A 127222-nucleotide genomic window follows, 5' to 3' on the forward strand; every position below is an offset into this window, starting at 1 on the left:
TGCCATATAATGGGGGGCTCAATCACCCTTCCCTTAGGAGGCGCCTTTTGTGGGGCAAAAACCGTGAGGCGCCGTGAGGAGGGCTCCGGGTACGCTCGACCCCCCAAATCGGACCAAAAGCGGACAATACCTTCTGAGGGACACTCTCTCTTCCCCTGCTCGGACTGGTGTGTGGGCTCTGCTGGTGACGGGGTGCAAATCCCGCATCAGATGGCGCTAGAAGGAGGGCCTCGGCCCTCCGCCTATCCAGTAAGGAGCCGACCCCGGGCAACAGGACCTCCCCGCTGGGGGGGCTGTGTTACGGGGGGTTTCCCGAATTTAGTCCCACATCGGCCTAATCAGCGGGAAGGGTCTGTGCCATATAAATGGGGGGCTTCAATTACCCTTTCCCTTAGGAGGGGCCCTTTCTGTGGGGCTAAAACAGTGAGGCGCCAGTGAGGAAGGGCTCCGGGATACAGCTCGACCACCCCAAATTCGGACCCAAAGCGGACAATACCTTCTGAGGGAACACTCTCTCTTCCCAACTGACTCGGGCTGGTGTGTGGGCATCTGGCTGGTGAACGGGGTGCAAATCCGGCGCATCATAAACCTTATCGCCTTTCTTTTTGGTGTGTGCTTTCTCATTTTATATCCTTTATCTTTTATTTACTTCACTTGCTAAACTTTGCCAAGTTACACCTGCTACACCTTGCTTGAAAAATGTTTTCATATTACCAGCACTTAGAGAGCATTTGTAATAAAATTAAATAATCTAGCTATTTAATTCAGACTTATTCAAGTTTAGTTCATATTTGCATAAATATTATTTCAGATTTCCAAAAGTCTTTGTAAACCCAATTCACTCCTCTTTCGAGTTGTCATTTTGGACAATAATTGGTATTAGATTGGATGCCCTTTTACACTAATTTTGTGGACCTAACTGTCTGGAGCCCAAAGTTCTGAATGGCAACCCTTGTTGGAATATCTTCCATTGAAGGACACTCTTTTGTAAGCCCTCTCTTCTTTAGTGGCTTTGATTATACTTATTAGAAGGTCCAAATGAAAATTTTTATTCAAGTACAAAATTATAGTTTATGATATATAATATTACACAGCCCATACACACTCAATAAAATTATAAATGTGGTTTAGGTTCCAAACATACAAGTAAATGGGATAATAATGAAAAGAAACTAGCTTAATTAAATGCAAAGAAAATAAATATACTTTATTGTGTACTTAATAAAAATAAATTTAATAAAATATGTACATGTTCTTCTAGAAATTAGAAATAATTCATTAAGGTATTAAACAAGTAAAAACATCAAAAACTAATATGTTAGCACAGTATCTAAAGTCGAATAAGATGAATCTATTTCTAAAATATTTTCAAGATTTACAAATAATTGAAATCATTGGAAAAATCATATACTCACGCTAAGCTTGTCAGAAAGGTACTCAAATCTTTGCCAAGGTTTTGGGAAGCGAAAGTCACAACTATTTAAGAGGTAAAGGATCTAAATCAGCTACCTTTGGAAGAGCTCTGAGTTCCCTCATGACCCATGAGCTAATTGTGAAGAATCAAGAAGAGAAAAGCAATAAGAGGAAGAAAATGATAGCATTCAAGTTATCAAATCAAGTAGACAACTAGAAACTAAGGAATTGGTGATGAAGATATATCATCAATCATCAAAAAATTTAGAATATTCTGAAAAAGAAGCAAGAAAAAAGAAAAAAGCTTCAACTGAGGAGGAGCCAAGTAAAGAAAATAAAAAAAAGCATAAAGAAAAAAAAAAAAAGAAAGCTTCAGCTAAGGATGAGCTAAGCAAGAAAAAGAGGAAGAAAACAATTTAGAGTGCCATAGAGAACTTCAGCTTAAAAGAAAAACAAGAGATAAATCAACTTATTCTTGAACCCAAAGTGCCCTGATGCATTAAATCTGAATGTAAATCTCTAAGAACTTGTTAAAGGCTTGGTTAAAAATTCTTGTTAAAAGCTTTGATACATTGAATCTGAGTTTTCAAGCTTGAATCTTTAAAATTTCCAATTGCTTTGATAAATGATTAAGACAAGCTTGCTATTGCTTTATTTTTCTTAACATTCTCTAAATATCAATATGCACTTATTTGATGCCAACAAAAAGAAAGAAAAAGTAGGTTGAGTATATGCTTAATTGAATTAATATGTTGAAATGAACTTAAAGAAAATGTCTACCATTGAAAGAAGTGAAGTTTCAAAAACCAAAAAAGTTATCTGAAAATCAATATATTCTGATAATTGAATAGAAAATTTGCTTGACTTAACTAGAATATTTTGTGAAGCCATGAAGTATATTCTAATAAGTGCACAAATATCATTGTTTTGATACTACTGAAACATATATGCCTCTAAATTCTCAAGAATCCAAGTTAAAGATCTCATTTGATGGGTATTAGACCAAAAATTCCACCACTTATCACCGTATTACATACCATTAAGTACGTATGCTACCACCCATCTGACCACCCCAGCATTCAAAGCGTACACCCAATCAGGCTACAGTAAGTAATTCATAAAACAGAAAAGAAATTAGCATGATATTAGCAGGAAAACAACCATACATGTTCATGCCGCAACAATATCTTCAACAAACAAAGAAACAAAAGTAGAAAACACAGAAAGATAACTCCAATGCCGAGCTGATCTAAAACTAAGTATGCTGCTGTCAGCCATCAATTATCTGCGGGCCAAGATATTCCACACCATCCATTTCCAAGTCCTTGGGAATGTCGTTCTCTTCCAACCATCTGAGATTATCATACTTTCCTTCTTGGGAAGAATCATAATCTGCAAACATGTTCATGAAAAGCCTCAGTGGGTAACTAACAGAGAGTGGCTGGTTTCAAATGGAGGAACCATGCTAACTTCAAAGCAACCGGTCGGATTAGGGGCCCTGATGGTTTTTTATGCAACAGCTAAGCTGCTCAACAAATAGCATACCAACCAAAGAAACGGGGCTGTCTAATTTAAATCATTATCACCCCTATAGTAAACACCTTTCCTTGGGCCACAATGAAATATTACAATACATTGCTTAATGTTTATCAAAGCCGTTTTAGTCAATGGAGATTGGGCACCGACAGGATCCCATCCATGCTTTTATATTACTTCATTGGGGCAAAGAAAGAAACCTGTGATAGCATATATATAATGTGAAATGAATGAGATACGTAACCATAGCATGTACACATGAATGTATGCTAGAATGTGCAACCACATATTTTTTGCATTTATCCTACACATGTAAAGATTCGATGGGCAATTAACAATCAACCAGGTACTCTGATAGTAAAATCTGTGCTACTAAGCCAGGCCATAGCCTAGTATTATTATAAAAAACCGTGTGATTGTAGTGATACAATAAATTGCATATCTATACATGACAGTGGCATGACTATAAGGACTGTTTAATATGTAGGCATGTATTGTATTAGGCATGACTATAGAGGTATCTGACTTAACAGATACTTGTTAAGCTTCTTATGACAGGGTTCGACAGAACTAACTTGTTTGTCTTCATGAAGTGCCTGAAAAGCAAGGTTTGTATTAAAGCATGTAATCAGTTATTATGGGAAGAATCCTTCATTTACACCACTAACATATCCAAAATTGCACGACCTCAATTACAACAGCTCCCAAAAGTGTACATGACAAGAACTTGGATCTTACAGGCGGGGCAAACATGTTATGCTGAGACAGCAGATTATTGTTGTTAAGGCAATTAGCATATTTTTGGCGAAATGCTGCTTACCTGAATCGCTGGTGTAAGGATGATCATGGTAATATGTGCAGTCACGGCCATCTTCTGTTGAGTAAGGGGGGTTCCAAGGACCGTCAAGCACCGCACCATGTGTGATGGCTCTGAAGGTGTGCATGTTCCCTCCAGAAGTTGGATAGAGAATACATGTGTTGCATGGGGGCAGTGAAATCAGAATCAACCACCAATTTTGCCAGTCCTCACTGCAAGATTAACATATTTAATCAAACACATAAGCTAACGCATAGAAATACACTATGTTAAATTCGTGTGCGCACAGGCGCATACGCACAGAGGGGGGGGGAGGGAGAGAGAGAGAGAGAGAGAGAGAGACATACACTGAGATGAGCCCCTTGGAGTCGGTAGATATAACTGGATCAACCCAGTCCATATGATTTTATATGCATTGACCCTACAAGTAGTTTGCTTAAAACAGTCATCCCTGGATGGTTGTGAAGAGGAATTACTGCTGTTGGGGGCAAGAAGAATATACACATCTGCGAAATTATTCAGGGATTCAGGGAGTGGTGAACTATTCAGCGAAGCAGTTCGGTAGTATTCAATAAGTTCCTAATATAACTGAAGAAGACATTCGGAAAAAAAAAAGAAAGAAGCTCTAATTTGTTCTCTCAGAGAGTTAAAAGGCTCCACATCAGTTGAAACGAAAAAACGACAGCTGCATTTCTTTAACACCATCGTTAAGATTTGTCCTGCATTAGATATAATTACTCAAACTTCCAAAATCTAATCAGTTCTTCCTGAGCTCTATTCAAAATGAAAATGTAATGGATAAAAAAAAATACATTTTAAACATATAAGTAAGTGTTATTTTGTGGCAAATGATATGCAAAATTTTTTTCAAACGACTTGCAAATTTCTTCCTTTTCATTGAATTTTATTAGTTTCACCCTCTCACCAATATGATCCTGTGCCACATTTCCAGTTCGCCTCAGATCATTCTACAAGTCTTTGTACTTTTTACTATGTGGTATAATGTTCTAACTTTAGCCTTCCCATTAGACTTTTAAGTCAACAACCTATGATTACCCTTGCTTGGTCAATAATAAGAACAGAAACACTTTCTATTAGTCACATAATATAACAAGACAGCCAGAATACTTGCTTGCAGGAGCATGCTAGCAAACATAGCAAGCTTTGCTGATTAACACAAGCTCATCTTACCGAAAAGTTGTTGCACTTGTACACCGTTGAATATGTAATCCGTGGAGTTCCGTTAACAGCATTCCTGGACTTGAAGAATAGTATATCAGAGCTTAGGCCAACATCCTCTGGTCTCATTTTGTCCTGTAACGAATCGCATCAAATGGTCAGATCTCCCGTTAACTGAATTATCAACTATATATGTACATAGAAGTAGAAAAACACCGACAGTTCCGATGCGAATATGATTGAAACTAGAATATAGTAACAAAAGAATATTATAAGCTATATATTAACCAGTGACAGTACCTGCAGTAAATACAATTCCAAAATTATTACATGAAACAGGCATCATGCTTAAAACGTGATGACAGGAATTAACGAGGGCTGTGGCAAGTACGATGCTGTTGCCCTGTGAAAAACCCCACGAATAAAAGTGGTCGGTTGGTTGAAAAAGGAGACAAATGCAAAGGATGAGCCGATATCACAAGAAGTGACCGGCTAAAAATGGCAAATTTAAAGCCTGGAGTGCCCAAATAAGTAAACGAATAACGGTTGGAATAAGCAGAAAATTCAGCTCCATCAGCGAATCATTGTGGGAATAGAACAGAATTCGGAATTTGGAAGAGCATTAACGAACGGTAACCAAATCTCAGCATAAACTGCTGCTTAATGTTTTATATATGACGCCCAGCCAAGAGAGAGTGACAGCCCGGTGAGTCACTTTTAGGAATAGAAATCGGAAATTGGGAAAGGGCAATTTCAGGAAAGGACAGGACTTGGGCACAGATGTAGAAGCCCCTAACGTAATCGCCAAAAATGGCAGCTTTTATAAGTAATCATAAAAAAAAAAAAATATTCACATAAGACAACTTGGATTGGTATTTCTCGTTGAGGAGAGGTGAAAAAGAGAAAGAAGGAAGGAAGAAAAAAGAAGAAGAATGAACGAATATAAAGATAAACAGGAATACCGAGGAGAAGGCGCAACGAATATAAAGATAAACAAGAATACCGAGGAGAAGGCGCAGGACATGGACGTCTGGCGGGAGGGGGACGGTGCCCGGGCCTTTGAAGGCGGTCCGGCAGGCGACGAACAGCCTCTGGATGGCGGTGGAGGTAGCCTGCACCCGCCGCCCTGTCCTCTTCCTCATCATCTGCTCCTCCTCCTCCTCCTCGTAATCCTCTCCATTCCTCCTCCTCCTCCTCCTCCTGCTCCCGTTCACTGCCCTGTCCTCCTCCTCCTCCTCCTCCTCCTATCTTCTCCTCGACCTTCATCCCCGGAACGAACAAAATCCGATCCAATCCAATTCGGGAAATCCGAGATCTTATTTCAGCAGCAGATCATGATGCGACTCGAATTGGAATACAAAAATCTCGTAGGACGAAAGAAGTGGTGTGATCCAGAAGCGATTGATTGTGGAACAAGCTCGGGATCTGATCTGGGCGTGTGATTTCCAATCCTGGGTGAATAGGAGAAGGACAAGGGGGAAGTGTGGGCCAGTTGTTGGAAGGAGGAAGACGATGAGGGTGAGGGGAGATGAGATGAGATGAGATGAGATATAAACAAAGGGAGGAAGAAGGAGAAGGGGGAGAGAAGCAAAACCGGGGGCCATCGTGCATGGATTTGGAAAAATCTCCCTCCCTCTCTCTTCTCTCTCTCTCCTCCAAGGCAAGGCAAGGCAGGTGAAGGAAAACCGGAGTCCACCCCACGAACCCGCCCACTGTAGTGGGCGCCTCCTCACCCCTGGGAAGCCAAAAGGCGGACGGTCCTTTCGGCACCCGCGCCCACAAGACCGACACCGAAACCGGGCGGTTTATTTTATCTATTAGCTCTCGCCCCCTTTTCTATTCTTCTCTATATGCTATTGTTATTCTTAAATTAAAATGGGAACCCATTAAAAAGGAGGAAACTGGCCTCTTCCTCCTCTCCAGACTGCCCACAGTACGCAGTTTCGCGATGCCTTCCATCGCAAGGCCACGAACGGGATAAAAAAACCACTGGGGCGATCACCCCCTATCGTGGCAAGCCGTGTGCCCCAAGTCACATGTCCCGCGACGATAAGAAATAAAAATATCTAACCGACTACTAATTGCATAAACAAAGAGAGAGAAATAGAAGTTAAAATCAAAAATTAAAAGCAAGATGAAGGGGGCTTTGGACCTCCCCCGCCATCACCCCCACTCTCTCCTTCATCTGCCTCACCATAAAATTCTCTCTCCCTCCTCCTCCTCCTCTTCCAACATCGTCAAACGTGTCCACATTCATCCGAATCTGGTACCCTTTTCTTTTGTTCCACCATCTCCTTGTACAGTGTATTGTACTGCTCTTCACTCGAGATGGAGGATTATCATTTTTGTGATGGTTCTCCGGTGAATGAGGGCTCTCTCCCTCCACTAAAACTATGTAATCGCCGCTCAATCATTAGCCACCGAGTCAGCTTCTTATGGATGAAGGCTCTCCCTCCCCAGATAAGAACATGCTTAGCCTCCGTTTGGAAGTTTTGGGGAGAAAAGAAAAGAAAAGAAAAATTTTAATGAGGAGGGAAAAAGAAAAGAATGGAATAGAATAGACTTTTCTCTTCTCTTGTTTGGAAGTTTTAGAAAGGGGTTTGGAGAAGAAAAAAAAAAGCATATATTTTTAATATTTTTACTAAAATATCCTTATTATAAAAACGGCATGCTTATGATTAGAGGGTTAAATATGTATTATCAAAATTTATTAAGTTTCAATTCATTTCTCTCCAAATCCTCCCACTTATGGGAGGAAAAAAAAGGAGAAAATTGGAGATCAAAATTTTTCCTCATATTCCTCCTTTTCTTTCCCTTTCCCTCCACTAAAAAACTCCCAAACATCAAAATTTTTAACTTTCCCTTCCCTTCCATTCCTTTCTTCTCAATTCCCAAGTTTTCAAACGGAGCCTTAGTCTAAGGATCTTCATGAGAATAATTGTAAAGGAAAATAAAAGATTTGCAATTAGACTATAAGGAAATAGCAAAATTATCTGTTGCCCCCGGGAATCGGCTTGGCCAAAATACCAAATTTGCTGGACTATGGAAGTGCTCGAATGGTTAGCTATCCAGATCGTAAAGATCGGCCGAAGATCACAGACCACCTTCGAGACGACGGTTCGGTGGCTACTGCGCTTGAGCACTGATGGTTTCGATGTCGGTCGCACCCAAAGTGGTATTGTACGGTGGAGACCTTGCTCAGACCTTCCTCTGATGCTGGATCCGATCTGAATAGCAAAGACATGGAAATCCTCTTGAAAGTATCCGGCGGAAAATCCTCTGATATCCAAGTTAGACCAAACTCTTAGAGAATAATAGAGGTGTTATGAGAGCGGCAATTGGCAGTGCAATGGAATAAAAGAGCTGGAAATTGGACCCGGGGGCGGCCGTCGGCTGGAGAAGAGGAGCTCCGCTGCCTGGGTGGCGGCGCGTCGGCGGGCGACGTCCTCCTGGAGACCTGCAAGAAGTCGGTGGCCGGGCTCTCCGGTGCCGGCCCTCCGATGGTTAAGTTAGTCAGGGGTTAGTATGAGGAAAGAAAGAGTGAGACAGAAAGAACCCCCCCTTTAAGTGGAGGAATTCCCCTTTTATAGGGAGGATCGGCTACATGTGATGTGATAGAGCAAATTGGTTGTCGTACAGTTGGTCATTAATGCTTGATCATGTAAGTCAATGCTATCATGGTAGGAGATTAGGCCGGAACCCATCGTCGCGGAGTCGCCATCATTTGTAGGCATGCGGATTTGCCGTGAGAGACTCGATGTCCGTAGGCGACGGAAACCATAGGCTTTAATTGTTGAGTAAGCCCAGGGGCCTGCAAGGGCATGCGTTTTGACTGTTGAGTGAACCGAGTGTCTGCACGACCCTTCCACATTAATTGTCTGCACGACCGTGCTGCGGGTGGACGTAATCTCAGTGTGCAACTCAGGCGTCCTCAGGTTGGTAAGACTGAGTATCGCCAAGCCGGAGGTCTGCTCAGTTGGCCCCTGCCCGGAGGAGGTCTACTCGGTCGGTCCCTGCTCGGAGGGGTCTGCCCGGTCGGCCCCTGCTCGGAGGGGTCTGCCCGGTCGGCCCCTGCTCGGAGGGGTCTGCTTACCAAAGCGTGGCGACACTTTCCCCCCAACAGTTCCATCTCAGAAATGACTTCAATCTTTCAGACTTTGGATAAATAATCATGCTCATTATGTAATGTAGAGACCTCATTTCCACATTGAGTTGGCTTCCTTTGATCTTGCATTTTTGTTCACTATCTCTGTCTCTAGTATGCATTGCATGGCACGTATCTGGTTTTCAATAATGTCCGCCGGATTAGCTTGGTTGCGCATTTGAAGGATTCACCCAAGAATATGATCATTTAATTCAATGCTGATATTTCTAATGGCAAAGGAGGCACTTCCCAAATAAAACTTAAGATTTTCATAGAACTCTCGAACAAGATCTGGGTGGATGGTCCCTTGAGTCTGCAGAAAAACTCCCATCTTAACTTCTAATAAGCTCTCTGATTTTGAAGCTTTCTTTCTTCAGAAACTAAAAGTCAATGTTCTTTCTTTGGAGTGGAAAAGGGCACAGTACTTGGTATCCTTGTAGAAGAGGCTGAAACAGGAAGAATGGAAGAGTGATCCTCTAACTGCTGCTTGATCTGAAATTTTTCCTTGACATTCTTTTCTTGTTCTATTTCTTATCTCTTTCTTCTTTGAGGAAGCATCAATTCTTAGGGCCATAAAGAGATGTGGGGTGAGATGCTAAGGTGAGGGTAAGAGAGTAGAGAGATCCGAGAGAGGATGTAACAGATTTTCTGGGGTCAACTCATGATCATCAAGGGTCCACACTTCTTCTTCAGGAGTCAACTTGATAATGGGCTTATTTTTGTTGCACTTTGCCTTTCTCCTGAGGTCATTGTGGGTCGACTAGTCTATTTTTGGGGTCGACTCAAATTTACTTAAGGTCAACTCATGATCCACAAGGGTTGACTCATGAAAGGGGTGATATTCATTGGTTTCTATTTTACTTCTATGGTCATCCTGGTGTCGACACGACTTCTCTAAGAATCGACTCATAATTTTCAGGAGTCAACTCGAGAATGTGCTTGTTCTTCTTGTGCTCTGACCTTCTCTTGTGGCCTTTGTGGGGTTAACTCTTCTATCTTTGGGGTTGACTTGAGATTGTCATGTGTCGACTCCAATCTATTAGTGTCGACTCGTAAAAGAAATAGTTATCATTACTATTTGTATTCCATCTGCAGTCATTCTGGGATCGACTCAACTGCTTTAGGGGACACCTCTTCTTCTTCAAGGGTCAACTCAAGAAAATACTTTTTGATGTGCTCTATCGTTCACCTTTGGTAATTGTGGGGTTGACTCGTCTATTTTTGGGGTTGACTCAAGTTTGCTTGTGGTAAACTCATGATCCACTAAGGTCGACTCGTGAAAGGGATAATTTTTATTGCTATCCATATTCTGTCTCCAACCATTCTAGGATCACATCGATTTTTTTAAAGGTCGACTCTTTCTCTTTAGAGGTCGAATTGAGAAAGGGCTTGTTTTTGCTACGCTCTGCCTTACGCTTGGGGTCACTGTTGGTCAACTTGTCTATCTATAGGGTGGAATCAAGTTTGCTTGGGTTTGACTCGAGATCTACTAAGGTCAACTCATGTAAGAGCTAGTGTTTACTAGTTTTGTTTCTGTTTACAACCATTCTGGGGTCAACTCAAATTCTTCTAGGATCAATTCGTAATCTTCAGGAGTCGACTAAAGAAAGGGCTTGTTTTTGTTGCACTTTGACTTTTTCTTATGGGCCACTATGCGGTAGACTCGAGTTTTCCTGGGGTCGACTCGTGAATCACAAGTGTCGACTCATGAAAGGGTTGGTATTCACTAGTTTCTTATCTATGGCTATCCTAGGGCCGACTCGACTTCATGGGTCAACTTGAGATCTTCGGGGGTCGACTCTTCTTCTTTCGGAGTCAACTTGAGAAAGGGCTTATTTTTGCTGTGCCTTGCCATTCCCTCGTGGGCATTGTGGGGTCGTCTAGCCAATCATTGGGGTCCAGTGAGATTGCTTTGGATCAACTTGCGATCCACTAGGGTCAACTTGTGAAAGTGCTAGTATTCACTAGTTTTTTGTTTTCTATTTATGGCCATCCGGGTGTTGACTCGACTTCTTTAGGGGTTGACTTGTGATCTTCAGGAGTTGACTCAAGAAAGTGTTTGTTCTTGATGTACTTTGTCTTTCTCCTATTGCCACTGTGGGGTCAACTCATCTATATTTGGGGTCGACTCGAGATTGCTACGTGTCAACTCATAACCCATTAGCAATGACTCATGAAAGGGCTAGTTTTCACTGCTATCTTTTTTTCTTTTTGCGTCCATTCTAGGATCTACTCAACATCTTCATGGGTCGACACTTCTGCTAGGGTCGACTCAAGAAAGTGCTTATTTTTGCTGCACTTTACCTTTCACATGTGGTCAATATGGGGTCGGCTCGTCTATCTTTGGGGTTGACACATGATCCACTAGGGTCGACTAGTGAAGGGGGCAGTTTTTATTGTTATCTTTATTCTATCTATGGCCATGTCGGGGTCGACTCATGATCTCAGGAGTCAACTCGAGAAAGTCTTTATTCTTATTGTGCTCTGTCTTTCACCTGTGGTCACTATGCGGCTGACTCTTCTATTTTTCGATCAATTCAAGTTTTCTTAGTGTCGACACGTGTTCCATTAGTGTCGACCTGTGAAAGGGCTGGTATTCATTGCTCTCTATTTTCTACCTGCAGCCATTCTAGGATCGACCCAACTTCTTCAAGGGTCAACTCATGATCTTCAGGGGTCGAATCTTCTTTCTCAGGGGTCGACTCAAAAAAGTACTTATTTTTGTTGCACTCTACCTTTCACTTATGGTCAATGTGGTGTCGACTTATCTCTCTTTGGGGTCGACTCGCAATGCACTAGGGTCGACTCGTGAAAGGCCTAGTTTTTATTGCTTTCTATTTTCAATCTACGACCATTCTAGGTCGACTAGACTTCTTCTATACTCATCCTCGATCAAGTATACTCTTCGTATCAATGCTTACAAAGGATCATATTCTACTCCTACAGGAAATGTCCAATTATCTCTTGAGTACGCCGGTGGTATTCTTACCAACCTCAAGCACTTCATAGAATTCTAATGCTATAAATTCAGAAGTCATTCTAGCTTATTCTCTCAACTTGTCCCATTATGATCTCATGAGTTTATCTTTCTCTCAGCTAGTCTTCATGGACATTATGATATTATGGCCTCATATCAAAATACTCCGCTAATCTTGAATATTTGGATTCATTTGACTATAACTTTATCTCGACTTTCTGGCCTTATTCAGGTGACCTCAGAAATTTACATGTCTGGTCTAATATAGTTTACATCGGCATCCTTAGGATGACCTCAGGCAAACAATTTAAAAAATGAGTGAAAGAAAAAAGCACGCTCAAAAAATAATTCTATTTCATGACAATGTTTGATTACATGGAAGGTTAAAGACCAAACTAGACTACTACATTATAAGGGAAAGATGTCTGAAGCAGCCTAGCTCTAGCACTACAGGGCCAATTACTCCAGCAAGGTCACCTGGCTTAGGAGACCACTCTTCATCTCATCCCGAGGGTCCAAAGTGGCACCAAGAAGCATAATAAAAGGGTCTGCAAAAGACTATTGCTTGGGGCTCAACAACTCCTCGATATCATCTTATTGTCCCACTTCTCGGCCTCGTCGTTGTTCGCAGCTAGGTCAAGGCCACTAAAGTTGGCCTAGGGGAAGAGCCTTGATACCTGACTCCTGCCCTCATCCAAGCCGTCCATAAAGGACTCGACCACGCTAAGGGTGAGCCGGACGTGGTAGCTCCCCGATGCTATGAATTTTTCCACCACCCGGGAAGCGCTCTTCTCAGCCTGGGTGATCCGAAAACAAGCAACCTTCATCTCTTCCTCTGTAGTAGCCACCTAGTGCAATACCACCTTGATCTAATCCTTCTCAACCGTCAGCATGCTCTTGAGGAATCCAACTTTGGCCTCTGTCTCAGCAACCTTCTCCCTAGCCTCCCCACAAAGCCAGTCGAAGCATCTCTATGTAGTTTTGGAGAGTTGTTACCTAGGGAAAGTCCATCCTAAAAGTGGGAAAAAGAAGAATCAGTGAGAAGGTCGGCTTCCTAAACGAAAAGAAAGGAGAGGAATGGTGGAACTTTTTATGGGCAGATTTCAAATACCTTCATTTAGAACAACAAATATACCAACCAGACCAGTAATGCTTGGGAATTCCTAGAAACTAAGCAACTAAGTATAGCTCTATTTCTAGCTTTTTTGATAGCAATATATTTCGTAATTAGGTAGCCAGGTCAAGTGAACAATCGCATATGTAAAGGTGGGCGAAGACACCTAGATGGGCCTTTGCCGAAGGAAGATTGTTGATCCCTTCATCGACTCTCCTATTGCATATTTGTCTGCATATTTATCAACTGTTGTGACCAATACGCACCAGCAACTCCGTTGCAAACGTACTCCCGTGGGACCCAAGCATTCTATATGTTCCTGCAATATAACAGTTTGCCCAATCATTTGCCTCTCCCAGTCAGCATGCACCTATTCTTGCTTCTTTGATGGGGACCTCTCCATCTTCATTTCTAAAGCCGAGAATGAATCAATATCAGCAGCTGTTAAGTATAAACCCTCGCTATCTACTAAGAGCTAGCCACCATCTAAGGTTGAACCAAAATGATTTAGCGAATAGGTTTTATAGAGATTTCTCCCATGGTGACAGAAAGAGAAGCCAGAACCTCTCCAAACATGGTAGATTCGCAAGGGCTCCACCCTCTTTTAAAGAATTCTAGATGGCCTAGATCAATCCGGTCGAGCATTTCCCCATCGAGATCAATGGACACACATTGCACCCACATTACTCTCAGACAATCAACAATGCCTCAGGAGGCCAAGGGTCAAGACTCGTCCTTCCGGGGACAATACTCATGAGTTAATGCCCTTTTTAAAACAATAAAAAGTCCAACAAAATGATTACTTTCCTCATCCGAACTAAAGAGGCTCTTCATGCTCAGAAGTGTGGGCCCAAGTTATGGAAATAAGTGATTGGGGTGATGTGGCATGATAAGATTCGTCCAGGTCATCATTTACATGGAGACCCGGGCATTCTTAAAAACTCTCCAAGGTATCCTGGTCAGCACCTCCGAGCCACAGAAAAAGTCAGGACAAGCAGACTAAAAGCAATTGATTTGCAAAGCCAAGGTACCTTAGCTCAAGCTGATGACCAGTCAGCTCGATGATCGGCTCGAGTCGGATAGGACTTTCTCACAGAAGTGGTGGCCCAACGCTTCTGCTCAAATATGAGTAGGGTTCCAACAATTCCACCACATGCTTGATAGTTACGGTACTTTTCTGGATTGTTACACCATGTCAGCAATTTGTTACAGCACAATCCAAAATTTGTTGGAATATAGTTCGCTGAAGATGTGGGATCCCAACTATAAAAGAGCCTAAAAGGCCCTCTGCAGAGGTTACACAGAGAGAGAACACTCCATTACTCTTCAGTACTGGCATTACTATTCCTTTTTCTTTGCTTCCCACTAAAAAATTCCTCTCCGACGGGCATGAGAGGGTCTGGCCAAAGCCAATCTGGCGAGTCTCTGACCCATGCTTCTTGTCTTGCAATCCACTGAGGTAGTCTACATCAGCGTGCCGAGAGCGGCAGCAATAGCTTTAAAAATTTAATATATTTATTTGGCAAGACCTAAATAACTGTCATTAAATTCTGTACAGAAACAGTTTTTTTCTAGTAAGTTGATTGTTAATATATTTAATAAGAAGAGTTAAAAAATTAAATGGAGCATTGTAGACATTTCATCGGGCACAAGAAGCAACTTTATTTGCCCTTAGGAGTACCATAGATGAAGTTGGGATGGGAGTCACAATTTGTTGTGGGGAAATAGGAATATCCAAGCCTTGAATGAGGAGTTTGGCCAAGTATTTGCTGATCATATTATTGAAATTCCATCTGCTAGGCTACCGCTACCTGATAAGTGGATCTGAAGCCAAACAGTCGGGGCTTGGTGCAGAGAGTTGTGCTTATATATTTTTGATGCAGCCTCGGGTCGGTCATCAGGAAGGTGTTTCTTGGTCTCGGGTTTGGAAATCAGAGCCCTCCTGGAGGACAGTTCTTTGTTTGGAAATTGGTGTCGCGCCATTTTCCTACGAAGCAATGTAATTAGAGCCCATTTTCCAACCTCCAATCTGAACCGATTGACCATCCTTTCTTTTTTTTTTCTTTTTTTTTTTTTCAGATGCAGCCATGTAGCGTGGGAAAAACTCAATGGCACTCGGCAGTTTACACTTCCTTCGCCTCGAGCCGACTCTAGGTGAGTGGGGTTAAAAGTATCGCCCACAAATGATTTGATTGCCGCATCGATGCTTGCATAATAGGACTACATCTGTATATACTGTCGTACGGAAAGCTAGGCCTCGCATACTTTTGACTGTACAAATACAACAAAGTATTTAGCCGAATACTGATAGCTCATGTAGTCCAAATGATGATAAAACAGGGGATTGGCATTGTAGTTAGTGAAGCTGATGGGTTTCTTAATATATGCAGGTGCCCGAGTTTTGTCTGTTTTCTGTCCGCTGATGGTTGAGGCTGGGCCGCTTGGGTGCTGCATGAAGCGCTGACAGAAGCACAAACGCCAGGGTTTCAATGCCTAATTGCTCAAAGTGATTCACTCAACCTTTTGAAGGTTCTGTGCGGGGCTCAGCAAATCCATTTGATTTTTCCGGTAAACAGGCTAAGCAGATCTATTGAAGAATCAGACCTTGACAATTTTTTTGGCGCTATGCAGAAAAGTAGGTTGCTGTCGCAACAATAATAAGCCAAGATGGTATTTGCAGTGAACTCCTCAATTAAGTAGTCATGCATTATGATAGAAACTCCCAATTCTCTGGCAAACACGGCTCCTTTTTTTAATTTTTTCACTGAAGTAGCATTCAAATAATGTCCTTCAAATCTATCAATTACAACATGTTTTTTCACGGAAGTAGCATTCAACCATATGATCTTCTGGTTGTAATGGCAGAACACCTGTCTTAAGTGATGTATAGCCGTTTTCCTATCAAAGAAAAAAAAGGTTAAGGAAAAAGAAAAAAGAAACTTAGCTTTCTGCGAAAAATGCAATTTACAAGGACATCTGCATCCCATCATTCTTCAGTTTTAACACCGGTCAGCTCTGTTTATCTTGATGGTTGCCCTCCTGAACACTTCAGTAATGAAACCAAGAAAATATGTTCATTTGTAAGTCAATCATGTTACACTAAATTCCAAAAAGGAAAATTCCTCACGATCCAGAATCATACATACTCTTTAAGAATGACATGGTCTCTTTTATGCAAGTAGAGATTCAAGCAATTCAGTAAAACAGGATATAAATTCTAGATGCATCAAAACCACCCACCAGATCATATTCAACCTTGCCATGCAAATAGAACTTCCCCATGAAACGCTACAATTTCTTTTCTTTTTTCTATCCACAGGAAACATACCTCAGTTCTGGACATACTGATTACTCTAGTCACTGCAAGACATTCCATCTTTTACTCTTCACCATGTGAATCAAACTCATATGAGCTGTCTCCACCAACCACCTTCAACAACCTCTAACCTTAACACGAACCACAGATCCAATGGCGATAAAATTACAATCTATGGTAATTTCAAAAATCATGTGGATGAATTTCAGATGAAATGTTCTTCATCTTTTTGAATATCTGGTTCGTCTGCTGCTACCATGCAAAGCTCCACCACCCACGAACCTGTTGAGCCCACGGTCCTCTTCATCCTCACTGGACCCATCAGACCTCCATCTCGACCCCCCTCTCATGCTTCTCTGTTCAACAAGGGTATCTTTTTTCTCAAACCTACAAACCAAAAACACATCAGTTAAAGACCTAAAATGAAAATGTGGGTGCATGTCACCAGTTTTTTCCATTAACATACATACATACTTGTGTGTACGTATACATTGGCCATCCAAATCGAGAATCCACAGTATTGATTTAATTTAAGCCTAAAAGAAATACCTAGAAACTTAAAGATACATGTTTTGCATATTTCTAACCTTAAATGGATACAAAAATGAATGATACCAATGGAACTAGTGGCTAATACCTGGTACTACACATAAATTAGAAATTCATATCATAGGTCATGATTCACACATCTTAAAAGATGGGTGGATTTGAATTCAAGATATTGATGATTAGACTATAGTAAAACATAGTATCATGCTACTAAGACTGTTCTTTTTTTTTGGTCCACTTGATACTTAGATTAAAAACCACCAAAACACAAACTATTTCTAGGCTTTTTATAGTAATCCCATTCAACGGTTCAAATCCTCAATTTGGATGGCCTATCATTGGTCTGGAATCATCAAACATTATAACAAATGTTTAACATTTATTATGTAATCCAATACATACATACATTCATAACATACTTAAATATGTACATAGAAATAATTTTGGACAGTTAAATAAGTGTCATTTGTCTCGACAATAAAAATTTGATTAGACAGTTAACTACCTCCATGAGCTTATATTAGCCTCATCTGAGATCTTGGTCCAAGATCTATCCAGCAGATCCTGTTTGCCTGAACTTGTCATATTCTGATCATGAATTAATTCTTTTGAACTATCATTGCTGTAAGATGTGTTTACTAGATAGTTGCGATCAACGGAAGTGATTCTGGGCATAAGTGCATGGGAATTTTCTGTATAGACAATGACATCAGATGGTCCCATCCTCACAGAATCTTTTTCATCTTGAAATTGACGGTCATCCTGAGGCTCTCTAGACACATTTGCACTCAGCTCTTTATTCTGAGAACCAAAGTGAAACTTTATAGGAACTGAGTGGTCAGCAGATTGATATCCTTGTCTATTATCAGTTTGCTTTCTCCTGTCTGCAAAATTATTATTATTTGACAGTGAATTCTCCCCATCCTGGGATTTTGATGAAGACACAAAATCAGCAGCTACAGAATTCATCCTGGAAGTAGGACTTCCCAGAGATGCAAGGAGCTTGTGTTGGAGAATAGACGGAGCCTTGCTGGCAGATTCCAGACGGGCATTACTGATGGTGCTATTTGTAGTTGCATATGCATCAATTTTGTTTGAAGGGAGAGAATGTAAATTTGTTTGAAGAATAGGGGCAAAATTTGTAGAAGAGGGAGTCATTTGAACATCCTGGGAAGAAAAATGATCACTGGCCATGTTTGTGGTCATAACTTTTTGTCGTTGCACCTCAGGCAGCAAATCGAGACATTTAACCTGTTGAGAGGACATGTCATAAATTGTAAGGGATGGAAGAATTTGAAGACACGCTTACAGAATAAATATACACAAGTGTCATCATAAGTTCGCAAAAAGTAGTGTCAGAAATTCTTAAAAATTATTACAAGGAACTAAACCATCAAAGAACATTTTTCTATATTACCTCTTTTTTCTGTCCTCGTACTAAACTCAGAATTCAGATAGCATGCTCCTGTTAGAGTAGTTGAATCATGTGCTATATTTTAGCTTTGCCTCGATTATTCTAAGCTAATAATTGGAATTGATGTCAACTTCAGGACAGGCGGTTTTATTGGCAGGTGTTCTTTTAGGGGACAGACAAGACTGTTGGGACATGAAGTAGAGAAGCTCCATTCCTTGGTCACTTGAATCAAGAGGGGCTGTGGAGGTTGACTCGGTCATAGAAGCCAAAAAGTAGAACAAAATAATGAGGGTACGGAAGCACGTATGAGGTACATGTTAAAGCAAGATAGCCAAGATTTATATGACTGCAAAACCTTATGTGGAAGAATTTGTGGTTCGGAAGATACAAATTTCCATATTTGAAGTTAACTTTGATGGTAAGAAGACAACTCATGGGGGCCTTATGGAGGAGAGATCGCATTAGAAGCAAGAATTAATTTCATAGTTTGATTTCCTAGGTTTTCTAATAACCATCAAGGTGTTGATAAAAAATTTACTTTTTTATCCTGTATTTAAAGCCCATGCATCAAACTTAACTTAAGGTATAGAAACCAATATTAAAATAGTATACCAATACTTGGGAAAAATCAGAAAACATATGCATAGATACAAGTTCAGCAAAATACATGCATATATAGTTAAAGATGTCATTCAAGTTATAGACTTTAGAAACATCTCATCATTTTTTGTGAAATTATAAACGTTAAATTGAAATAGAGATTTTGGTAAAGCAAGAGAAGAATAGATTATTTCATCAGTCCTAACTGGTTCAGAGTAGACACTAGCAAGTGAAGAATAGATCTGCAAAGATTTTTGTTCTTTTTGAGAGAGAGAGAGAGAGAGAGAGGAGGAAGACCCACCTACATTATAAATATGAAAATCCCAATACTTCGGGATGCACCATGCAAGACTCAAATCTAGAACCTCTCATTGCTAAGTATATGACAACTGGGATAAGCCGTAGTTCTTGCAGCTAAGAGTAATTAGAGGTATATGATATATAGAGATTCAGGATAGCATTGCAGAGCATGCCAACTTGCTTTCAGACTACAGACAGGAATTATTGAGTATAAAGAAAGCTACGTAGTGGGGCCTAGGAATGAAAGGTGAGATTATGGCTTGACTTATATTGAGACGAGTTGTTGTTAGCATCTTGCTTTCTTTGTATTCAGGATTGATCACTGTTTGGCAAATCATAAGGTCCGAAGTCTATGTACATTGTTTATGGACATGCTCAAATTTGATAGTAGTTTACAAATGGAAGATCTTAACAAGATATGCCAAATGGATGTTCCAAGAAACACTTCACAGTTATTTTTTTTTGTAGGTCAATCAAACATGGATGTCAGCAGTGTTTATATTCCAAATGTTCTCTTAAGGAAGCATTGAGAAGTGGTGATTTTGGTTTTGAGAGAATTTCCTTACAAAAGAGATATAAAGAGAGAGGTCGTCTTTGCAGGAGAAGTGGTGGAACCAATTAAATAGTGAAAAAAGGATTTTCTGATATCTATCTTTGAACATGGAATGTGAAAGACTAATTTATCATCACTTAGTAAAGACTGAAAGATGTTTCTTCAACATCAAGAGGTTCACATGATAATTTTGATGATGTCTTTTCTATCTATTTTTATCCTTGTTAGAATTTTTATTTCACATATATCCTTGTAAATATGGTTCATTGCATAATTACCCTTTGTTGGCTGATTTTCCATCCCGTTCGGGCAAGTACCGAGGAACTTAGGGTTCCAAAAAACTCGGTTTGTCAACACAAAAAGGCGTCGAGTCTCAACAGCAACAAGGTTGGTGTGCACAAGCATGCCATCGGCATCTAATTAGCTAGAAAGATAATGATGGGGATCGAAGAGAGGATAGAGAGTAGTACGGACACCAGTGCCAAATCAGCCATCACTCGAGTCTACGGTCGCCACAGGGTGCAGCCAGTTCAGTCGGCTTGATTTTATTTTGGATTGATTTCATATTATAGGCTTGTTTGCATATTGTCATTTTAGGACTTTTATGGGATTGTTTCCTTTGTAGGGTCTTTTGTTAATTTTGTGACCCTATATATATGGGTCCATGCACTTGTTTAGGGTTAGTAAACGAATGATTGAATGAAATAGCCTCCTTTCTTTCTGAAGCCCTGGTGTGAAGCCATGGCTAGAGCCAGGTGAAAAGCCTGGTTCTTCTTCCTCCCCCTCCTCTTCTCTTCTTCCTTCTTCCCTCTCCTTCCTGTAGTTATCCTGCATCAACTTTGGTATCAGAGCCAACAGCTTTGGCTCCATCGCCAAAGCTCCGAGATCCTCGTTCACACCCGTGCAAGGAGCCACCCCAATAACAAAGCATCCATCCGGAACCGTCGCAGAAGAAAAGAAACCTTCCTCCCTGTTCCCGTGGAAAAGCCCCTGAGACCACAGTTTTCTGGGCTTCTATGGGCATTGTTCTTCACGTAGGAGCCCAGGTTAAAAAAAAAAAAAAAGTTTGGCCACCTCGTCCAAAACCCCTCCCTTCCGACTGGGGAGTTTCCGACTTCCCTGTCTCAGCCGAGAACTCAAACCCGACAGCGTCAAGGAAGAAAAGCCAGAGATCGGACGCGAGAAGATGAGCACGCTCGATCCTGAGTGACCCGACGCCGCCCCGCGCTGCTGCCGCCCTTACCCAAAATCGAAGAAGAGGCCCCGCGCGTCGTCACCGTAGGGCACCTTCTACCAAGCCGCCGCCGCCCACGGCTACTCGCCCGGCCGTCATTGCGTTCCGCGGAAGCAGGTAACCATCGCTGCCCCAAGCCTCCACAACGAAGCTGGATCAGTAGAGGGTTCCCGGAGCGGATTCCCCGCTAACCCGAATCTATTCGGACTGAAAAAAAGGAGAGAAAAAAGGAAAAAGAGAAAAAAAGGGAAACGTACGTGATCCGCACGTGACGGATCCATCACAGGTTATCGAAGCGGGTCATGCCCGATAACCCGGATCCTATCGGGTCGGAGTTAAAAAAAAAAACACCTCTATTCATCTTCCCCAATCGCACATTGCGTCGCCGCCCTCGTAGCGTCGCTCCACCCGTGCCGCCACCGCCATCGCCATTTCCGCCTCCGCCGCTCTACCCTCACCGTCGCCGCTTCACGCCCTTGCCCATGCTCACCACTCGAACCCCATCGCCATCTTTCCCCCTCCGCCGCTTCGCCGCCGCTCCTCTTCGTCGCCGCCCCAGCATCTTCATCCACCGCCCGAACCCCATCGCTATCTTCCCCCCATCGATCATCTTCTTCCTCTCTGAAGCCCCACTGCCCCGCCTTTCCCCCTCTTTTTGACACCGGGAGGTCGACAAACCCCCCCACCCCCAGCGCCGCAAGTCCTCCTTCATCCCACGGCCGCCCCAACCACTCGCAGCCAATCTCCCACGATCGCTACCCTTTCCGCCCCCTTCCGCCGCCCCTGCCCCCCCCCCAAAAAAAAAAAAAACCCACTTCTCCCCGCCCACTCCATCTTTTCCCCCAAACCCTCTCATCCACGAACGGGCCCGACAGGCCCACCCACGCCATCTCACTTGTGGGCCCAACAGGCCTGCGCCATCTGCTCAAGACCCGTCCCGCCATCAGGCCCAAACCAACTCCTTTAGGCCGCAGGCCCATCATACCTGACCTCTTCTAGCCTGCAGGACCCATTTCCACCTCTGCCCCGCAAGCCCGCCAACTAGAATTGATCAGGCCCACGAGCTGCTGAATTCAGACCCCCAGAATTGCTGCGATCAGACCCAATTGGAGCCCTTTGACGAGTCTACTTGCTGCACCGCATTGCTAATTGTCGCCCTAGCCCAAGTCAGGTTTCTTCCTTTACTGAAAATTCTATTTGTTTATCTAAATTCAACATTAATTAACTCTTAAGTGCTCTATTGATATTGCTTTCTGAAAAAAATTCAACACACCCACTCCAGACAACACCAAAATGCTAGTAGTAGCCTATCTTTGCTATTAATTGTAGGATACCTAATCTTCAAAAGTTCGTCGAGGCTCTATGCAGCCCTGCAACACACTGAATAACTAGTAGTATTTGACTGCAACTACTTGTCTAGATTTATTACGTAATCCTAAGCTAATTTTAATTGCTAGGAATTAGCTTCCATTTATATTGAGCATATACGTTGTATTTTAGACATCATTTTCATGCATTAAGTCCGCCTAGGAATCACCACTATCTTAGCATTGTAGGGCCAAGCATAATTTAGCACCCTTGGTATATGCACCTTCGTAGTGGTCGTGTTGTCTCCCAGTTGAGTCCCAACTGGCCATGGATGCCTGCATCGAAGCCTTAATGAAGGTAGTCGAAAACCTAACCACAGTGTCCACCGAGGCCTATGCCCGACTAGACTCAACTGAGGCTGCTCTTCAGAGGATCATAGGATCCAAAGAAGGCAGTGCCTCCCATTTGGAAGGCTCAGAGGTCGAGGATGAAACCCTAGACCATCTAGAGCCGGTCCGCTAGGGTCAGTTTGACACTAGCTCTTTTGCAGGTCGTCCTCAAACCTACCCTCGTCATAGAGGACAGAGCCCTTGCCCTAATGTCAATAGGGGTTATCGATATAATGTAGAACCCAGAGAGCCATGTGATCATGATGAGAATGTGCTGAAAAGCATTAGGGTTGAAGCACCCACCTTTGAAGGTCGCCTTGATCCAAAAAAATTTTCAGACTGGCTACACGAAATGGACCACTTCTTTGAGTGGTACAATTTGTCTGACGAAAAGAAGGTCCGATTTGCCAGAATGAAGCTCATTGATCGAACTAAGCTTTTTTGGTAAAACACTAAACAGCTTCTAGCTAGAAGACGTCAGCCTGCCATAACTGATTGGACAGAAATAAAAAAAAAAACTTAAAGAAAAATACTTGCCTCTTAGCTACCAAGACGATCTCCTTAACCGATGGAACACTAAGTCCATATTTGTAAAGTGCCCTGACATATGGCGCACTTCTACGGGCCCTAATTCCTTAGGGTCCAAACCTTCTGTAGGGCTCTCTAACCTAGACCCCCTCCTACTGCCCTTGTCCCAAGCCGAGACACTAAAGGCAAAAAAATTCTTGGTGGGCCTCTCAAACTACATTTCAAGATTCAATGCTACAAATGCTAAGGTTTTGGTCACGTTGCCTCCCAATGCACTAACAAATCTCTCGTTATTGCTCAGCAAGAGCAGGGAGGTGACAAAAATGACTTGGAGGAGCAAGTCTATGAACCGAACCTCGATGACATTCAGGATATTGAGAAAGAGTGTAATGACAAACCTGAAATTCTAGGGTGCACCCGCACTACACCTAGTTCACTTGCACAGTCAGATAGAGTCTAACCAGTCCACCATGAGCGTAGTTAGATGTGCCCTCGCACAACCCATCAAAACTGATGTTAGAATTTCTGAGTTTGCATATGCATTTGCACAACACATTCATAAGTTGCATCAGAAAATCCATAAGGGCATTCATGCACATATTGCTTAATATAAGATGCAAGCTGATTTCCATGCTAAAAAATTTCAAACTTGAGGTTACGTAATGATCCATATAAAGAAATTGCAGTCTCTTAGTATTGAACCATTCAGAGTGTTGCACAAGGATGGCACTGACGCCTATGCCATTGATCTCCCATTTGATTTTGGTCATAGCCTTACTTTTAATATTAAAGATTTGGTTGCAATCCCTGATGACTCTTTTGCTGAAACCTCTCCTGAGCCAATTGCTTATCCTATTACTGATTTCATGCCATCTTTATCTCCGTTTCTCCTCCATCGAGCACAAAAAGAGTATATTGATTCTATTGTAGCCGAGCAAATAGTTTTTGCAAGTGATAGAGGCATCCAGTATTTTCTGGTTCGTTGGCAAGGACGACCAAAGTCCGGCGATACTTGGATCCCGCGCGAGGAGCTACCGCAGATTGATCCGAACTTGTTGGAGTACTACCAGAGCTATACCGAGCCGCTTTCGTCGAGGTCAATTTCTTCCCACCCGGAAAGAGTTGGTGCGGATGCCAGTGCCAGATCAGCCATCACTCGAGTCTACGGTCGCCATAGAGTCCAGTGGATCCAGCCAGTTCAGTTGGTTTGATTTTATTTTGGATTGATTTTATATTATGAGCTTGTTTGCATATTGTCATTTTAGGGCTTTTATGGGATTGTTTTCTTGTAGGGGTCTTTTGTTAATTTTGTAACCCTATATATATGGGTCCATGCATTTGTTTAACGTTAATGAATGAATGATTGAATGAAATAGCCTCCTTTCTTTCTGAAGCTCTGGTGTGAAGCCATGGCCAGAGCCAGGTGAGAAGCCTGGTTCTTCCTCCCCCTCCTCTTCTCCTCTTCTTCTTCCCCCCTCTTCTTCCTTCTTCCCTCTCCTTCCTGCAGTTGTCCTGCATCAAAGAGTAGCGTAGATCCAGGTACGTTGACCTTCAAGGACTTTCGCCACCATGTCACCATCGTTCAAAGGTGGATAAGAGATGTAGCGCTAGGCTACGATAAAAATCTAAGTTATACCTCCTCTATGGTAGAACTACTAGTAAAGTAAAACTAAAATAAGACAAAAAGAAGCATTTGATTGGTTGTTGAGAGGTTTATATGTAAAGTACTATTCCATTGTTTATACTATAATAAAATAATTGCCCACTCTGATGGTTGCTATCCACGCCTGGTCCCCTCTCCTAGTGGTTCTAATAATTGACACCAGTTGCTTTCCTACTGCTGCACGACTCTCAAGGTGGCTACTTTGTGCCAATTGTTAAACCAATCTTCATACTCTATCAGCCTTGGTCTACAAAATTACCTTTGGCCTACCTCGTCACGATATTGGCTCTCTCTCCCTAACTATCCTGCAGCATGGTCCTGTTTCTGAAGATATCATTGAGACTGGTATTATATCTTTGACTAATTGTGCTAGTAGATAATTGTTTTAAGCATAAAATAACTTTACTGCCCTTTTGTACCGATATTCTTGAATAATTTGTGCAAAAATATAGCTTCACACAATGCAGACTGAATGTTCAACTTCTTAGGTGTATTAACGCAAAAAGGTAATACTGTCATTTCACACTTAAAACATCACTTATTAACACCATTAGTCAAAAATGTAATTGGAGGGGTACTGTTGTAAATACTGGATGACTTTCAGGATATACATGCAAAGAGAAATTTGCGGAGGGTAAATTTACAATAATTGCATGGGAATGTATGCAGAATTTCATTATTTGTACATCTCTTGTTTGATTTGATATCTCTTAAATTCTTAAAAAGAGATTATGAGCTTTCATGTTCTCTCTTTTCCCTTTCTAGAAGATTTGATATGTATATATTAAAAAATGCTTTAAACCTCCAACTAGGAAAAATAAATGATGATTGGACATGTCCACACAGGATACCACTAATGAACTAGACTCATGGAAATCCATAATGTGGTAAAAGAGCAAGAAATTATAAAACAAAAAAATAATGATAAGAAATATATGTACAAAGTTCTTATTAGCTAACAAGAATCAAACGCACCATCTTATTTGTTTATATTTGATTATATAATTGCTATAAAGAAATAGTTCATTCTTTATTAACAATAAAATTAAATATGGTAGTCATTATTTTTTCTTTCACCAAATCTAACTCATTATCATGTCTCAAATTCCAACTTTCCTGCTGCACTCATGCAACAAAACATAAAAAGGTCTGACATGGTCATCAGCTGCAGATGATTCTCCAAAAGTTAGAATGATAGAAGATTTCACTTACTAGGTAAGATGCCAAATTTTCTGAATTCTAAGCAAGATAAATTCATGAAGAATGTAGTGTACTATTGAACTAAGCAAAGTAAGAATTGGGGCTTAAGTCAGGCATATTTTTCAAATTGAGAAAAATATTTTATGCTTCGAGAAGACAAAAATTATTCCATACAAAAGCCCTACTCTAGAAGAGTGGTGCGTTTTGGCTAAGAGAAAGGCCAGAGTGCGAAAATGTGGATGCAGCATTGCAAGCCCAATAACCAAGTTGCAGCTTTCCAATAAAGAAGAGAGCACCCTATAATCAAAAGGTTGTAAAAGTTGTTGAAAATTTTGTTATTGCCATTGATGTGGATTTCGGTCAAAATTGGTCCTCAAAGTATTTTTGATATTCTAAGTCAAAGTCGGTTCCCAATGATCACAGGAGTTCAGCTAGACCTAAAGACTGGACTTTGAACTTCCTAAAAGACTTGGACTAATGACTTTAGGTAAAATTTAAGTTTGTTTAGAAATTTGTTTACTTCATAAAATAAAGATGGTTGGATCTTACTGGCTATTGTTTTGGGAATGGTTAGATTTTGCTGTAGGAGTTATTCATTTCTTTGGTGAGTAAGATCTCTTTGTTTTGCTACTCGACATTTTCACGACTCTATATTATTAGGGACATGTACTATTATTTGTTGACGTCTCTGCTTTATTTAGTATCGGACCACTTTTGATATTTGGGTTGAGAATTATCTTCTTCTATAAGATTAAATATAGAATGGTAAAAAGATTTTGAAAACACGTGATTCTTGTTGCCAACCCTGGTTGCGAGGGCTCCATCATATTACAGTTAAGGCAAGATAACTTACAACTAATTCTGCCCTCCACTGACTTATTGATATTATCCTGGATGCCACATCTTCATCAACAGTCCCCAGAACATTCTGCTCCAGGCTTTGAAGACAGCGATCAACTCGATATGCTTCCATGTATCGATAACGCTAACAAAGAAATGGAACACGTTACAAGATCATGAATTATTCAAATGGAATTAAGAAAAAGCCAGTTATGATAGCATTCAAATTTCCCTTCTCTTAATAAATCAACTCTTTGAAATGTACTAAAGAATATTAATGAATCAACTAAAAGTTTTGGATAGCATGATTAGAAAAGCCTTAGGCATAATTAAGACATCCAATAGAAAGAATTTCTTAAGAGTAATGCATTCTTAAAGTACAAGCTTGCTGAGACTATAATGCCTGTCAAAACTCAAGACAAATAGATGCCAATGCCATTGCATGAGCCAACTTAGCACTACTTAATGTGTTACATACTTAAAGAAACCTGAACTGCAAGGATATCTTTGCAACTGTTATACATGCTACATGGGTTTTTGAGTCAAAGTGGTCATTTTGTTATCTTATTATGTTGACTAAGCCAAGATATAGGAATGTTTATCTGAGCAGATCAAGATTTATCCAGGGCTCTTTAGTTCCCTATAACTGCCTCACCTCCAACTCCAATTCCTTGTCCTTGTATTCATTTCACCTCATGAAATGAATTGATGGGGCCTTCCTCTCTCAAAAAAAAAAAAAGAAAGAAAAAAAAAAAAGCAATTCTAGCAACTCAAGTCATATTTTCTGCTTCTGAAGTTACAACCAACTTGAATGAATACCTACTCACACAAAATGGTCATGGGTCAGGTTGCAAAATATACTTGGAGCCAGCTGTAACTTGTATGATAACATTCTCTCCATGTGGTATTACTTATGTATTCTAGATGATGACTTTTGTGTCTTTTTTGTTATTTACTTTTTTCTACTTTTGTCTTAAGTTGTAGTAAACTGGCAAATGTTGACCCTTCCTGGTGCTTCTTTTAACTATAGGTTATTATACTACACTGGCGGAGGTCATATAAATAAGTTTGCAAACTATCAGATGCAGAGGAAGATACAATCAACTAACCTCAATATTGAATGGCTTTTGAAGGTATGGTAAACAACAAAAAGATATATATTATTCACGAATATTGATTAGGCAAAATGAAATCAAGAAATTAATCATAATAATAGAATAGAAGTCATATCTTAGTTTCTAAAGCATGGATGCTGGAGGTACATGGTGAAACATTTGAATATAAAAGTAAGACTTAAGATATTACCTGGACATAGAAGACCATAAGAAGATTACCATATATTGTCGAAGGATTTTGACAGGCATGATCAAAGAGACACTTGTGGAGATACCTCTCTTCATGAGAATTCCAAGGCAACTCAATCATTCGGTCTACCAGGTTCCTTCGAATACAGAGATAGCAAATTTCTGTTACCAAGATTTCAACCTGGTATATCCAACACTCAGGTTTCGAACTGCTGGAACATGCCAAATATGATTCATGCCTAGACTCCTCTTCCTTTGCTTTTAAGCAGTGTAACCTCTGATAGATAAAGGCTTCCGTAAGAAGACCACATTCAATTCTAACCCGAACAGCTGTTACTGCCTCGCCAAGCGAGACACATTGGGGGTCATCATGCTCAGAATTTGCATAAGTGCATAAGCCATCACGCCCAGTGCACCGTAAAACAGTCAATGCTACATCAGGACATTGACGTTCCAATAGAACTTGTGCTATCTTTGGGTGTGTTTCCGAGCCTGCAATTTCTGGGAGAAGATGGCTAGCTTCCTGTCAATGAACAAATTAAACATTTGCAGGTTTTCATGTACTTTAATCTGAAAATAGTCCATTATAATTATGAACAATAACTATATAAGTATTCTCTGTTCATGTCATGGGAGTACAGGAATACAAGTGTTCTCTCCATGTTGCAAGTCATATCCAGCTGAATAACAGAACTTTCGATAAAACACTGTCCATCACTCTGTATTTATGTGTAAAACCTAGGGAAGATATTATTGGGGTGTTTCGCTTTATCCATCCCAAGATTCGCTATCTCGGTACCGGACCCCATACCGGTGCCATACTAGCACAGTATCGGTACGATACGATATAAAAGTGTTTGGCATATTGAGTATCAATATGCCACCCATACCGGGTACCAATACCGAACCGGTACGGTACGCAATGTACCATCCGGTTCAGGCCGGTATGGCGTACCATGATCCATCCACTAATGAGATAACATAATATGGTCACAGTTGCCCATCCTGTTCTCATTCCAGATATGAAACATTTTTAACTAACGAGAAACAACATTTGATGACCGACAAAAAGGCTTAGATCTGACTTCTAAGCCACATTTAACTTTCAAGAGAGATGATGGGTTCGTAACAATCACACATAAGCATAAATCTTCAAGCTGTAGTGATGCAGCCCTAGGGTTAGGTCTGGACGAAAGAGGGTCTGGGGGCTTTTAGAAAGGATTACTAGGCTTTCTCAAACAGATTTCTGGATGCTGTGGAGGAATTTCAGTAACCCACATGACTCAACTGAAGTGCTGGAATCTCGCTAGTTTCGGGTTTCCTAGGATTCTGTAGCACAGTGGAAAGAAAAACAAGGGTTTAATTGCTGCTCTCAAATTCTAGCCATACCAAGTATATAAAATATGGCACAAAACAGAAGTCTATCAACACATCATGCCAAAGATAGCTCACTTGCAAAGCAAATAACAAAACAAAAGCATGCAAAAAGAAAATTGAATCAAGTGCTTGAATAAGTAAAACAGCAGGTATGAAGATTGATTACGGCAAAATTGTGAAATAAATCAGCAAGCAAGAAAAGAAGAAAAGACGAGACAAAAGGAGAAAAGAGCAGGGAAGAGAAGAGATAGAGGGAAGGGGCAAACCTGATGAAGTAGATGTCTTTTTTCATTTGAAATCACTAAAAGCTGCAGATAAAATCCTTTTGTATAAAGTGTCATTACCTAGTTATGTTTCCAAAAATCCAGGATCTTCGATGGGGCAAAATGGGGACAGACCTAACCTTTGGCACTATTTTACACAAAGTGGCTGCCCAAGGCTTGCTATTGCCTTGTCAAACCAAGCCTTTACCATTGCACCAAGCAATGGCCCCTAGATAAAAGCCCATTTATAAAACCCTAAAACATTTTCTTTTCCCATTTTCCTAATCTGGACAGACGTAACCTTTGGCACTATTTTACACAAAATAGCTGCCCAACACTCGAATATGTACCATTCCCCTTGTCGGCCCAAGCGGTTACTATTGCACTAAGCAATGGCCCCAGAAAAAACCCCACTTATAAAACCTAAAACATATTCTTTTCCCATTTTCCTAATTTATCATTAACATGCCTTGTTATTGCTCAACGCATTGTTTACACTTTAGTAAACATGAACAATAAAGCTATAATAGATTGTGTGGCAACTATAATATGGGCTGATGTAACATACAAACCAGCGTTCAAGAACCAATGACCCAAACAAAACTGTTTTGAGGTTTGGGTCATGGATCAGTGGTTCAACCACGGCAGAGTTCAACTAGATAACCCAGACCTCAATTATAGCCTTTTAGATCACCACTCCCATCCAAGTCCCAGCATTTCTTCCATAAAACATGCACTCCCTCCACTGTTTCCCAAGATGAGCCCTCCATGCCTCCTCTACACCACTGTAGGCCTAAGCTCTGCCAGCTTCTAGACTCGCCTCCATCGCCACTACAACCCCATCAACCCTGCCACTCAATTCCCCTCCATCAAAACCTTCAACCCCATGGCATCAACCCTATCTGGGACCACTTCCTTTACAGTACCACTCCTCAATCCGTGTTTGGCCTTAGCATGAACTCCCCTCTAGTCCCACTAACTCAACCCCCTCCAATCACACCTTCATCACCTCCATCACACCACCAAGCTCAATAGAAGATCAAGAAAAGGAAGAGCTATCACATCAGTAGATATGGTCGAATTTTTATGCTCATCACTTTCATGGCTTCAATTAGGAAGAAGATGAGGAAAAATAATAGGATTGTGGCTTAGGGTTATGTTTTTCTTTAAAATTTCTTGGATCAACTTGGCCTAGTAAATGAGCTGTTGACCTGCATGGTTCAAATGGTTGAACCATCAAGTCAAGAGATTTGAATGGTTTAATCAAAAATATGTTTAGATCCAACCCGACCAGCCACAGCTAGCATCTGACAGCTCCAACAGGCTGACATAGCCAGGTTTTGAAACATTAGTACTAACTTGAGATAAGTTCATCTAGCCATCTAGAGAACTATAAGAAGTTTTAATCTAAGCCATAGACTCAGTAGAATCCACTAAAACTAAAAATTAAGCAGAAATATAAGAGCAGTACAATAAATAAAAAACTAAAATAAGACTCAATGTCAATGACTCCCAGCCCCTTGGTTAATCATATGGTTAGTTTTGCATGTATATGAATGCAAGAAACAGATTAAAACATGTCGGCAAGGTGAAAAAGGAGATTTAAGGCTATTACAGAAAATTAATTACAGATTTATATTTTAAAATAGTTTATAAGAAGGAAGTAAGTATATTATTTGTTGAGGTCTTTTATAGCACATTTTTCTCATCCAAACTCTCATATTAGCTTTAGGATATAAGAAAGACGGCATTTTTACAAAATTATTAGGTTATTACATCATTGGCCTGTCTCTGCAGACAAGGTTCATCAAAACAGTATTGGAGGTTGTACCACCATCAATCCGAACATGCCGAATATAAGGAGATAGAGGGGGAGCAGGAGGGAGGGAGGGAGGGGGCTGAGGGAAATGCTTACCCTCAAAGCAAGAGAGAGAGAGAGAGAGAGAGAGAGAGAGAGAGAGAGAGAGAGTGGGAAGGAGAGGGAGACAGGCGGAGGAAGGGAGGAAGGGGGAGGGCCGAGGTAAACCCTGACCCTAACCCTCAGAGTGAGAGAGATAGAGAGAGAGAGGTGCTCTCGGGCCATTGCAAGCAATTTCCTGAATGGGGGTTGCGAGCAGTAGGGAGGGGGCACTCTCTCAAAATCACGATCAATGTGGGGGGACTCATCGCGAGCAGGCGGACAGGCAGGGAGGGGAGTTTAATAAACACAAACCTGGGGGGTTTAACTCCAACCCAGCCTCATCTCAAATTTACAGGCTGAACCATGCTAGTTCCCAGCTGGTCCAGTTCAATATGCCCCAAACCAGCCAATTCGGCGATCCTTGTCTACAAAGAATAAAAGTCCACTTTAAATGTACTACGGTGGGTCAAACTCATTGTTAGGAGAGCCCAACTCTCCATTAATCTCTCAAAGTTGCAACCAAAAATTTTGACAGATATCTAAGTGTTTGGCATGAAGGATTCATGACACATCTGAAAGACTCTTCATGTTGGATGTCCAAACAAAACTAGCCATAGTAGTTGCTAAACTAATAAATATACAGATTCACCATGCTTTGACAGAATCGATGTAACCTCTCTTTTCTAATTCTTGAGAATAAACATATAAGGTTACACCATAGGGCCTTAATTATATTCTTATGTTCAGCTAAAGTCCAAACCCCCCACCCCCTTCCCCCAGAAAACCGTATATGGTGCTGATCCTGCCTCTACTCCTAAAATCTTGGTAAAAGTTTGTTACCTCATTCCACTATCATATGATAAAACTAGCCCCTCCAAACCAATCACGTCCCTCACCTTAAACTGCCAGCCAATACATCAAAACCAGCCTTCCTAAAACCTCTCTTCTAGTCCTCCTAAAATTTCTCTTCTAAGTACATAACAAAAGAAAAGGAAAATAAATGTTCACCAGTACTGCACCCAAACCTATTGCCCCTTCTAAACACTCACTCTCATCAATTATAAATAAATATAGGTCTCCTAATTCATATGTCTTTCGGGTTTCCAATGCTTATTTGGTGACCAAGAAGATCCCTTGACAAGAAGAATAATGTTTTCATTTCTTCTTAATAGTTATCTTATAGGTAACATTCATTTATTCTGTTCAGTCATTTGTTTCAATTGAATATGCTATTTTTATGATCAGTTCATGAACATCCAGTTTCTTCTCCTAGCCTATGTACTTGCCGGAATTGAGAAGAATATCTGATTCAATTATGATCATAATATTACAAATAATGTTCTATATAGATTTAATTTTGCTTGAGATTAATGATTTGATCTGCTAAATGATAGACAAAGCCCTTTTTTTATATTTTATCATATTAAAATAAACAATAGTATGATCGTTAAAGTTGAACTTTTCTTTGTATAGATATGGTAAATTTTACTTCAAATCATCACAAAATTTAAATAATTATCATAACATCAACATTCTAAATATTTTTTTTATCAAAACTATGATTTTCAAAGATATATCAAACTAGCTGAAATCATCATGTTGTCAACATGGAATGAATACAAGAGAGGTGTTTAAATTATTATAGTAAGTAGTGGTAACATTATCTGAGATCCCAAAGGTAAAAGCCTACCTCCATTCCAGTCTCAAGCATGACTACAGTCTAAATGCAGCTTGAGAAGCAAGTGCTTAAGCATAAAACCAAATTGGTTTTTTGATTTTGTAGTTATATTTTTTTGATCTTTTTCCTATAAGCATTTCCTGTTAACTTCCGTACCAATCTGCACCAAGCAACAGCTACCATACCAACTGGACAAAAACATGGCACAGAGGCATGTTCTATCGTGTCATGCAAATCAATCTGTGCCGGTCCATATCAGTCACATACCGATGCTGGGCAGAATGACTCGGTGTCGGATGACAGGACATGGTATGTACCATGCCAACCATGACTAGCACATATACAGGCATATAATGCTTTAATCCTTGCCTAGAAGTTTAATTCCATGATATTTAGTGCACTTTTCTACGCAAATTGATTTTACAAATGGGCGCCACAATATTTCTCCAGTCATCCAGCATCTATTGGTCCCTAAAACCTAAATAACAAACAAGCGAGCCAATGTTAACCTAACGTCTCCCATGATTCCCCTAACAAAGAAAGAAAAATGGTTACATATAATGCAAGATATCCAAGAAATTTGTAAGAACAAATATATCCTATTAATTAATAACGCACCAGATTTTTTGAAAATTTATAAAAACATCATATATTCTTTCACGGGCATGCAAATCAAGATATGCATATATCATGATTTTGAAATTTATCTCTATACAGAAAATACAAGATCGAGGAACAGCAATTAAAAAAGAGCTACTCTATAATGGTTATGCTGGTTATGCAGGAAACATCTTCGCTGACTTTTCAAATATACTGCACATCATTACTGAACAGTTCACATTTCCAGCAGAAAGTCCTATTAAGCATAAATATGTATCAAGCTAGTATTATTTACCATTTCTTTATATACAAGTTTTTACTTAATAACCATAACCACAAGATATATTATGTAGTAACCAAAACATTACAATACCTAAAATATGATAAGAAATTGCATATTAGTTGACCTATGGTTCAAAAGTAAAATTTTAGTTTTGGAAATTTTTGTGGTTCTAACTCTAGTTTCAGTGGCTCCTGTTGAAAATTATACCAACTATAATTAGGTATAAAAACAAGAATTATAAAGAAAAAGTCAAGTATATAAAGTAGGCATCATTTAAGAGAAAACTATATTGTTTCCGACTATTGGATATATATAGATATAGTGGCTTTACACCGAAGCAAAGGTAAAAATAATTTCAAACACAATGTTTAAAAAAACTCATGTTCAGAGTTACTATTAGATGGAAAAGTAACATGTGACAACTTAGATGATGATGAGACTTGATATTTAAGATTAACAAACTTATGTCAAAAAATCCTTCAAAAAATTTTGGAATGTAATGTTGCAATGCTTCCAAAAAAGATTTCAGAAATTGACTACATTATACCAGTAGCTACTTCAGAGTGCCTAAGCAGTACGTGGCCGCTTAGGTGGAAGCCTATACATTCATATTTAAAAATAAAAAATTACAAATAAAAATTTATACTAATAATAGCAAATAATATTTAGAAAAAAGATATAAAAAGAATCAAAATAGCTAAGAAAATTGTAAAAGTGGAGAGTTGCATATCCAGGAGGTGCTTGGGCTTATGCAAGGCACTTGAGCATTTACCATATGGCTGTTTACATTCAAAAGTAGCCTAGACTCTGTGCAGGATGGTTGGAGAGCTGCATATGCATATGCAGTTGCATCAACTGCTTTTTAAAAATAATGCTCTCAAAACCCACAATATTTAAGTTTAATCTACATAATGTGTTTTCTTACGTATGAAAAATTATGAATCAACAAAAAAATGGCATACTAGTCCATATCTGAAATGAATTTAATCTAACAAGTTAGTTGCAGCCAAAACCCTAAACCAGTCCCAATCTTAAAATTTGCAAAATTATGGTTTCACTCTTTGTAGTTTCAGTCTTTGAGTTCCATAGGAATATTCCAAACAACGGTTAGACCAAAAGCATCTCCAAGTTTTGCAAGATTTGCTTCTTAACAATCTCATTTTGAAATTCAAAAAATTAGTATTACCAACTATTAAAAAGGATTTGATTGCATGATTTCTAGTGCTGCCAATTCAATTGATACAGCATAGCATGTATTGTACCAATGCCTCGCCAGCAAGTGGCATGAGTCCAATACCAACAGTCTGCAAGCACTCAGCATGTTCGAGTGCAGTATCTGCCAAGCATGCCAAGCACTAGTACAGCATGACATTGGCACTCAATACCTTGGAACTTACATTACATAATGTATTGATAACAATCAATACATGTCTAAGCCCAAAACATGTACTTATCACTATATAGCCGCAACCATTGTTCTTTGATATATGCAAATACTCCTAGCAATTCTTCTGAATCTTGCAACAGTATGTCCAGACATGTTGTGCGTGTTATGGCACAATATGATTGATATAAGCTCAAAGCTAAAAGCAATTGAAAATTAGAGTTTTACAACCAATAAGTTCAAGCAGAGATAAAAGCAACTTATATTTCTATATTTTTAAAGCTCCTATTAACTCCCCCCCCCCCCCCCCCCCCCCCCCCGCGCGCGCGGGCGCACGTAAATGAACATAGAGAGAATTTTTTATCACTTAATCCCTAGTTATAAAGGAAAATTTGGAACTAAGTATGATATACTTGCATACTAATTTTTCAGTTATGACATGGCAGTAAAAGATTCATAATCATACTATAACCACAAGAATTATGGCTTGTCCCAACTACTAGGGGTTGGCTGTATAAGTCCTCATTCGCCCAGCATTTCTATTTAGGGAAGCTTCATATTATTTCAAGATTTTCAATGTCCGTCCTACATCATTTAACAAAGATTAAAGTACCACTTCTTATTGCGATCCACTCAAATCTTAATTATTATACCCACACCATCTTAATAAATTGATTTCCAATTCTTAATTTGTACAAATCATAAGCTCCACTAGCATACTCTTTTCTTACTTAACCTTCCTAGTTTTAACACGTATCCACCTCAACATTTTTATCTTTGCTTAATCCAACTTTTCTGAGGACCTCTTTATTATTCGTTGTTCTAGACTACATTACCTAGACACTCCATTTTAAGGTTTCTAGAAGTTTCAACACTAATTAAGACATGGACATTGCAAGAGACTGACACAACATGGCATAGTTGGACACCATTTTGAAGTGCCCAGATAACATCAATAAAAAGTATCGTTACGAGTTTCATCATGTAGGCTCTACTTTGAGTGTTGGATACTTTAGTGAAGTTTATTATAGTCTTGAACCTTTGATTTAAATCCATCACCATTATATGAACAGTTTAAGTGAAGCACCATTATGTTTTTAGAATAAAGATATCATGGCTAATAATTAAATTAAATACACTAACACATCTTAAGTAACCTAATGAGTAAATAACTCGCAAAGTCATGATTATTCCATAAGGACCCTCTTGTCCCCTATCATAGCTCAAATGATCTTTGGATTTGCTTTATATCTGTAGCATGGCAACAGGTGCTTGCACTTTCCTTTACCTTCATCTCACATCCAACTACCATGCAACCTATTAGTGCTTCTCCAGACAAAAACCGTACTCCCACTTTTCAATTTTTTCTTTCTGCACGGATATCATAGCAATAGCTTTTACATAGATGCAAAGTATGTATGTGTGCATGTGTAATATATCCTATGTCTAGATTGTTGGAGATTGATTGTTGTGCTCAACATTTAAGGAGCTCAGACACTTGGCATCCATGTCAAGCATCCAAGTAACAGTTATTTTTAGCTATATAACAAAAAGGGCCAGTGGGCTTCTTTCAAATTGTTGGAGTATTTATCGATCAAATAATACCCAAAAGAACATTTCCCCTTCATCCAACTAACTGTTTTAAATATATCTTCACCTATTTGCCGATTATTCTGTATAATAGAATCCAAATAATGAAATGGACTAATCTGTGGCATCTCGTCCATCAATCTAGGCTAGATCTATGCCTATATTTTCACAATAATTATTCTCCATATACTCTGCTTTTGCTTTGCCAATATGTAAGCCCTTATCCTCTAAGGTTATCTTCCAAATCCAACTTAGCATTTCATTTATTTTTTTCTCAAATAAAATACATTATGGTACCTATTGAATATTAGCATTAAGTTCAAAATATAATTAGCAAAAAAGACATGGGAATACTACCAATCCTTCACTTAGGCCCCATAATCAAACTTTTGATGACTAAAATGTATATACAACATTATCTTCACGAATATCAAACCCAATAGACTCAAGCTCCTTCGGTTTCAATTAATCCATCTTTGGTTTGTTGGCATCCCTAGTTTGTGCATTGCAACATGTTAGAGAAAATAAACAAAGTCTATTGCTTATCTTGTCCTTCATCAGCTCTTCAACACACAATATCTTTAATATTTCCAAATGTATAGTTCATGTAACATCCTGCATGTTCCTAAGCCTAATTTTTTATTTTTATCTATTTTATAAGTACAGTTTCTATATATGTGTGCTTAATGTTGTGCCCAAGGTTCGCCGTACCGGTACCGAACCTCGTACCGGTGCCGCACTAGTATAGGTGTACCGAGTGTCGGTACGGTACGGTATGCGGTACGCCAAGCGTACCGACATTGGTGTACCGATACCGGTACCCATCGGTACGGGTACGGTATGCTCAGTACCGACCGGTATAGCGAACCTTGGTTGTGCCTATTAGAACTTTAAAAAAAACAAAAACAAAAACTAGTGATAATAAATTAGAGTTCAAGGGCTAAGAGAAACATTAGTGATAAGGATCCTTTGACCGTTGAGTGACAATAAATTTTAAACCATTTTGAATCTTTGGTGAAACCAATTCCATGTCAAAGTAGACATCAATAGCTTTGAAACGAGTATAATTTTGACCTATTTGAGACCTAAAACAAGGAAGATATGAGAATTTGAACTTAGCCTGCTGCATGGACCAGGTTTGATAGTCTTAGCAGGATTGTAACAAAATGGAAATGAACTATCAATTAGAATTTATGACATAGGACATCCTATGGGTTGAAAAAATTAAAGCTCATGGAGCTTTGAGAATTTAGGACTAAAATCTTAAATTTGATCAGATTATTGTTCATCTTGAAGTTTTGGACTAAGATGGAAGAAAAACAAAAGAAAAACAGAGGAAAAGTGCAATGAAATTGCAAAGAGAATAGATGGAAGAAGAATAAAGGAAATGAAAAGGACAAGATCTGGAGCATCTTCATGGTGGTCTCACACCCACAATGGAGTCTCACTTGAGAGAAGAATAGAAAATGAGAAAGAGATATGATTACCTGAACTTGTTCTGAAGGGCCTTGCACCAAACTTTGCATCATATGATGGAAGACTAGAAAGAAAGATAACCCAAACTTGCTCCAGATGGGCTCATGTTCGATTTCACAGCACATGAGGGAAAACTCAAATGGAAAGGAAAAATATTTCATTCATCAATATTACATCATCTAATTATATTACATCGCTAAAAAATGGCAGCCACTATTCATGGATTACCCAAAAGTGGCCTGTGACCATAATACTCTCCACTTATAACCTAACTACATGTCATTACTGCTTAATTATCATGTTTACCAAACAAAAAATAAATATCAGATACATAGCCATTACTTTATGTCACAGTAAGTGATTTAACGACTAAGCAAAAGAAAATAATAGAATATCATGTGGATCCAACTAATGACACAGATAAAAAAGATAACAGAACAAAGACAAATGACTAAATTAACAAATGAGGTCTCAATTAACTCAACCAAAGTGATGATTAACACTTGAAGCTCTTTATTCCTAAATCATCCACAAAATAGGTTGGGGACTACATCAATGTAGCTTTTGGGGACTACATCAATGTAGCTTCAAGATAGGTTGTAGTTAATGGAAAATATGTGATTAGGATGACACTATGACCGATCAGTCCATGTCATACTTGATGATAAGGCAACTAAAAGATAACCACTCAGAAACTAATGGACTTCAAACACTTGGGACTAGTTTGGTTCGTGGGAAGAGAAGAGGGGAAGTGTGGTCAATGGGAAGATGAAGAAATGCCACACATTTGGTTGGAGGTCTGATCTACTCTACATTTTTTATTGGTCTCAAACTCTCAATTATCTTGTATTACTGTATTACAATCATAGTCACGATCATCATGTATTCTTCCATTTTCTACAAATCGATGGAATATAATGTGTAACCTCTTACTCCAATGTCAATCTTAGTCCTGACCAAACCAAAAACTTTTCTAATGGGAAAGAGTTGGATACTTTCCAAGTCTTATTCTACCTAGGAAAATATATACACAAATTTAGATGCAAATTAATATAAAAATACCCATTAAACAAAAAAGAACTCAAGAAGCAAAGAATGAAGCATGCAGTCGCCAAGCATTGTCCTTACAAATGAATTCACCCCCTCTAGTGCACATGATTCCAATAATCCTCTCCATGGACATATGAACTATGACACTGATACTTCCAAAATGTAGCCATGTGCATGTCTGATATGTATCAGAATTAGATACACCCTAGATAAGAACTGATATGTACTAGATATTTCTTGTAAATATCCATCTTTTTTTATTCAAAAAAAAGAAATGGTAGCGGACAAGGTAAGGATGCATTTTGGGTATAATTTGCACAAACCCTGGAAACTCTTGGGATTTACGAGGTTATGTATTAAATCAAGTTTGGCGAGCAACAACTAGGTCCACAATGATTAGAAGTGCAAAAGACACCTATGTGTACCCTAAAAGGGAGAGAATAGCCTATTACAAAAAGAAGCAAGGAAACCTATAACTACAAAGTTTCTATGAAGTATATACTATATGATATAGTTACATATGCCAAAAAAAAGGAGTGTATCGTATTCGTACCATACTTCTATCCTATTTTTCTTTATTTGTAATAAAATGTCCATGTATCATGTCATATTTGTTTCCTGCAGCCATATCCATGATTGGGAGAAAAAAACTCAAGTTTGCATTTGCTCCTCTAAGGTACACTTAAACGAATATCTGCAATAAGGTTCACAATACTAGTTTCGATACCCATATTGGTACCATTCTAGCACAATGTTAGTATGGGTCGGTTCATGGTACCAACATTCAATATGTCCTCTATCCAAGTATTGGTTTGCTATCGGCATGGTACTGTATGCCTGATACTAGTTGGTACAGTCCAATACAATGAACCATGGTGCAGTAAAACCAGCCTCATTCTAGCCACCAATAAGCAGGGTAAGAGGCAAGATAAAAGGTAACCTAGCCCAAAAGGAACTCAAAAGTAGAGAAGTACATAAATGAAAAGGTAACCAGGGAAAACTAATCACACGGGAATGCCAACTACGATGGAATGATCTATATAATACCTAGATAGGATTTTTAAATGGACAGTCATTAAAGTAAACTTGAAGTAGGCCAACAAGTCAAACTAAAATCCCATCTCCAAAAAATAATAAAGAATAAAATGAAATGGAAAATAAAGTAAAAGATAAGAAGGTTATTTCCCTTAACAGGTTATACATCAGTGGAAAGGCAACAGCTAATAGGCAAAAATATATGTATATGTTTATGTAAGTATTTATATATGTATGGATGTATGTTTATCCACAAGGCACAGGTTTCTAAGGTAAAGTTGAAGAAATAACATCTCAATATTTGCAGAAATCAAGGTCGGAGGAACCAGTACAGGGCATCCTACCGCTTCTCCGGCGGCACGAGTCGGTACGGCAGTGTCAAGCTTGTACCGACAGAGGGCACTGTACCGTGGGAGAGAAAGAGAGAGAGAGAGAGTAGGGGGAGGGAGGGAGGCTGGCAGAGGCTGGCGGATGCCAACCCCCCGCGGCCTCCGCCGGCATCCCGACCTCTCTCTCTCTCCCCCACTCGCTCTCTCTTTCCTTCTTCTCCGGCTCCAGCAATAGGTCTCATTTCTGTTGCCGAAATCGTACCGGGGAGCCACCGTTACGACTTGGAACGGCCGGAACTATCCGATTCGAGACGGTTCCGCCCACCTTGGCAGAAATGTTTCTTGTTTCATAAAACTTATGTGTTTTAAAAGATTAATAATTGTTTAGTAATAAAATATTGATGTTATGATGTATGTATGACATAAAAACAACTATGCTACCGAACCATTAAATCAACTTCTAAAAATGCAAGTTCTGACAAGAATAATTAACATATATCAACAACAACACAAACCAGTTCATGTCCATAGATCAAACTAACAAAATAAGGTTAAAAAAACAATGTACAAGTACCTGCAGTGCTGGAAAGGTATGATCATCCAGAAGATAAAAAACAAAAGACTCAAGCTGTGACTGTCTGGTCATACCAAAAGATGAAGCAAAATCATCAACTAGATATTTCCATTCAACATCAGGTAGAGTCCAATGTCTATCAAACAAATAGTATAAGAACTGCAAACAAGTTAAGGAAAAAAGAGGGAAGCACATAGGCACCAATACAAGTATCACAGCTGCATAGCAAATAACGAAGGTCAAGGATACAATTGCATGTTTGCAGACCACCATATCAGAAGTTCCATGTAAAAACAGTACATCAGTAGCAACTCGCAAATTTTTAAATGGATAACATTCATTTTTGTTGTCCTCATCTATCTTGGAATGGAAAAGCAGCAGGGAATTTTCATCCTGCAACAAAGTAATATCCACTTCTTCTTTGCTTCTCTCCATATAACTCTGTTCAATCCCAAGATTTGATAATGCTTGCTCAATGAAAAGTGTGAAAGCACTTGACCTCGCAGAATCTGTCAAATTACTTGAGAACTCAGGCCATGACCGATTAACTGCAGCTGACTTTCTTTCTTGGACATGCATACTCCATAAGGCAGAATTAGAGAAACGTGACTGTACATTCTCAAGAAATTGATGCCTTGTACACCAAATCATGACCTCCAAGTGCTGAAGAACCAAAAGATAATATCAAAATACATTACAAGATTTTATATAGAGCAATAGTGTAAAACTAGTTATACATTTGCTCCAACACTAAATATCTGTGAACAATTTCAACAATAAAAAATAATCAATGCATTAGATTTTTGTCAGCAATCAAGAGAAGAGAGATTCTGACATGATCCTTTCGGCCTTCCTGTCACTTGTGCATGATCCCTCACTCTTAAGGACTAAACCATATGTGCAAAAGTGAAACTCTGACAATGACATGAACTATTTCTTTTTTTCCTCTTAATTTTCTAAAGAACTAGGGTTCTAGGGACAGGTAGTACTGAATAATCTAGAGCACCAAATCTAAATGAAAGAAATGGAATCGGTTTCAAACTCAAATTTCTATTGCAGCAAAAAAAAAACTCAATTTTCTATAAAGAAATATGGAGTGAAAGTTGATAAACTCTAAGGGATAGTTGGATGCATTGGCACACTATAACAATAGATTTGCAACTATTTTTTTCATAGGAAAGCAAAGAGATAACAGAGATGAAGGCCCCGTTTGGAGGAGCTTTGGGAGGGCCAAAAATCACTTTCGGGCCCTCCAAAAGCACTTTTAGATGAAATAGGAGTATTTAGGCCCTGTTTGGGGGAGCTTTTGGAGGGCCAGAAAGCACTTTCTGGCCCTCCAAAAGTACTTTTAGATGAAAAACTGTGTTTGGTAAATTTTTCGAAAAGCTGTTTCAGCTTTTGCGGCAAGCTGAAAACAGCTTTTGAGAGGAAGCTCCAATTTGGAGCTTTTGGGAGGAAGCTGTTTCAGCTTTTTCGGAAAGCTGTATTTTTGACAAAAATGCTCATATTAAAATAACATAATTACATAGTTTGTCCCTTTATAAACCTAAAAATCTGCTGGAGCCAAGAACCCTAGCCGTCAGACTCCCTTCCGTAAGAAAAGGTATTTTTCTTTTCAATTTTTGTATGCATCTCTTGAACCACATTTTAGAAGAAAAATTTTTTAATCCTTTTCCATACCTTCCAAAATCAATCTATTGTTTTTTTTTTATCATCAACCTCGCGGCCCATGCTGAGGTCCTCCTCGAGCGTGGACCACGAAGAAGAGCCCCTGGACCGCGGAAAATTATTTTATGAGAAATTATGGGAAATTATTATGGAAAATTATTTTATACTAATAATTATAATATTTTAAACCTTTATTTTTGTATTATACTATAAATATAATATCATATTATATTATATCATAATACATTAATATGTTATGTTAAATAATTTAATATTATGTTATATTATGGAAAATTAATTTATACTAATAATTATAATATTTTATACCTTTATTTTTGTATTATACTATAAATATAATATCACATTATATTATATCATAATACATTAATATGTTATGTTAAATAATTTAATATTATGTTATATTATGGAATTAATTTATACTAATAATTATAATATTTTATATCTTTATTATTGTATTATACTATAAATATTATATTATATTACATTACATTATAATACATTAATATGTTATTTTAAATAATTTAATATTATGTTATATTATGAAAAATTAATTTATAATAATAATTATAATATTTTATACCTTTATTATTGTATTATACTATAAATATTGTATTATATTACATTACATTATAATACATTAATATGTTATTTTAAATAATTTAATATTATGTTATATTATGAGAAATTAATTTATACTAATAATTATAATATTTTATACTTTTATTATTGTATTATACTATAAATATAATATATATTACATTATATCATAATACATTAATATGTTATGTTAAATAATTTAATATTATGTTATATTACCAAATATTAATTTACTCTAATAATTATATTACTATTATGCTATATTAACATAATATTATTTTATATTACAATAATATTATACTATATCGTATATTTATGTATTAATTTATGTTATATTTTATTATGTTCTGTTGTATAATACTATGCAATGTCCTTTATGGTAATTTTGTTATACAAAAGTACTTTCTCAGTTTGTTTACCAAACACAAAACAAACTACCACAGCACTTTACGAATATAGTTACCAAACAGCAAACAACTTTTTATAACAGCTCTACTTCAGACAGCTCTACTTTCAACAGCTCTACTTCTAACAGCTCTACTGCCAACAGCTCCCCCAAACAGGGCCTTAGTAAAAATTTCGAAAAGCTATTTTAGCTTTTTCAGAAAGCTAAAAGCAGTTTTTTAGGAGAAGCTCCATTTTGGAGTTTTCCAGAAAAGCACTTTTAGGCCCGATCGGAGAGCTGTTTTTTTGACCAAAATACCTGTGATAAAATATAACAATTACACAAAATGTCCCTTTAATAATTGTTTAACCAATTTTATTACCTAGCTAGAAAATTTGTTATATTATGAAAAATTAATTTATGCTAATAATTATAATATTTTATATCTTTATTATTGTATTATACTATAAATATATTATTATATTACATTATATCATAATACATTGATATGTTATGTTAAATAATTTAATATTATATTAAATTACAGTAATATTATACTATATCATATATTTATGTATTAATACATATTATATTTTATTATGCTCCGTTGTATAATAGTATGCAATGTCCTTTATGGTCATTTTGTCATACCAAAAGTACTTTCTCAATTTCTCAGTTTGTTTACCAAACACATGTTAAAGTAGCACAATACTTTAGAAATGTAATTACCAAACAACAAACAGCTTTTTATAAAAGCTCTATTTCCAAAAGCTCTATTTTCAAAAGCTCTACTGCTAACAGCTCCCCCAATATAATATGTATGTATTAATACATATTATATTTTTTTATGCTCTGTTGTATAATAGTATGCAATGTCCTTTGTGGTCATTTTGTCATACCAAAAAGTATTTTCTCAGTTTGTTTATCAAACACATGTTAAAGTGGCACAGTACTTTAGAAATATAGTTACCAAACAGCAAACAACTTTTTATAAAAGCTCTAGTTCAGAAAGCTTTACTTCCAAAAGCTCTACTGCCAACAGCTTCTCCAAACGGGGCCAAAGAGGTTTGAGATCTTGCAAAACTTAACAATTAAAGTCATCATAAAATCGTCTAGTAAAATGTTTCAATGTCTGGCATTAAAATGATGTTGGAATGGTGTTCAGCATAAGAATGATGCCGGAATGGTGACTGACATAAGAATGATGAGGACCCTGCCTAAGCATGTTCTCTACAACCATGAACAGGTAGGATTCAATCGACGACCTCCTTAATCAACACATAAAACCAAATGCTGAAATTAGCAGTTAGACCAACAAGTTAAAGAATGGGTTGGATTGGATCTAACTAGCCACGTACAAGATATTTTGAAATAAATGTATAGCAATTAGTTATGCTCAATTAGGAGTTGCAAGTCAGATCAATTGTATTCAATGTAGACCTGAGCATTGTAAAAAAATGTTGAGTAAAGTTTTAAACACCATGTACCGTCACCACACTCCACACTAGTAGCTGGCATGCACTAGCATGCAACAATGCTAAGCTTAGTGCAAGTCCTCTACATTTTCAAACAAATGTTAAAGAAGATTAAAAAATTACATTCCCTCCCTCCTCTCCCTGTACCTCAAAACTGTGTATGTTTCCCCTTCAATGCTCAATAGTAATTCAAAACCAATCGGCACTCATGCTTCAGAAGCCTCTAGCCACAATCTTCTCCCATTCATCAAAGCATCATGAAAGGCCTCAAGAATGAGTTCACTTAAGCCTTCCATCCCACATTCCCTCCTGCAACCTCTTTCTTCAAATCATCATTTCCTACTAAAATTCCACCTCTTTTAATGGCCTTCCAACATTGATTCAACAGGTTCCTCTGTGATCCAGTCCGTAACACTCCTTTTTATTTCTAACCCATCCCCCAACCTTAATTTACATAAAGTTAGAGAGAGAAGATAGACTTCTGCAAGGTGGGGCAGCCAAAGTGATGGTGAATGTAGCACCCAATCATGACAACGCTTGGAAAGAAGGGAAAGACTAAGGATGAGTTAGAACATTGAAAAGATTATGAGCACAGGTAACAAGCATCATGACCTCTCGCATGCAAATCCTGGAAAAAGAAAAATTAAATCTGGCTAAATTTTTTCATTTCCATGGAATCCCGAATTTCTATGGTCCTTAAAAATCCTATGGTATTCTAGTGCACCCAAACAGGCCCTTAAAGTAGTTCACCGCATGTTTGTTTGCTTTCCGTAGCAGATACTTAAAAAGAGAGGAGAAGGGGGGGGGGACCTCTCTGTTGCTCATCTTGCAGGACAGTTTTATACTTTAGGATATAAAAATTCTTGATGAGCATAAGAAGTTTCAGCTTCAGCTTTTATTGTTTCAAAGATCAAAAAAAATGAAAATTTATCCATACGTTAAGCAGGGGCAATTAAAGCTAATCTTCTCCTTACATCTCTCCATTTTCATCTCCATTCCTCCACATGGTTCAAGAAAAAATGGTCTACCATTTCTGATTGAACCAAACAACTTAAGCAGTCACACTTTCCTTTTTGCACATAAAATTCTTTTCTTCTCCTTTCCCCTATACTTGCAAAGAACTACATCCTTAGATAAATGTTACTAAGTTGAGTAGCCAGGACTTCATATCAAATTATGGACAGAAAATGTGTGACAACATAATTTTAAACAAAGGTATCAGATATATGAAAGTACAGTGAGCAAGAGCATAGCAGATCAATCATAAAGAAGAGTAAAATGGGAAGAAACTGAATGGAGTAAAACAACACTACATATGTGGGAACCATTTCCGTGTCATGTAACTGTATAGAAATGTTGAAAAAACAATATAAGGCTATAAATCAATTTTCCAGCTGCCCTCAGAAAATTAGTTTCTTTTCTGTTTCTAGAATGCAACAAGATGTAGGTAAGCATGGTATATTAACATGATGAAGTAGATAGAAAATTGGTTTTTACAACATACTCGTAGCTGCAATTAGTAGAGTGGGAAAGAGAACCTGCTTTGCCTTCAATGTGTTCTCCAAAAGGTGATGCAAGTCATGAAGCTGACCTGAAAAGGTCTCCTTAAACAATGAATCCATAACCTCAAGAACATTAGAAATGCCAGTTAACTGCAATGCAAACATTTGCAACAGAGACAGCTCAGATTGCATTGCCTCTAGACCAAGTTTATCTATATCATTGTTAAGCCACAACCTGTAACATGTCCATTAAAACATTGATGCACATTTACAAACTTCTAAAATCTAAACTTTATCCTTCACGAAAGGCTATAACTACTTTAGGATACAAATCTCATGAAGATCATAAATGATTTTCTTAAATGTTCGCTTGCACCAGTCCTTCACAACCACTTCATCCAAAAGAAAAGCAAGAACAGGATCACTTGACACAGCATTCTCATCCATACAGACATCTGAAACATCTGTGTATTTGTAAGGTAACAACTGGAAAATTTAGAAAACTGAAAAGCAGATAAAATGTGAATATGATGCGCCTATGAGCATCTACACAACAATTTCAAGGAAGATAAATGTTTAGAGAAGGATACAGTGGCAAATCAAAGAAACAAGATTGTTTTCTAGTGCAACATCGAACAGAGAATATAGACGTTCAACATCAGCCATTGTATGCTCCCTGCCATCTTCCTTTTCTTGAAATCTGTCATCATCTCGTTTGGAGATAAGACCAGCCTCAGTGCATTTATAATACAGACGAAGTCGGACTCTATTTCCATTGTTTGGTATTGGTGTTCTACAAATTGGGCATACATCATATCTCTGCCAGCATTCTGCACATAAAGAGGCATGCCCACACGAGTTAAGTACGTGTTGCACATAGCGTCCACAGTTCCTCAAATCTCTAGTTGCTCGGCAACATTCAATCTTTGCTTCATTACATAGTTCAATTAGATCCATTGATGCCAAGTGCTCCAGTGCATCCTGATATAAGATGGCATTATCACAGTGACAGTTCACATGAGGCTTTATTAGCAAATGAACCATTTTATTTATGTAAGGTTTTACAACACAGCAACTGTGAGAATATTTCAGAAATATGTGTGTGTGTGTGTGTGTGTATATATATATGCTCCAGAAAAATTATGTCAAAATTCTAAAGATAAAAGGCCAGACAAACAGAAGACTGAGGACATAATCATGAGAAAATACAATCCTGGATCTTTTAACAATGTTAGAGTGCAAACTAGCAACATCACTGAAGGGTTTGAATCTTGGCCGCATATAGCATCTCATCTATGCCAAAGTGGACATAGGATTTGGCTGGAAATGTAAGTGAAGAAGCTTGAATTAACTAGTTCACTTCTTTCATAGATAAAGTTTAGAATATAAGTGAGAAACAACATTTGTAACAAAGGATGCTTAATTATAGTTCATTCCCAGCGTCACATAACTCAAGGTTTGGTGCCATGATTCTCTAGTCACAGTAATTGCTAGTTCCCTGCCAATTGGATGGATCGACATATGCTCCAATCTGCTTCTTTGACCAACATCACAATGATGATTTATTGGCTCACCTCCATTGACAGGGTAAGCAAGGCATCTCGGTATTCTCTAGTTGACACAGACCCTTACAGCCTAGTCAAATAGGCAGACTGCCTAATTTAGGTAGCCCATCTTTTGAAAGACCATAAATGCATAAATAAATAAATGGGTCAAAAATATGCTATTAACCTTATTTTTTCCAGATCATAAAGATAAACAACTAAACAAACTATTATAGGATATTAGGGAATAAGATTAACTAAAACCAAGAAATGATTTGATCACATACAAGTCCACAAGTCACAGTAATGCTGTCAAAAACAAAATAAGGAGAGGTCAAACAAAAGGTGTAAAGAAAACAGAAATAATAGAGGAGAAAAATGAATTGAAAACATATAAAGCAAAAGGAGTAAAACAATCAGCAAAAACTGAAAAAATAAAAAATAAACAGGGAAGATGAAAAATGACTACAAGATAGTTGAAGTTGAAAAAGGGAAAAAAAGAGAGGTAAAAGAAGAAGAGAAGATAAGGATGAAAATAGAAAAACAAAAGGGAAGAAGAAGAGAAGAAAAAGGAATGGATAAAGAAAAAGAAAGGGGGAAGAAAATGGATAAGAGAAGGTAAAAAGTGAGGCAAAAAAAGAATAAAAGGAGGATGAAGAGTGAGTTGATTGCCGGGATTACACTTCAAATATCAACCCACTAATAGAAGCAAATTGCATGGAAGAACTCATGGTTTGGTGAAGGGTGTTCTCTCCAAGAAATTTTATTAATATATCAAAAGATTACCCCATATAATATATTACATGCATATATATAGAACATAATCCTACCCTAATTCAGGCATTAAACCCGGTAAAAAATCATACTTGAAATAGGACCCAATAATAAGGAAACATGCTACAAATATCCTAGTTAAAACTCGATATGTTTTTCAATGAAAAACTTATGCAAAAATCCATTGGCTAAAATTTGAAGTCTTCTCTCGTGAATCCACTAGCTCATGCAAAGTTTGGCATGGTCCAAGTGGTCATAGTACCTACTAGCTGCATGTGTTGCATCAGGAACTAACTTAGGAAGATAAGAGATAAAAGTAAGGCAAAATTGATACTTGTTTAGGAGCCTTTTAGCAGACATACGACAACCAACAACCTCGCAAAGGGCTATTGGAGGTTATGTAAGGCTGTTGGAAATCATCTGGTGGGTAACAAATTGGCAGACATAGGACTACCAGTGGACTGGAGGAATTGATTGCCACTTACCAAAGACTTCTAATAGAGAGGTGCTGGGTTAGGTGAAAGAGAAGCTTGGAGATTATAACTTAAGTTTTCATTTACATTATTTCACCTTATTTTGAGGAAAATGTACCCTATTTTAGTTGTAATAATGAAAAAAAAAATTGGGCGCAAGGTTCATTGTACCAGCACTAGCTGTTGTACCATGGAATGCCGTACCGGCCGGTACGGGCCGGTACGCACCGGTCCGGTCCTAGACCGGTACCGGAACGGCAAAAAAATCGGTATTTTCCGTTTTTTATCCGAACCGGCCGGTACGGGCCCGTACCGGCCGGTTCGGTTCGAAGCCCGTACCGGCCGGTACCGGCCTCGTACCGGTGCGAACCGGCCGGTTCGCACGGGTACGATTTTTTTTTTTAGAACCACAGCGCCGCACGCTGTGGTTTTTGAAACCACCGCGTACCGTACCGGTACCGGCCGGTACGTATCGGACCGGACCGGTACCGTACCGGTCCGGCCGGCCACCGGTACGCCGACCGGTACCGGTACGGCGGACCTTGGTTGTACCGGTATCCTATCATTATAGTTAGAGCTTATCACAGGCCGGGCTTTGGGCCTGAACACTATTCATTTTTAATCGGGCTTTGGCCGGGCCTATTTAAAATTTGACCTTTTCTATTCTCAAGTCCAACTCATGACCAGCTCTAATTACTGTACAGTACGCCTGGTCTAGTACAGCATACTCCCCATACTAACATAGGGTTGGGAGATCCTTTTTCTTATCCCCAACCATGGTGTTGCCCAAAGCATGTCACTACAGATCGATGCAACATGAAACTAGGAAGAACCAATCAGTTTCACTCAATACAAGCTAGGTCAACCCCTATCCCACATCGGACCTCTACTATTATGGTATGATACACCAAGTACAAGGTGATACAGGGCGGTATGGCGACCACTGTTTGGAGCATGGCTTAAAAAAGCAGATATACATATATATTGATAACTAAAACAAAGGCCTGTTGACCAATGACTAGGTGGTAATTTTAACAATCTGGCACATAGGTATGTGGTCTTTTGAACTTTTATTGTTCTTGATCATTGACATATTTGATATATCATCTTTAGATCAAAATCAAATATCTTTACACCAATCTCAATGGCATCAAGGCCATGATAACACCACCATCTAAATCACCATTATGACCATGGTTCCCACTACCAATTATGGTAATCATACTAGTACCATGCTGGTACGGTACAGGTTAGTTCATGTTACCGACACTCGGTACCACTCCACACCGAATTTTATCAGTTTGCTGCCAATACAATAGGGTATGCCCGGTACCAGGCGATATGATCTAATACTGTAAACCATGGTTATGACACAACCACCACCATAGTTGGCATTATGTAAAGTTATCTCAGCATAAGGGCTCTTTCTATGTGTATCAGTCACCCTACACTAGCCCAACTACTAGCCCATTCTATTCCTAGTTTGACTAATCTCAGCATAAGGGCAAGTTGTCTTACTCCTAGTAGTAATCCATTGTTCACTACAACATTTGTAGTGAAATTATATCTTTCTCACTTTGATATGCTGGATAATCTAATTATGTTTACAGCTACTAAACAATGTCCTTTGGTCAAAGCAACTAGGAAAAAACAGTCCTAATCTTTGGGCAAGCTCCTGAAAGTAATTGTTAATAGCATAGCACCAACATTCACGTCTCCAATCCATCAACTGAATTCTATTTAAATTAGGTATGCTCGTCTCTCGCTCCATTCTTTTGTGCACCAGATTTTGAATACAATAAAAGGGTTCTTGTTGTGTTCGTCTACCTATTAGAGCCTTAGGCATAGCATTTTTTGCATTTGTGCAGAAATAACATGGCTGGATCTATTGTCATCAATATCAACTTCTAACACTCATCACAGCTTTTCAAATATTAGCACTATCAGTAAATTCTTTAATCGCACTATGCTTTTTAAATGTCCACCATATTTTTCTTCAATTGAAATCTAAAATATGCCATCTCTAAGTTCCTTCTCTTCTTTCATTTTTTTCCATCAGGTACCAGCAAAACTCACTAGTTCTTTTAGATCTTTGTTTTTTCATTGTTCTAAAAGCAGCGGTTGTATGCAGGCTGCATATGCCAACAGATATGCAGTTAGTATTTCTAAACTATTTAGAAATAAATAAAATATTTAAATAGAATAAAACAACAATAATGATAGTAAAATTTCTTGGATAAATAATGGCAATATTTATTACAAAACAACTAACAAGTAGTGCATATTGCTTAGTACTCAATATCTAAGAACAATAGGCATTTATTTAATTAAAATATGTTACTAACACTAATATGCCGCTCACATAAAATCTACTCTCAACCTAACCATCGACTTGAATCTTTCAATTCACATAGGCCCACATAAGAGTGGGCCACATATGTGGCCTAAGAAGACTAAGCAAGCCACATATGTAGCTGCACGATGCTAGGTAGGCTGAGCACATGGTCAAACATTGCTAAGTGGGCAGCTTATTTGGTCCATAGGTAGTATGAGTGCATTTAATAATCGCATATAGCAAGGTTTCAAATACCAGGGGCGGGGCCATCCCCATATTTCTGTGGAACAAGACATCCCCTACCGACACTTAGGTTAGTAGATGTCCCGTCCTTTCCCAATCCATTTTCCGACTCGCCCACTCTAGGCACTCAGAAAAGTGGGATGCCTCACTATCCCAACAGTATTTAAAACCTTGGCATATAGGGAAATTGGTACAATCAGGTGACTGAATCCGTGTATGCGATCTTACGCACTGCATTTTTAAACACAAGCGCGGTTTAGGTCCTCAACAGAATAAAAATTTTATGTTTCCATTCCCCTTGATTTTAGAACAAGTGGAACTTAAATATTCCCACCTTACATGGGATTAGTAGAGAGAAGAGGGAATCTAGACCCCATTAGGCTTCTACTCTCTCTTCCTTGGTTAGTGTCTTTTTGCCTCATCTACCACTGCCACCATCAAGCCCTCTTCACCAACCTTTTCTGCCTCAATCTAGGTGGTGAATGATTGCTTCTACTATCTCGCTCCCAGAGAAGCAATTCTTAACAATCTTCTTTGTTATCTAGACCTACATTGAGAGTCACTATAACCCTCGTGATCCCATCGTCACTTCCATCCATTCCTTCAGCTCATCCTCGCCGTTGAATCTATACACTCTACAACAAAATGGTTAATCAACGACAAAATATTTTGCTACAAAATACAATTTTTCACTAACAAGTACTGTAAGGCAACGAAATAAAACATTCATCACAGAATATTATTTAAATAATATTTTTTGAAATAAAATAATATTTTGTTGCATAATGTAGAGTATTTGGTGACAAAACAATGTTTTATTATGCATTCTTCCTTGAAAAAATTTACAATAAAAATTATTTTTGTTGCTAATTATCTAATTAACTTTTAGCAATGATCATATTTCATAATTAGATATACCCTCATTGGCAACATTTGTCTTATAATACTAACTATTTAACAATGAATTAGATTTTATCACCCATACATCGTTGTATAACTTTATGATGAAATAGTTTTCATTGCAAATTATTTATGTGATTTAGCAATAATAGTGATTCAGCGTTAAACATATTCTTGTTAGCAACACATATTATTTTATTGTAGAATATTGACTATTTAACAACAAAATAGATCTTCAAAATATTTTTTCACTAATTAATATTACATATATCCAATATATTTTAGAGATAATGATAATATATTGACTATTATATGTACTATATGTACTTAAAATTTTTTGCTGGTTTAATATGCCATTTACAACTTCATTTGACCACAATCTATTTGGTAATAGTTTTATATACATTAGTGATTATTAATTAATTAACGGTATATTACGAATAATTTATTGATATAGGGGGATGCATAATACCTTTTAGCTACTCTCATGAAAAAACTCTGTAATGCTTATTGGTTATTAGCAGGATAGTAAATTTAATGAAATTGATTATATATTATGAAATTTTTTGATGGGTTAAATATGTTATTTTCAACTTGATTTGATCCGATTCTTTTGATGAACAAGTTATATGAGTCAAGTTAGTTTAACAATTAAATAACTATAGGTTGGGAATGTAATCCATATCATAATTGCAAGTGACATACCGTAACCACGTAATGGTCTAAGACGTAATTATGAAACTTGCATGACCAATGAAATTATTCATTTTTTACTTTTGTCAAAAAGAAGAGGATTGATTTGTTTATAAAAATAATTAATTATTAAAATATGAGATGAGTATATTTTATAACATGAACAAGTTCTTGCATGGAATGATAGAACAGAACGGCCACCAAATATGTATGATAAAACATATCTTCATATTACAAGCTAATGTTGTCACGATGGCTGAGTAGCAGGTAACAATCCCAGAAATCTTGGGCTTAATCCAATGATTGCTATGCCAACACCGGGACAGACCGGCTGCCCAATAGCACAGTTCGGCATGCCCCCATATCATTCCACGCGAGGCCCGTACTAATATAACAGGGAAGGCGGGGGGAGGAAGAACGAAGAGAGGAGAAGAGAGAAAGAGAGAGGAAGGGAGGGAAAGAGACGGAGGCTAGTGGAAGGCCAACTGAGGCCGGCAAAGGGCCACAGAGGGCTGGAACGCCGCGCAAAAGGGCGGAGGAGGGGCTCTGCCTCCGATTTTTCTGTTTTGTTCGAAATAGAGATCTCGGATGGGACCATTTTAAATTTTGAAAAAAATTAAAAATTAAAAAAGAGGCCCCTTTCTAATGCCGACTTCGCTTAATTTTTTTGAAGTTAAAAAAATCCCCTCTAGGACCCCTATTTCAAACGAAACAGAAGAATCAGAGGCGGAGCCTCTCATTTGCCCCTTTGTGCAGCTCTGCGGCCCTCCATCGGTCTTCATCAGCCGTCTGCCACCCTTCCTCTCCCCATCCATTGCTAGTTTCTCATTCTGCTCCCTAGAACCATCCCATCTGCCGCTGGTGCAGCACAGTACACCACGAATCGGGCGACTTGGGACAATTCCGCCATCCTTGATTCAATCCTTTGTATAGGTGTACGTGTATATATATATAAGAAATTCTTCCCTGCATTTAAAATTTTAAGCATATATCCAAATCCATATCGTCAATCCAACTCAGAAAGAATATAGGAATAGATTTGATTGGATAATATCCTACTCATTTTCAGAAAGAATACTTAATTTTGAGTGACGAAATAGTATCATCACTAATAGCCATCTTTCTGGGATAAGGAAAGTTTCATTAGTAAAATATCTTTTGACGAAAGTGCTTTCGTCATGGAAAAAATTACTTCTGTAGCAAAAAAAAAAAGCGCACATGACCCTTGGAGCTGACATTTCTTGATAAAATAGATGTTTCGGTAACGTCATCTACTTACTTTTAGTGGCAAATTATTTTGCCGCGAATTATATATATGTTAGCAACAAAATTTATTTCATTATAAAATATTGAATATTTTGTGATAAACTACTATTTCATCATAGAAGAATTTTAGTGATGAGGCATTAATTACAAACCTAGCGACGAAATTATTTTCATCACCAAATACTATAGGCGACAAAATTATTTTTTAGCAACAAATTTTTTTTATTGCTAAATGTATAAATTCTTGTAGTGACACCAACGGTCCAACGCCCTCGATGTGCTCTCCAAGCATCCTTAACTAGCCATCTGTCAACCTCCAATCAAACTCTGCGTTGTTCCTCAAAGAGTTGAGCACCATCAAACTCCCAAGAAGCTTCCTATTCCAGAAGATCCACAGCATGGCAGCACTCCTCGACCATTCATCAACTCCTACTCCAGAAAGCCATCAACACTGATCCTGATGCACGATAAGCCTAATGAGATGAGGAGTCCGTCGTCTCTCCATTAGTCCCTTCTACAATGGGAATATTTAAGTTTCATGCATCCTAAATCTAAATGCAATGGAAACATAAGTTTCCACTGTGTAGAAGACCTAAATTGCATCCTTAAAACACTTGTTTATAATACAAAGTCAATTTTGTTATAATCACTATGATTTTACATCAGCTTTATTCTAAAGAACCAGAACAAATACTTCAGCTTTATATGCAAGGTTTCATTCTAAAGGCTAGTTAATCATGTAAGCTAGCATCTTTCATGTCTTTTGTACCAGCAAACCTTAATATGTTAGCCTTTTCATTGTTTCAAAGGTATCCCTTCTTTAATCATTAGAAATTGGCAAATATGTCCAAGCAGCAAACAGAATGACAACCTATACAGTAGAAGATAATCATGGAGCACCTACATGTGCAAGACTGATAGGCTAGTTATGTAACCCAGCACCTCCCATGACTATTGTATCATTTGTTACTAAATGTTTTCCTTCAAAGCTATCCCTCCAGCAATAATTTGAATTTGGTAATTTGTTCAATCAATGAACAGAATGTTAATCTATACACAAGCAACTAATCATGGAGCACCTAATCAAAATTTGTAGCATTGTATTAAAAAAAAAATCTAGCTGTCCAGTTATATCAATGAAATAATAAGTTATGCTGAAGATGAAGGGGCACTCAAATCAAATGGTTGAGTTGCCAACATATTTGCCAAGGCATTCCAATACCTAAGGAGGCATCAGCACTTCCTTTCTTGTCATGCAAGTTACCATGAACAATTACTCCATCCACAATTGAAATAGCAACATCATCATTTGCTTATCATAGGCTACTAGGACCAAATAACATCAAGACTAGAACAGTTGTAATGAGGTTTTTGCCTTCTCTCTTTCAGCTTCCTTACTCTAAAATAATGTCAAAACAAGTTTCTTCCTGAGAAGCCTCACAGATAATTGTTACTCTCCTTTCTCTAAGATACAATTAAATATTGAAGAAAAACTAATGCCTTGCATTCTGAAACATTTTCTTCAAGATTTAAAAGAGCACATGCTCAAAGTGTCTGTAGATCATATTTTAATAGATAAGGAGCAAATGACCTAGACAGGGCTAAAGAAATTCTAGCAGAGAGAGAAAGAAAGAACTGGCACAGTAGCCGCAAGCTCTAGCTTTTTGCCATCCAACTTCCGTTTTGAAGCATAAGCAGAAAAATAAGCATCAAGTTTAACGCAAAAATATAAAACAGGGCTCCAGAATTAGGAGGGAGAGACCAAGAGCCCGTACCTGAATGGCACTGCTGCCATAGTTTGGCATCCATCGAGCAGCACGGTCATTGCCAGTCTTGAAAGATAACGGAACCCTACCAGACAACCTTGTTCGATCCATGTCCTCCTTTTCGTCAATCGTCTGCCTTTCCAGGAGTAACGGTGATCGAAAACCCTAAAAATGGGAGAGAAAACGGTGCAGTGAGAGACTAATGGCAGAAGAGTATCAAAAAGGGATGTCGAGAAAGAGGGGTTAAGGTTTTGAAGGAGGAAGAGGAGCAAGAAGAAGAGGAGGCATCGCGGCCAAGGGGAAACCTGCAGGAAGCCCAGAGAAAGGGGGTTCCTACACGTGCGAGGTTTCGCCTAGATGAAATAGCACAACCAAAAAATAGGGAGAAGGGGGATTTGACAGCCGGAAGGGAGGAATGCAGAAGGAACGTTGAGGAGAGAGAGGAGGGGAGTCGGAACGGAGCGGACAGGAGACGATGGAGGGAGGAGGAGGGACGGCGATACGTGGGATCGGGGGATGGATCATGGATGTAAGGTCAGAGACGGTGGGGTAGTGCACGGTTAGGGTTGGATCGGTTTAAGCTTATTCTAGTGAAGATCCAACTTGAATGGGACCAAAATCAAAATCAAAACGACCATCAAGAATAAGTTCAACATTTCTAAAACTTTAATATATATTTAGCAACAATAAACAATAATACAGATTTAGGATTTAGGGTTTGAGGTTTGGGTTTAGAAGTTTGGGGTTTGGGGTTTGGGTTTAGGAGTTTGGGGTTTAGGGGTTTGGGGTTTGGGTTTAGGGATTTAGGGTTTAGGATTTGGGGGTTAGAGGTTAGGGTTTAGGGTTTAGGGCTTAGGGTTTAGGGTTGTAGGGCTTAGGGCTTAGGGCTTAGGGCTTTAGGATTTGGGGTTTTAGGTTTTGGGTTTTAGGTTTAGGATTTAGGGTTTAGGATTGAGGGTTGAGGGTTTAGAGTTGAGGGTTGTGAGTTGAGGGTTTAGGATTGAGGGTTTAGGGTTTAGAGTTCGGGGTTGGTTCGGGGTTTAAGATTGAGGGTTTAGAGTTTAGGATTTAGGGATATATATGTATGTATATGTTATGTATGTATGTATGTATGTATATGAATGTGTGTGTGTGTATATATATATATATGTATGTATATGTGTGTTTGTGTGTGTGTGTGTGTGTATATGTATGTATGTATATTTTCCTACATACGTATGTATATGTATATGTATGCCCAACAAAAAAAAAATCCTTGGGCTTGTGGGCCGGCCCGAAGGGGGGCTATGCCCAGCTGCACCGCGTATGTGGCACGATGAAGTAAAGAAGAAGACTCTGATAGTTGTCTCCTTCCTTCCTGATTACCGACAGAAAGAGGGCTTTCCGAGAGCAATCCAAGTTCGAATTGAATTTGGACATCTTGCCCATTTTGATCCCCTCCCCCTCCTCTGATTTTTGCCTCCAGAATCGCCGGAAATCGCCTCCGATTCCAAGGTTGCTTCTTCGAGCCTCCTCTTTGATTCATCACCGGAAAGGGCCATCGGAATCTCGCCGGATCGAGGTAATTGCCTTACGCTACCTTCTCCTTCTTTTTCTAGTTTTATAGCTATCCTTGCTTGAGTTTGAGACGGCTAATCACCGGGATTCAATCCGAAATAGAAGAGCCCTGTTTCGGTGTCCATTTCGCCAGCGTTCATCACCACCGGCCGCCAATTCGGGCCGGACTTCGCCACTTCCTCGATCGTCGAGATTGCATGGTCGTCAGTCTGGGAAACCGACCATGATCCATGTGAAGTTTGATCACCCCTTGCTCCTATTATTTTATTTTTCTTCTTCCTTCCGACTATCATCACTGGCGAGGCAACGGCCGACAGACCACCTCTCGTGGCCACCGTCGCTAGGGCTAGCCACCGTCCTTGTCGCCCTCTTTGATCCGAAGAGGAAAGGGAGAGGGCTCTCTCCTATTTTGGAGAAGAAGACAAGGTCTCTCTCTTCTTTCTCTCTCCTCTCTTCTCCCTCTTTCTCCTTTCTCTCTCTTTTTGGGCCAGACATGTTGATTGATCAAGGTTGACCCATGCTGTTGACAACCAAACCCAAACCCCCGATTGAATTGGACTGAGATTCTTTCTTGCTGGATTTTCTCTCTCCACTAGACTTTCTCTCTCTGTGTATGTATATGTATGTATGTATATATATCTATATGTATGTATATATATACACATATGTATAAACATATGTATATATATATATATATATATCATACATATGTATATATATGTACATATATATATACATATATATATATAAATACATACAAATACATACATATATATACATACAAATACATATATATATATGTATATATGTATGTACATATATATACATATTGATGGGGGGCAAAATGGATCGTCTTGTTCAGGACAAGGGATCATCCCATTCTAGCCAGGCAGACTTTAGTACCGACCAGACCAGACCTCGGTCCTGCTAAGAGCTAGTCCGATCTTGGACTTCGCTGAAAGCTCAGCCGACCTCGACCGGATTTCTCTGTTGCTATGACCTGCAGCAACCTCCTCTGATGCTTATAATAACGTTCCGGGCCCGAGTTTAGGGCGTCCTGCTGCGTTGACTGCAAGCCAAAGAGCTCATTTGACCGTAGGAATATACGATGACACACCTCGGCCTAGCTCGGAGCGCCCTTATATTTGCCGACGCGCCCCGACAGAACTCGGGGCGCCTTTATATTCACTGACACGCTCCGACTCAAACTCGGGGCGCCCTTATACTCGATAACGCGCCCCGACCGAGCTCGGGGCGCCCTTAATATTTGACGACGCGCCACGGCCAAGTTCGGGGCGCCCTATCCAACAACGTGCCCCGACCCTCGAGCTCAGAGCACCATGCCGAGCAAACTCTGGAATCGAGGAGGCTAGGCCGACCTCAGCACCCGCCAAGCCGACCTCACTAAACATATGTCATGGCCCCCAAGCGAGCCCGACCTCAACGCCCACTGGGCCGACCTCGCCAAGTATATGATGCGACCTCTCATCGAGCTCGACCTCGCCCACGACCACATCCACGTATGCGCTCACGCCCATATACGTGGCTTACATTACAAATTTACCGCGCCATGCTTTGCTTGTTGGCCAACGACAACTAAGAACGACGCCATGCTGCTCCAACCAAACCTTGCCACACCTATCAATGCTTTACCGTTCACAAGAACGGCCTACACCGTGCGTCTCAAGCAAGCTCTACCCGCGCGCCATCTGGCTAAAATCCATCTCCTCCCATGATGTGGATGGACCATACCTCCGCCACCTGGGCACCTCTACGGGGTCTATAAATAGCTCCATCAGGTAATGCTTAAGAATTTTTGGACCAACTAAAATTCATTCTAACTTGAATGTCGGAGGGTCCTCATCGGAACCATCGGTGAGGCTTTATGCAGGTACGCTGTCATATGGGAGGTGGCCTCCCTTTCTTCGCTCCGGCCGGCAACTCCCTCGACTTCCCCGGCGTGGTCACCCTCGGGCTAAATTTGAACCACAATATTTGGCGCTAGAAGGAGGGCCTGAGTTGTGATCATGAGGTTAAGGAGTCATGAAGCTCTAAATGCATCGAGATGCCAGGTACCAACTCCTAGCAACTTGCTTCAAAGTCCATCCCCTGCGGCACCTACACCGGCGGATCAAATTCCTCAAGTCCAGCCAGAGCAGTTTCACCTGCTCGCCCAGCAAGTCCAAACACTTACCGCAGCTGTTCAAGGCCTCCGGCAGGCAGGAGCTTCGTTCGTCGCCGAGCTTGACAAGAAAGTCGAGAAATTGGAGCGACAAATCCAGATGCTCCGGGATCAAATCGCGGAGCACCATAAGGAGTGCGACTGACCAAGGAGCAAATCCTCCCAATGCAAGAGAGATCCTCCTCGACCTAAGAGCCCGGCTCGTCCAAGGTCTCCCCTCCAAAAGCCCAGGAAATATGCCCCCTCCAAAAGTTTGGGAAGTACGCTCCCCTCACATCCACCCAGGCAGAGATCTTCATGGAGATCGAGGATCACGGCTACCTCCAACCCCCATCAAAGATGCAACCATCAGAGTAGCGGAAATGCTTGAACAAGTACTGCCGCTATCATAGAGACCACGGCCATGATACGGAGGACTACTACCAGCTCCGTGACAAGATCGAGGCCCTTGTCCGCCAAGGACAGCTGGGTCACTTCGTTCGTGGTTAAAGCAGACATGAGAAAGCCTGAGGAACAGAGCCTAGAGCCGCGCGAGGGGCCGAATGAGAATCGCCCCATCACGGGCACCATCAACGCCATAACCATGTGCCCTAAATGGTGGTAGCTTCTTGACCTCGGGGGGCAATGGCGAAGCCCTCATCCCCACCAGCTCGGATCTAGCAGACCGGAGCTTACGAGCTATTAGTCTTCCAAAGTTGAAATTCCGAGAATCTCAAAATATATTATTAATGAAAATTATTTTCTAGGACTTCTTTGAAACATCTTGGAAATGTCTAGATGAATTTGACGCGCTTCAGTTGTCTCCACGGCATGAGCAACAAATCTACAAAGTCGCTCCTCGAGCTCGGCTTGGGGTGCCCTGCAATATCGACTGCGAGCCAAAGGGCTCCACAACTACATGATACAAATCTACAAAGTCGCCCCTCGAACTCGGCTTGGGGCACCCTGCAGTATCGACTGCAAGCTGAAGGGCTCGCGCGACTGCAGGATACAAATCTACAAAGTCACCCCTCGAGCTCGGCTCGGGGCGTCCTACAATATCGACTGCAAGCCAAAGGGCTCCGCGACTGCAGGATACAAATCTACAAAGTCGCCCCTCGAGCTCGGCTCGGGGCACCCTGCGGTGTCCACTGCGAGCCAAAGGACTCCACGACTGCATGATACAAATCTATAAAGTCGCCCCTTGAGCTCGGCTCGGGGCGTCCTACAGTATCGATTGTGAGCCAAAGGGCTCCGCGACTGCAGAATACAAGTCTATAAAGTCACTCCTCGAGCTCGACTCGGGGCGCCCTGCAATGTCGACTGTGAGCCAAAGGGCTCCACGACTGCGGGATGCAAATCTACAAAGTCACCCCTCGAGCTCGGCTCGGGGCGCCCTGCAGTATCGACTGCGAGCTAAAGGTATTCGCGACTACAGGATCCAAATCTACAAAGTCGTCTCTCGAACTCGGCTTGGGGTGCCCTACAGTGTGGACTGCGAGCCAAAGGGCTCCGCGACTGCAGGATACAAATCTACAAAGTCGCCCCTCAAGCTCGGCTTGGGGCGTCCTACAGTATCGACTACGAGCCAAAGGGCTCCGCGACTGCAGGATACAAGTCTACAAAGTCGTCCCTCGAGCTCGGCTTGGGGCGCCCTGTAGTGTCGACTGTGAGCCAAAAGACTCCATGACTGCAAGATGCAAATCTACAAAGTCACCCCTCGAGCTCGGCTCGGGGCGCCCTGTAGTGTCGACTGTGAGCCAAAGGGCTCCGCAACCGCAGGATGCAACTCTACAAAGTCGCCTCTCAGTGCTGACTGCGGGCCAAAAAGCTCCCACAACCGTGGAAAGCTTCACTGACTCACCCCGGTCGAGATTGGAGTGCCCTTAATACTACTCGCCAACGCGCCCCGACCAAGATCGGGGCGTCCTTAATATTCGCCGAAGCGCCCCGACCGAGATTGGGGCACCTTATAAACAATGGCGCCCCGATCTGAATGGGGGCACCCTGCAGAGTTAGGAGCTGAAGAGGCCGATCAACTGCAAACAACATTGCCCCAATCTGAGTGGGGGCGCCCTGTAGAGTTAAGAGCTGAAGAGGCCCATCAAGTGCAAACAATGGCGCCCCGATCTGAGTCGGGGCACCCTGCAGAGTTAAGAGCCGAAGAGGCCCATCAAGTGCAAACAATGGCGCCCCGATCTGAGTCGGGGCGCCCTGCAGAGTTAAGAGCCGAAGAGGCCCATCAACTGCAAACAATGACGCCCCGATCTGAGTGGGGGCGCCCTACAGAGTTAAGAGCCAAAGAGGCCCATCAACTGCAAACAAGGGCACCCCGATCTGAGTGGAGGCACCCTGCAGAGTTAAGAGCCAAAGAGGCCCATCAACTGCAAACAACGGTGCCCCGATCTGAGTGGGGGTGCCCTGCAGAGTTAAGAGCCGAAGAGGCCCATTAACTGCAAACAACGGCACCCCGATTTGAGTGGGGGCGCCCTGCAGAGTGAATTAAGAGCTGTAAGGGAGACCCATAGGGGGCAGCCAGACTGTGATGGTCATGCCCGAATCGTCCTCCCCCAAAACAGCCAATACTATTCGCCGACGCGCCCCGACCGAGATTGGGACACCTTTTGTAATCGCCCACGCGCCCCGGCCGAGATCGGGGCGCCTTGTAGTGTCGCAGGATGCAAATCTATAAAGTCACCCCTCGAGCTCGGCTTAGAGCGCCCTACAGTATCGACTGCGAGCCAAAGGGCTCCGCGATTGCAGGAAACAAATCTACAAAGTCGCCCCTCGAGCTCGGCTCGGGGCGTCCTGCAGTGTCGATTGCGAGCCAAAGGGCTCCACAACTACAGGATATAAATCTACGAAATCGTCCCTCGAGCTTAGCTCGGGGCGTCCTGCAGTGTCGATTGCGAGTCAAAGGGCTCCGCGATTACAGGAGGTAAATTTACAAAGACGGCCCAGAGCCAAGCTTGGGCCGCCCTGAGGTTTCGACCATGAGCCAATGAGACTCTCTCGACCTCGAGAAAAGTTTGAGGGCGACCCGACCTTGGTTCGAGCACCCAAGTAAGGCCTACAGAAACCTACAAGGCCGAAAAGCGTCGAAGCTCACAACGGCCTCCTAACTAAAAGACGCCCTAGCACACTACAATATGAAAGTTAAAGGGGGGCTCCAAACTCGGTTTTTACACAAGGGCTTGAAGCCGACCTGATGCCTAATCTGGGCGCTTGAAGTGTGCTGACAGACGAGCTCAAGAGTAGCAAACTCCATCGACTTTCTAAGACTTTAAGTTGGAGGTGAATGCCGAGCACAAGGATCGGCAAAAATCCAACACAGATTTTGTTATGTGAAAGCTAGGCCAGAACCTAAACTATGCAGTTCGGATCGTGCTAGCTGGACATAAAGCAGGATGAGCTCAAATGCCTAGTCAGTCTTCAAAGACAAAGCAAAATGAGCTCAAATACTTGGCCAAATCTCAAAGGTACAAAATGCCAAAAATATATATATGCATGTCTATATGCCTATAATTATGTTGTAAATCCTGCCTTTTTAGAATCTGGACAAAGTCATTTCATACTACTGTTGGACTGATCTTACTGCATGCATGTCTATATGTGGGTGTTTGTAAGGCACTTATGGTGCTGAAGTTTGTTTTCCTTTAATTCGGCAAAGAAAATGGTTTAACTTTTGAGATATCAATTTATTTGAATTGTAGTTCCCTGCAATGCGGGAGTTTGTAAGCACTAGAAAGCCTGTGTAGGGGACTTGTGCTGGATTCATTTTGTTGGCAGACAGGGTAATTGGTGAGTAAGCCATGAAATATATTATTTTGTAGTAAAAGGACATGATATCAAAATATAGCACAATTTAAAGCTAATTACTCAACTCTTACCTATTCAGGGCAGAAGTTGGGAGGACAAGAGCTTATTGGAGGGCTGGACTGTAATGTGCATCGAAGTTTCTTTGGCAGCCAGGTAAAGTATGTCCAACTGGGAACTTTGTTGGTTCTCTCGCTCTTTTTCTATTTGGATAGAATGGATGAGCATTACAACTGCTCACTTGATTACACACTGTTGTGGTTTTGCAGCTTCAGAGCTTTGAAACTTTATTGTGCCTAAGCTTGCAGAGGAAGAAGGGGGTCCTGATAGCTGTCGTGGAGTGCTTATACGTGCCCTAGCCATCCTAGAGGCAGGACCAGATGTTGAAGTACTAGCTGATTTTTCCGTTCCTTCTGATAATGCAAGGACTATAATACCTGCTGATGAAGGCAAGAAGGTTGTGTCTGTACCTTGCGTTCTATAAATCGTCCAGCAGTGATGCTATAGGGTTAAATGTTAAAAATGCTAGATTCTTATTTATTTTCTTCTACCTTTCTGTATGACATTTTTTTGAATGTGTCCCAAACTGTTATTTCAGTTAAGTATTATTTAATGATTTCACTTATTTGGTTTATTTAATTGAATTTATAGTAGTTTATGATTTAGCAGCTGTGCAGGTTATGATTTAGCACGGGTAAATACATTTTTAAAAGAGAGACGAAAGCTTAATAACCTTTAATAGCGGCTCTAAAAATGTATGCCTCGTCTTCACCTTCTCCCTCCTCTATTTGCCCTTTCCCTCCCCAATCCTTGGCTGGCGTCTATCCAATTGCTAGCACCATCCCATTTACACAGTTCTCAATGCCTCATTGGTTAGCGTTTGGCTGGGTTAAGCACTTAAGCCCGGCCTCTCTAACCTTCGCCATAAACGAGGCCGGGCCTCGATCCACCCCCAACCCCGCCATCTTCCACTTTCGTCGCGAGGCTTCCCAAATGCCCCAACTTCATCATGCCCACTTCTTCCCCTCCGACTACTACACTCCCTCACCCCCCCCCCCCCCCACCCCCAACTCGGGTCCTCCGAAGAAACAGTCCCTGGGACCGAGCTAGCCGGCGCGAGGGCCGCCTCCCCAGCCGCCAGAGGAGACATCGTCGCCGAGGGCCACGGCGACGTCCTACTCGATTTGGGCAAGGACGGTCCGAGTTGCCCCTGCTTCATCTTCCCCTGTCCTTCTGCATGGTCGCCTCCCCTATCCCAGCTCATCTCCTCCGAAGCGTCCACTCTGTCCGGGGCCTTCTTCACCGGTGGTGGGGCCGCCTCCCCAGCCGCCGAAGGAGGCGTTGTCGCCGGAGGGCCTAGCGGCAGGCCGCTCCTCACCATTCTCGGAGCTACCCCCTCTCCCTCGTCGCCGGCCAGGGACGACCGTGCGAGCGCCGTCCCAGAGGGAGGAGGAGGGCTTCGGGCCCTCGTGCCGCTGCGAACACCGCGCCACCTCCGCCTCCCCTCCACCAAATGCCCAGGGGCGTCTGCCCCTCTTCAACAGGCGCAGGCCCAAAGCCAGCTCCGCCCTCGATGTTCCCAACTGGGCTTCCTCCACCCCATCGAGCCGGCAACCACGGTGGGCTTGGCCCTCCATGCAGCTTGTCTCGGTGCCCAGCCTGGGTTGACTCGCCTTCGCCCCAGTTGCTCCTGAAGCTCCCGAGTCACCGACTGAGCCGCTCCTGCCTGGCGATCTCCTCCGGGCGAGCTTGGACGGCTTCTGCCAGCCCTCCAGATTCTGCGGAGATTCAGGTTAGTTTTGCCTTCCCCCATATGCACTCCCAAGGGAGTTCTTACTTTTCTCACAAGACCAAAAAAACAAAACAACGCAGCCAATCTTTTGGTAGAATTATTTTTTATTTTTTATTTTCCTATTTCTCCTGAGTGCCCTGAAGCATCGGAGACTTCCCATGTTCTACCTATGCCATTGCTGCTGCCGCCAGTACAAGGCGGCTCTAAAAATGTATGCCTCGTCTTCACCCTCTCCCTCCTCCATCTGCCCATTCCCTCCCCAGTCCTTAGCTGGCGTCTATCTAATTGCCGCGCCATCCCATTTAAGCGGTTCTCATTGACTCATTGGTTGGCATTTGGCTGGGTTAGGCCTGACCTCTCTAATCTTAAGCCATAAACTTTATTCTCAGCAAGTTTCTATCATGAGCCAAGGCGTACCACAAATCTAGGCTTTTTTTATGGATCCAGATACGATCTGATTGAAGATCGGATGGGTCGGATCCGATTCGGATCCGGATCTAAGCCGGGGGCTACAACTTCTTTTTGTGCTTTTGGAAAAGAATTTGGGCAAATCTAATTTGATCATATCATAATTATGACGTGCCCAGTGACCCATGACTTGAAAGACTTGCAATTGACCTCCAGTCAGAACAGATAGCTCATGACTTACTAAGGCCCTGTTTGGGGGAGCTGTTGACAGTAGAGCTGTTGGAAGTAGAGCTGTTGGAAGTAGAGCTGTTATAAAAAGCTGTTTGTTGTTTGGTAACTATATTTTTAAAGTGCTGTGGCACTTTAACATATGTGTGGCACTTTAACATATGTTTGGTAAACAAACTGAGAAAGTACTTTTATATGACAAAATTACCATAAAGGACATTGCATAGTATTATACAATAGAGCATGATAAAACATAACATATATTAATACATAATATACGATATAGTATAATATTACTGTAATATAAAATATTATTATCATAATATAGTAATATGATATTGCATAGCATAGCATAATGGTAATATAATTATTAGTATTAATTAATTTCTCATAATATAACATAATATTAAATTATTTAAAATAACATATTAATGTATTATGATATAAGGTAATATAATATAATATGTATAGTATAATACAATAATAAAGGTATAAAATAATATATTATTAGTATAAATTAATTTTTCATAATATAACATAATATTAAATTATTTAACATTACATATTAATGTATTATGATATAATGTAATATAATAATATATTTATAGTATAATACAATAATAAATAACTATTTATCTGTTTAATAGATTATCTTTTTACTTAACTATTTGCAATGGCGACAAATTCACCGTACTTATCAATATCATAAGGATCAGATTATTTGCCACTCACTCATTATTTTTCTTTATATTTATTTATTTATACGTTCATTCGTATATATATTTTTATTTATGCATTTATTTATTTATTATTTTATCCATTGAAATATATTTATTTATTATCTTATTTATTTATTCATTCATTCATTCATTTATATAAATATTTATTTATGCATTATTTATTTATTTATTTATTCTTTTCTTTTCTTTTCTTTTCTTTTATTTTATTTCCTTTTCTTTTTTTCTTCTCTTCTTCTCCTTCCTTCCTCTGCCCCCTTCTCCGTTCTTCTCCTCCCGCGCACCCGGCAGCACCGGAAGGGGGCCAGGCCACGGCGGCCGCGGGTGGGGGCCGGGCCGTGGCCGGCGGCAGTCTCGGTGGTCGACGGCGCCGGAGGGGGTGCGGCCCTACGGCGGCGGGGGAGAGGGAGGGGGTGCGGCGGCGGGGGAGAGGGAGGGGGTGCGGCGGCGGGGCACTGCAGCGGCGGGGAAGAGGGAGGGGGTGCGGCGGCGGGGGAGAGGGACGGGGTGCGGCGGCGGGGGAGAGGGAGGCACAGCAGCGGCAGCGGCGGCGGTGATGCGGGGGGGAGGGGTGGGGGTGGGGGTGCGGGTGGGTTGGGAGGTGGTTTGGGAGAGGAACAGGGCCGGGGGGAGGGGGGCGGGTCGGTTGGGAGAGGAACAGGCGGTGAGGAACCTTTTTTGGGGAGGAATTTTTTTTTTACATGGGGGTATTTTGGTCAAAAATACAGCTTTCCGAAAAAGCTGAAAACAGCATTTTCGGAAAGCTCCAAATTGGAGCTTCCTTCCAAAAGCTATTTTCAACTTCCCGCAAAAGCTGAAACAGCTTTTCAAAAAATTTACCAAACACCATTTTTTAGCTAAAAGTATTTTTGGAGGGCCAGAAAGTACTTTTTGGCCCTCCAAAAGCTCCCCAAACAGGGCCTAAGTAAGTCGGTCTGCAAGCCAAACTTCATATCACACTATTTTTTATCTATATGACTGATTGGACGGAACTTGGCGCCCCCCTGCTCCCCTCTGAGGAAACCCATATCTCCTTCCTGTCTGCCTTGAAAACCCGCCATAAATTCACTTAAAAACGACAAATAGTACCACCACCCGCACACAAAAAAAAGAAGAGACTCTCTTGCTTGTTATCACAAAGCAAACTCATTTCTCTCAGCTTTTGCTGGATTTTAGGTGGTTTTGTGCAGCCTTTATCCTGATTTTGTTTCTCTTTTTCTGTTTCCCTTACCATTTACCACCAACTCAGTGCCGTTAAAGCCACCTACTGAGCATCATTTCTGGTCCTTGGACAAGCCACCTTCTTTCCAACTCAAACCAGCGGTCCTCTCTCTCTCTCTCTCTCTCTCTCTCTCTCTTCTGGGCCCAAGAGATTCTGAAGCAGAGCACGGCTGTGCGGAGCTCCTGTCTTCGTCTTCTTCTTCTTCTGGCACAAGAACATATCTGAGATAGCTCCCATTCATTAAAGAAACCATCTTGGGTCTGCTTCTCTGGCCTTCTTGCTGCTATACCTGTCCCAAGTTAAACCAAAAGCTTGAGAGCTCGGCGTTTGGGTTTCCTTCTGTTTTGCTCATTCTCTTCGGGTCCGTTCGGGTCGGGTCGGGTCACGGGTCGACCCGACCCATTTGCAGCCTTAGCTGTGCGCGGCTACGCTCCGGTTGGGGCTTTCTTACCTCGCGCCGCCGCCGTTCCTTCCCCTTCCTCTTCAAATCGCATCGCGTTGGTGGGTCTTCTTGGGGCTCCATCCTGCATCTTTTCCTTCTCGTTTTCTCTCTATCGGCTCGGGTGCCTTATGGCGGTCGGCGTCCTCGCACTGCAGGGTTCTTTTAACGAACACATAACAGGCCCGCCTCTCTTTTCCTCTTCATGTTTCTTTTCCTTCCTCTTCGTCAATTTTTTCTCTCTTTTGTGTTCATGTTGCCGTGGCTAAGAAAACTATCCTCTGGCAGCGCTGAGGAGAATCGGGGTCAAGGGAGTGGAGATAAGGAAGCCGGAGCAGCTGAATAACGTGGACGCCCTCATCATCCCTGGCGGCGAGAGCACCACCATGGCCAAGCTCGCCGATTGCCACAACCTGGTCCGTCGCTTTCTATCCCTTGCGATCTCCCTTGTGTCAATAAACCTCTTTCAGCAAAAAAGAAAACAAGAAAATTTGGCTGCTTTTCCCCCCTTAATCCCTCTTTACTTGTTTTGAGGAGGTTACTGGTCGGTTATTGTTCAAATGCCTTTATGCATATGTTTCTTTAATCTAGCACACTTTTTCATTTTGTCTTCTCCTTCTAAATTCTTTTCTATTGCTTGAAACTAATGTGCAAACAAGAAACATGCTGCATTTGTTGATATATGCCTCTGTTTTACTCACAGGCTCCCCTTTATCAATCTGTTCCTGTATTTTCCCTTTTTCTTTTTCTTTTTCTGCAGCGTGGGGTTGCAACATCCCATCACATATGTTATGGACATGAAACTTGACCTTTCTATTCTGTTCTAGAGACAAGTAGTTCCAGTTCACATCATCCATTAGAAACGTGATGTGTTTGAAGTTGATATGCAAGTGGGAAGCAGTTGCTTTGCTTATTGTTTCCATTGCATTCATCTCTGTTTCATTCTTCATCTACATGTGTGCCTTGGCATATGTAGTGATGTTTTAACCTTTTACTTTCTGCTTTCCTCTTAACCTCCTGTCTATTGATATGCTATTGTTGGTGAGCATCCCAATCACATAATGTATTAGGGAAGTACAACTGCATTAGAAATTGTTACTCGCACGTTATATTGACTTTTGTAGTTTTGATTTCCTGAATATGCGCCTGGAAAGTGATGTCTTTATGGAGTCCTCCAATTAACCATTATGTTTCCATGTTGATCTTTCCAACTAGTTGAGGTACCCTTGTTGTGTTAGTTATTGCTGGATTCTCCTGAATGAACTAATGGGGAATCAATTAGAGGCCCGGCATCCGGGATGCCAACGTTTTAAAAATCCTTTGTATATTCTTTACTACCTCTAAACCCACTTGACTACTCCAAAGAAAAGAATAGAAGAACATATATAGGAAACACAGCTAAAATAACTTCAATACATATGGCCTTAAAGTTTAGATAAATTAATTTTGTATTTATTTTGGTCAAACTGTTAATATGACTCATAACTATTGCTATCTTGCAAGAAGGATGTTGACACTTGTATTTCACTAATAAAAACTCAGATTAAGCATATTCATGTGCACGATCTATCCTCAAACAACTCACATTTATGTTCGCATTTACGAAGATGTGGTTGCACAAAAACATAGGGGCACACACACACACATCTTAAATTCTTTATTGGACTGTGTCCTCAGCCCCCTCCTTGGGGGTCAAGGCAGCTGTCTTTTAAAACATTATATGCATGCATGTCTATATTGCCTATAATTGTGTTGTAAATCCTGCCTTTTAGAATCTGGACAAAGTCATTCTATACTAGTGTTGGACACTGACCTTACCATCATCCAAAACTATGTCATTTGTACACAAGCTTCCCAAAAGCTTGTTCAGATATGTTAACAAAGAAAATTATTAATTATATTCTTGTCCCTTAGGCTTGGTCAATTAAATGGGCTGATTTCTTTTCTTTCTTTCGGCCTGTAGAGTTGCTTCCTTAATGCCATCTTATTTCTCATATGTGGGTGTTTGTAAGGCACTTATGGTGCTGAAGTTTGTTTTCCTTTAATTCGGCGAAGAAAATGGTTTAACTTTTGAGATATCAATTTATTCGAATTGCAGTTTCCTGCAATGCGGGAGTTTGTAAGCACTGGAAAGCCTGTGTGGGGGACTTGTGCTGGACTCATTTTGTTGGCAGACAAGGCAGTTGGTGAGTAAGCCATGAAATACATTATTTTGTAGTAAAAGGACATAATTATCAAAATATAGCACAATTTTAAGCTAATGACTCAACTTTGGCTATTCAGGGCAGAAGTTGGGAGGACAAGAGCTTATTGGAGGGCTGGACTGCACTGTCCATCGAAATTTCTTTGGCAGCCAGGTAAAGTATGTCCACCTGGGAATTTTATTGGTTCGCTGTCTCTTTTTCTATTTCGATAGAATGAATGAGGATTATAACTGCTCAATGATTACATACTGTTATTGCTTTGCAGCTTCAGAGCTTTGAAACTCTACTGTCAGTGCCTAAGCTTGCAGAGAAAGAAGGGGGTCCTGATAGCTTCCGTGGAGTGTTTATACGTGCCCCAGCCATCCTAGAAGCAGGACCAGATGTTGAAGTACTAGCTGATTGTCCTGTTCCTTCTGATGATGTAAGGACTATAGTACCTACTGATGAAGGCAAGAAGGTTTGTGTCCGTACCTTGCTTTCTATAAATCACTCAGCAGTGATGCTATAGGTTTAAATGTTAAAAATGCTAGATTCTTATTTATTTTCTTCTACCTTTTTGTATGACTTTTTTTTGAATATGTCCCAAACTATTATTTCAGTTAAGTATTATTTAATGATTTCACTTATTTGGTCTATTTAATTGAATTTATAGTAGTTTATGATTTAGCAACTGTGCAGCTTGTGATTTAGCACCTGTAAATACATTTTTAAAAGAGAGACGAGACCTTAATAACCTTTAATAGCAGATCAAATTTATCATAAATAGATTACTTTTTCTTTAAGGAACATGATCAATATGTAAGGATCATAAGGTGATACCAGGAGAGAGTTCAACCACACAAGACAAGTTACTAGTTTTAGATATCTATACTAAATGCAAGAAGAAAGGAAAAGAAATTAATGAATATCCAAAGATAACATGGTGGAATTTAAAGAGCTTTTAGGAATAAATTATTCAAGGAGGGAAATTGGAATTTAAGGACAAAACCGAGCAAAATCTGAAATGGAAAGTATATTAAGAGGGTAACTAAAGATGTTCTAGGAGAGGCAAAGGGAAAACAATATATATATATTAAAGAAACTTAGCGGTGGAATAATAAGGTACATAAGGCAATTAAAACAAAATAGATTTTTAAACATTGGCAAAAAATAAAAGATGTTGAGGAATTTACAAGGAAGCTAAGCAAGATGCAAAAAGGCTAGTAGTAAGGCTAAATGCATATTATATGATAATTTATATGATACATTGGGATCAAAAGAAGGTGAGAACGAAATTTACAAAATAGCTAAAGCTAGAGAAAGGAAAATTAAAGATATCAATCAAGTTAGATGCATCAAAAGTGAGAATACTAAGATATTAGTATTCTACTAAGGAAATCTTTATGAAAAAAGTACAATCAAGAAAAACTCAAGGTTTTATTTGTACAATTCATAAAAGTGAACTTTAAAAAGAATGCAAGACAGTTAGGTATTAGGGCCAGATGAAAGATCTATTGAGGTTTGGAAAATTATGGAAGATATTGGATTGAATTGGCTTGCTAACTTATTTAGTGAATTATAAAAGTTAAGAAAATATTAAATAATTGGAGAACTATTGTACTATCTATATATAAAAATAAAGGTGATGTACAAAACTGTTCTAATTATTGGAGAATAAACCTTATAAGTCATTCTATGAAATTATGGGAAAGGGTAATTAAATTAAGAAAAATAATAATTGTTTGAGATACCTATTTTTTGGATTGATGTCTGAAAGATCAACAACGAAGGCTATCTTTTTACATAGAGAATTGATAAAAAAATATAGAGAAATTGAAAAGTTTATAAATGGTCTTTATTAATTTAGAGAAAACTTATGTTAAGGTGCCAAGAAAAGTGATTTGATAGTCTTTAAGAAGGATGCGCATAAGCGGTATATTGAAATAGCCGAGGACATGTATGTTGAGGCATTAGCATGTGTTAGGAATTACTGTAGTACAGCAAATATTTTTCTCATGATAAGCTTATATCATGGAACAACACTAAGCCTTTATCTATTTGTATTAGTTATAGATGAACTCATATTTAATATTCAGCAGAATATACCATCGTGTATGTTATTTGCAGAAGATATAGTATCGATCAATGGGAATGAAGTCAGAATATATAAATGCAAATTTAATGAGAATGTGAATAGAGATGTAATATCAATTAAGATTGATGGATAAGAGATACAACAGAGCGACCGATTTTATTATTTAAGACTTATTATACAAAATAACAGAGAAATAGATGAAGATATATATAATGGAGTTAGTGCTAGTTAGATGAATTGTAGAAGTGTATCTGGAATATTATAGGATAGACGAATATCTTGAGACTTGAGAAAACAATTTATAGAATAACAGCAAGGCTCGTAATGTTGTATGATCAAAATGTTGGGCAATAAAGAAAGCATATGAAAACAAATTAAGAATGGTACAAATGAGAATGCTAAGATATGGTACAACTAAGAAGGATAAATTTAAAATTGAATATATTAGAAGAGTTGTAAGAGTTGCACAAATTAAGACAAAAATGATAGAAAATCAATTAATGATAGTATAACATGTACAACAAAGTTCTAAGAAGGCTTGTATAAAAAGAGATACTTTAGTTTGTGTGGAAGGTTGTACAAGAATGAGAGAAAGACTTAAATTAACATTGAGGTTGTGAGGAAGGATATGAAGAAACTTTGAGTACCATCAGAGGTGGCCCTAGGTAGGAATGCAGGTGAATGAGGATCCATAAATATGATCACAAATTGTTGCGAAAACGTTAGATGATATTAAAAAAAAAGATTCCTCAAAAAGATCTCTCTCCGAAGGCCATAGACATTTCTTCTTCCTTATTGCTGGTGTCTTGTTATTGTGCTGTGATACCACCTGATTTTAAAAGAATACTCTACCCTAGACAAGAGGTAAAAAATTCAATTTTACCCTCGTACTGCATTAGTGGGTGATGTATTTACCTATGTTGGTCTTTGGAGCATTGATCCCTTGCCATACATGTACTGCTTTTTGGTATCATAGAGTGTAATAATTGTTAATAGTGTTCATGTTGTTTGCTTAGAAATTTGTGCACATTTAAATTATGTCATTTCCAGCTGTTAACCCGTGAACTTGTATGGGAATCAAGTTTTGAACATTGTTAGGTAACTTTTGGAACTTGGTATCTTGTCTTCAGTTGTTGCCTCACTAAACATCTTCTATGTCGCATGAACATCGTCCATCGAAGAATAGAACTCACTGGTTGGAGAACAAAGACGGACATTTAACAGCAAGGCAGGAGATAAAATTTGGTTTTTTGCATGTGTACCCTTATGAAATTGCATGTGTACCCTCATAAATTCGCTAGTTGCGTGTGTGCCCTTATAAATTATTTTTTATTTCACATCTTCCCTCAATATCATAATCCGTTTGATGATGTTAGTTTAACCGGCATTTAATTAAAAGTTTTATTGCACGTATATTTTTATAAATATTTCATATTGTGTATACCCATGCAAATTTACTATTGCATATATGCTCTTATAAATTATTTCTTATTGCATATCTACCTTTATTGAGTTAAGAGTATTTCATTCATTTCATATTTAAACTCCTCTTTTCTTCATGGTGTTAATGGCATGTTGAACACATCGTAGACATGCAAAGGAAAATAATTGATAAGAGTATACATGCAAATAATAAATTTGTGAGGGTATGCAATTTCAGATATTTATAATGGTACATGCAAAAAACCCGATAAAATTTTAAAGGGAATAACTTATAGCGACCTTTTGAAATGTAATTTGCAAGATAATTTAACCAAGGCTCAAGGATTCCAAGCTGTTGACTCTACAGCTCAAGAATAGTCTCTAAACTATGAAGGCTCAAGAATAATCTGTAACTGTTAACTTGAAGTCTCTAATGCTTAAGGAGGTCATAAGATTAATATGCTTTGAATGATTTCAAAAAAAATATAAAAATGACTACTTTGAATGCTTAGCTTTCGTAGTTGGAAGATACATTATGCAAAATGTTTTTGCAACACGAGAAGTGCTTTATGCTATGAAGAGGGTAAAGACTAGGGCATTCATGATGCTGAAAGTAGACATGCTAGTAACATATCATTGAGTTAATTGGAACTTTCTGGTTCAAGTTATTAGGGTCATTGATTTTTGGATAAATGGAGAAATTGTACTAGAAGCTACATAACTTCTCTTTCCTTGTCCATATTAAGTAATTAAACTCCTACAGCTCATAGTCAGCCAGCATGTAGTCTAATGGAAGGCGATCTATTATCACTATTTGTATAAATATTGTTTCAAGCAGTGCTGAGTAGAATGCTAAACAGAGGGGGGAATAGGATTTAGACTTCAGTGGGAGTTCATTTGGGTCGAATAAGAATTAATCATCTGCAATATCGTTTAGTTTTCCCTTGAGCATGTACTGATGAATGCACAAAGCTGAAGAATATTTATCCAAGTTTGTGAGTTCATTTCAAAAGCTGAACAAGGAAAATTGTAGGGTTATTATGTCATCAAAGTCACTTAGTCTATTTGGAAGAAAATTAAGAGAGGATTGGGTCTTCATGATTTTGATTATGTGGAAGGAAAAAAATGGAATTTCTACTTTGAGAAGAATTTTCTAAGTTCATGATTTTTTTGCCTCTATCATCTTACAGCTCTCCATTTTCGAACTTTATCCTTTTAACTACTAAACATATCAACTTTTTAAATCTAAAAGCGTCTTACTAAAACTAGGATGAGATGAAACACAGCGTTGGTCTATGAGCTGAAATAATTCTGGTAATCTTGCAACTATTATTATTGGGACATAATCATTTTCATAGATGATAAAGTGGCAAAAATATATTTATCTGATATTATCTGATAAGAAATCGATAACATTTTTGTAGCATTAGTTAATTATGTTACAATAAATTTCTACTGTTAGTTGTTTCTTTTGTTCAATATTCTGCAACAGATGGTTTAGAAAGATGACACAACTCTAAATTTAATTTTTATATTTCTTATTTTCTTCTGTGAACTGGTCAAATCTTGGAACCTCATTACGAATTCATGTGATGTGCTAAATCTAATTCATTTGTGTAATCTGTGTGCAACTTCTTGACCTGATACAATTGTTTCTCAGGAGAGAGTGATCGTTGCGGTAAGGCAAGGGAACTTGCTTGGAACGGCTTTTCACCCTGAGTTGACTTCTGACTCTCGGTGGTAAGTAGCAGCTACTGAATTGCAGCATAAGGTGGCTAGTTTATTCTCTGGTTAGTATATTGAGATGTAGCATTTTCTTCACAGGCACAGTTTCTTTTTAAACATGGGAAAAGAGACGGGTGAAAGGAGCCTCGAATGCATGTCTGCACCTGGGTGGTATTTAGAAGATCGTCCAGGGAAAAGGCCTCGTGATCTTCCCATATTTCAGTGATGCTGATATTATAGCTGTAGTTGCTTAAAATGTTCCTAACGCAAAGTTGGCTATTTTCTAGCAGCTTTTTCAAGAATCCTGCCTATCGAAGGATGGATATATGTCTATTAATTGATTATATAATTATCTAACAGTTGGAGGTAATTTTGCTTTGAATAACTCTGTCTCGGCCTGCGAGTTGCTGGTCGAAGACAGGTCCATCAATCATTGATTTGGGCCCATAATTACTCATGGTGTGAGGGTATGAAGCCCAGTCCATACATCAAGCATCTAACAAAGAGAAAGTATTATGAAAAGACGTTGCTGCACCTAGGTGCATCATCTTCTTCTCTTTTGGATGACCGGGCAATTTTGCTTCAACTGCTTTTCTGATCCATCTTGCCAACTATTGGTGTTGGAGAAGACCATTATTTTGTTCCTGAAACCAGCATTGTAATGAAGGCCATGATCCCTCGACCCTTGGTTGCTGCTGTCATTCCAGCGAGGTTAATGCTGGCATGCCTCTTATGCCTCCTTTAGCGGAGAGACTTAGAGCACCAAGATGAGGTCAAAAGGCTGGAGCGTGGTTTTTGTGTCTGCGTATTTTGAAGGAGCCGCGGAGAGAAGGAAACGGCTAGAGTACGCGATGGCAATAAAAAGTTGCATTGGCTTGATAACTTGTGGATTTTGTTAGTGAGAGTCAAGTATGGTCTTTGGTCCCTACGTTGCTTTCAGTTTCCGCTTCAAGTGGCTCTCCAATATGGAAGAAGATATATTCTTATGCTTCAATGTTTATGCTAACATTAGATAGTGTATTGATAATGATGCCTCTATTGATGTGCTTCATTATCCGTGGTTATCATCTATTCTTTTAGGAAGGTGCTTGCTTAGGTTGATTCTAATTTATTGCAAGGTGTTATGGTTAAAAATTTATTACTACTTGGTGATAGAAAATGGAATCGGTTCTTAGTTTCATAACTTTTTGAAAAAATGTTAGCTGATAGAATTTTTTCTACTCCAATCTCGAGTGGCAATAGTATGGATAGGTTGGGATGGAGCCTATTGTTATCTATTTTTTGTCTACGGTTATTTTAGGTCCGACTTGATTTCTGGGTCAATTCGTGATCTCCACTCAAAAAAGTGCTTCTTTTTGTTGTGCTATATCTTTCGCTTATGGTCATTAAGGGATCAATTCGTCTATCTTTAGGGTCGACTTGAGTTTGCATAAGGTCAACTCATGATCCACTAGAGTTGACTCAGGGCTAGTTTTCATTGCTATTTGTATTTTATCTACAACCATTGTAGGGTTGACTTGACTTCTTCAGGGCTGGGCTCATGATCTTCAAGGATCAACTCGAAAATGTACTTGTTTTTACTGTGCTCTATCTTTCGCTTGTGGTCATTATAGGGTCGACTCGTGTATCTTTGGGGCCAATTCGAGTTTGCTTGGTATTGACTCATGATCCAATAGTACCATTCATGAAAGGGCTAGCTTTTATTGATATGTGTACTCCTTTTGTGGCCATTCTAGAGTCGACTCGACATCTTCAGGGGCCAACTCATGATCTTTAAGGGTCGACTCAAGAAAGTGCTTGCTTTTACCGTGATGTGCCTTTCGCTTGTGGTATCGACTCATCTATCTTTGGGGTCAACTTGTAAAAGTTCTAGTTTCATTTCTATTTGTATTTTATCTACAGTTATTCCAGAGTTGACTCAACTACTTCGGAGGCCAACTCGTGGTCCGTTAGAGTCTGAATTTCTTGGGGTCGATTTGTGATATACTAGGGCCAACTGGTGAAAGGGATGGCTTTCATTGCTATTTAGTATTATGTTTGCGACCATTCCAGGGTCAGACTCAACTTCTTCAGGGACCAATTATTCTTCTTTAGGGGTCGACTTGAGAGAGTGCTTATTTTTGCTGCGCTCTACTTTTCGTCTATGGTCATTGTGGGGTCAAATCGAGTTTGCTTGGTGTTGGCTCATTATCTACGAGGGTCGACTCGTGAAAGGGTTGGTTTTTATTGCTGTCTGTATTCTGTTTGCATCCATTCTAGGCTTGACTTGACTTTTTCAGGGGTGGACTCGTGATCTTCATGGGTCGACTAGTCTTTTTCAAGGCTCGACTCAAGAAAGTACTTGTTTTTGCTGTGTTATGCCTTTCTCCTATGGCCATTGAAGGGTCGACTCGTCTATCCTTGGGGTTGACTCGATATATATACATATACATATATATATATATATATATATACATATATATACATATACATATACATATATAGATATATATGTATATCTATAATATGGATTTATATATACATATGTACATATGTATAAATGTATATATCTTGATAAATATATAAATGTATATATGTATATATGTAATATACATATATATGTATGTATGTATCTATACATACATACATATATATATATATATATATATATATATATATATATATATATATATATATATATATATATGGATGTATCTATATTAATATATATATGCATGTATATGTGTATGTACACACACACACACACATATATATATATATATATATATATATATATATATATATATATATATATATATATATATATATGTATGCATATATATGTATGTATCTATATTAATATATATGTATGCATATGTATATATATGTATGTATCCATATTATTATATATGTATGTGTATGTATATATACACATATATATATGTACGTATGTATATATATCTATACACATATATATGTAGATATATATATATATATGTACGTATGTATATATAGATATACACACACACATATGTACGTACGTACGTATATATGTGTGTGTATATATATACGTGTGTGTGTGTATATGTATATATATATTTGTGCGTGTAGGTACATACATATGTATATATATACATACATATGTATATATATACATATATATATATATATATATATATATATATATATATATATATATATATATATATATTTGTACACGTATGTATGTATGTATGTACGTACGTATGTATCTATGTACGTATGCATCCATGTACACGTATGTACGTATGTATATATATTTGTATATATTTATAAATATGTATGTGTGTATGTGTATATATATATGTGTATGTGTATATATATGTGTGTATGTATGTATGTATGTACAAACATATTTATATATATACATATACACATACACATACATGCCCTTTATAGTGTCTATGTGTCAACCTGTGCATTTGTGCATGAGCCTACATGGATGTATATCAAAGCAATATATACCAGTACAGTTTGATACACAGCAGAATGAGCTTGTACCTTTTCCAATTTAAACAATGCCTAATTATCTTTTACAAATGATTTTTCCATTCCTTTGGCTTTTATTTTAAGCATAAAGAGGGCCTAATCCACAAATTGGACATGCTAATGATTAAAAAAATGTGTTCATTCTATATGGAACAAGTGATTAGAAATGAAGGTAGCTCCTAGTCCATAAACTTCCACAGTACCACCAGAATATGAAATTTCCATAATGCCATCTGTAGTACACCAGCAGCAAGGTGTTATAATGTGTAACTGCAGTCGCATACCACTCTAATTTCATTGTTATCATAATTCCATAGATGCTGAGATTATTTTGTTGTTGTTAAGCTGGCATAATTTTGTGGTGTTCCGACAAAAGTACTCAAGCCTATACAATTTACATATTTAAACATTTGTAGAACGATCTATAACCCTGGTTTCTAATGATTACTTGATATATTCATATGTTTAAAATATATCTACAAATTAATCTAAAGCAACTAAAAATTTGTCTGTCTTCAAAAAAAATGAATAAATCACCAAATGAAACTATTACAATATACAAACTTGGATATCGTTTGGTGTCAAGGTTACACCAAATGTCAACTTTGCACAGCATGGTAGAAATATCATCCTGGACATTAACACAGGCATGATATGCAATAATTTGAAAATAATCTGCCTCGTGATCAACCAGTATAAAATCAATAGAACTATGTGGATTACCCATGATCTGAAACTAACCAGGATCAAATGCCGTTTCCATCTTTGCATTTATAGTTGGATATTGGCAAAAAAACAAAAAATTTTAAAAAAAGCATCATTGACTCTTTTGGCACTAGGTGACTTGTGTAATCCTCAAGTTGGTGAAGTTATGCACTCTACACCAACCAGAGCATCTGACCATGCCTATTTATGGGTGTTGTTATTATACAGTTAGAATACATGCTACTCCTACAAAGAATGATCAAGAATACCCCTGCAATTTTCCTAAACAACCGGTGAATATGTAAAATATTCCTAAAGTATATAAACCCTGTCAACCGGCATGCAGTATATGTACCTCCTTAGGTAATGAAAAATATAATATTCCTAATCAATAAGTTAACTGACAATCAAAAAGTTATAATAGATCCTATATACACCACATGTAGGCCCATAGTTTTTATTTCAAATCAATAATTAAAAGATAAGGAAAGAGATGAACAAGTGTTTAAACCATATTGAGCATCTAAAGATTAGCACCTCTAGGTCTAACCTCATCCATCATTGCATTTCAAATCCAATAGTTAAAAGGTTTGTAACGCAATGAATAGTATCAGCTTCGTTCAAACCTTATTCACTTAATATTCTAAAGGAGATGCTTAGAATGTAAAAACATTACACTTGTAGCATAAACAAAAATACACTATTAGTAAAACAGCTAAATAGTGTGCATCATGTATGGATCAAAAGGTGTGTCAACAATCAATAAGGTATATTTCTACTTACCAAAAGAAATAAAAGAATTATTTAACAAAAAGCAAGAGAAAATTGAAGTAACTTCTTTATCATCAATTGTCTAAGAAAAAACTAACAATCGCTTAACATCTACTTTATGAGTCAAATGTTGATTCATTGATTTTGAAGTCCGAGCCTATGGAGAGTAGGCAAGCCAACCTCTTCCCATCTTTCTTCAAAATCCCACTGCTCCACTTCTTCCTCACCATTACCAGCACTATCTGGCCTTTGTGGAAGCTAGGCCCTTTGATCCCATTTCGCATTCTTTAAATTTTGGTATCTCTCAAGAAAGTAGGTTGTTTGGGTGCCTACCTCTCAAAGAGAAGATTCAGTGATCTCTTCTAACAAAAAAAGCGGGATAGTTGCACTTAGCTGCACGATGGCTCCAAAATGGCCATCAAATGAGACAGTATTTTATGGTCCATTTGCATAGAACTATCCATGACTCAATGAGAATTACCGAGCTAGCAAATCTTTACTAATTAAAAATGCATGAACCTGATGCTAATAATAAATATGCTGCATGTTACAAAAGTAATCTAGAAATATTTTAAAGTGCAAAAGCTAACCTGACCAACCCATTGCCTCAGACTAACAATATGCTTCCTAACTTGTTCTGAGTGAACAGCTCAGTTAATGAAACACCTTTTATCTTTGGCTTCCCTGATTTAGTTCCAGCCATTGGATCTGTTTGTGGATCATTTGCTTCCTGCTTAACTTCAGTCTTAGCTTGGTCAATCTCTTTTACAACCACCAAAGTTTCTTGCTTGGCATGACCATCAACATCATTTGAGACACCATGATCTATATCAGGTCTCATGGTGCGCACATTCCCATTGATACCATTGCCAAACATGGATGAATCTTCATGCACAGAGCCCATTGATGTATCCATTTTCCCTCCTATAAACTCAGAATTAGTAGGCATTGTCACATCAGTCTGTTCACCTTCTTGTGCCTGTTCTACCATGGGGTTGGTTTGGAGGAACACAAATAGGAGAAAATTCGCTCTTGGGAACAACAGAAGGGGATATATGTTGTGCACTCATGCGTTTCAGCAAAGAATGGTGATCATCGGAAGTTTCAACAGCTGTTTTGTCTCTCTTCATTCTCTTAGCTTCTGCCACATTGATGCCTTTACATGAGCCATGAGTCTGGCTCACCAAACCAGGATCAGGTAGAGAATGGGCACGTGCCTTTCGATTTGATACTATATATTCACGTACAGGAATGCAGGAAGGACAATTTGTTGCTTCACAACTACGGAAATGATTAGCAAGTCTCTTAGAAACTGAGCAGCGTGGGTATGGACATTCTTTCCTATCATATTTATCCAAATGCTTCACTAGATCTTGAACTTTTATGCAGTAAGGTTCTTGACATTTTCCTTGCCGAGCTGAACACCAACGAGCATGGTACAAAAACAACTGCCACCTCAGCTGGTTGAGATAATTTCATTTTTGTGTAAAGTTTTCAGGTCCACAGGTCACTCCCCTCGAATATTGTGGCACTGTAGCACTTACTGCTGGAGCTGCAGAACTGGTGAGACACCCCTCTGATGATATATGAGGTCGTTGAGCTTCATCTTGTCCCGCTGATCTCTGCTGAAGTTCCTCCTGGATGTGTTGTTCAAGTGAAGACTTATCTGGCATGTGGTTTATCATCAATGATTGGGGTTGCCATTGAACCGGCACGAGTACCTCTGGTTGTGATCCACCAGAAAGGCAACTAATCTCATTCTGAAACTCATCATCCTGCTGGTGTGGATGCAATAATTGCTGTGACAATGAGGCATGAAGACCCTGGCCATTGAGCACTTTTCAGATGATCATCAGCAGACTGCAGGTTTTGACTCTGTAACTCTGGAAGGTGAATTTGTTCTGTGCCTTGTGGAAGCAATGATTCATTAAGGGATACAACCGCATGCTTGGGCATTAGCTGTCCATAGAGATTGGAAGGCATTGAAAACTGCCTCAAGGTATCATTCTTTTGCACAAGCTGTTGCTGCTGCCGGCTTTCTTGATGCTGTTGTAGCTGATGCTGATTTTGAGCAAACTGTGCATAAGGCTGATTAGGCTGTTGCTTAAGTTGCTGCGTTTGTTGTTGTGATTGCAGTAAATTTTCATGTGTGGACTGATTGGACTGGAAGTTCACCTTTTGTGAATGATCCAACATTTGAGGTCTTAATATATGTGGAAGCTGTTGCATTGACAGCAAACTTGCATGATCGGTTAGCAAAGCCGAGTTGATTCTATTCAAATTCAGGTTATTTGTGGCAGATAAAGTGGATGACCTAGGTCCATAAATGCTCCCAGAACCAGCTAAATCACTTCCCTTCATTGCATAACCATCCCCTGCCATTGGTAACATACGCTGGGACAATGATGCTGTACACAAAGACACAGCAACATCATCACAATTAATGACAACTAATTAGCCAACAGGCCACAAATGATGAATGTACATGAAAGGTGGACACACATGCAGACCTGGAGACTACAAAAACAGTAAATCAGCATGAAACTCAAAAAATAGAGGCGGATAACTTAAATCGCACACATAAAAGCAAGAATGCACATGATTTACGCACCACAGACAGAAGGGGTGATGCTGTAACTTTAATAAAATTTTTTAAAAAAAGTGGATATAATTACTTGGGATCCTTTGTCAGTGATGTTGCTGATCAAAGTGCTGCGGTATAGGTTTTGGAGAGCTACCATAATGAGCTGTACTAATGTGGCCCTCTGATGCCACAAGCCCATTTCCCAGCTGCATGTTACTCCCAATTAACCCTAACCCACCATTCATAAGTCCATTTGTAAACCCATACACTGAAGGCTTCTGCTGCAAATTAGACCTCACAGCAGCACCAATTTGGCCTCCAATATGATGCAATATATGGCTGTTTTGACTTCCAACATACTGCTTTGGTTGCTGCGACAGTGGAGCCACACTGGACTCAATGCTGGAAAGCCCAATTCCACTGGAGCATCCAGAGTTCATGGACACTGCCTGTAGATTACTAAACCCAGGAGTTGGTACCATTTGCCTTAGTTGTCGTGGGATACCCATTGAAGCCATTGATATACTGTTTCCACCAGAACCAAAGGCAGCATTGGCAGGTGGGTGCTGGTACCCATTAGATATTGGTCCTAAACAAAAAGGACACAGTCATTGTCGCTGCAAAAAGAACAAAAAAATGAATAAGAGTAATCAAAGAACAAACAACTAGAATTACCATTAAATGCATTGAAGGAGGCACCATCAGTTAAGCCATTTCCAGTTGGTAATAAGTTACCCATGTTGGCAATGCCTATACCAGCACCACTGGCTGTAATATCAGAGTTTTCTGCTGCAGAAGAAACTCCAGAATTTGTGCCGCCATTATGGGGTATACCAGTTGTTGGAACCATTGTATTCAGAGAAGAGAAAGATGTGAAATTATGCAACAAAGGGCTGTGGTTTGGTAAACTCCTCATTATCAATTGCAAATGGTGCTCAACTGGCTCCATCACCATACTCGTAATCTTCCTGATCACAAAGATAGGCATGTTTAGAGCAGTTACAGAAGTTAGCAAGGCAGTCAGCAGAAATACTGCAAATAAATTAAGAATATCTAGGTCTTAAAACACAAAGACATGGGTTAAAAACACTTGACCTTATAAAATAATTGTTGCACCAAAGCAAAGAAATATTGATACAAGAACAAGAATACCTTCTAGCAGCATCCTTGAATATGCACTCTTCCAACAGCCTTGCAAGTTCTGGTAATCTATGCAGCCAATCACCGGAAAAGGGATGACTTCTTCTTCCAAGGTAATCGTAGCTGTGTGCACTCGATCATTTAGGGTGGTCAAGACAAATAGTAAAAAAAATCACTCATTCATTATCCATAGCACTAGATATTTAGCAGCAGATTAACAGTAAAGGCTCTAGATGTATATCATGTGCCTAAAGGATGAATGCAGCTCAAAATATCAAACCTTGACTTCTTCAATGTTTGTCTAGAGCATGGTCTGCCGTACCAGTCCGTACCGGCCGGTACGTACTGGTCCGACCTAGGACCGGTACCGGATCAGCGTGGAATCCGGTATAAGTAGCTTATCGTTGGAGAACCGGTATGAGACCGGTACGTACCAGTCCGGGCCACCATCGGTACGCCGACCCGTAACGGTACGGCGGACCTTGGTCTAGAGTGTTACTGATTCTAGGAGAACTTTGAAGGGTCATTCCAGAAAGCATATGAAATTAGTTTAGTGAACAATAACATAAGCTCCCTTCTCAATTCATCTTCTAACTTTCATGATAATCCATTCTCTTGCCCAAAGTTGAGTTAACCAGAGATTTCACACCACAGTACTGAGAATTGACTCAAGTCCAGTAGCATTTAGTCTGGGTGGTTTATGTCAAGCTTTATAAATATGAACATGCTTTGCAGATTAAGGTTTCACAGGTACATTTATCTTATCAATTAATGTATCACAATTTTCTGTTTATCCCAAAGACTAGCATGGAATACTATAATAGAAAAGGCAAGAATTTGAAAGGAAAGTTATAGTAGAAGTAATACACACAAATAGAGGCATACCCCCTGAAGAAAAATTACTTATAAACAATGATAGACATGACAATTTTTAAGTGCATGAAGTTTCCATCTCAGATAAAGTGGCTAGTTATTGCAAGTTGTCATTCCAAACAACTCAGCAACTCAGCAACTCAGTTATGGCAAATATTAGTGAAACAAGACAGAGGAATAGTGGCAAAATCAATCACTTCTCTCATAATGGTAGGTAGAACCAACTATGATGCAATATTCATATCGGCAAGCCTCTACTGTTGACAGAAGCACACTGATGAGGAATCTTTGATCAAGCCACAACCTGTTGGTGACAAAGATGCAATAATGTTACCTAAGGATGGGCGAGAGAGAGAGGGAAGGAAAGGAGAGAGCATAAGAGGGGGGAAGACCATGACAAGGGGTGGCAAGGATCCCATATGATAAAAAAGGCCTCAAGAGGTGTTTTTTTCATCCTGCGAGGATCGGGCCCTGTATTTCAGTTCTTCTCCTCCCTCTCTTGCTCTTACCTTCTTCTCCAGCCCCCTTGCCGAATCCTGCCAAAACTGACATGATTAGGGCCTGCTGTGCCGGTATCGGGCACCGTACTGGTTGCTCGACGACATGAGTCGGTACATGCCCGTGCCATGCCGTGCAGACCTGTACCGACACAGGAGACCGTGGAAGAGAGGAAAAGAGAGAGAGCGAGTGGGAAAGGGAGAAAGAGGGAGAGGGAGGGAGGCCAGCGGAGGGCCGACGCTGGTGCCGGTGGCAGAGGCCACAGCCGAGCTCCTGTTTCGTTTGAAATAGGAGTCCGACTAATCACCCCTGTTTCGTTCATTTGGATCTAATCACCCCTCTGCCCGCCAGTGTACCCCGGCCGATAGGCACCCCCAGGCCACCTTCCAAATAAATATAGCAATCCGAGAGTGAATGCGCAATCTCCAAATCCACACCCCCTCAATCTGTCGCATCTGGGCCCTCGTCACCGGACCTCATTGATTGGCATTTGGCTGGATTAGGCTGGGCCTCTCTAACCTTAGCCATAAACGTCAAGCGGGCTCCAGCCCAGATCTGTGGTACGCCTTGGCCCGCGATAGAGACTTACTGAGAACAAAGCTGTGTGTGGCCAGTGAGTGACTGATTTGTGTGCTTCCCACTTACAGTTTAATTCATTTATCTTTGACAGCAAAAACTTTCTTCTAATGAGGAATCATGTCTTGTAATTGTACAGATAGGAATTGGTCTACTTGTATTGCAGCAGCTAAGTGGAATCAATGGCATCTTATTTTATGCTAGCGCTATTTTTAAAAATGCTGGTATGTCCAAGTAATTTAAATTTGATATATCTTCACACCTTACAGTACGATATACTATTTATTCAAATTTATGTCTTATGGAGCTATTGCAACTATGGTTTTAAATCACAGTGTGATGGGGGTGTCTCGTAATGACCAAATCATTTTGTTCTTGTGAGAAAATAGGAACCGGGATGGGGTTAGGACTGAGAACCCACACTAGGAAAGAACAATAAAGAGAAAAAAAGGAAATGAAAGAATAGAAAGGAAGGAAAGAAGAAGAAAAAGGAAAGAAAGAAAAGAATGGAAAGAAAAGAAAAAGAAATCAAGGAAGGAAAGTAATGGCGAACCACTCTAGGGGAAAGAGGGAAAGAGAAAGAAGAAGGAAAAGAGGAGGAAGAAGAGGCTATAGAGACGCAGGACGAAGAGAGGAGGAGGAGGAAGAAGCAGCAGAAAGGAGGCTAGGATTTTTTATTCAATCATTCCATTCTCCTAATTCATGAGAGGGGTGGCCTTTATATAGGCCTTACATCAGGTCAAACAATTGACGACATACCAAAATTGGACCCTCAATCCGTTGACTAAGTCAACCGATTGATTACATACCAAAATCGATCTAATCACTCGACCCAATTACATGACTTAACAGTAACCCAATTGACTTGACTAAAACCAAAACAAATAACCAAATCAACTCGACCCATAATAAAAGCAACTAACTAAATTAACTCGACCAATAATAAAAGCAACTAATTGACTCTATCATTTGAATAAGGGGCTCTGATATCCCATCAACTCCTCCCAGATGAAAAAAACTCAACCTCGTCGAGTGCAAGTCTGGCCGGAAAAATTTCTACAGGCACGATGAAGGTGGTGCTGTTGGGACCAAAGTTGGCGAAAAAGGTAAACACATACATGACAATGAAGCCGATGTGGTGGCCCGGCGTGGTCCAGTGGTTGTAGAGGATTGGGGAGGGAAAACCAAGCTGATGGAGGACAAGTGTGAACAGGGTTGGGAAAAGGGGGGGGGTTTGCAGTGTGAAAGAGGTTTGGGGAGGAAGGCTGGTTGGACTTAGGCCTGTGGAAGGCCTTGAAGTGGTGGGCGGGCCTGTTGAGGCCCACGCTAGAATGGCCCGGGTATTTGGGCCCGAAAGGCCTATGGCCTGATGGCCCGAGGATCTTGGTGGGTCGCGGTCAGAGAAGGGGAAGGAGGGGGTTGGTGGGATTGGGTGAGTGTGAACACGGGGTAGGGGTGAAGTGGTTTTGGGGTTTTGGTGGAGAGGAAATGGGGGACGCCGGTGGTGAAGAAGAGTGGGGTGGGGGGGGAGTACACGGTGGCCAGCGGCATCCGCCGTGGGTGGCGACGGATTTAAGCGGCAGCAGCGGCAGAGGATGGCAGCGGCGTCATTGGCGGAGGCGAAGGGCAGAGCAAGGTGGAGGTGGCATTGCGCGGCGGGGTGGTGGCATTGGAGGATGAAACTGATGGAGGCAGAGGAGAACGGTCGCGGAGGGGAGCAGCGGCACAACCCGGGGCTTCGGTGGCACGAGCTTCGACGGCATGGAGACGCTTGGGCTTCAGCGGCACAATGAAGGTGGTGAGACAGCGACGAGCGGCGGAGCACGGCGGCATCGGGTGGCAGTGAAAAGAGGATGCGTCGGCGGGTGGCGGTGTCGACCGGGGTGTCGATCGGAGGGGAGGAATAGGTACTCTTCGCTTTTTTTTTTATAACTCGGATCTGGTTGGATTCGGGTTGTCGGGCGTGACCCGCTTCGATAACCTGTTAATTTCTCCCGTGCAACGCACATGCATTTTTTTCCAACTGAATTCGGGCTAGAAGATGGTGGGTTAACGGGTTTGGTTCTTACCCGTTAGTCTGGTTTTCTTCAACCTTCCAATGGTTTTAGGAGAGCGCTTTGAGCTTCACGATGCTAGCGGCGGCCGGGGCTCTGGGACCTGCGGCGATGGGCGGCAACCGATCATGGACTCCGACCGGCGATGCTTCCGGTGATGCGTCACCGACAGGGTCCTCTTCGGGTGGATGCACGCGCGGATTTGAGGAGAGCCGGACCCTACGACTCTCTGTAGCGATGGAGTAGGCGATAGGGCGGCGCGGCAAGGGGCGGCCGATCACAATAGCGAGCGGCTCTTCTCTGGGTGGTGCGGCACGAGCGACGGGACGACGACCCGGGCTTTCTTGGTTCCTCACGGTCGGCGTGGCTGGCGCGGTCGATCCGGCGGTGGTGGCGCGAGGTGCAGCTAGCGGCGGTCGGCGGTGGCGGGACGACCGCAAGGGGTGTTACGTGGCGGAGGCGAGTGGGGGTGAGGGTGGCCGCGGGTGTGATGGCGGGTGGAACGAACTGAGGCAGGGGCTTGAAGAGGTTGCACGAGCCGTTGAAGAAGGGAGGGTTGTGTTGTGTGGGCCGGATGAGATGGGGTGGGATCGGGAGTTATGGGCAAGGGGGTGGGTGCATGGCGAAGGAGGCGCCGGTCCCCTTTTCCCTTTTTTTCGTGTGGAAGCTGAGAGAGAGGAAAGAGAGAAGGGGAATAAGAAATTGGATCGTGGCTTTAGCAGCAGGGGAAAGGGGGTGGGTGCATGGCGAAGGAGGCGCCGGTCCCCTTTTCCCTTTTTTTCGTGTGAAAGCTGAGAGAGAGGAAAGAGAGAAAGGGAATAAGAAACTGGATCGTGGCTTTAGCAGTAGGGGCAAAGCCGGGCTGCTCTGATACCAAGCTGATGGCGGAGGAGGCGCCGTCGCCGGGGAACCAGCGCCGGTGGTGGGGCCGCCTCCCCAGCTGCCGAAGTTGGTGCCGTCGTCGGGGGAACCAGCGGCAGGCCGCTCCTCACCATTCTCGGAGTTACCCCCTCTCCCTCGTCGCCGGCCAGGGACAACCGTGCGAGCGCTGTCCCAGAGGGAGGAGGGCTTTGGGCCCTCGTGCCGCAGCGGTCACGGCGCCACCTCCGCCTTCCCTCCACCGAAGAGGAAGAAGATGAGGCTGCCTCGGGTTTCTGGCGGCCCGACCCATCCTTCTTCGGCCTAGATCCCACGTGTGCCCCGGGTGGGCTTCTGGCCCTCTTCAGCAGGCGTAGGCCCAAAGCCAGCTCCGCCCTCGACCTTCCCAACTGGCCTTCACTCCAATTGCTCCTGAAGCTCCCAAGTCGCCGACTGAGCCACTCCTCCCTGGCGATCTCCTCCGGGAGAGCTTGGACGGCTTCTACCAGTCCTCCAGATCTGCTAGCGGAGATTCAGGTTAGTTCTGCCTTCCCCCATATGCACTCCCAGGGGAGTTTTTACTTTTCTCACAAGACCAAAAAAACAAAACAACGCAGCAATGGCGTAGGTAGAACATGGCGAGTCTCCGATGCTTTCGGGCACTCAAGAGAAATAGGAGAAAGAAAAATAAAAAATAATCCTACCATTGCATCGGAGACTCGCCAAGCTCCTCACCATTCTCGGAGTGAGGAGAATGGAGACTCCACAGATCTGGAGACTAGCCCAGATCTGTGGTACGCCTTGGCCCACAATAGAGACTTGTTGAGAACAAAGCTGTGCACAACTGCGTTCCAGTTGGGGCTTTCTTACCTTGCGCCGCCGCCGTTCCTTCCCCTTCCTCTTCAAATCGCATCGCGTTGGTGGGTCATCTTGGGGCTCCATCCTGCATCTTTTCCTTCGTTCTCTTTCTCATTTTCTCTCTATCGGCTCATGTGCCTTATGGCGGTTGACATCCTCGCACTGCAGGGTTCTTTTAACAAACACATACCAGGCTCGCCCCATTGTTTCTTTTCGGAAATCTAGCCAAATATTCAGTTGTCGGACGAAAACCTTAAATCAATAAATAGTTTTGAATTCTTCATGTTTCTTTTCCTTCCTCTTCGTCATTTTTTTCTCTCTTTTTCGTTCATGTTGCCGTGGTTAAGAAAACTATCCTCTGGCAGTGCTGAGGAGAGTCGGGGTCAAGGGAGTGGAGGTAAGGAAGCCGGAGCAGCTGAATAACGTGGACGCCCTCATCATCCCTGGTGGCGAGAGCACCACCATGGCCAAGCTCGCCGATTGCCACAACCTCATCTGTGGCTTTTTATCCCTTGCGATCTCCCTAGTTTCAATAAACCTCTTTCAGCAAAAAGGAAAACAAGAAAATTTGTCTGCTTTTTCCCCCCTTAATCCCTCTTTACTTGTTTTGAGGAGGTTACTGGTCGGTTATTGTTTAAATGCCTTTATGCATATGTTTCTTTAATCTAGCGCACTTTTTCATTTTGTCTTCTCCTTCTAAATTCTTGTCTATGCTTGAAACTAATGTGCAAACAAGATGAGGTCAAAAGGCTGGAGCGTGGTTTTTGTGTCTGCGTATTTTGAAGGAGCCGCGGAGAGAAGGAAACGGCTAGAGTACGCGATGGCAATAAAAAGTTGCATTGGCTTGATAACTTGTGGATTTTGTTAATGAGAGTCAAGTATGGTCTTTGGTCCCTACGTTGCTTTCAGTTTCCGCTTCAAGTGGCTCTCCAATATGGAAGAAGATATATTCTTATGCTTCAATGTTTATGCTAACATTAGATAGTGTATTGATAATGATGCCTCTATTGATGTGCTTCATTATCCGTGGTTATCATCTATTCTTTTAGGAAGGTGCTTGCTTAGGTTGATTCTAATTTATTGCAAGGTGTTATGGTTAAAAATTTATTACTACTTGGTGATAGAAAATGGAATCGGTTCTTAGTTTCATAACTTTTTGAAAAAATGTTAGCTGATAGAATTTTTTCTACTCCAATCTCGAGTGGCAATAGTATGGATAGGTTGGGATGGAGCCTATTGTTATCTATTTTTTGTCTACGGTTATTTTAGGTCCGACTTGATTTCTGGGTCAATTCGTGATCTCCACTCAAAAAAGTGCTTCTTTTTGTTGTGCTATATCTTTCGCTTATGGTCATTAAGGGATCAATTCGTCTATCTTTAGGGTCGACTTGAGTTTGCATAAGGTCAACTCATGATCCACTAGAGTTGACTCAGGGCTAGTTTTCATTGCTATTTGTATTTTATCTACAACCATTGTAGGGTTGACTTGACTTCTTCAGGGCTGGGCTCATGATCTTCAAGGATCAACTCGAAAATGTACTTGTTTTTTACTGTGCTCTATCTTTCGCTTGTGGTCATTATAGGGTCGACTCGTGTATCTTTGGGGCCAATTCGAGTTTGCTTGGTATTGACTCATGATCCAATAGTACCATTCATGAAAGGGCTAGCTTTTATTGATATGTGTACTCCTTTTGTGGCCATTCTAGAGTCGACTCGACATCTTCAGGGGCCAACTCATGATCTTTAAGGGTCGACTCAAGAAAGTGCTTGCTTTTACCGTGATGTGCCTTTCGCTTGTGGTATCGACTCATCTATCTTTGGGGTCAACTTGTAAAAGTTCTAGTTTCATTTCTATTTGTATTTTATCTACAGTTATTCCAGAGTTGACTCAACTACTTCGGAGGCCAACTCGTGGTCCGTTAGAGTCTGAATTTCTTGGGGTCGATTTGTGATATACTAGGGCCAACTGGTGAAAGGGATGGCTTTCATTGCTATTTAGTATTATGTTTGCGACCATTCCAGGGTCAGACTCAACTTCTTCAGGGACCAATTATTCTTCTTTAGGGGTCGACTTGAGAGAGTGCTTATTTTTGCTGCGCTCTACTTTTCGTCTATGGTCATTGTGGGGTCAAATCGAGTTTGCTTGGTGTTGGCTCATTATCTACGAGGGTCGACTCGTGAAAGGGTTGGTTTTTATTGCTGTCTGTATTCTGTTTGCATCCATTCTAGGCTTGACTTGACTTTTTCAGGGGTGGACTCGTGATCTTCATGGGTCGACTAGTCTTTTTCAAGGCTCGACTCAAGAAAGTACTTGTTTTTGCTGTGTTATGCCTTTCTCCTATGGCCATTGAAGGGTCGACTCGTCTATCCTTGGGGTTGACTCGATATATATACATATACATATATATATATATATACATATATATACATATACATATACATATATAGATATATATGTATATCTATAATATGGATTTATATATACATATGTACATATGTATAAATGTATATATCTTGATAAATATATAAATGTATATATGTATATATGTAATATACATATATATGTATGTATGTATCTATACATACATACATATATATATATATATATATATATATATATATATATATATGGATGTATCTATATTAATATATATATGCATGTATATGTGTATGTACACACACACACATATATATATATATATATATATATATATATATATATATATATGTATGCATATATATGTATGTATCTATATTAATATATATGTATGCATATGTATATATATGTATGTATCCATATTATTATATATGTATGTGTATGTATATATACACATATATATGTACGTATGTATATATATCTATACACATATATATGTAGATATATATATATATGTACGTATGTATATATAGATATACACACACACATATGTACGTACGTACGTATATATGTGTGTGTATATATATACGTGTGTGTGTGTATATGTATATATATATTTGTGCGTGTAGGTACATACATATGTATATATATACATACATATGTATATATATACATATATATATATATATATATATATATATATATTTGTACACGTATGTATGTATGTATGTACGTACGTATGTATCTATGTACGTATGCATCCATGTACACGTATGTACGTATGTATATATATTTGTATATATTTATAAATATGTATGTGTGTATGTGTATATATATATGTGTATGTGTATATATATGTGTGTATGTATGTATGTATGTACAAACATATTTATATATATACATATACACATACACATACATGCCCTTTATAGTGTCTATGTGTCAACCTGTGCATTTGTGCATGAGCCTACATGGATGTATATCAAAGCAATATATACCAGTACAGTTTGATACACAGCAGAATGAGCTTGTACCTTTTCCAATTTAAACAATGCCTAATTATCTTTTACAAATGATTTTTCCATTCCTTTGGCTTTTATTTTAAGCATAAAGAGGGCCTAATCCACAAATTGGACATGCTAATGATTAAAAAAATGTGTTCATTCTATATGGAACAAGTGATTAGAAATGAAGGTAGCTCCTAGTCCATAAACTTCCACAGTACCACCAGAATATGAAATTTCCATAATGCCATCTGTAGTACACCAGCAGCAAGGTGTTATAATGTGTAACTGCAGTCGCATACCACTCTAATTTCATTGTTATCATAATTCCATAGATGCTGAGATTATTTTGTTGTTGTTAAGCTGGCATAATTTTGTGGTGTTCCGACAAAAGTACTCAAGCCTATACAATTTACATATTTAAACATTTGTAGAACGATCTATAACCCTGGTTTCTAATGATTACTTGATATATTCATATGTTTAAAATATATCTACAAATTAATCTAAAGCAACTAAAAATTTGTCTGTCTTCAAAAAAAATGAATAAATCACCAAATGAAACTATTACAATATACAAACTTGGATATCGTTTGGTGTCAAGGTTACACCAAATGTCAACTTTGCACAGCATGGTAGAAATATCATCCTGGACATTAACACAGGCATGATATGCAATAATTTGAAAATAATCTGCCTCGTGATCAACCAGTATAAAATCAATAGAACTATGTGGATTACCCATGATCTGAAACTAACCAGGATCAAATGCCGTTTCCATCTTTGCATTTATAGTTGGATATTGGCAAAAAAACAAAAAATTTTAAAAAAAGCATCATTGACTCTTTTGGCACTAGGTGACTTGTGTAATCCTCAAGTTGGTGAAGTTATGCACTCTACACCAACCAGAGCATCTGACCATGCCTATTTATGGGTGTTGTTATTATACAGTTAGAATACATGCTACTCCTACAAAGAATGATCAAGAATACCCCTGCAATTTTCCTAAACAACCGGTGAATATGTAAAATATTCCTAAAGTATATAAACCCTGTCAACCGGCATGCAGTATATGTACCTCCTTAGGTAATGAAAAATATAATATTCCTAATCAATAAGTTAACTGACAATCAAAAAGTTATAATAGATCCTATATACACCACATGTAGGCCCATAGTTTTTATTTCAAATCAATAATTAAAAGATAAGGAAAGAGATGAACAAGTGTTTAAACCATATTGAGCATCTAAAGATTAGCACCTCTAGGTCTAACCTCATCCATCATTGCATTTCAAATCCAATAGTTAAAAGGTTTGTAACGCAATGAATAGTATCAGCTTCGTTCAAACCTTATTCACTTAATATTCTAAAGGAGATGCTTAGAATGTAAAAACATTACACTTGTAGCATAAACAAAAATACACTATTAGTAAAACAGCTAAATAGTGTGCATCATGTATGGATCAAAAGGTGTGTCAACAATCAATAAGGTATATTTCTACTTACCAAAAGAAATAAAAGAATTATTTAACAAAAAGCAAGAGAAAATTGAAGTAACTTCTTTATCATCAATTGTCTAAGAAAAAACTAACAATCGCTTAACATCTACTTTATGAGTCAAATGTTGATTCATTGATTTTGAAGTCCGAGCCTATGGAGAGTAGGCAAGCCAACCTCTTCCCATCTTTCTTCAAAATCCCACTGCTCCACTTCTTCCTCACCATTACCAGCACTATCTGGCCTTTGTGGAAGCTAGGCCCTTTGATCCCATTTCGCATTCTTTAAATTTTGGTATCTCTCAAGAAAGTAGGTTGTTTGGGTGCCTACCTCTCAAAGAGAAGATTCAGTGATCTCTTCTAACAAAAAAAGCGGGATAGTTGCACTTAGCTGCACGATGGCTCCAAAATGGCCATCAAATGAGACAGTATTTTATGGTCCATTTGCATAGAACTATCCATGACTCAATGAGAATTACCGAGCTAGCAAATCTTTACTAATTAAAAATGCATGAACCTGATGCTAATAATAAATATGCTGCATGTTACAAAAGTAATCTAGAAATATTTTAAAGTGCAAAAGCTAACCTGACCAACCCATTGCCTCAGACTAACAATATGCTTCCTAACTTGTTCTGAGTGAACAGCCTCAGTTAATGAAACACCTTTTATCTTTGGCTTCCCTGATTTAGTTCCAGCCATTGGATCTGTTTGTGGATCATTTGCTTCCTGCTTAACTTCAGTCTTAGCTTGGTCAATCTCTTTTACAACCACCAAAGTTTCTTGCTTGGCATGACCATCAACATCATTTGAGACACCATGATCTATATCAGGTCTCATGGTGCGCACATTCCCATTGATACCATTGCCAAACATGGATGAATCTTCATGCACAGAGCCCATTGATGTATCCATTTTCCCTCCTATAAACTCAGAATTAGTAGGCATTGTCACATCAGTCTGTTCACCTTCTTGTGCCTGTTCTACCATGGGGTTGGTTTGGAGGAACACAAATAGGAGAAAATTCGCTCTTGGGAACAACAGAAGGGGATATATGTTGTGCACTCATGCGTTTCAGCAAAGAATGGTGATCATCGGAAGTTTCAACAGCTGTTTTGTCTCTCTTCATTCTCTTAGCTTCTGCCACATTGATGCCTTTACATGAGCCATGAGTCTGGCTCACCAAACCAGGATCAGGTAGAGAATGGGCACGTGCCTTTCGATTTGATACTATATATTCACGTACAGGAATGCAGGAAGGACAATTTGTTGCTTCACAACTACGGAAATGATTAGCAAGTCTCTTAGAAACTGAGCAGCGTGGGTATGGACATTCTTTCCTATCATATTTATCCAAATGCTTCACTAGATCTTGAACTTTTATGCAGTAAGGTTCTTGACATTTTCCTTGCCGAGCTGAACACCAACGAGCATGGTACAAAAACAACTGCCACCTCAGCTGGTTGAGATAATTTCATTTTTGTGTAAAGTTTTCAGGTCCACAGGTCACTCCCCTCGAATATTGTGGCACTGTAGCACTTACTGCTGGAGCTGCAGAACTGGTGAGACACCCCTCTGATGATATATGAGGTCGTTGAGCTTCATCTTGTCCCGCTGATCTCTGCTGAAGTTCCTCCTGGATGTGTTGTTCAAGTGAAGACTTATCTGGCATGTGGTTTATCATCAATGATTGGGGTTGCCATTGAACCGGCACGAGTACCTCTGGTTGTGATCCACCAGAAAGGCAACTAATCTCATTCTGAAACTCATCATCCTGCTGGTGTGGATGCAATAATTGCTGTGACAATGAGGCATGAAGACCCTGGCCATTGAGCACTTTTCAGATGATCATCAGCAGACTGCAGGTTTTGACTCTGTAACTCTGGAAGGTGAATTTGTTCTGTGCCTTGTGGAAGCAATGATTCATTAAGGGATACAACCGCATGCTTGGGCATTAGCTGTCCATAGAGATTGGAAGGCATTGAAAACTGCCTCAAGGTATCATTCTTTTGCACAAGCTGTTGCTGCTGCCGGCTTTCTTGATGCTGTTGTAGCTGATGCTGATTTTGAGCAAACTGTGCATAAGGCTGATTAGGCTGTTGCTTAAGTTGCTGCGTTTGTTGTTGTGATTGCAGTAAATTTTCATGTGTGGACTGATTGGACTGGAAGTTCACCTTTTGTGAATGATCCAACATTTGAGGTCTTAATATATGTGGAAGCTGTTGCATTGACAGCAAACTTGCATGATCGGTTAGCAAAGCCGAGTTGATTCTATTCAAATTCAGGTTATTTGTGGCAGATAAAGTGGATGACCTAGGTCCATAAATGCTCCCAGAACCAGCTAAATCACTTCCCTTCATTGCATAACCATCCCCTGCCATTGGTAACATACGCTGGGACAATGATGCTGTACACAAAGACACAGCAACATCATCACAATTAATGACAACTAATTAGCCAACAGGCCACAAATGATGAATGTACATGAAAGGTGGACACACATGCAGACCTGGAGACTACAAAAACAGTAAATCAGCATGAAACTCAAAAAATAGAGGCGGATAACTTAAATCGCACACATAAAAGCAAGAATGCACATGATTTACGCACCACAGACAGAAGGGGTGATGCTGTAACTTTAATAAAATTTTTTAAAAAAAGTGGATATAATTACTTGGGATCCTTTGTCAGTGATGTTGCTGATCAAAGTGCTGCGGTATAGGTTTTGGAGAGCTACCATAATGAGCTGTACTAATGTGGCCCTCTGATGCCACAAGCCCATTTCCCAGCTGCATGTTACTCCCAATTAACCCTAACCCACCATTCATAAGTCCATTTGTAAACCCATACACTGAAGGCTTCTGCTGCAAATTAGACCTCACAGCAGCACCAATTTGGCCTCCAATATGATGCAATATATGGCTGTTTTGACTTCCAACATACTGCTTTGGTTGCTGCGACAGTGGAGCCACACTGGACTCAATGCTGGAAAGCCCAATTCCACTGGAGCATCCAGAGTTCATGGACACTGCCTGTAGATTACTAAACCCAGGAGTTGGTACCATTTGCCTTAGTTGTCGTGGGATACCCATTGAAGCCATTGATATACTGTTTCCACCAGAACCAAAGGCAGCATTGGCAGGTGGGTGCTGGTACCCATTAGATATTGGTCCTAAACAAAAAGGACACAGTCATTGTCGCTGCAAAAAGAACAAAAAAATGAATAAGAGTAATCAAAGAACAAACAACTAGAATTACCATTAAATGCATTGAAGGAGGCACCATCAGTTAAGCCATTTCCAGTTGGTAATAAGTTACCCATGTTGGCAATGCCTATACCAGCACCACTGGCTGTAATATCAGAGTTTTCTGCTGCAGAAGAAACTCCAGAATTTGTGCCGCCATTATGGGGTATACCAGTTGTTGGAACCATTGTATTCAGAGAAGAGAAAGATGTGAAATTATGCAACAAAGGGCTGTGGTTTGGTAAACTCCTCATTATCAATTGCAAATGGTGCTCAACTGGCTCCATCACCATACTCGTAATCTTCCTGATCACAAAGATAGGCATGTTTAGAGCAGTTACAGAAGTTAGCAAGGCAGTCAGCAGAAATACTGCAAATAAATTAAGAATATCTAGGTCTTAAAACACAAAGACATGGGTTAAAAACACTTGACCTTATAAAATAATTGTTGCACCAAAGCAAAGAAATATTGATACAAGAACAAGAATACCTTCTAGCAGCATCCTTGAATATGCACTCTTCCAACAGCCTTGCAAGTTCTGGTAATCTATGCAGCCAATCACCGGAAAAGGGATGACTTCTTCTTCCAAGGTAATCGTAGCTGTGTGCACTCGATCATTTAGGGTGGTCAAGACAAATAGTAAAAAAATCACTCATTCATTATCCATAGCACTAGATATTTAGCAGCAGATTAACAGTAAAGGCTCTAGATGTATATCATGTGCCTAAAGGATGAATGCAGCTCAAAATATCAAACCTTGACTTCTTCAATGTTTGTCTAGAGCATGGTCTGCCGTACCAGTCCGTACCGGCCGGTACGTACTGGTCCGACCTAGGACCGGTACCGGATCAGCGTGGAATCCGGTATAAGTAGCTTATCGTTGGAGAACCGGTATGAGACCGGTACGTACCAGTCCGGGCCACCATCGGTACGCCGACCCGTAACGGTACGGCGGACCTTGGTCTAGAGTGTTACTGATTCTAGGAGAACTTTGAAGGGTCATTCCAGAAAGCATATGAAATTAGTTTAGTGAACAATAACATAAGCTCCCTTCTCAATTCATCTTCTAACTTTCATGATAATCCATTCTCTTGCCCAAAGTTGAGTTAACCAGAGATTTCACACCACAGTACTGAGAATTGACTCAAGTCCAGTAGCATTTAGTCTGGGTGGTTTATGTCAAGCTTTATAAATATGAACATGCTTTGCAGATTAAGGTTTCACAGGTACATTTATCTTATCAATTAATGTATCACAATTTTCTGTTTATCCCAAAGACTAGCATGGAATACTATAATAGAAAAGGCAAGAATTTGAAAGGAAAGTTATAGTAGAAGTAATACACACAAATAGAGGCATACCCCCTGAAGAAAAATTACTTATAAACAATGATAGACATGACAATTTTTAAGTGCATGAAGTTTCCATCTCAGATAAAGTGGCTAGTTATTGCAAGTTGTCATTCCAAACAACTCAGCAACTCAGCAACTCAGTTATGGCAAATATTAGTGAAACAAGACAGAGGAATAGTGGCAAAATCAATCACTTCTCTCATAATGGTAGGTAGAACCAACTATGATGCAATATTCATATCGGCAAGCCTCTACTGTTGACAGAAGCACACTGATGAGGAATCTTTGATCAAGCCACAACCTGTTGGTGACAAAGATGCAATAATGTTACCTAAGGATGGGCGAGAGAGAGAGGGAAGGAAAGGAGAGAGCATAAGAGGGGGGAAGACCATGACAAGGGGTGGCAAGGATCCCATATGATAAAAAAGGCCTCAAGAGGTGTTTTTTTCATCCTGCGAGGATCGGGCCCTGTATTTCAGTTCTTCTCCTCCCTCTCTTGCTCTTACCTTCTTCTCCAGCCCCCTTGCCGAATCCTGCCAAAACTGACATGATTAGGGCCTGCTGTGCCGGTATCGGGCACCGTACTGGTTGCTCGACGACATGAGTCGGTACATGCCCGTGCCATGCCGTGCAGACCTGTACCGACACAGGAGACCGTGGAAGAGAGGAAAAGAGAGAGAGCGAGTGGGAAAGGGAGAAAGAGGGAGAGGGAGGGAGGCCAGCGGAGGGCCGACGCTGGTGCCGGTGGCAGAGGCCACAGCCGAGCTCCTGTTTCGTTTGAAATAGGAGTCCGACTAATCACCCCTGTTTCGTTCATTTGGATCTAATCACCCCTCTGCCCGCCAGTGTACCCCGGCCGATAGGCACCCCCAGGCCACCTTCCAAATAAATATAGCAATCCGAGAGTGAATGCGCAATCTCCAAATCCACACCCCCTCAATCTGTCGCATCTGGGCCCTCGTCACCGGACCTCATTGATTGGCATTTGGCTGGATTAGGCTGGGCCTCTCTAACCTTAGCCATAAACGTCAAGCGGGCTCCAGCCCAGATCTGTGGTACGCCTTGGCCCGCGATAGAGACTTACTGAGAACAAAGCTGTGTGTGGCCAGTGAGTGACTGATTTGTGTGCTTCCCACTTACAGTTTAATTCATTTATCTTTGACAGCAAAAACTTTCTTCTAATGAGGAATCATGTCTTGTAATTGTACAGATAGGAATTGGTCTACTTGTATTGCAGCAGCTAAGTGGAATCAATGGCATCTTATTTTATGCTAGCGCTATTTTTAAAAATGCTGGTATGTCCAAGTAATTTAAATTTGATATATCTTCACACCTTACAGTACGATATACTATTTATTCAAATTTATGTCTTATGGAGCTATTGCAACTATGGTTTTAAATCACAGTGTGATGGGGGTGTCTCGTAATGACCAAATCATTTTGTTCTTGTGAGAAAATAGGAACCGGGATGGGGTTAGGACTGAGAACCCACACTAGGAAAGAACAATAAAGAGAAAAAAAGGAAATGAAAGAATAGAAAGGAAGGAAAGAAGAAGAAAAAGGAAAGAAAGAAAAGAATGGAAAGAAAAGAAAAAGAAATCAAGGAAGGAAAGTAATGGCGAACCACTCTAGGGGAAAGAGGGAAAGAGAAAGAAGAAGGAAAAGAGGAGGAAGAAGAGGCTATAGAGACGCAGGACGAAGAGAGGAGGAGGAGGAAGAAGCAGCAGAAAGGAGGCTAGGATTTTTTATTCAATCATTCCATTCTCCTAATTCATGAGAGGGGTGGCCTTTATATAGGCCTTACATCAGGTCAAACAATTGACGACATACCAAAATTGGACCCTCAATCCGTTGACTAAGTCAACCGATTGATTACATACCAAAATCGATCTAATCACTCGACCCAATTACATGACTTAACAGTAACCCAATTGACTTGACTAAAACCAAAACAAATAACCAAATCAACTCGACCCATAATAAAAGCAACTAACTAAATTAACTCGACCAATAATAAAAGCAACTAATTGACTCTATCATTTGAATAAGGGGCTCTGATATCCCATCAACTCCTCCCAGATGAAAAAAACTCAACCTCGTCGAGTGCAAGTCTGGCCGGAAAAATTTCTACAGGCACGATGAAGGTGGTGCTGTTGGGACCAAAGTTGGCGAAAAAGGTAAACACATACATGACAATGAAGCCGATGTGGTGGCCCGGCGTGGTCCAGTGGTTGTAGAGGATTGGGGAGGGAAAACCAAGCTGATGGAGGACAAGTGTGAACAGGGTTGGGAAAAGGGGGGGGGTTTGCAGTGTGAAAGAGGTTTGGGGAGGAAGGCTGGTTGGACTTAGGCCTGTGGAAGGCCTTGAAGTGGTGGGCGGGCCTGTTGAGGCCCACGCTAGAATGGCCCGGGTATTTGGGCCCGAAAGGCCTATGGCCTGATGGCCCGAGGATCTTGGTGGGTCGCGGTCAGAGAAGGGGAAGGAGGGGGTTGGTGGGATTGGGTGAGTGTGAACACGGGGTAGGGGTGAAGTGGTTTTGGGGTTTTGGTGGAGAGGAAATGGGGGACGCCGGTGGTGAAGAAGAGTGGGGTGGGGGGGGAGTACACGGTGGCCAGCGGCATCCGCCGTGGGTGGCGACGGATTTAAGCGGCAGCAGCGGCAGAGGATGGCAGCGGCGTCATTGGCGGAGGCGAAGGGCAGAGCAAGGTGGAGGTGGCATTGCGCGGCGGGGTGGTGGCATTGGAGGATGAAACTGATGGAGGCAGAGGAGAACGGTCGCGGAGGGGAGCAGCGGCACAACCCGGGGCTTCGGTGGCACGAGCTTCGACGGCACGGAGACGCTTGGGCTTCAGCGGCACAGTGAAGGTGGTGAGACAGCGACGAGCGGCGGAGCACGGCGGCATCGGGTGGCAGTGAAAAGAGGATGCGTCGGCGGGTGGCGGTGTCGACCGGGGTGTCGATCGGAGGGGAGGAATAGGTACTCTTCGCTTTTTTTTTTATAACTCGGATCTGGTTGGATTCGGGTTGTCGGGCGTGACCCGCTTCGATAACCTGTTAATTTCTCCCGTGCAACGCACATGCATTTTTTTCCAACTGAATTCGGGCTAGAAGATGGTGGGTTAACGGGTTTGGTTCTTACCCGTTAGTCTGGTTTTCTTCAACCTTCCAATGGTTTTAGGAGAGCGCTTTGAGCTTCACGATGCTAGCGGCGGCCGGGGCTCTGGGACCTGCGGCGATGGGCGGCAACCGATCATGGACTCCGACCGGCGATGCTTCCGGTGATGCGTCACCGACAGGGTCCTCTTCGGGTGGATGCACGCACGGATTTGAGGAGAGCCGGACCCTACGACTCTCTGTAGCGATGGAGTAGGCGATAGGGCGGCGCGGCAAGGGGCGGCCGATCACAATAGCGAGCGGCTCTTCTCTGGGTGGTGCGGCACGAGCGACGGGACGACGAACCGGGCTTTCTTGGTTCCTCACGGTCGGCGTGGCTGGCGCGGTCGATCCGGCGGTGGTGGCGCGAGGTGCAGCTAGCGGCGGTCGGCGGTGGCGGGACGACCGCAAGGGGTGTTACGTGGCGGAGGCGAGTGGGGGTGAGGGTGGCCGCGGGTGTGATGGCGGGTGGAACGAACTGAGGCAGGGGCTTGAAGAGGTTGCACGAGCCGTTGAAGAAGGGAGGGTTGTGTTGTGTGGGCCGGATGAGATGGGGTGGGATCGGGAGTTATGGGCAAGGGGGTGGGTGCATGGCGAAGGAGGCGCCGGTCCCCTTTTCCCTTTTTTTCGTGTGGAAGCTGAGAGAGAGGAAAGAGAGAAGGGGAATAAGAAATTGGATCGTGGCTTTAGCAGCAGGGGAAAGGGGGTGGGTGCATGGCGAAGGAGGCGCCGGTCCCCTTTTCCCTTTTTTTCGTGTGAAAGCTGAGAGAGAGGAAAGAGAGAAAGGGAATAAGAAACTGGATCGTGGCTTTAGCAGTAGGGGCAAAGCCGGGCTGCTCTGATACCAAGCTGATGGCGGAGGAGGCGCCGTCGCCGGGGGAACCAGCGCCGGTGGTGGGGCCGCCTCCCCAGCTGCCGAAGTTGGTGCCGTCGTCGGGGGAACCAGCGGCAGGCCGCTCCTCACCATTCTCGGAGTTACCCCCTCTCCCTCGTCGCCGGCCAGGGACAACCGTGCGAGCGCTGTCCCAGAGGGAGGAGGGCTTTGGGCCCTCGTGCCGCAGCGGTCACGGCGCCACCTCCGCCTTCCCTCCACCGAAGAGGAAGAAGATGAGGCTGCCTCGGGTTTCTGGCGGCCCGACCCATCCTTCTTCGGCCTAGATCCCACGTGTGCCCCGGGTGGGCTTCTGGCCCTCTTCAGCAGGCGTAGGCCCAAAGCCAGCTCCGCCCTCGACCTTCCCAACTGGCCTTCACTCCAATTGCTCCTGAAGCTCCCAAGTCGCCGACTGAGCCACTCCTCCCTGGCGATCTCCTCCGGGAGAGCTTGGACGGCTTCTACCAGTCCTCCAGATCTGCTAGCGGAGATTCAGGTTAGTTCTGCCTTCCCCCATATGCACTCCCAGGGGAGTTTTTACTTTTCTCACAAGACCAAAAAAACAAAACAACGCAGCAATGGCGTAGGTAGAACATGGCGAGTCTCCGATGCTTTCGGGCACTCAAGAGAAATAGGAGAAAGAAAAATAAAAAATAATCCTACCATTGCATCGGAGACTCGCCAAGCTCCTCACCATTCTCGGAGTGAGGAGAATGGAGACTCCACAGATCTGGAGACTAGCCCAGATCTGTGGTACGCCTTGGCCCACAATAGAGACTTGTTGAGAACAAAGCTGTGCACAACTGCGTTCCAGTTGGGGCTTTCTTACCTTGCGCCGCCGCCGTTCCTTCCCCTTCCTCTTCAAATCGCATCGCGTTGGTGGGTCATCTTGGGGCTCCATCCTGCATCTTTTCCTTCGTTCTCTTTCTCATTTTCTCTCTATCGGCTCAGGTGCCTTATGGCGGTTGACATCCTCGCACTGCAGGGTTCTTTTAACAAACACATACCAGGCTCGCCCCATTGTTTCTTTTCGGAAATCTAGCCAAATATTCAGTTGTCGGACGAAAACCTTAAATCAATAAATAGTTTTGAATTCTTCATGTTTCTTTTCCTTCCTCTTCGTCATTTTTTTCTCTCTTTTTCGTTCATGTTGCCGTGGTTAAGAAAACTATCCTCTGGCAGTGCTGAGGAGAGTCGGGGTCAAGGGAGTGGAGGTAAGGAAGCCGGAGCAGCTGAATAACGTGGACGCCCTCATCATCCCCGGTGGCGAGAGCACCACCATGGCCAAGCTCGCCGATTGCCACAACCTCATCTGTGGCTTTTTATCCCTTGCGATCTCCCTAGTTTCAATAAACCTCTTTCAGCAAAAAGGAAAACAAGAAAATTTGTCTGCTTTTTCCCCCCTTAATCCCTCTTTACTTGTTTTGAGGAGGTTACTGGTCGGTTATTGTTTAAATGCCTTTATGCATATGTTTCTTTAATCTAGCGCACTTTTTCATTTTGTCTTCTCCTTCTAAATTCTTGTCTATGCTTGAAACTAATGTGCAAACAAGAAACATGCTGCTTTTGTTGATATATGCCTCCGTTTTACTCACAGGCTCCCCTTTATCAATCTGTTCTTGTATTTTCTCTTTTTCTTTTTCTTTTTCTGCAGCGTGGCAATGCAACATCTCATCACATATGTTATAGACATGAAACTTGACCTTTCTATTCTCTTCTAGAGACAAGTAGTTCCAGTTCGCATCATCCATTAGAAACGTGATGTGTTGGAAGTTGATATGCAAGTGGGAAGCAGTTGCTTTGTTATCGTTTCCATTGCAGTCATCTCTGTTTCATTCTTGATCTACATGTGTGCCTTGGCATATGTAGTGATGTTTTAACCTTTTAGTCTCTGCTTTCCTCTTAACCTCCTGTCTATTGAAATGCTATTGTTGGCGAGCATCCCAATCACATAATGTATTAGGGAAGTACCATGAGAATACAACTGTATTAGAAATTGTTACTCGCACATTATATTGACTTTTGTAGTTTCAATTTTCTGAATATGCGCCTGGAAAGTGATGTCTCTATGGAGTCCTCCAATTACCATTATGTTTCCATGTTGATCTTTCTAACTAGTTGAGGTACCCTTGTTGTGTTAGTATTGCTGGATTCTCCTGAATGAACTAATGGGGAATCAAAAAGAGGCCCAAAATCCGAAATGCCAATGTTTTAAAAATCCTTTAGATCTTATATTCTTTACTACCTCTAAACCCACTTGACTACTCCAAAGAAAAAAATGGAAGAACATATATAGAAAACACAGCTAAAATAACTTCGATACATATGGGCTTAAAGTTCAGATAAATTAATTTTGTGTTTATTTTGGTCAAACTAATATGATTTATAACCATGGTCTGCTGAATCGACCAGCATCGGTACGGTATGGCTATTGAAATCGTTTCCGACCCGTACGGTACGACTATTGAAATCGATTCCGACCCAATCTGGTCAGAACCGATCAGTTCATGGCCTGTACCGGTGCGAACCGGCTCGGTTCCCACCGGTATATACCCGTACCGATGCGAACCGAGCCGGTTCGCACTGGTACGGGGTGTTCTTCACGAAAGACAGTGCGTGGTTAAAACCACGCACTAAGTGCCATGCGTTGTGGCACTTTCTCTGGCTCGTTTTCTATTTCGATAGAATGGATGAACATTACAACTGCTCAATGATTACATAATGTTATAGTTTTGCAGCTTCAGAGCTTTGAAACTATTCTGTCAGTGCCTAAGCTTGCAGAGAAAGAAGGGGGTCCTGATAGCTTCCGTGGAGTGTTTATACGTGCCCCAGCCATCCTATAAGCAGGACCGGATGTTGAAGTACTAGCTGATTGTTCTGTTCCTTCTGATGATGTAAGGACTATAATATCTGCTGATGAAGGCAAGAAAGTTTGTGTCTGTACCTTCGCTTCATTCAAATTCTGAAAGAAGGTGGTTGAGCAATTTTCAAGCGTCTTCAAGAGCTCTACCAACCCCTTGAGGAGTGAAATAATCTTGGCAAAGAAGAGAAGAGCAATCTACAAAGCGATAACTATACTCTTACCTCTTCTTTTAGTGCATAATTGTATCACTTGCTCATTTAGGAGCTTTAAATTTCTTCTCTATTTCTCTTTGTAAGGTTTGTTGGTGAGCCCCTAAAACCAACGGTTAGGTTTAATTGGTGATCCCGTAAAACCAATTGTAGGATTTTGGATTGTGAGTCCGGTAAAACAATCTAACTATAATCCGAGGGATTATAGTGAATTTCCAAGGAAATGCTTGGGGAGTGGACGTAGGTGCCTTGGGGTGCACCAAACCACTATAGCTCTTTTGTATTTGCATTGTGTTTATTTTGCTTCCACTACACTTATATGCTCTAACACAAGCCAAAACAATTTACCCATCTATCAACTTAATTAAGGTCTTAAAAATTTAGAAAACCTAATTCACCCCTCCTCTTGGGTTGTTATCTTGGGCAACAAGTGGTATCAAAGCAGATGCTCTAGTATTAATTGTTGATCTCACGATCAAGAGCCAAAGATCATGACAACTCAAATGGGTAGCTCTCTATCCGAGGGACAATCAACAAATAAACTACCCCTATTTAATGGCACGAATTACATCTATTGGAAAGCAAGAATGAGGATATTTATACAAGCACTAGACTTTGATATATGGGGAATCATAGTGGAAGGACCACACACACCTACCACTAGTATAGATGACATTGTCATCCCTAAGCCACAAAAGAAATGGGATGATAATGATAAGAGGATGGCTCAATTTAATGCCAAAGCCATGAATGTCCTTTATTGCTCGCTTGATGCAAATGAGTTTAACAGAATATCAACATGTAATTCAGCTAAGAAAATTTGGGATAGATTAGAAGTTACACATAAAGGCACAAATCAAGTTAAAGAATCCAAGATAAATATGCTAGTACACAAATACGAACTATTTAAAATGAAACATTCTGAAAGTATAACTGAAATGTTTACAAGATTCACCGACATAATCAATGGTTTCAAAAGCTTAGGCAAATCTTATTCTAACTCTAAATTGGTGCGCAAAATTCTCAGGTCTCTACCGCGTATGTGGGAGGCCAAGGTGACTGTAATTCAAAAGGCCAAGAACCTCAATATATTTCAGCTAGAAGGCTTCTAGGGTCACTCATGACCTATGAGCTGACAATGAAGCAAAACTTTGAAGAAGTCAAGAAAAAGAAGACAATTGCCTTCAAGTTCACAATCCCTAAAGAGAACAGTGAGTCAGATGAGTCCGATGATGAAGAGGGGTATGATGAAGAGGAAGTAACGATGCTTGCCAAGAAATTCAGAAAATTTATAAGAAATAAGAAAGGACTTCACAAAAGAAAGCCATTCTCCAAAGGCAGCATTAGCAAAGAAAAGAGTAAGGACAAAGAAAAGAAAAGGAAAGTGCCCATCTGTTATGAATGCAATAAGCTCGGGCACTTCAAAATAGATTGACCACAATTAAAATGGATAGCAAGAAAACTCAAGAAGAAAGCTCTCATGGCTGAATGGAGTGAGAGTGAGGGATCAAGCTCAGAAGAGGAAGATCAGTAACATACAGCTCAAATGTGCTTCATGGCAAACGACGATCAGGTAGATGCTGAACTTGATTGTGATTTTATAATAGATGAATTGCATGATGCTTTTCTAGACCTAATGGAAGAACACAAGAAACTAATTCACAAAAATAAAATGTTAAAAAATGAAAATCAGACTCTTATGGAAGAAAAATTAAAACTATCTAATAATCATGAAACTTTAAGTAAGAAATTAACTCATGAAACTGAAAAATTAATTAAAGAAAATAGTGAGCTAAAGAGAGATGTTGAAAAATATAAATCTTTGGTAGATAAATTCACACTTAGCTCAACAAAATTGAATATGATCTTAGGTAGTCAAAGAGCCGTTTACAATAAAGTAGGATTAGGTTATAGAACAAATAGTAAACAAAAATGTCTAAAGAACTTGTTTGTTAAATCCAAAAATGAAAACATAATATGTTATTGTTGTAACAAAATAGGACATAAAGCCTATGAATGTGATTTTAGAAAACTTAACTATAACAATAAATTAAATGAAAAAGGCACACCAAGATTTAAAAAAATTTGGGTTCCAAAAGGAACTATAACTACTAACTTTAAAAGACCCAATATAGTTTGGGTACCTAAAATGGATCCTTGATTTTGCTTGCAGGTATGTCTTACAACCAATAAGAAGAATCGACTATGGTATCTAGATAGTAGTTGTTCAAGACATATGACTGGTGATAAGGATCAATTCATCACCGTGGAATCTAAAGATGGTAGAGTGGTAACCTTTGGTGACAACGACAAAGGTCACACATTATTGGAAAGGATAAAATCCATATCACTCCATCTATATTTATAGATAATATTTTATTGGTTGATGGTCTAAAACATAACTTGCTAAGCATAAGTCAAGTTTGTGACAAAGGTTTTGAAGTTTCTTTCAAATCTTCAGCATGTATAATCACTAGTTCCAAAGACAACAGTATTGTACTCATAGGACATAGGCATGGAAACATTTACATTGTAGACCTTGATGATCTAGCCAAGAAGAATGGATTATGCCTAATTGCCAATGAGGATAAGATAAGCAATTATCAACAAAGTTATTAAGTTAATGAAAAAAGGCACCTTAGAAATGAATCATGCGAACATAACTGTATGTGGGATCATATAGTTGAACAAAGCAAATGTCAATCATTACACAACGCTATAGGGGCGTTTGGTAACCCCAACAGGATCACCACGGTGATCTAAGATCCTCGGTGATCTGAGATGGGGTGATTTGATCCCCAGTGATCTAAAATCAATATATCTGGTAGGCTATGGTCCAGTGATTAAAAATTCTCGAATATCCATGAGTAACTTGTTTGGTATGGTGCGGGGATCCAAGATCACCGACCACATAATACCACAAATACCCCTGATATATCTTACATGAATTCTTTTATGTATTTTTAATTCTTATGAATCAAAAATGTAAGTCAATATGCTAATTCCTATAATAGCTCCATAATTTTGTCACATATTCTACTTTTAGTAGCCCTTATCATATATTTATTAATCATATAAAATATATTATAATAAAATATTAATATATTTATCAATATATTAATTATTAATATATTCTATAAATATATATCTATTACTCCTATAAATTATTAATCTTATAAAAATATGTTATTTTTCATTATAGAATTAATAGTTTTATTTATACTTATAATAGATTTTTTAATACTAATAATTATTTTGATTAGGAAAATAAGGTAAACAGGAGTAATATATTAAATATTTTCATTATATAAATATAAAATATAATAATATATTTCTACTATAATTTAAAATTATCCTTCAATAATAATAGGATAATAATATGATTAGTAATATATTATAATATAATATATATATCATTGATATAATATATAATATCAACATAATATTATATATATATAACATTGACATAATATATTGATGGTATATTGATATATCAATTTTTCTGTTAAATTGAGGGGTATTTTTGTCTTTAAGTTTCAACCTAGGATCACTGCCATGGGGTGATCTTGGATTTTCGACCTCAAGGACGGGTATCCCATCACCGAATTGGACAGTGATTTGAGGAGTGGAGGTGATTTAGGATCACCGCCACGTAGGATCACCGTGGTGCAATAAAATGCGGTGATTTCATCACCTCCACCCACATCACCCTTGATCCTGGGACGATCATTCCATACCAAACGCCCTCTATATGTTGCATTAGACTACCCAAACAAGTGATCATAATTATAACCTTGCAACCAATATATTAATTAGATGCTAGCAACCAAAATCTTTTACCAAGGATGACACAACTCAATGATTGACATACTAGGACTCAATACTTATACCGGTAGGTTATTAGTAATGGTACAAATTAGTATAGTAATATACTAAAGCATAGTATGACTATTGGTTCCAGCACAGCAAAAGTGTTCATGAGCCGCACAGCCCACCCGATCCACTCAAGCTTGGAACATTTCGGATGGGCCTGAGCTTGAATTTTTAGCCCGACAAACCAGGTCATGCCTAAAATATGAGCCTGCCTATTAAATAGGTTGGGCTCGAGTTTAGATTAGCCCAGTTAGATGCGGATCTTATAAAAATATAATACATATCACAAATGGATGCCCTAGCCCACCATTAGATCATAGATTTAGGTGTTCAACATCAATTGAGGGCATCTCCTCACCAAGACAACGCCTCTGGCCATCGAGCATCGTCCAACGGCCTCTCGATTTTGTCAACGACCCCAACTGTTGTATTTGAGGTTGTAGCAGTCCTCGGTGCTAGGATCTATCCACTTCAACTGCTTCCCACTTTCTTACAGGATCAACAACTAAGGATTGGTGGGGCCTTCAGAAAGGAGGTGCAGACCATAGGTGCCAAAGGAGGCATAGACTTAAGGTAAAATCCCAGAGCATCGCATCTTGAGAAGCAAGTGAAACGAGGTCCTCACATACCACCAGGGCTAGCCCGAGCCTTAGGCAACCGAGGCGGTCGCCTAAGGCCTCGGCCCAAAGGAAGGCCTCCAGGAGGCAAAGAGAAGATAACCATAGAAGGAAGGGATAAGGCAAAAAGTCACCGACTTGCGATGAAATAAAGAGAGGACAGGAGAGAAAGAGATTGAGAGAGAGAGAAGGGGGGGAGGGAGGTTCCTTGCCCTGTTTTCTGTGTTTGACTATGACCAAAAGGAAGCAAAGGCCCCATATAAAATGGGAACAGGAGCTGGCTATGAGTCTTCCCCCTTGATGGAAGGGAGGTGGAGAGTTTCCTGGCTTGCAGAGGGGCAATTTGGGAAGTTGGGGACAATAGTTTTGTTTTGGGTGGAGAGAAAGAGAGAGGAGGGATTTGGTTGGCTTGATACACATGTTTGAAGCCACTCTTATCTTTCATCCCTTCTCTTTTTTGGTTTTGGTCTTGGTTTTCCTTCCCTCACATTACTCCTGATCCAGCTGGGCCATCAGCAAGAAAGATAGGGGGATTGGAGATGGACTTCTTGGAGGGTGGAGATTCTTTTAATTTTCTCCTCTCTGTTTCTTCTCCCCTCTTGGGTGGTAGAGAGAGAAAAGGAGGGAGAAGGGGGGGGGGGGGTTGAATGGCTGTTGTGCTGTGATGTTGCAGTTGCTGGTTGGGTACTCACTTGAAGGGGAGATGGTGGGATGGGACTTTTATTAATTAGATGAAGTGAATTTCCCATAATGCCCGTACTTTCTCTCATAGAGAGGTCCCTTTCTGGACAAATTCTTTCCTTCGCCTTGACCATGAAGTGCCATGGGATAACCTTTTCCTATTCTGCTATTGCTTGACATGGTAAGCATTATCTCAGTTATTTAATCAGTTTCATGGGCCCTTCTTTTAGAGTAATTACTTTTCCGTGCTTCCATTTAAGAATTATATTAAACTGAAGAGGTTTCTTGTCTATCTTTGTTAGATTCATGTATCTTTGTTGAAATAGCGTACTTGACAACTATCTATTTCCAAATCATTTTTTTAAGTATTTTGTACTTATTAAATTTTTTATTATTAAAAAAAAAAGGCTTCATTCACTGAATTAGCCTTAGGCCTCCAAATGTATTGGGCCGCCCCTGCACACCACCCCTCCCTCCGCGATAGTGAGTCCTCCCTCACCGTCATCCGCTCCGGTGTCATCACCCTCCAACCCTTCCTTTGTCGTGCTCACCAGGAGATCATCGACCCCCATCGCCTCATCCAGTCCCATACCCTCTAACTCTCCAAACGCCGACCCCCATCTCCTCCAATCCTCTACCCACGTCCACCTCTCTAGCAATCTCTATGACCTCATGTCCCACCTTGTCTACCACTTCAACCTTGCTAGAGATGCCAACATGATTGCAAGATCGAGCTCCACTCGAGGAGTGCGGCCTTGCCAACATCTCCACCATCGAAAATGAGATATGATGGCTCTTCGAGACCAGCAACAGGCTCCAATCCGAGACCATGAAGACCTCCTGGAGACTTAAGGCACAAACAAGATGGCGGAAGCCCAAGGTCTGGCCCAAAGCCGAGTAAGTACCGAGCTCAAGTCTAGAAAGTAGGCCCAGAGGCCAGGCCAAGTAGGGTGTGGATCCGACTTATTTTAGTTATATCCTAGACTTAGCTCGACTTGAACCCAACCTGGCCCACCTGTTGAACAGATCTATTAGGAACATACCATGTGTTGGTATAATAATGAACTAAGGTGTGTGATAGACCTAGTACCTTACTAATATGGTACAACCAATACGCATCAGTCCACAAATATTGTACTCTAATTCTTGAAGCAACTGCTTTGAAATCTCTTTGGAATCTTGTACCCATATTCATTCTCTCTTTCTTTTTTTTTTGAGAGAGAGAGAGCTCTACTTCCTTGCTTCCATACCTGAATTCACTCCAATACTCGCTCACTCAAAATTGCGAATTAGGCACTCCAAGATTATCTTAATGAGGAGGTATATATTATGATCATATCCATTGGTCTCCAACTTCAGAAAAAGTCCAGCAAGCTATGCAAGCACATTTATGGACTTAACTAATCTCCTCGTCTTTCTTTTGGCTGCATTACCCGTGTGGCATACTCCAAAGGTTTTACTATATATGCTTAGGACTTAAGGTTCGCCATTTCAGTACCAGACACCGTAGCAATACCATCCTTTGACAATATTGGTATGCGATATGATACAGTAAGGTTCAGTCCACCGAATGTTGGTATGATATCGTACAGCATACCAATTTGGTACCAATACGGTACAATACATCATGTATGGTACAATACCGATCAGTACAGCAAATCTTGCTTAGAGTTCGTATTGTCTTTGTCCATTCCCATAAAGAACGGACTATTAATGTTTTTTGTTTATGTTTCATGATGGTAAGTGGTATAACTCATTTAAAGTCGGCCTGGAACACCAGTTAACCTTGGATATATCTGGCTGTCATGGCAGGAATCACAAATTTTATACTCAATTTTATTTTTGGACCATGAAGATAGGTAGGTCTTAAGAAGCAGTGCTGCTTGAAGTATACAGACAAAAATTGACAGGCTTGTTTATCTATATGATGATAGTTTTCTAGAAGTGTTCTTGCAAGTGCCATTAAAATCAATTCAAGTAAAACTACTTTAGTCATGATATTGGATATTAAAGCAATTGCTTTACAGCATTCATCAATCACATATCAATTTAAGAGTTCCAGTTCCTTCGAGGAAATTAATAAGTTGTTATAACAACTCCAATATATCAATGGGAACAAAAGTAAGCAAGAAAGCAATTTGAAGTTTGAACTTCAACATATTAGCTGTATAGAGGTAAATGGACATATGATTGCACAATATGGCATTCTTAACCTATTATGTAAGCTCCAAAATAGTCTAGATGGAGGCGACAAACTGAAAGCAGAGAGAAACCAGAATCTAAGCCTACAAAGGAAAATCATGGCAGCAAAGAACAAAGACTGCAAATACCTCCACTTTGGCAAACTCCGCAACAGCCTTCTTAGCCTGAGCTGCCTCCTTGTACCTCAAGAAACAATACCCTTTGTTCTTTCCTGTTTGTCCATCCATCATCATCCGCACCTCCACAATCTCTCCAACCTTCCCAAACACCGTTCTTATGTCTTCCTCCTTCGCATCTCTATCCAGCCCTCCAATGAAGATCTCCGTCTTCCTCTGCCATTGCCGCTCTGATATCCCTGCTTCCTCATCTCTAGGAGCAGCTGCCGTTGCCGCCTCCACTCCCTCTCCCCCATCCCGTTCTGCTGGAAGATTCTTGTTCTCCTCTCTAGAATCAAGATTCTCCGTCTCCATTGCATCCTTCTGCCGAGCAGGAGCCTCGCTAGCTGCCGCATCAGAACTAGGATTTTCGGATTCAGGCTGCTGGGCAGGGAATTCTTCTGCTGCTGCCGCCGGTAAGTCTCCTGCTGCTTCTTGGGCTTTCTCCTCCTCTTTGGCCGCAGGCGATGCCTTTGGAACTCTTTTCTTGATGATCTTCTTCTTCACCACCTTTACCACCCAGGTGGTCTTTCTGGTGGGTTTCGTGGCAGTTTCCAGGGGTCCCACCGCAGGAGTTTTCGATGCCGCAGGTTCAGAGACCTCCATGGAAACATTCTCCGGCGCGACGGCGGGTTCTGCCGTGGGGGTTTCAGCGGCAGCCGGTCCGGACGCCTCCGGAGTGGCCTCGGATTCAAAGGCCTGCATAGAGACATTCTCCGGCGAAACGGCGGGTCCGCAGTGGGGGTTTCAGCGGCAGACGGTCCGGAGGCCCCCGGAGTGGCCTCGAGGGGGCGGCCGGCTTGGAGGCCGGAGTTTCAGTGGAGGCGGGTTCCGGAGTGGTGGCGGGCTCCATCACGGGGGTTTCAGCGTCGGCCGGCGTAGGGGGTAAATTGGGAGGTGGGGGTCTCGATGGCCATGGAGGAGGGAGGGGAGACTTCGGAGACGGGCGTTTCGGCAGCGGCGGCAGCGGGGGATTTGGATTTGGGGGTGGATTTGCGGACAGTTTTGACGACTTGTCTCTTGGGAGCCATTGGGACGGGAGAGATTTCTAGGGTTCCGAACGGAGAAGGGAATGAAGGGGATGAAGAGGGGAAATTACCGAAAGGGGGTTGGTTTTGTTGCCCGTTTAGCCCCTGGAGGCCCGCAGAAGACCGGATCAGGATGCACGAAGCCTTTCCCACACATGATAAGGTAGAAAGCCACCTGGGTGAGAACGGGAGTACGCGGTAGCCAGACCACATTTCGAATTTGCGTTAAATGAACTCACGTGCGTGGGAACGGGAGAGCGATGAGATGAGATTAGAGGCTTTGAAAGCGGCATGATGGTTTGGTTTGTTGACATTCGCACATGCAGATCAAGATGCGATGATGAATGAATAGTGGATAGAACGCTATAGACAGGAGGCATAGAACTATCTGGTGGTAGGCGTTTGTTATGACCGGGCTGCTTGATCAAATGAGGGTTTCATAAAGTGGTCAAAATAGTTTGACATGCGTACATCATGATTATTAGATTAATTGGAATCTATATGTCTTGTTTAAAAATCATTCATCGACTTCATATTAGACCTTAAAAAAAAGGTTTTTACACGAATATCCTCATAAATATCAAATTTTGCATGAATACCCTTCCAAAAGTAATATTTGCATGTATACCCTCATAAAACACTAATTTTGTTATTTTGTCTTTTTTTATCCTTGTTTTTGCATGTACCCACACCATCTAAGGCCGTTAAAAAATTAGCGGTTTCAAATTAAAATGACTGACATACCCTTAATAGATGATGTGCAAAAGAAAATATATATATAAGGTGATCACGATGGAAGACAAAAAAGTAATTTCAAAATTCTAAGAACATCAACCCATCCCTCTAACTAAGCAGTGTTGTAGTCTTGTATTCTTAACCCATGAGGAACGTGTGCCGGGTTATAAGTACTTCCGAATCTCTCACTGAAGCTCTGACTTTGAAAAGTGTCCTCTGGCTGTTAATACGACTCCGTCTAACTAAGCAGTATTGTAGTCTTATATTCTCAACCCATGAGGAATGTGCATCGAGTTATAAGCACTCCCGGATCTCTGTCTGAGGCCCATCTGAAAGGTAGGACGTTGTGAAAACAAGCACTTTCTTGAGTCAACCCCTAAAGATCATAAGTTGACCTATGAATAAGTTGAGTCGAACCCAAAATGGCCGCAGATAGAATACAAATAGCAATAAAAGCTAGCACTTTCACAAGTCAACCTTAGTGATCACAAGTTTAGAGTTTAGGGTTTAAAGTTTAGGATTTAGGGTTTAGAATTCAGGATTTAGGATTTAGGGTTCAAGATTTAGGATTTAGGGTTTAGAGTTTTAAGGTTAACAATTTTAGGATTTAGGGTTAAGAATTTTTGGGTTTAGGGATTAGGGTTTGAAATTTCGGATTTCAGATTTTGAATTTTGGATTTCGGGTTTAGAATTTCAGGTCTCGGATCTCAGATTTCGGATCTCATGTTTCGGATCTCGCATTTCGGGTTTCGAGTTTCGGGTTCAGGATTTTGGATCTCGGGTTTCGAATTTAGCGTTCAGGATTTAGGGTTCAGGGTTTAGGGGTTCAGGGTTAGGAGTTCAGGTTTAGGGGTTCAGGGTTTTGGGGTTTAGGATTTTGGGGTTCAGGGTTAGGGGTTCAGGGTTTGGGTTTCAGGATTTCGAGTTTTAGGATTTAGGGGTTTAGGGTTTAGGGTTTTAGGATTTAGGGTTAGGGCTTAGGGTTCAGGGTTTAGAGGTTAGGGTTTAAGGTTTAGGGCTTAGTGTTTAGGGCTTAGGATTCAGGGTTCAGGGCTCAGAATTCAAGGCTCAGGGTTCAGGGCTTACGGTTTATGGTTCAAGGTTCAGGATTCAGGGTTCAGGGTTCAGGGTTCAGGGTTTGGTGTTCGGGGTTCGGGGCTCAAGGGTTCAAGGGTTCAAGATATAGGGTTCAGGGTTCAAGGGTTCAGGGTTCAGATGTTCAGGGTTTAGAGTTCAGGGTTTAGAGTTCAGGGATTCAGGGTTCAGAGTTCAGGGATTCAGGGTTTAGGATTTAGGATATAGGGTTTGAGGGGTTTAGAGTTTTAGGGATTTAGGGTTTAGGGTTTAGAATTTAGGTTTTAAAGTTTTTGGTTTTTAGATTTAAGGCTTAGGGTTTAGGGCATAGGGTCTAGGGTTTAGGGTATAGGGTCTAGGGTCTTAGAGTCTAGGGTTTTAGGGTCTAGGGTTAAGGGTTCAGGGTCTAGGGTTAAGGGTTTAGAGTCTAGGGTTTAATGGTTTAAGGGTTCAGGGTTTAAGGGTTCAGGGTTTGGGGTTCAGGGTTAGGGGTTCAGGGTTTAGGGGTTCAGGGGTTTAGGGGTTCGGGGTTTTGGGTTTCGATTTTTGTTTTGGGTTTTTGGGGTTTTGGGGTTTGGGTTTTGGGTTTTGGGGTTTTGGGTTTTGGGGGTTTTCGGGGTTTTGGGTTTAGGGTTTGGGTTTGGGTTTTCGGGGTTTCGAGGTTGGGGTTATCGGGGTTTCGGGGGTTCGGGGGTTCGGGGTTCGGGGGTTCGGGGGTTTTCGGGGGTTCGGGGGTTCGGGGTTCGGGGGTCGGGGGTCTCGGGTCCGGGGTCCGGGGTCCCGGGGCCCGGGGTCCTAGATCCGGATTTAGGGTTTAGGGTTTATGGTGTTTAGGGTTTATGGTTTAGGGTCTATGATATAGGGTTTATGGTTTATGGTTTAGGGTTTAGGGTTTAGGGTTTGGGGTTTTGGGTTTTGGGTTTTGGGGTTTTCGGGTTTATGGGGTTTTGGGGTTTATGGTTTGGGATTTGGGGTTTGTGATTAGAGCACAAAAGTAAAATTTTCATACTATCTTAATTAGTATTATAGCTAATCTTTATAAATAAAATTAATTAATTAATGTGTTATTTATGTTTGAGTGCAAGTAATTCAAGAGACCCAATAACGCTGGGTTTCAGCCCAATGCCCGGCAGCTCAAGCTCCACAAATTCCCCAATGTCCGTGATGAGGCGACTCAACAGTTCCTAACCTAAAATTCCCATGCATTCACATCAACGGCCTGAAGCAAGTGATTTCCCAATGTTTTCAAGCGTTTCCGAGCAGGCATCTCAACTCCCCAAGCTCTTTGACTCAAAGCAAAACTTCCCAAAAGCCATCCACAAATCCAACCGTCCGTGAGGAGCTTCCCAACGTTCGTCATCCCCAAGCCGCGTCTCATCCTGAGTAAATTCCAGCCAAGGAGTCTTCTCAACGCCCCAACGGTCATCTACGTTTCCTTCATTCCATCGTCCGTGGCTTCCAACGAACAGACAACGCTCCAATCTCATCTTCCCAACCGACTGTGGATCTCCCAAGCATCGTGGCATCTCATCAGCGTCCTTCCGTCTCCCCTGTTTCTTCCCAGCTCATCCACGCGTTCCAGCAGAAGAGTCCCAAGCGATTCGACTTCATTCATCCCGTGTTTCAAGCAACCGGATCATCTCCAAGCCACGTCTCATCCGTGGGTCTTGCATTCAAATCCAACATCAATGTCTGCAGCTTCTAAAAATTCTGCAACGTTCCCAGCCGAAGAGTTCCAAGCCGTGTCTCATCTGCTCCCAACAGCTACCAAATCGTCCACATTCGAAGCTCCCCATTCGTTCGGTTTATCCTAGCAGCGTTCTAGCTTCTTCAACATGCTGTAAGAAGGAGCCAAGCGAGCAAGGTTGGGACGGATCCAGGTAGAGGCGAGAAGAGGATTCCATTCATTTAACCACAGCCGACGGAAGAGGAGGAAGCCATCTGGTGAGGAGGAGAGGCCTTTCATTCCTTTTTGGGAACCGACTACATCCTGGGGAGGAAGGAGGGGAGACGGAACAAGGGGGAGAGGCGACGAAGGAAGGAGCCAAGATTTATCATCCATTCGGTAGAGGATTTCCATTCAAAACCATTCGGGAAGAGAGAGAAGTTCCCTGTGAAGGAGCCATTCGGACAGAGTACTCTGTTTTCTTGAATAGGAAGGAAAAAAAAAAGGATTTATGTTTTATTTTTGTTATTCTTTGCTAATCCTTTTTATAAAAATGCTTCCATGTCATATGAGTAGCTAAACCTCTTTTAGCTAAGGCTAGGGAAAAGCCTAGCATTTTCTTCATGTATTTCCTTTAATCATCAATGGGATTTTAATGTTTTTGATTTGATTTATGGTGCAGTAGATTGATAGAAATTATTTCAAACTTATATATTTTCTTTGATTTGTTATTTCCTCCGGGTATAACAGATGCTTAGAAATCCCTGTAGTTTAAAATAGAATTACTGTAATGTTGCCCATAAAACTAAATCTATTTTATTATGATTAATAGGTGATTTTAAGAAAAGCATGATGAAGTGCTAGGCTGAATCCTGATGCCTTAGTTATATTTTTGTCAATCCGAATATTATTCAGCCTTTAGTTTTTGTTTACTGTCAAATCCCTGTGGATTCGACCTCGGACTCACCGAGAATATTACTTTGCTACACCCTATACTTGGGGTATTCTACATTTAATTTCTCTTTTTAAAAAAAGCAAGATTAAAACCGTAGCAAGTTTTTGGCGCCGTTGCCGGGAATTTGCAACGTGCGAACGAGAACAAGGCTGCAAATTTCAATTTTTAATTTCTAGTTCTTCAATTTTTCTTTATCTTTAACACGGCTGAAATTTCAAATCTTTTCAGATTCAAGGGCGACACAAAGCAGGACCAGTAACGAGGAAGATCAAGATCACATTTTTGGATTCCCGAAGTGAACGAACTCCGGCCATGAGCATTTTAATTAATTTTCCTGTTTTGTTCATATTAGTTCTATTTTTCCTAGATTAGAATTTTACTCTTGTTTAAAAAAAATAAAACAAAAAATTATTAATTAAAATAATAAAAAATAAAAAAATATTTAGCTAGTTTGTTTGATCAACTATTCAAATGCAATTTAATGTCATGATATAAAATATTAAAAATCTTCTTGATTGTTGCATATAGTATAAAGCATTTGCATAAAATAAATCTAAGGGCCGAACCCATTAAAAAGATAAGGTCGGGATTTCATCACTCGTCCTTAGCCCAAAAATCACCCCAGTGCATAAATATCCTAAGCTTAATTAAAATCAACTAGACGTTGGCCCCTAAGGATATTCGAGCTCAATAGGACGAAGACCACTGAAAGTTGCACCAATTTCGCTCTATGGCCCGGGTCGATGTCTAGGCAAGCTTTGTCCCTCTAAGTGATTGAAGGGAGACAGTTTCTGTTCGAGGAAAGTGGGTTTTAAGTGGGACCTTTGCTACACGCATCGTGACCCCTCCACTTACCTGGGAGCTTACCTGGTCGACTAAGGTTACTAGACCGGATTGGAGGCTTAGGTGTCCTCTTCAAACCAGTTAGGAGCTGTCTAGAATTTTTAGGAAAACCTTAGAAATTGTTGAGTGATGTTTTAATGCATGTTTAATTTTAATTAAATTTTTGTTTTATAGTATTAGGGTGTTTGTTTTTTAAAAAAAAATTAATATATATATATATATAGTTTATGCTGTTGTGGGAGAGAGATAAAACGAATAGATTATTTCGAGTTGAATCAAGAGAAAAATTTAATTGTTCAAAATTCAAATAATCAAATGGAAGATAATGGTAGTAATCAGGGAGATAATGAATTTCAAGATGACTTACCTATTAGAACGCTTCGTGATTATCTACAACCCACTAGGACCAGTACCCCATCCTGTATGGTTATTCCTACTACTGCGGGAGCTTTTGACATGAAACTAGGAATAATCCAATTACTCCCAAAGTTTCACGGACTTGATTCTGAAAGTCCCTATTTGCATCTGAAAGAATATGATGAAGTGTGTTCAACACTTCATTTCAATGATGTCACTGAAGAGGTAGTTAAACTTAAGTTATTTTCTTTTTCTTTAAAGGAGAAAAGCTAAGTCATGGTCACACTCCTTAAGGCCTAGGACCACAGCTACCCGGCAAGAAATGACAAGAGAATTTTTAAAGAAATTCTTCCCAACACATAAAACAAACACACTTAGAAGAAATATCATGAACTTCGCACAAAAAGATGGAGAAATATTTTTTCAGTGTTGGGAAAGATTTAAGGACCTTCTGCTTGCTTGCCCACATCATGGATATGAAATTTGGAGGGTCATTAGTTTCTTTTATGATGGTTTGTCCTCCAATATGAGACAATTTGTAGAAATGATGTGTAACGGCGAATTCATGAGTAAGGAACCAAATGAAGCCTGGGATTATTTTGATCTTTTAGCAGAAAATGCACAAGCTTGGGATACAACAGATAAAAATGAAAAATCTAAAATAGCACCAAATGCAAAAGGAGGCATATATCTTATTAAAGATGATAATGATGTCAATGTAAAAATTGCTAATCTGACTAGAAAGGTTGAAGCCATGGAATTAAGCAAGGCCAATATAGGAAAAGCACAAACTATTGTTGAAAGTATATGTGGAATTTGCGAGAGTAATGCACATGTGACCAAGGATTGTCCTACAATCCCTGCTTTTCAAGTATTGCATGATCAAGCAAATTTCACCAATACTTATAAAAGACCATTTCCAGAAACATATAATCCTAATTGGCGAAACCATCCTAACTTTAGTTGGAGACATGGACCCACTGCCAATGAATCTCAAGAAAATTCTGTTCCTACTCCTTATGTGCCACCACATAGGAAATCCCTTGAAGATATTTTGCAAACCTTCATGCAAGGGCAGACTCAGATAAATCAGAATACAATGCAATCACTCCAAGAACTTAAAAATTCTGTAGGTAGAATTGAGGCTCAACTCAATGTTAGGAAAAAAGGGACATTTCCAGCCCAACCTCAATCTAACCCAAAGGGTCAACATGAGGTCCATGAAGCAAGTTCATCCCAACCAAAATTTGAACAAGTTAAGTTTGTCACAACCCTTCGTAGCGGAAAAAGAATTAACAAAGAAATTTCGACAAAAGATGACAAACCTGAAAAATCTATTGAAAAGAAGGATAAAAATGATAATGAACAAAATGATTCAATACCCCATCACAAGATAGTTGCTCCATTCCCTCAGCGCTTGCTTGCAGCTAAAAAGAAAATACCTGACCAAGAAATTCTGGATATCTTTAAACAAGTAAAGATTAACATTCCTTTATTAGATACCATTAAGCAGATCCCATCTTATGCCAAATTTTTAAAAGATCTTTGAACCATAAAGCGAAAGCTTTATGTACAAAAGAAAGCTTTTCTAACTGAACAGGTGAGTGCTATTCTCAAACACAGTACCCCACCTAAGTATAAAGATCCTGGTTGTCCTACCATATCTTGCATCATAGGAAACTTCAGGATACAACGAGCCCTTCTTGATTTAGGTGCAAGTGTTAACTTACTGCCCTATTCAGTTTATGAACAATTAGGACTTGATGAACTAAAACCCACCAAGGTTACTCTCCAACTTGCTGATCGATCTATAAAGATACCAAGAGGAGTAGTCGAGGATGTACTTGTCCAAATTGATAAATTCTATTTTTCAGTCGACTTCATAGTATTAGATACCCAGCCTGTCATGAATTGTACCACTCCAATACCTGTCATCTTAGGCCGCCCATTTCTAGCTACTTCCAATGCTTTGATCAACTGTCGAAATGGAATAATGAAAATGTCATTCGGAAATATGACTATAGATTTTAATATATTTAACATTTGCAAACAACCCGATAATGACAACGAAAATGATGAAATTCATGGAGTTAATCTGATCGACTCCATTGTAGAAGATGCTCTTGTCCCATCTCTTTCTTCTGATCCGTTAGAAACATGCCTAACTCATTTTGGAAATACAGAGATAAACCAAAACTTTAGAGAAATCAGTGCTATATTAGATTCAGCTCCTTTGTTGGATACAGATAGGTGAAAATCTCGTTTTGAAGAATTGCTCCTACGCAACAATAGTCCTCTACCATCTAGTATTCAAGCACCTAAACTTGAGCTAAAACCTTTGCCATCTGAGCTCAAGTACGCATACCTTGGTCAAGAAGAGACTTTTCTTGTGATCATATCATCCCAACTCGAACAAAGTCAAGAATTAAAATTGTTAGAAATTCTCAAAGAGCATAAGGGAGCAATAGGGTGGACAATTGCTGATATCAAGGGAATTAGTCCCTCAATTTGCACTCATAGAATCCACCTAGAAGCTGATGCCAAACCTTCTTGTCAACCTCAACGTCGATTGAACCCAAACATGAAGGATGTGCTTAGGGCAGAAACTTCTGGATGCGGGAATGATTTACCCAATTTTAGATAGTAAATGGGTAAGTCCAACCCAAGTGGTCCCGAAAAAATCTGGTGTTACTGTAGTCAAAAATGCCAACAATGAATTAGTTCCAACTAGGGTCCCCACTAGTTGGCGTGTATGCATTGACTATAGGAAACTTAATTCTGTCACTAGGAAGGATCACTTTCCTCTACCTTTTATTGATCAAATCTTAGAAAGGTTGGCAGGTCATAAATATTATTGCTTCCTAGATGGCTATTTCGGTTATAACCAAATTGCAATTGATCTTGAAGATCAGGAAAAGACCACTTTTACATGTCCTTTTGGCACATTTGCTTATAAGAGAATGCCATTTGGGTTATGTAATGCTCCTGCAACCTTCCAAAGATGCATGCTCAGTATTTTCTCTGACATGGTTGAGCACTTTTTAGAAATCTTCATGGATGATTTTTCGGTTTTCGGCTCCTCTTTTGAAAACTGTGGGACAGAGATAGTGGCAGTGGCATAGAGAGTCACGGAAGTAGAAACTACATCAGTTGTTGGCCCAATTTCTCTTCTTTCTTTTCACACGGGCAACATAGGGGAATAAAAAAGACCATGAACCAGGGTCCGCCGTACCGGTACCGGGTCGGCGTACCGGTGGCCGGCCGGACTGGTATGGTACCGGTCCGGTCCGGTACGTACCGGCTGGTACCGGTCCCGTACCGGCCGGTACGCGGTGGTTTCAAAACCACAGCGCGCGGCGCTGTGGTTCTAAAAAAAAAAAAAATCGTACCGGTGCGAACCGGCCGGTACGGGCTCCGAACCGGCCGGTTCGGATAAAAAACCGGAAATACCGGTTTTTTATCCGTTCCGGTACCGGTCCACGGCCGGACCGGTACGTACCGGCCCGTACCGGCCGGTACGGACCGGTACGGCATTCCATGCCATGAACATTTGTCAAAAATGGAAAAAAATGGAAGATTATCTCCTTTTTTTTACAAAGGAGGACAAAAGTGGATGGTTGTGGATGGTTGAAGTCGAGAATCTGACTTTCAGGTTTTCTCGATTTTGTCATCTACTATACCCGGTGGTGAAATCAGAGCTGGTAGAGCGGCCCTCGGTCCGGGGTAGGTCTATAATCAAATCGGTCAAAAATCGGTATAGGAATAGTCAGTCAGTAGTAGTTAGTTTAGCTATTCCTGTCTTCAGTGAAGCTATCTCTATGCGGTTTCGCCTACAAGGCCTCTAAAATGAACGAGAAGAGCGGTTTTTTAGATTATAAGGTGGAGCGCAGTTTGGTAAGTAAGCATACTCCATTTTTGTCTGGTTCTTGTGTTGTAACGGCACCCTTCGTTTCGTTTGTAGTGCAGAAGGGATATATTTTCGATACGAACTCATTGGTTGGATCGGACAGGGAACTTCTATAAAAGATCTTTCCACTCATTCATCATACTCAAAGTCAAAGTCACGGCATGGGGGGGCTGAGATTCGCTTTCCGGGAGTCGATAAATGGTCGCCCCCCGTCCTTTCTTTCTCTCGGTCCGGTAGCGAGTAGCTTTCCTTATGAACCGATAGCCCTAGAGGAACGAGCCCACTAGCCGGAAGGAAAGCAAACTGAAAGCTCTACTGACGAGCGTCCCTAACTTGACTTGCCCGAAAGTGGAGCGATTTCCTGACTCAAAAGCCGAAAAAAACTCCATGGACTCGCTCGAACTTGGTGTAAGGGAAGGGCTAAAAGCAGGTGGAAGAGCTATAAGTAGGGAACAAGTCCTAAGGAAAGATAGTACCGAACCCGACCTATCCGGAAGAAATGATCCCATCGATTCTAATTCTCAAGCTGAAGCATCAAAAATGAGTACTTCTGAGAGAGCTACCTTTGCTGATGACAAAGACAGGGGCAAGGATCTTGTGGAAATGTCCCACCAACAAATAGAAAGAAGGTTAGCCCGAGAAAGCACCGTCGGTAGCGAGCCAATTTCTTTCTTTTTCGCTGAAGGTTAAAAAAACAAAAAAGTAGGAAAAATAGGTAGAAAAGATGTAATAGAGTGTAGGCAAGTTTTCAAGCGAAAGAGGGAGTAATGAAAACCACATTCCAAGAGA

The 127222-nt window shown here is 40.6% G+C and overlaps 4 protein-coding genes, 1 non-coding gene and 1 pseudogene across 10 annotated transcripts; 1 reads left to right on the forward strand and 5 right to left on the reverse strand.

Annotated features, from left to right (window-relative positions):
- Positions 1–2515: 2515 nt before the first annotated feature.
- LOC103708294 lies at positions 2516–7004 on the reverse strand (annotated as a pseudogene).
- A 9228-nt stretch (positions 7005–16232) lies between these two features.
- LOC103708293 (E3 ubiquitin-protein ligase HOS1) lies at positions 16233–58128 on the reverse strand. 2 transcript variants are annotated; one of them, XM_008793138.4, is made up of 11 exons: positions 57865–58127; positions 57569–57724; positions 48156–48546; positions 47895–48029; positions 47602–47777; positions 42167–42580; positions 41918–42076; positions 28380–28901; positions 27088–27219; positions 17551–18296; positions 16233–16883 (listed from the first exon to the last, which is right to left on the reverse strand). In XM_008793138.4, the coding sequence occupies exons 2-11, from the start codon at positions 57668–57670 to the stop codon at positions 16718–16720; spliced, it is 2943 nt and encodes a 980-aa protein (XP_008791360.1). In that variant the 5' UTR covers positions 57671–57724; positions 57865–58127; the 3' UTR covers positions 16233–16717. The 2 variants fall into 2 exon arrangements, with proteins under 2 accessions (XP_008791360.1, XP_026660899.1); XM_026805098.2 differs by lacking the exon at positions 47895–48029 and having other exon boundaries at positions 57865–58128.
- An 11598-nt stretch (positions 58129–69726) lies between these two features.
- Positions 69727–77791, forward strand: LOC103708291 (probable pyridoxal 5'-phosphate synthase subunit PDX2). Its single transcript, XM_008793136.4, has 7 exons — positions 69727–70102; positions 70208–70335; positions 72018–72105; positions 72203–72276; positions 72389–72580; positions 77280–77359; positions 77444–77791. The coding sequence occupies exons 1-7, from the start codon at positions 70051–70053 to the stop codon at positions 77568–77570; spliced, it is 741 nt and encodes a 246-aa protein (XP_008791358.1). The 5' UTR covers positions 69727–70050; the 3' UTR covers positions 77571–77791.
- Positions 77792–82794: 5003 nt separating this feature from the next.
- Positions 82795–99052, reverse strand: LOC103698896 (probable histone acetyltransferase HAC-like 1). Of its 2 annotated transcripts, none has more exons than XM_039114612.1 (5): positions 97234–99052; positions 86064–86174; positions 85587–85875; positions 85003–85500; positions 82795–84735 (listed from the first exon to the last, which is right to left on the reverse strand). In XM_039114612.1, the coding sequence occupies exons 3-4, from the start codon at positions 85864–85866 to the stop codon at positions 85016–85018; spliced, it is 765 nt and encodes a 254-aa protein (XP_038970540.1). In that variant the 5' UTR covers positions 85867–85875; positions 86064–86174; positions 97234–99052; the 3' UTR covers positions 82795–84735; positions 85003–85015. The 2 variants fall into 2 exon arrangements, with proteins under 2 accessions (XP_038970540.1, XP_038970539.1); XM_039114611.1 differs by having other exon boundaries at positions 85587–85879.
- A 675-nt stretch (positions 99053–99727) lies between these two features.
- Positions 99728–117502, reverse strand: LOC108510701 (heterogeneous nuclear ribonucleoprotein D0-like). Of its 4 annotated transcripts, none has more exons than XM_039114610.1 (4): positions 115842–117502; positions 100381–100491; positions 99928–100192; positions 99728–99845 (listed from the first exon to the last, which is right to left on the reverse strand). In XM_039114610.1, exons 1-2 carry the CDS (start codon positions 116571–116573, stop codon positions 100450–100452), a joined length of 774 nt encoding a protein of 257 aa, XP_038970538.1. In that variant the 5' UTR covers positions 116574–117502; the 3' UTR covers positions 99728–99845; positions 99928–100192; positions 100381–100449. The 4 variants fall into 4 exon arrangements, with proteins under 4 accessions (XP_038970538.1, XP_038970537.1, XP_038970536.1 ...); XM_039114609.1 differs by having other exon boundaries at positions 99964–100196; positions 115842–117501; XM_039114608.1 differs by having other exon boundaries at positions 99928–100196; positions 115842–117501.
- Positions 117503–122896: 5394 nt separating this feature from the next.
- On the reverse strand, positions 122897–123003 carry LOC120104145. Its single transcript, XR_005506598.1, has one exon. It is a non-coding gene; the product is annotated as a small nucleolar RNA R71 (small nucleolar RNA).
- Between the last annotated feature and the right edge of the window lie 4219 nt (positions 123004–127222).

This window comes from Phoenix dactylifera, chromosome 16 (assembly GCF_009389715.1).
Source record: "Phoenix dactylifera cultivar Barhee BC4 chromosome 16, palm_55x_up_171113_PBpolish2nd_filt_p, whole genome shotgun sequence".
Taxonomy (NCBI): domain Eukaryota; kingdom Viridiplantae; phylum Streptophyta; class Magnoliopsida; order Arecales; family Arecaceae; genus Phoenix; species Phoenix dactylifera.

What these genes read in the sequence shown, in the direction of transcription:
- LOC103708293 (XM_008793138.4), bottom strand. Translation starts at nt 57,670, where the DNA reads ATGGATCGAACAAGGTTGTCTGGTAGGGTTCCGTTATCTTTCAAGACT. An exon ending in TTATGGTCTTCTATGTCCAG is followed by an intron (nt 27,220 to 28,379) that starts GTAATATCTTAA and finishes TTTCTTTGTTAG; the next exon opens with CGTTATCGATACATGGAAGC. An exon ending in GCTAATATAAGCTCATGGAG is followed by an intron (nt 16,884 to 17,550) that starts GTAGTTAACTGT and finishes TTTGGTTTGTAG; the next exon opens with GTTTGAGAAAAAAGATACCC.
- LOC103708291 (XM_008793136.4), top strand. Translation starts at nt 70,051, where the DNA reads ATGGCGGTCGGCGTCCTCGCACTGCAGGGTTCTTTTAACGAACACATA. An exon ending in GAAATTTCTTTGGCAGCCAG is followed by an intron (nt 72,277 to 72,388) that starts GTAAAGTATGTC and finishes ATTGCTTTGCAG; the next exon opens with CTTCAGAGCTTTGAAACTCT. An exon ending in CTACTGATGAAGGCAAGAAG is followed by an intron (nt 72,581 to 77,279) that starts GTTTGTGTCCGT and finishes ATTGTTTCTCAG; the next exon opens with GAGAGAGTGATCGTTGCGGT.
- LOC103698896 (XM_039114612.1), bottom strand. Translation starts at nt 85,866, where the DNA reads ATGGTGATGGAGCCAGTTGAGCACCATTTGCAATTGATAATGAGGAGT. An exon ending in CTCCTTCAATGCATTTAATG is followed by an intron (nt 85,501 to 85,586) that starts GTAATTCTAGTT and finishes CTTTTTGTTTAG; the next exon opens with GACCAATATCTAATGGGTAC.
- LOC108510701 (XM_039114610.1), bottom strand. Translation starts at nt 116,573, where the DNA reads ATGCAGGCCTTTGAATCCGAGGCCACTCCGGAGGCGTCCGGACCGGCT. An exon ending in CGGAGTTTGCCAAAGTGGAG is followed by an intron (nt 100,492 to 115,841) that starts GTATTTGCAGTC and finishes GAGTGCACACAG; the next exon opens with CTACGATTACCTTGGAAGAA.